This window comes from Barbus barbus (assembly GCF_936440315.1).
Source record: "Barbus barbus genome assembly, chromosome: 41".
NCBI classification, from domain to species: Eukaryota; Metazoa; Chordata; class Actinopteri; order Cypriniformes; family Cyprinidae; genus Barbus; species Barbus barbus.
The window spans coordinates 22,239,822-22,352,766 of NC_136719.1; the positions used below are offsets into that span (position 1 = coordinate 22,239,822).

General features: G+C 36.3%; 1 protein-coding gene across 1 annotated transcript; it reads right to left on the minus strand.

The window, feature by feature from the left end:
* Window positions 1-2,158: 2,158 nt before the first annotated feature.
* Window positions 2,159-106,384, minus strand: LOC306860168 (actin remodeling regulator NHS-like; the record flags this gene model as incomplete). The annotated part of the gene is made up of 11 exons (XM_079401728.1): window positions 2,159-5,793; window positions 5,887-6,010; window positions 6,112-8,979; window positions 9,124-9,255; window positions 10,814-10,861; window positions 13,137-13,332; window positions 15,972-16,034; window positions 18,533-18,577; window positions 18,666-18,802; window positions 20,342-20,494; window positions 106,105-106,384. 11 exons carry the CDS (start codon window positions 106,382-106,384, stop codon window positions 5,097-5,099), a joined length of 4,743 nt encoding a protein of 1,580 aa, XP_079257854.1. The 3' UTR covers window positions 2,159-5,096.
* Window positions 106,385-112,945: the final 6,561 nt, after the last annotated feature.

The window sequence follows — 112,945 nt, forward strand, 5'->3', positions numbered from 1 at the left end:
TTTTCACTTTGGGGTGTACTCACTTTTGTGGCCAGCGTTAATGGCTGTGTGTTGAGTTATTTTGAGGGGACAGCACATTTACACCGTTATACAAGCTGTAAACTCACTACTTTACATTGTAGCAAAGTGTCATTTCTTCAGTGTTGTCACATGAAAAGATATAATAAAATATTTACAAAAATGTGAGGGATGTACTTTTGTGAGATACTGTATGTTGTGGACCCATCAAAATAAAGTGTTAGAGGATATTAAGCAGACAGTCTACTAATACTCTAATGACTGCTAGTTGACATGTAGTTGCAAAGTTACTTACTGTTAGTAGAATGTGGAAAGTGGACTATCGAAATAAAGTGTTACCAAATAGAATTATATTGTTTTAGTCTTTGAAAATATTCAACACCATACCATTATTATTTTAGTATAATTTATATACTATAGTATTTACTAATATCTTAAATATGCATTTATTTTTATGCATTTTATATAGTTTTTATTTAGAATAAGTTTTAGTAATGTTGTATTTTTGTCATTTTATATTAATTGTTTATATATTTATTTGTTACATTTCTAGTATTTTTATTTCAGTTTTACTTTCGATTTTTCTTCAGTTTGAATTTTTAATTTTCGTACTTGGTTTCATTTTATTTTGGTGGTCCCAATAAAACATTCTATTGACTATAAGTAACATTGCACCTGCATTGGACTACATGGACTACACACATCCAAACACAGGTTAAGAAAGCCAGGCAAAGACTGTACCATCTGCGACAGCTGAGGAAATTCAGGGTCTCACCAGCAATTCTGAAAACGTTCTATTCAGGGACCATAGAAAGTGTATTGGCAAGGTGCATCTCAGTGTGGTATGGAAACAGCTCCAATCAGGACTGCAAAGCACTACAGAGAGTTGTGCACTTAGCTGAGCGCATCGCAGGGTCTGCTCTCCCCTCTCTGAAGGACATCTACCTCAAACGCTGCAAAATTAGAGCTGTCAAAGTCAAAATCAAGTTCCAGAATCCACTGCCCTGTGTGCTGAGGAACGTCATATTCCGGATTGAAGGATTGGGAATGCAGCATGTCAAGACATCCATCCATTTGCAATGACTGAGTCAAACTGTTTTTTTGTAATACTAATACATATAACTTTTATATTTATGATTTTGAAATAACTTTTTTTTTTCATACTTTCTTTCAGTGATATTGCAGGCCAAGCCTGAATGTGTCTGACAGAGACAGTTGTTCCCAAACGGTCCGGCCCACAGAAGCTTTTAGCAACACTTGACTGTCCTCAGCTCACTCAGGTGCATGGAGTCGCAAACATCCTGGTTAAAGATCACTGAATAATCTTCACTTCATTAATCAGTGCAAACATCTACATTCTTAAAACACTGACAACTGCACTGTGGCTTCAGTATTTTAGTATGAGGGCAAAATGTGTTTGACCTAATCTACGCAATGCAAGCATGATGCTTTTCCAGGTACTTATCCTAGTAAGCCTTTGCTTGTAGATCTATGCCAATCGATAAATGGAAAAACAAAACTTTTTTTTGTTGTTGTTGTTACTGTCATCATTGGTGGCTCTCAGTTCACTAAGTAACCAAAACCAGAGCATCCAGCTGCACTGTGGCTTCAGTATTTTAGTATGAGGGCAAAATGTGTTTGACCTAATCTACGCAATGCAAGCATGATGCTTTTCCAGGTACTTATCCTAGTAAGCCTTTGCTTGTAGATCTATGCCAATCGATAAATGGAAAAACAAAACTTTTTTTTGTTGTTGTTGTTACTGTCATCATTGGTGGCTCTCAGTTCACTAAGTAACCAAAACCAGAGCATCCAGCTGGCTACAAGTCTCAAACAGCACTGAAACAGGGTGGAATAAAAGTGTTTCAAAACTAAAAACTATGAAAATATCTGTCAAAGTGGAGCAGGAACTTGTTGTGTTCATATCCTAGTTTACACATTAACACTTCAAAAAGCCATTAATTGAATTCTACTACAACATCTCAAACTCTATTAAAACCATTGCATCCTTGAGCTTTATATTTCATATAACGATACGACTTAAACTGTGGTGCAATTTACCATACTTCAACCCAGTTCAGCATTATCATCTATCTTTATAAACAAACATTTACACACACAGGAGTTTATGTTTAAAGCAGTCACATTTATTGGCCTCTTCTATGCACATTTACTAAACAGCCAGACAAGCTGGCAAACGGTTTTAGAGACATTTTACAATGGGACTTTCCACAAAGATTACTAAAAAATAAATACAAGACTCAAAAGTGTTGCACAGATCAAAAATATACAAAGGCTTATAATTAATGTAAACTTTGAAAACATTTTACATAAGAAACACCCTGGAAACGATTTTAAAAGGTATTCTATTTACAAGTTTTTACAAAAAAAAAACAACAAAAAAATGTATTTTAGTTGCTTGAAGACTTCAGTCTAGTACCAGAAGAGACATCACATAACTGTGTGTGTGTGTTAAGTACAGCAAGTGTTTGTCTGACTCTGAAATCCTTTGGTACACAAATCTTTGCATGTTACCATTCGCCAAGCATGCTTTAAATTTAACAATATGAGATTTCTATTCATAATTGCTTTTGCTATGTGTTAACTATTCCTGTTTAAATAGCCTTAGGTACAGCAATAGACAATGTGAAAACCTTCACAAACATACTAAACATCAGTGCAAATTTTAAGGTTAGACTTTACAATGTTGGAATGGTAGCTTACAAAATCGTTTACCTCTGTCTTGGAGATGGATAGTGAAAGTCTTTGCCAACTTTTAGATTGCTCAGGTTTGTAAATTTGTGTTTTTCCCTTTTTATAACATCTTTACCTAAAACTAGTTAGTTGTTAGTGATCGAATAGTTGAGGACAGCTTAAATACTTGATCCAAAGACTAAATCTGACCAAGCAAAGTAAATTGCAAACACACCAGAAGGTCAATGGTACAAAGGAGATAAATGCCTAATACACCACTGGACACCATTAGGTTTCAAAGGATCATTAAAGAGTAGCTTATGCCATTTTTGTTTTATATTATTATTTATAAGTGGTTTTATTTTCTGCATTAAATTCTTCTGTCTTTTTAAACCAGTGTTTACCCACTAAAGCTTAACCTCTGAAAAGAAAAACATAAGTCCTTAAATCCATAAATAAATCTGCAGTCATAAATTTATCAAAGCCCAATATTTCATAAAAGCCAGCAAGATACTAATAATCTTTTCGCTTTAGTACCCAAATGAAAAAAATCAGGTGGCTCTTGGAAACTGATTTAAAAAAGAAGCCAAACAATAACCAAACAGTAGTGCAAGTCCAAGTTTTTACAACCTCTTGCCTTTGATTTGCATCCTTTTCAGCACATCCTCATACGCACAGATTTAATTGTTGCTCCAGCAAAGGAAAGTCTTTATCAAGACGCAAACCCTCTTATTGCAGACTTGCTCTGTCTCTCAGTCTGACGTGACTCTACACCTCTGTAGTCTTTCTTTGGATATTTTACTGTCTGTGCTACAAACAGCAAAAGCATTGAGAAAGGAATATGTTTTCCATCAGTTTCAAGGACGATACCAAACTTTAAGTCCTTCTTGTAACGTTCCTCATTGCCCTCTCAACATTGCAAATTCAAACCCAAAGCAACACAAACTGCAAAGGCCTCCTGACCAAAAGCACTTCCACTACACACTTCTAAAAACTTCTGCTTATCCTTCTACAATACTATTCTGCCATAGTCCGTTTACTACATATAAATGTCTTTGAAAAAGATTGTCAAGAGTGTTTAAATCAGATTTTTGACAAAAACAGCTCATGGCCTTACAAATATGATGAGGCAAATTCCTTGATACGCTTAAAAAATTATGTACCAATATTAGCTCCTCTCTTAAGTTTTATTGCATGCAGTTAATTTGATCTATTAAAGTGAAATATAGAAAAGCTACAACTACTGCGGTAGAGGCATAATTTCAAGTTGGCTGTAAAACTCTTGCACAGTATTAGTCCTGCTGTGTGGGTCAGTGATCAATAACAAAAAATCACTTCACAAGAGCAGAATTATATATATACTTTAGAAATAATTGGTACAGTATTCACAGAATACGTTTAGTGCCTGTGTTGTAGCTGTTGTTATTTTTCTTAGATCAATTTATTGATATAGAAACAATGGGTTGATTTTTTTTTTTTAAAAGAAATTTGCTTAAAAAAGACAAATACTGAATGAAAGGGAAGAATCATGTGGTCATTAATTACAGCATTGCTTTAAAATGATTAGATGGTGCATTAAAAAGCTCAATATCTTAAAAAAAGGCCAAATATGGGCACAATTTGCCTATTACCTTCTTAAGCTAAACTCATTAAAAAATACATATTTTTTATTTATTTATATTCTGTATATAGATATTTATTTTCATGTCACTTTTTCTCTTGTGGCATTTTTGTAAGATTTCTTTAAAATGACTGACATTTTTTCAGTACCAAAAGAAGTGCAAAATAGTGGTTGGCCATCAGGATATTCCAACACAGCTACATTTCTTGCCCAATAAGATCCAGTTGCAGGCTAGCTCGAAAGCACTTAGCCCATTTATGCTACAGCTAACTATACAAAAGGCCACTCTTTGATTGTCCCAAGCTGTCTGCCATAAACAGTTTGTGTGTAAGGTACAAGAAAGATTTTCCCTTCTTTTAATACCATCTGGACTTGTTTTCACAATACCCCAGTACAGTACTGTTTTTATCTTTCTAAACAATGTTAAATGTGTATGACAAAAAGCATCCGCAATTGATTCACTGTGAGTAATTACAAAGTGATGGATTTTTATCATGTAGTTTTCTCCACTCTCGTTCAAAAATGAAGGGTACACAAACAAAGTATTCACATACAATAAATATGTTCATGGAAGTTTTTAGATCACCACTACTGAAAATCATTATTAGAATGTTTTGTTCTTCTTGATACAAAATGGTACAGACGCTACATAGTTTGTTTACAGTCTTCTTAAGAACAGAATTGAGTATGCCAAGTGCCAAGCATTATTGACTTGATGTCAAAGATTGTGTCTAGACTGATTCTAAAAGTCAAGATGCATTTTTCAGGAGGAACGGTCATCGTGTGGGCTTCCATCTGAGTTTTCTGTTTCCCCTTCTGATATGGCCTGCATGGGAGCAGTGTACAGCCGACTGCGTGTACTGTAGCGGCTGCTATTTGCAGCTGGCGGCATCCTTGACCGGCCTTGTCTAGTTGAGGCAGATGTGGGAAAAGCTTTTGGGGAAAAGCCCTCAGCATATGATTTGGGAAAGGGGCTGGGCATTTGCTCAGGAGTTCCCTCTGGAGGTTGCTGTTGTAAAGCAGAGAGTGGCTCCTCAAATGGTCTAGAAGCCTCCATCAGGAGCTCACCAGGGCTTTTGGGTGCAACGGGGCTCTTAAGGATCTCTGTAGCTGACATGCGATAACTGGAGTCGGACCGACTTCCCTTTTTCAACAGCAGCAATTTGAACTCTTCATTTGAGGTACTGGACTTTTTGGCACTCCTGTAAATTGGGCCCGGGGTTCTATGAGCCCCAGTTTGAGTAGATGGACTTACAGGCATGTTTGGGGTGCTTGGCGAGGTTGCAGAATTAGTAGCAGAGCCATTCCCAGAAACAACAGCTAAACGGCTTACAGGCATGTTTGGGGTGCTTGGCGAGGTTGCAGAATTAGTAGCAGAGCCATTCCCAGAAACAACAGCTAAACGGCTCCGCAGTGACATTTCTCCAGAATCTTTCCTGCCCAGCATTTTTCGTTTTGACCTGAGATGGCAAAAAAACAAAACAAGAGACAATAAACATTTTGTGATTTTCAGTACTTTCTCAGATCAGCAAAAATCTACCAGATAAACACACCTGTGAATCATGGCAAAGAGATCCTCTGTTGTGCGACTTTTACTTGGTGAAAGAAAAACGCTATCATCCTCGGTTTTGGATTCGTCTGTCAGAGGGGACAAAGTTGGATCGCTTGGTGTGGACTCTGAAATAGAAACTCTGAAACTTATTCCAGTTCAAAATGTCTAAACTTTACACAAAATGGCAGCTAGTTTACTTAGTAATATAAATATTACACAAACAAACCTTTGCTGAAATAGTCCTCTGTGTCTGGTGTTGACCCTTCCCCTACAAGTTCCTGTGAGGCACTTCTGGTTGGAACACCTGATGTTACAGATTCTTCTCCAGCACTGCTGATTAGATAAGCTTGCAATGTCTCTGATCTTTGATTGACAATATCAGGCACTTGGTCAAAACTATCTGACCTCTTTCCTAGACCATTCTGACCAGGGCTTCCCTCATTTGGCTCAGATTTCCATGGCTGGATTTGTTCCACTTCCAGACTACTCTGAGGAAATAAATTATTTGAGGGGCTCACCTCTTCTGCAACTTCTCGAGAATGTTCAGACATCACTTCGTCCATGTTCACCTGCTCAGACGGGGCCTTAAAAGCAGTCATGCTCCAAAGAGGTGATGGGGCTAATCGGTCATATCTATTTCTTGCACCAAAATGGCTTGCTATATTCTTAGCAGCTAGTCCATCTACTGGGCTAAACAGTGATTCACAATTGTCCTGAGAGGAGGTTTCTGTGAGAAGGGGTCTATAAGGTGGAGGCTTCCTATTTTCATGGGGCTTATTGTGAGTAGGTGGGGTAATGATAGTCACAGTGGGACACTTAGGCCTAGTGGCAGTATCAGTTATTGGTCGATTGTGGCTCCCTTCTCCAGATTTGCTAACTGAACGTAGTTGAACTGAACGAAGTACCGTAGGAGTGATGGCCAAAGGACTAGTGACTGCCAGCTCATCACTTGAAACCGAAGTTGCCAGACTCTCACGCTTGGTTTCTGCTGAAGCTGCTGCTTTTTGTTTGCTCTGGTGGAGCATGTGCATCTGGTTTTTGTGAATCGAAGGCTTGCTGACATTGGGAAGGGCACTTAGGTCAAGATGGGAGGGAGGTATGATGGGCAATTCCAGGTCCCTTTTGGACGAGTGCTGCTGCAAAGAAGCAAGTGAGGACTTCCTCTCTGGGACTTTGGGTTTCCTTTTGCCACCAGTAGGAGACATTGGGTGAGCGTTTGGGAAGAAAGCCGATGGAAGAGATGATGTTGGTGTCTCTGACTGGCTTGAGTAGCCACTGGAAGGTGATGCTAGACCTACCAGCTTTTCTGGTGAAGGCAATCTAAACTCGCTTTCCAGCGATGGTAATGAAGGAGTGGTGGCCCTCGATCCTGACTGGGAAGTCTGGGATTCAGAGCTCTCCTGTGACTTAATGCATTCGATGACAGTGGTACCCGTAGCTGTGCTGGAATTTGACAATGATCTGTAAGGGTCATTGGATTTCAAGTCATTAAGAAGCCAGAGATCTGCATATTCTGACTGGACAGCTCCCTCGTCCTTGAAGGAATGTGTTTCTGTGGAGCCAAACAAAGCAACTTCTGGAATCTCTGTAGAACTCTCAGCACCCCAAGCCCCCAGTGGCTCCTCACTCTCCAGCTGACTTGAGGAGCCTCCGTTCAACCCCACATGCTGTGTTCTCTCACCAGAAGACATAGATTTGTTCTGACCGTCAGCATTCTTTGGTTCGTTCTTGTCAGTGGGAGGTCCAACATGGCTGCTTATTTTCTTCAAGGATGAGCTACGTTTTGGTGGGGATGGCTTCACCTTTGGTTTCCTTAGAGAGAGACTACGTCTCCCAAGTGTGTTTGTTTGATGTCCATATTCTGCCTGCTGCTGGTCTACAGATGCATAGTTATACGTGAAGCTTTTGCTACCTTTAAGACCACAGTCAAAGTGCATGGAGGTATAGTAGCCCTCGGCATCTACAGAAAAGTGTGAGCTGGTGTCAGCCTTTTCAGATAGTGGCCTATCTGTTAAACTTTCAAAAGTGGCTATGCTAGCAAAACTGGGACATTCTAGGATATTCTCTGCTCTAGAGTGCTCAAGACTGAAGTCGGGTTGGCAAGGCATGTTGTGCCTGTAGTGTGGATAGCTCCACTCACCCTCACTGGCAGTGCTGACTCCAGCATCATCAAGCATGTCAGTCGCAGTGGAAGTAAATGAACCTGTCCTATGGCTACGGAGGCCTTGTGATCGGTCTCCAGGATATGGATCAATAATGAAGCCAGTGGAGTCATCATTAGTATTGGTAGCTGCATTCAACGATAGCTCTGAATCACAGTGGGATGATCCGGTGAGTGGGGGTGAGGCTGCAGGTGGAATGGTCTCTGATGTCTGGGAGGGACAGGTAGAACTGCTACCACTCCAATTGCCGCTCGAGGATTGGTGATCCTCCTTGTGGTCCATCTGGCTAGTCAGCACACCAGCATTGGAAACGGAGTGAATAGGGCTACTGAAAGTATCAGAACTGGAGGAAATCTCACAGCTACCCATGTCAGCTTTGCGAGGCAGATGGGATCGACCCCTCTCCATCCAGTCATGCTCTGTTCTTCCAGCATGCTGCTTGAATTTCAAACTGTTATGCTGCCCCTCTGGAATTGCCTGGTCATCAGTGCTTTCTTCATCATCTTTTACAATATGTTCCCCTGGGACTGGTAGGAAGTCATCTGCCTCAAACGGGGACAGTTCTTCCTCATCCTCCTCCTCGTCATCCTCATCACTGTCATCATGGCCTTCGTCCACCAGTCGCCCTCCCTCACGTGGGAGGCTTCGGGAACGCAGACGGGAGCCTACTGAGGCCGTGAACATTGTGTCAGAGTTATCAGGCAGAGAAGATATGTTGCCTGTGGAATGGGACAGTGACACAGTCACGCCCTGCCCCCTTTGTGCTCTGATCCGTCTACGTGAGGGTGCAGCCCCAACAATCAGGAATTCTTCTGTCTGGCAACCCGAGTCCTTGGTGTTGAGACGAGAGAGCGTGAGATCCTCTAGGCAAATTTCAGGGTTGGTATGGACTATCACTGTTCGTTCTCTGGCCACTGGAGACTCGTCAGAATCTAAAAAACAATGAAAGATTTTTTCAGTAATAAATACTGTTTTATACATGCCATTTACTCTTATTATATGCCTTATTCTTTACTGTAAATAAACAAATAATGAAAACATAAAGAGTAATAAAAGAATGTTACAGGTTCACACACCAAAATCTTGCTGCACGCGTCTGGGAATTCCAGTGATCGTTTTCCGTCTCCTTAGCTTCCTTCGCCGTTGAAGCACTGATTGCGAATGGACTAGTGAGCAGCGCACACTGGCCTCTCTGTCGAACCCAACCCCTGCAAAGAGCACCAGACATGTGAGAGGCTGTTGGGTGCAAGCCACTTTTTTCTACTTCTCCCTCCCACAGGGGTTTCTCACACTCATAAACTGAGATTTTTGATGCTAAATACTATATTTTTTGTCAAGGTGAAAGTAATGTATCTTAACTAATAATAATAATAATAATATTATAATATCTATCTATCTATCTATCTATCTATCTATCTATCTATCTATATAATACATTTTATACAGAGTATATAATTTAAGTTTTACAGTATATAACTACTTTCACGTCACATATACAAAACAAATCTTACTTTCTACATAAGTTATTCATCAATACACAAGGTTAACAACACATCTCAGAAGAAAAAAAATGTATGTATTGTAAAATCATAAATGCAACAAAAAGATGGTTTTCATTCATGTTAAAATATTTTAACTGACACAAAAGTACACTGGACAATACGCAACACCATGCAAGGTGAAAGGAGCGACATATTCAGGACGTCAGAACAGAAAACAACCAGGGTTGAAAATGGGAGTATTTCTGTCCTACCCGACCCCAGCCTTACTCTAGACTGCAGTCTGCTGCTGTACTCTTGAGCTCTATTTCTTTTGATGTTTGTCCAGTGTAATGCATCATGACTCTCATGTGATTGCAAGGTTTGGCCCTTTGAGTACCAATTACACCACTGTGCCTGTGATGTGCAATTTCCAGTCAACACGGTCTTTGACTCAATCCTTGCTGACACGCACCTCAAAAGTCCCGTTCCAGTCAAGCCCAGGGTAGATTTATTTGGCCTCTTTGTAATTCTAATGCAACTGATTAGCATGCAAAAAACGCTTTCTTGACTCTTTGCATTTCCTGGCACAAAGTAAGTTACCACGACAACTAAGAACTTTTTTGTTTCAAATTTCATGACTTGCAGATTTTAACCTACTTTCCACTGTTATTATTCTAATGTATTTGGGTGATTCTTCAGTTTGGGCCTTTCTAACAACTTGAAGAAAGAAATTGTCAAAACCATGTTTCATCTATGTTAAAACATTAATCACATGTCATGGAATAAAAAGGGTCTGATCATGGCCTTATTCAACCTTTAACTAGAAACAGAGAGAAAAAAACAAACAAACAAACAAACAAAAAAATAAACAGCGGAACAGCCCATGGTTTTACTTTTTCTTTCTTTTTTTTTGCCTCTGTCTGTCAAGCAGGTTTTATGGGAATTAGCATAAGGTCTAAAGCAATTATAATCTACCCTTTAAAACTAGAAACTAAAAAATTCACACATTTACTTTTGCCATCTATGTTTCAGGACTACTAACTCTTCATTTATAAAGTTAGTGGCCACTTAGCACTGACTTATAGCAGCATGTGCTAGTAATGTGAATATCAAAACAGCTTTTTTCATTAAATTAGAAAGCTACAATAGTCAAAATGAGAGTGTTATTATGGCTGAGATGGCAACCCCTTCTCTCCGCACATTATTCTAGATGGTGATGGTTAGGGAATGAAGTGGCACTGATACTGAAGGGAGAAACTTAATGGACATGTAAAAGATCTCTCACTTAGGAAAGCTGATATCGCTGAGGGGGAAGTAGCGTTGGCGCCCTCCTCTGAAAACAATACACGCAAAATTCAGCGTTCTCACAAGGTAATCCTTCTGTTCATTGATGCCAGAGGAGAACTTTGGTCAAAATAATGATAGTCTCAATTAGATTTACTTCTGAGGTGTAACATAGACTGTTCAATAATAACTTTCATTAATAAACAGTATGTAAGGCTTAACAGATCAGTTGTTAATATATATTCACATAGCTAGAAGTATGAGATAATGTGCTTGTTAATGTTTAACTAACGAGCTTAATTAAACACTACCTAATTAACAGATCATTATTTAATGTAAATTAAAATGCTTATGTCATCAAACTTTCAGTTCATATCATCATGCACTTTTCAAAAATCTATAGGATTTTAACAGAAATGTGTTAATGTACTTTCAAATGCTAACAAATGTCATAAAAGTTCAGTTCACATATTACCTAACATTGTACAATGTGGTGAAAAAATTGCTTTATTAGTCATTTTAAGCACATCACAAACTATTTATGTAAACATATTATTAACTCAATCACAGTCTGTAAAGGTCATATATGTGACCCTGGACCAGTCATAAGGGTACAGTTTTTGAAATTGAGATTTATACATCATCTGAAAGCTGAACAAATAAGCGTTCCATTGATGTATGGTGTATGTATTGTTAGGATAGGACAATATTTGGTCGATGTACAACTATTTGAAAATCTGGAATGCAAAACAAAGAAAAACAAATTAAATAAAAAAAAACAAATTAAATATTGAGAAAATCGCCTTTAAAGTTGTCCAAATGAAGTTCTTAGCAATGCATATTACTAATCAAAAATTAAGTTTTGATATATGGTAGGAAATTTACTAAATATCTTCATGGAACATTTTTGGCATAAATGAAAAATCGATAATTTTGATCCATACAATGTATTGTTGGCTACTGCTACAACTATACCCGTGCTACTTATGACTGGTTTTGTACTCCAGGGTAACATACTTGGTCTGCATTTGTTGTGTAGTATTCTTTGTTTACACATCTTTACAAATCATGTATTGATAATTTGTTAATATTTTTGCATTACCCTATCTAAAGTTGAAACTTAGTACCTTTACGAGCAGTCATCTCTGGCCAAAAAGAGTCCCAAATGTCTATTCAGTCTTTTCTTTAATTGCTAATGCAACCTTTTTACACCACAGACTAAACAAAATTAAGCATTTCTAGGTAATTTGTTGACCTAAATTGGTATTATCTAATTGTGTACTTAAATTTAACAGCTGACAGCTATTCAACCTAATTCATTTGTGAGACATTCTAACAGAAGAATGGTATTATCAGGATGAATTTTTTTTCTGACACAGTTTAGCTGAGTTCTTGTTACCATTTTCATTTGATAATGTGAGAAGTTAAGTTGTCTGAATACATTTTGGTTTGACTGTTTCCTTGAATCATACATCAACAAGGGAAAACAAATCAGTTTTTTTTTAAATATTTAAAAAAACCTTATTAATTTATCAATATTTTGTAATATAAACAGTGTTCCCTTATAGTAATCAAATTGGCCCCTGTACACTGTTGACCCCCTTAACCAACCCTTAAATCACCAAACCTGTCCTTAACCCTACCTGTATCACAACTCAGTAGCTGCAAAAGTGTTGTACATTAACAAAAGCTTTTAATCATTGTATTACATCTGTTAAAATCATTTGTAGATTTATGAATTGCATGACATACACAAAATAGCTAAAATATATTTATAAAAAATAAAAACACGAAATGCACTAATTGTTATGTTTGGAACTACTACTACTACAGTTAACTGTCAATGACAGAAATGGCATTTTAATCAAGAATTGGCACAAAAGCTTCTGGCATTATCTGTTAAGGTTCCTGTTACAGTGTAGATTATTGGAACATGAAAATACTATTTTGGTATTTCCCCTTAAAAACTTAATGTTTAATTCAGTGTGTTACTTGCCATTTCTTTGTAATTGTTTGTGAAATCTACTAGTAATTTATGTGTATTCTACACCTATTTTTTTTTACACACATTTACAACAACACTAGATTCTAATGGACCAAAGTTCTCCTTGAGTAGTGACAGCGTCACCAGACTTGAGCCCAATAGTATGAACTCGAGCAATACTAAAATGAATGCAGCCTTTACTTTTCCTTATAATAATGAAATTATATTTTACAAAAAAAAAAAAAAAAACATTATATACTACCGTGAACTACCATTTAAGTGTCATACTCAGCCCTAACTCAGCATGCATTATTGACAGTAAACACTAGGGGGCATTTACCTGTTACGTTAATGGGAACGATGCATGAGGTGATGACTTGAGAGTCCGTCTTCATCTTCTCCTCTGGGGTGGGCAGTGGTAAGATTCCAGCCCAGTTGGTCTGTTTGTCCAGCGTCGAGGGCACGTTCAGGATCGGGCACTTCCGCCAGTGGCCCAAAGCCACCACCTCTGAATCTGAATCCACTGGAGGAGCAACCTAGAAGAACATTACGGTGATGAATATGAGGTTACTGAGGTTGGGAAATCTTTTATAGATGTATCTAACAAATCGATGATGGTTCCACTTGCTTTAATCCTTAAGAACGCATGAATTCACTTGATAAGTGCAGTTTATGTTTCTAAATTGGCAAATTTCCAATTGGAACAGGAAGTTGGGCTGTTTTTCTTATAAATAGCCAATGGTCTTTGTTTGATTTGCTAGGGATTTTTGTTACAGCATTTGGATACGTCATTATTTCTTTTAGTCCATTTTTCCTGTAAAAGAAGACAAAATTTCCAATGTGTACATATGCTAAAATAAAAAATTTAGCAGTGCACTTGTGTGCAGTATACTTCAATGCTAACAGACATGGACCAAAATCTATTTTGATTTCATCAGGTCTGTGAAAAAGTGGAACAACATACTTAAAATTGGAGAACATTTACATTTTTAGTTCTACGTGGACATGCATGAAGAAGCACTGAAACATGCAAAGCAAATAACAATAGAGATGCATTAGTCAGTGTACAACAGTTTCAGGAAAAAGTTATAAGAAATGAAACAAATGCATATTCACATGAAGTATACAACATAACGCAAGTTCAATTCCTTCTTTTCAGCTGTCACTCACAGCACCAGCTGAAGTACACTTGTTAAATCCTGTCAGATAGTTAACTTAGCAGTTAATCTAATCAGTTAACTTACCTTGTGGAGTTTACAGAGCGTTAACTAAAGAGGTTTAGAGAGTTTATTGGCTGTCACCCAGCCACATATGAGCATGCACAGTGTTAAAGCGAGCTGTGATATTCAGTCTTTTTGTGTCCCTTTCCCAGCCGGCCAATGAGGATCTCACAATAGACAGCAACCAAAAAAAAATGTTACCACGGAAACTTCTCCCAAAACCAGAAGATGACGAAAAGAAAGAGGGAAGCGCCACAAAAACAGATGGACAGAATCAAAGGGAGTTTATGACCGTTTTGTTTGCCGGCGCTGAAATGAGGGGCAAGGGGTGAAGTGGAGTTTTGAAAAACACGGGATCAAAGCAGGAAAAAAAGAAAAGAAAAAAGGAGTGTATGGAGCCAAAATGAGCAGGAGAGGGAACGTAGGGGGCTGGGAAAGAGCCAAATGTGACCGTTTGATTTCTCCATCTGGCTCGTGTTCAAAAGCTATTTTGATTAGAAAAGAAACGAGACATCAGGGGAATGAAAGAATGCCATTCATGAAATTCAGCAGCAGAAAGAGAGAAACAAGGAGTTTAAAGGAGCACGAGTGAACCTTCTACAAAACCTAAGTCTAGAGTCCAAAATGTAAATTTTGACAATCTTACAATGGCAAGTGATTAAAATAAAAAAAAAAAAAAAAAAAAAAAAACTTTAAACAAAATAAAAATAATAATAATAATAATTAGTACTGTCAAAAGATTAACCGCGATTAATCACATCCAAAATATTTTTTTTACATAATATATGTGTGTGTACTGTGTATTATTTATTATATATATATATATATGTATATTACTTTATTTACTATATTTAGACCCTAAATATGATTTAAAATGGATCGGAAAAGACGGATTAAAATGGATCGCAACAGCAAGTGACAACCGAAGAGAAAATTTCAAAAGGGAACTCATGACAGAGTGTTTGCTCTTTAAAGCATCTATCTTGGAGTCAGGCACTCAGGCAGGGGTTTGTGGGTAAGCCACAGTGCCAGGAGTTGATGGGCAATTATATTTTTCTGCCACAGACACACACACACGCTTGCGCACACACACACACACACACACACACACACACACAGAGTCAGACAGCAGTTCTACCCTGGAAACCCTGTCACTAAGAAACCTCAGACCTGCGCACTTCCGTGTGTGTGTGTGTGTGTGTTTCCCGTAGACATTCCTCACATAGTATTTCAGGAGCATAATGCTGGAGAGGCTATGAGAAGGGCAGTGCTTTATTAGTCTGTGTTGATTAATACAGCATTACCAGGGTCAGAAACAAAGGCAAAGATAATTCAAAGTGACTTGGATTTGCAAAAAGCCCATTTCCATATGTTATTAAAGAAAAGGTAAATTGAGACATTTTATCTCACAATTCTGGGAAAAAAAATAAAAACTGCATATTCTGCATACTTCATTTATAAAAAGTTGAGAAGAAAACATTTGAATGTTAGTGTATGCTCTTGATGGCCCTGAAAATCAATACACACATATTTTCCATAATTCAGATTTGCACACATATGCACAGAAGATCATCATTTTGACATTTGCATATCCAGATGACAGTTCAGGCGTACTGCTGATGTTAGAAGGTAGTAGCATCAGAAGATAAGTTTTAAAGAATTATAGATGTTAGACAAACACAAAAGAGTCCTGTTAAGATTTGGTTTACATTCAGAAGTTAACAATATCTGATTATATGTTTATAATAAAACCTATGAGTGTTAAATAACAATAACACAAACATGTCTTGAAGGTTCTACCAAACCAAATCTTATTTATCTAAGACGTTCTGTTAAACCACTGATCAGGAAGCAGTTTTGGCCTCATCCCCATGATTATGATTTGATTAGGGATGTAAAACTGTTTCCAGATCAGCATGAATGTAGGATTCAGGAGACATTTGGGGGTAAAATACCTTTCTGCTCCATGGGGAAAAATGACAACACTCAGTAGGGGAGGAGGACCGGGTGCTTTGGAACTACAACACATGCAAACACAAAGATGGACATGAATGTGAGGATGAACATGAACACAGAAATGAACACAATGAGGGTACATCTGCTTCCGTATTGGAACTGCAAGAACAAACTGAGAGAAGAGCCGTGATTCACTGTGCTTGTCAAAACACAACATGGTAATATAGATTTAGGTGATTATATATAATTAAAAAGTCATCCTCAGTTCTGCAGCACTGAAACATTTACAACACTCAATTCACATACAGAGTTATTATGGATTATGGACTCATATTTTGGTCAGAAGTGATGAATTAAAGTTAAAATGCCTTAAAAAAGTTATAAATGTTGGATTTTTTTTCTATCGATGGACTGTGGATTTCTTGTGGATTATTGTGTTGAGGATGAGGATCCATTGGTGAGCAAGTGATGTAATGCTAAATTTCTCCAAATCTGTTCTGATAAGGAAACAAACTCATCTACATCTGGGATGGTCTGAGAGTAAGTAGATAAGCACATTTTCATTTTGGGGGTGAAATATTCCTCTAAATCATGGTGTACTAAGTAAAGATATATAATCCATCCCAGATGACTGAACACCTGTCAGCACCCCATTAACATCCTGAAATAAACAGTGTTATTATAGGAGGTTTAACAAAGAAATGAACATTGTTTGTCCACGTGGCTGGCTGCAAAACAGGAGTTATTTTCATAATGACCATCCTGGTACAAATAAGTAAGTGCTTAATGTCCTTAAAGCCCGACATCCAGAGAGACACTCATTTTTTAGACTCACATTTTTTAGATCAACTGGATCAAAATAATCATTAAATAATCATTAGACTGAAATGACTTTATGCATGGGTTAAAAAAAAGAAAGAAACTGGCAACCTGGTTAATAGTTGTGTACCTGCATCTGCTTTACTCACAGTGAGTCACAGACACAAACTATGAGGCTGAAAATAAATGCATAATCTAAAACACTATGACTTTATGAACATCAATGCAAAGAAAATATTAAAAATCTCTAAATGACTGTGAAGTACGTGCAAAATACTTTGCAAGGGTTGACCCTTGTGAAAAAGAAATGTGCTTAATTGTGTTAAGTGTGAACTTGTAGCATATTTAAAATACTAAAATAATATTTTTAAGCATCCGTACTTGCAGATAATATAATATTAGTGTACTCATAAATAAATGTACTTAAAGAATACACATTCATATATTTCTCAAAACACTTACACTCAGTACTTTTAAAAAGGGCACTTTCTAATAATGTCAAATAAAATGTTTTTCTTTAAAATACATTTTAAATCATTATTATGTTTTAATAATGTTATTTTTTATCATGCATTAAAGTACACATTTTGATGTGTTGACTTAAGCACTTGTAAAATATTGATTATAATTTTAACTGTAGTGTTATTCAATAATACATTTAACTTGTTAGCTGCCTGGCAATCTTTTTCCCCATCACATATTTTAGTAATCATCCAAAATGAGATATTATTTGAAAGTTTAAAGACTCAAAATTCATCCTGTGAAACCATATTGAAATTTGACATTGTGTTATGGAAATGGTACTTTGAATTATTTTAGTGGGCTCCTCCCCCTAGTGGGCAGTGTCAAGTGTAATATTACAAAATTTACTGCAATATTTATATAATAAAAACAAAACAAAATAATATTGGGACAGAAATTTATACATTTATGACAGGAAAATGCATTTTAAAAATTCAGTGGCGTTTGGGTGTCACCCAGTGGCTATTTTTGGTATAGTGACAAAACAAATCTCACAGGAACCGCAATTTTTGTGATAACTTCAAATTTGGAACATAACTTAGTTAGACATGCAGTTTTGATTATATAGCAATTTTAGATTCCAAAATATTTTGTAAAATATTTATTTGATATAAAGTAAACTTTTTTAGTACAGTAAACATTTTCTTTACAGTAAACTTAAACTTTTTTTCACTTTCATTGTTTTTTTTTTTTTTTTAAATGCCAGCCTTAGGCATGCATTCCATTTAAGTCTGTGTATTTTCATGTTCAGAAAGGGTATGACAGTTAAGAGGCTAAAGTTAATATATGAATTACATTTAAATGTACTGAAATGCAATTTCATCATTTTAAATGTGTATTTAAATATATGTAAATACATAACATACAGCTTTCAATAGAAACAACATTAAAGTACTTTAGTGTACTGTAAATGTTTGGCAGTAAACTTTAACCATATTTCAAAGACAAAATAAGAAAAAGTGAAATTATATGCAAAGACAATTTAATTGCATTTAGTATAAATTTAAACTATGATCTATTTTCATTTAATTTCAAATAACAAGCAATAAACTGTCTGAAAATATTACATTCAGTATGCGCTTAAGTAAAATATATTAGTCGCATAATTAGCATAAGAGGCAAAAATATAAAAATAAAAGGACAACAAGGATGGAATCATTCAGCTAAAATCAAATATCTCCATGCAGTGTTTGAGCGTGACACACAGGTGTGTGTTTACCTGTGCTTGTGTTGTCTGAGTTTCTATGTCTCTCTCTGTCCTTTCCTAAACACACAGACACACCATCATCAACACTCCGTCTACAGGAATCACACTATAGATCAGAGCTGCAGGCCGGTGGGCCTATGTTTACCATGGGGAGGGGTCTGTCTCTCTGCTGGTGTCTGCGGTGAGCTTGGGGCGATGGGTAGGTGGGCATGGGCGGAGCCATGGAGATGGAAATGGTCACCCTGCGCTCTCTCTCGCTGACCTCCTGCCTCTGCTGCTGGTCTGATGAGCAGTTTCACACACAACAGACAAATCCGTAAGTCAGTTTTGTCAAATGAAGAATTATATCTGGAGCAGAAAATGGAGCTGGACGGGTTACACTGAAGCTTAATACTTACTGTTGGGGTTTGTTCAAATCATTAACTTTACCTAAGAGCAATATAATAACACTAGCATTTAGAAATAGCATAGTGTGAATTATATGAAATCATGATCATAATAATAAATCATAATAATGATGTTTTACTTTTGTCTTTTTTTTTATTATTGTTTTACTTTTGGTTCTTTTTGGTTTTACTTCTTGACATTTATAATTGATATGTAAAGAGGAAATAAAAAAAATAATTAATGTATCATAGCATATCATTTTTGTAATTTGACGTTCTTTTGCTGCTTTTCCCATTTTGCATTACACATACAAATAAATTTATTCTGTTTTAAGAATATAAATTTCATATTACTATAGTTTTAATACATACATATATATATATATATATATATATATATATATATATATATATATATATATATACACACACAGTATACAGTATGTGTGTGTGTGTGTGTAATTCATTAATTTTACTCTCTCTCTCTGTCTCTATATATATATATATATATATATATATATATATATGTACGTATATTCTAAAAAAATGACAAAAGCACTTAAAAATTACTAAAAGTAAAATTAATTAATTGAAAATGGAAAATAATATCCCGTCATTAAGTATTGTTATTGTTGACTGAAAACGAACACTATTAAAAATAAAAAATAATTTATCTTATTTGACATTAAATAATATAAAATAATATACATATTAGACAAAAAAATAAAATTTTTGAAATATTGCTGTGGCAAATAACTGAAGTAAAATAAGCTTAAGTAGTAAAACTGCTCAAATTAATAGTGAACTAAAAATAAATAAACTAAAGACATATAGAAATATAAAAAACTAAACTAAGAAAAATGACAAAATTACTCAAACTTAAAATGAATTAAAATGAAAACTGCCGATTGCTATCCTGTCATTTACAGTGTTGTTAACAAACTATAACTAATAAAAATATTTTCCTTAAAAATGTTGAAATGAAATGGAATATAAATATTACATAAAAAAAAACTTACAAACGAAAATTAGAATTGTTTCCTTGACAAATAATTGAAATAAAATAAGCACTAAAATTACTAAAACTAAAACAGAAGCTGAAAAAATAAAGCAACCTTTTAAAAAATAAAACAAGGTAACAACATTACTAGAATTTAAAATAAAAATATAAAAATAATGTTAATTCAAGATATTAACAAATACTACAATAGTATATAAATAATACTAAAATAACACTGGTTCTTTAGAAAAAAAAAGAAAACAAAAATCCCATTATTTATTTTTGATGCTTCCATCTACCTCCTCTAGAGAGCAGTGTTCACTGCCAGTGAATGGAGGATTGTGACTAGAGAGAACAACTTTGCTTAGATGAGCTCAGAAGGTGTTCACTGAGTGATTGGTAACTGATCAGTATTGATTTATAAGCGCGTCTAACCTCTGTACAGCGCCCGCAGGCTCTGTTTGGCATTTCGATGCAGCTCTTCCACACACGCGGGCCGAGTCGATGGCAGGAACACATTTCTCTGCAGGTGCCATGGAGCCTGATAGTGTCCACTCAGCTTACTCTCAATGTCCAGATTAGATAGCGCTGCAGATGTAAAAAATAAAAAGTTACCAAAATATCACTTGTACATTAGTAACCATACGTTTTATCATTCATGTTGACATCTTTAAGACAAAAATAGTTTTTCAACATATATTTCTCCTTATTTAGCGTAACCCTCAATACATTTTGTTATATTCAGGCATTATTGCACATCCTCTTGACTTTAGCTTTACCAAGATAATCTGTTCACACAAAATGAAACAATAGTATTCAGTTGATATGAGCTGGTTAAGACTGTAAACCTTTAACTTAGTAGCTAAAAACTAAACCTGCTCTAATGACTTCCTCAAATGCTTTCAGAGAATCTGCAACTGGTGTGAAGAGCAAATAAACTGAGTAGCTGATCAAATAGCCAAACATTAGCAAAACAATAGTGCAATCTGCCAGTGGCTAATGTATCACTGTGTGAGAGACAAAAGGACCTAATGGAGCCAAACACTTGATTCATGAGCCTAAACCAAACACCTCTACACGCCAGCACAGTCACAGGAGTAGCAAGACAGTCACTAAAGTCAAGGCCTTGGCACTAACTATCCATCCATCCATACTATTTGTGGTTGAAAAGTAAATGCATGTTTTGTGATTACACATATTGCAGACACATGTCTTAGTTATGAATAGACATCGAGTGTCTGTGTGTCTGGCTGGGATGCTGCAGGCAGTTTTGACTACAATGTGAGTGAATAGACATACAACTTCTCTTCCTCTGCCGTCATTAGCACACAGCATCTTTAATGCAGCACAATCTAGGTCACAAACTCAATAGAGCACAACTCTGTGTCTGCGTTATCTCTGTGTGCGCTCCTTTAAGACACACACACAAACACACACACGTGCACACACACATTTCAATATCTCGCACACTTTACAGCAAAATGACATTTTATGATGCAAATAATAAATGTGCTTTCTATGACGTCTGTATATGATCAGTAAAGTAAAAACAATTTGCCAGTATTCTATGGCAACATTGGGTAAAAACTGGTAAAATAAAAATTTGATTCTTGTTTTTTAAACAACTAATATGTGACAATATTTAATAACATTTTTTACTTAGCATTTACATTTAAATTTACGTATTTTCCCTGATGCGTTTATCCAAAATTAGTTAAACTGCATTCAAGATATATTTTTCATCAGTTTTATGCATTCTCATTTGTCATACACTACTATTTAAACATTTGCGGTCTTTTATTTTTTATTAATTAATTAATTAATATTATTAATCTTATTATTATTATTTTAGAAATGTATATTTTTGTTCTTCAAGAATGCATTAAATTTATCAAAAGTGACAGTAAAGACATTTATAATGTTACAGAAGATTCTATTTCAAACAAATGGTCATTATACTTTTTATCAAAGAATCCAGAAACACACACGCACACACACACACACACACACACACACACACACACACACGCACACATACATACACACATTCAATGCTGATAATGTTTCTTGAGCAGCAAATCAGCATCTTAGAATGATTTCTGAAGGATCATATGACACTGAAGACTGGTGTAATGATGCTGAAAATTCAGCTGTGCATCACAGGAATAAATGACATTTTACAATATATGAAAACAAAAAAGTTTGAATTGAAATGTGTTTTCACAATATTACTGTTCTTACTGTATTTTAGATCAAATAAATGCAGCCTTGGTGAGCATAAGAGGATTGCTAAAACAGAAAACAATCTCGCCAACCCCAAATTGTTTCCTATCCCAAAATTTACACAAATCACATTTAAAGATGATCCTCTACAACACAGACATGCTGATCTACAGAGCGTGACATCGCCCTAACAAAGCCTGTTCCACAGACCTCTTCTAAGATGCTTCATGGATCTTGTTTACACCAGACAAGAGGCGTCTGCTAAACATTTCCTCCAGTACCTGCTCTGTGTCATCCTGGACTCGTTCAGCTCATATTCCTGTTCTGCAGACAACCTCTGCCATCCCATACCCCGCTCCCCTTTGTAGCTTTGCCAGATTATTCCTCTAATTTTTGCCCTCTGAGGATTTCTCCCATCTGGGACTGGATTCAAAGGTTTTGTTTGAGGGGAATATCTATCTGGAAGCAAGCTGGACCGGAGTTCTGGGTCTTGATCAAAGACACCTGACTGTGAAGATGAACCGACCCTCAGATGTAATCGCTGCCTTTCACTCTGCAAAATAAAGCTTCCAGAGACAATTTCACATGTTAAAGGAGAACCTGTGGTTCAGAGAAAAACCTGCTTCAAAGAACCCATGCAGGCCTAGCTTATCCTCTAGAACCAATACACTGATCTGAAGAATGTAACATTAAGAACTTTCCTCCATTGCAACTAAAGAATTCAACATCACTCTTAAAAATAAAGATTCCAAATGAGGGCTTTCTCGGCAAAGCCATAAAGGAACCATTTTTGGTTCTCCAAAGATCCTTTCAGTGATCAGTTCTTAAAAGAATAATTTTCCACTATAAACAACCTTTTGTGGAATAGAAAGGTTCCATGGATGTTAAAATCTGAAAATCTTTTCTGCTCACCAAGGCTACAATTATGGAATTAAAAATATGGTAAAAACTATAATATTGTAAAATATTACTATAATTTAAAAGGACAATTTTCTACATGGATATATGTTAAAATGTAATTAATTCCTGTAATGCAAAGCTGATTTTTCAGTATCATTACTCTCATATTCAGTGTCACATGATTCTTCAGAAATCATTCTAATATGCTGATTTGCTGCTCATCAAACATGCATTATTACTATCAATGTTGAAAACAAGTTTTTGCTGCTTAATATTTTTGGTGGAAACTGTGATGCATTTTGTTTGAATAGAAAGATACTTTGATGAATAAAAAGTCCAAAAGAACAGCATTTATTGGAAATATAAATCTTTTGATCGATTTAATGCATCCTTGTTGAATCAAAGCAGTAATTTCTTTCAAAAAACATATCACTGACTGACTCTAGTGTACTCTCTGAGAGATCATAAGTCAAGTCAAAAGATCTAACCTCTGATCTCAAGCTTCATTATGCCAAACATTCTCAATGACCTTGAAAATATGCTTAGTGACCGTTGCTTGAAGGACTAATCTGACAAATCCCCAACAGCACGTCAGTTTCTGTTGTTTAATTGCACTTGCCTATATGGATGAGGTGAAAATCGTAGCTTGATTTACCTGAATTCACCCTAGTTTGATGTTTATTTAAAGTGCCACCCCTCTAATCTTGGGATGAAATGTTCCCATCCATTAGTCTGAGATGACTCATTCTGTGAAAGCCACAGCATGGTAAATAGGGTGATGGTGACTGGGCACTCAGTGTGGTGGAAAACACGGGGAAGGTTTAAACCGGGGTTTCCAAGTATGCTCCCCAAGGGTAGACGCCCGCTGAGGACTGAACTAGTGCCCTTCTTGGTTGTCTTTATCCAGATAGACATGGCTCCAGTCAACCATGGTGATCATGGTACCATCTCAGTATCTCGGCCCTTGAGCCCCTGCAGCCCATCAACACGAAAACCACCACTGATGTCCAAGATGCCACCATGCAACTAAACACACACACACACACACACAAAATCACATCATGCGACTGAACAAACGTCTCGGGTTACGTATGTAACCCTGGTTCCCTGAAGGGAACGAGACGCTGCGTCGAAAGCGCTAGGGGAATGCCTCCAGCGTGACCGCACTCTGAACCAGAGTGTAATCTGTCCGATGGATGGGCGAGACGTCATAGGCGGGTGATGTCACCGACCGGGAAGCATAAAAGCACGTGCGGTGGAGTCGGCGTTTGCTTCTAGGAATGAAGCAACCGCTCGCAGGGATACAGGAAGTATGGCCTCGAGACGCAGCGTCTCGTTCCCTTCAGGGAACCAGGGTTACATACGTAACCCGAGACGTTCCCTTCCAGGAACTCGAGCTGCGTCGAAAGCGCTAGGGGAACGAGATGCCCACGCCACCAGACTTCCAAGTACCTGCCCTGTGTGTATAACTAGGAGCACAGCGAGGGCGAAAGAACAGAAGAGCCCGGAGTGGCCCTAAGATCAAGGTCATAGAACAGAACAAAGGTGAGGGGCGTGGACCAACCCGTAGCATTGCAGATATCCTGCATCGAAACCCCTGCCAGAAAGGCTTTGGAGGCCGCCATACTCCTGAGGATTCATAAACAGAGAAATAGTATCCACAATCCACTTAGAAGCAGGCAGACCCCGCTTGGCACATACAATTAAGCTTCTATAAAGTTGATAAAAATATATATTTAAATGTAAAAATAAAATCATATATATATATATATATATATATAACAGGTTATTTATAATCTTGTGCATGTTTTTGTAGTGAAAATACAGAATTGGTGTGATTTGACCTAAAAAGCAGAATGTTTGGTACTGTGGGAGGGGTCAAATGAGGACAATGCATAAATAATAAAGTGCATTAAAAACAAATGGGAACAGTGATTCTGACCCAGAAGCATTTCTATAAATCCATAATAGGAAACACAATAGGGATAATCCAGGCCGAGGTAGTTGTGCTAGCTAATGGGGCTAGGGCTTTCTTCCTCATAAAGCTCTTTGTTTGTTAGTTGTTTAGCGGCATGGGGTAAAGAGCAACCCAGCAGTGAGCTCTGACAGCTCTTTCTTTCTATTCCTTCACAGTCCAAACACCTCAGTCATCTCAGAGAGAAGGGCATTTGTCTATGTAGGTCCTTTCAGCAGCTGTTGCACCTAATTGATAAACCCCTAAAGTGTTTCCACACTAAACTGAGAAAAAGAAACAAGAGGGGTGAATTTACCACTTTTGAGCATAGCATTTCAGTGTAAAAAGTGCTGCACATTTTCCAGGTGATCATGGGAGCAGTTATTCATCAAATTATGCTTAAATAATAGAGATTGCGCTTTAGAACTGGCCATCAATCCATTCAACCAAGTGTTAAACAACAAAGGCAACATGCAAATAAACAACGCTATCAACGAGCACAATTCTTTCTTAATGAATTCCCCCTTCTCCACACAAATCAAGAGAAATCTCAAAGGTGGCCAAAACAGTCGCCTCCAATGCCTCTGCTCTGCAAAGACATGAGTAAACAGCTACAAACAATAGAAATGGTTCATGGAGACCGCTTGTCTACTGATGGTATCATCTGAGATAAGCCAACAGGCTTATTCTGGCATGAGAAGTGGAGATGGGAAACAGAACCGGCTTTATCACTGAACCTTTTTCCTTTCCTGATGTTTTTCCTGGTTTTCTTTGCTATCTTTCCAAAGTCAGTGCTATTCTTCTATCATCAATGTTATCCATGGATTGAACATGTACAACTGCCATTTTTAACACCACAGATGGAAAGCTAAGATGAAGTTGGATGCCTGGCGTGGAATCATGCCGGATATTCAAAAACCTCAAACATTCATTTTCATTTTGGAAGTAAATTTAATAGATACTTCAACTACAATGGAGCATTCTTTCAGGACATTTTATGTAGTAACAGTGTTGGATTTCATAGTGCTCTCAGCAATATCTTCATCTCAGCTCTTTTGCTGTAAATATCAATGGTGCAGAATCTAACCTTGATATGGTTTATTAACCTTTATAACCTGAAAAAGGCCAGCGATTTACATCAGTGACAGCAATCATTGCCAATGCAACCAAACAGTGCAAACTTAAAGAGATAGTTCACCCAAAAATGAAAATTCTGTCATCATTTACTCACCCTCAAGTAGTTCCAAACCTGTATGAATGTCTTTGTTCTGCTGAACACAAAGGAAGATATTCTGAAGAATGTGGGAAACAAAGCAGTTCTGGGGCACCATTTTTTTTTTCCTACTATGGAAGCCAATGGTGCCCCAAAACAGCCTGGTTACAAACTTTCTTCAAAATATCTTCCTTTGTGTTTGGCAGAAGAAAGAAATGCATGCAGGTTTGGAACTACTCGAGGGTGAGTAAATGATGACAAAACTTTCATTTTTGGGTGAACTATCCCTTTAGTGCAAATACCTGATGTCATGCATTATGGCAACTCCCAATGGGAATCCAGAGTGTGGGCCATCTGATCCACCAACAGATATAATAACTTAAGGGACAACCTTGCAGATTTTCAACCAGCTTTGTGTTGTTACAATGTCAGTAGTATATCAGAAATATTTTGTTGATAAATAAACTGGGACATCTGTGTGAAATACAAAGCTGGTTGAAAAGCAGCAAAGTTGACCTTTAAACAGTAGTTTATGATGCACGTACGTATACTTGAGTTCTGCAATAATTATTTTCATGTTATGGCCAATATCTGATGCAAAAAAATACAAAATACAAAAACTATAAATAAATATAAAAATAAAATACTATTTTAAAATGTGCATGTTTTAATGCTTAAAATATCCTTTTATTACACATTCACATTTTTATGAATAAATCAGATACATGAATAAAATAACATTAAATAAATGGCTGATGCACAATTAAATATCCAATTTCACCCATACCAATATGTCATGCATCCCCTTTACAGCTGACTTGCAAGCAAATGTATAGTGACTTGATTACCACCAGTAATTTTAACCGCTGCCAATGTGAACGTACCTTAAGGCTGTCCTGTTTCCCAAGCTCAAACCCCCCATCTTCAGTCTACAGTCACCCTCTAATCATCAGCCACTGGTTGAGACACGAACCCTGAGCCAAATTCAGGCTACTGACATTCCCTAATCCAAACACACCTTCCGACGTGGGAAAGTCTAGCCCTCCAAATGTTAGCCATTAATTTCAATGACACCACACCTCGCTGAAGACCACCTTCCCTCCCCTTGGGTCACACCACATTTGGTATTACCACAACTGAAATGTTTGGGTTTACTTACAGAGGAGCCAAACGAACTTAAGTGTGCCAATTCAGCAAATCTTCCAGGTACAAATTATCACAACCATCCAATGCTTATAATAAGTCCATTGAGCCACAGAAAAGGCAAAGCAATGCATATTTTACATTGTAAATATGATGCAAAAGTATATGTAGCAACATTCAAAGGACATGAGTTCACTTAAGTTGGAGTTTCTAGGCTATAAAACAAACTACATCCAGGGAAAAGATTGCAATGCAGGAACTGACAGTTATGGATCAACTCTAAAACATAAGAAGCCATAAGAATCTACAAAGTGTAGCATTCAAGATGTCACTGTAACAGGAGACATCTACTGTACCTTTAGACCTCAACGGCATGCAGCATCCGAGAGCCATGACCGTAAGCGGAGCGTCTGGTCAGCAAGGGATGAGTATGTCTCTATCTCTCCTCGTTTTTTTCTCGTGTTTTCATTTGACTTTCTGCTTCAGCCCCCTGGGGCTTGTTCATCACCCCCATGGAATCACAGTACACTTCTCTCTCTCTCTCTGACTGACTGACTGACTGTGACCTCAGGCTACTTTCAGCTCAGCTTTGCTGCAACATCTGCAAACCCCCATCCCCCCCCATCCCCCCCCCCCCAATCTCCACCCTGTTACCCTAGATGTCCTCTACCCCCCATAGATGGTGCACATGGTTCAGTCCACCCACAACTATAATCCCTTTATGCTTCACTGGAGCGGTCCAAAGGAAGGAAGCACAGGGTCGCTAATCCACACTGCTGCCGGTGGGAAACTAGACAGTTAATGCTGTTAGTTGCACAGGCTCATGTATGCATGTTTGATTCACATTGATCAGCAATTCAAGGCAACCTAAATAATTAAATAACTAAGTTGGCATTCCAATGCTTATAAAAACTGGGGCTCTTTTAAAACTCTCTGTTTGATTGTACAATCCGACATGTTAACTTTTGGTTCAACCAATGGCACAAGTTTGAAGGCAGGACTACCTGTTTGTCCAGATAATTGTGGATAGAGGTGTTTGGGAGACAATCAATATTCAGTCTTCAGTGGAGCAGAAATTACAACCGCTTTTAAAAAACATTTATTGATTTCCAGGCTGGAACAATTAAAATGTTTCCAAATAATTTTCCCAAATATTAATCTATAGTAGAACTGCATTAATATTAACTAATGAAGCTGGAAGACATTGCAATCAATATTGGGGATTCAAAACATAACATATTCTATAGTCTTTTCATCAGGGTACCCCCATCCACAACATAGTGCCTAAACAAAACATTTACATCTGTAACTTTCTCCTGGGCACCAGACTAAAATAACTGCATCCTGTCTATTGATAGCCCCCAGTGAAACAACCCGTAAAACAAGGAATTGATGATCGTATCGCTCTAAAGAAGCCAGTGTGCAATTTACAACCTATTCTTTTCAGACACAAATCAAGGTGGAAATGGCTCAGTTACTATAGTAAATGGGTGTATGTGCTATGAGTTGTGGCTAGTGTATTATCAGACTCGCATATACTGTAGGCCTGTGTGTGTGTGTGTGTGTGTGTGTGTTATGTTAGCTGGTACACCAATCACTGCTTTGTCATGGTGGTGTAGAAGATTCAGAGAGGAGGCAGATAGTAAACTGCTGCAAACCAGCTCTATAACCTGGCCTATATGACAGAACAAATACAATTTACATCTCCTTAGTGTGTCCATTGTTTTTCGAACTTTGTTCAGTTTTGCCAAGACACCTAAATCTGCCATCAAAAGTTGGAGACTTCAATATGAACTCAAAAATACTTCAAAAATACTTAAATATGAAGCATTTTACATTAAAAAACAATGCTATTCACATTAATTCTATAGCTCTACTGTATACTAACACTTATTTAATTTTAGGAGAAACATCTAAAACAAAGGATATACAATCCTGCTCCCTGGAGGATCTCAGCTGCATAAGTATTGCTGACTAAATGAGAGGAAACTTCATAAGGCTTTTACACTTGTGTCAGAAAGATGAGTGCTGATTACAAACACAATTATAGAAAAAGAGAGCGACAGAGCAAGAGAAATACTGCCTCCGTCTTAATCTCCTCTAATCCGACTCACTCTCAGCCTCCGCTGACCTTGGTGCCATCATGACCAAATGCTGGAGTGAGACCAGAGTGTTTAAACATACAAAGACCTTACAGAGCCGTTCACACTTGGGATAAAAGAGGCAGGGCTTGTGTAGAAGGAAGTGCATGCGTTTGTGTTATTAGAAGTTCAAATTTCCTTGCATTAGCAAATATTTTACAGTGTTGAATTGTGGTTGCAACTACGTTACATTGCAGAGCAATGTAGCTATTTAAACTTTCTATAAACCACACCATAAATTAAAAAAATTATGTAACCGAAACCTAACGTGCAGTTTGTGCATTTTGAAAACAGTCATGCTGCTTAATATTTTTGTGGAAACTTTTTTTTTCTTTTTTCTTTCTTTTCTTTTGTCTTTACTGTCACTTTTGATACAGTCAATGCTTTATTGCTGAATAAAATAATAATAATATATATATGTTTTAAAGTACAACTAAAATAAAACATTTTGGAAATGTTATGATAAATGTTTCCAAACTTAAAAGCATTTTTACATATATGTATATACATTTCTATAAAACATTTTTATCTTATTGCTAAACACTATATTTTTTTGACAACCATGGCAAAAAAATTAATTTAATTTGCTAACAACGTCAAAACAATGTTTCTGCAATGTTATGAAAATACCTTTGTCAAATTAAGTATGTAGAATAAAAATGTTTAAAGATTTGAAAGCTTTTACAATGTAGTTGTGTGTACAAAATGTAGATCTCCTGTCCAGGATAAATTATTAATTTGGGCTGATATACGATAAAAAGACTGTGAAAAAAAGTCTGATTGAATGAGTGAGAAGCAGGAAAGGGAGGAGCTTTAGTCTCAGACAGCAGGTAGACGTCCAAATATAACACGTCTAATGAGTCAGCTATAATTTGTCTGGCTTACCCCAAGGCTGGTGGGTCAGTGGATCTGCTAATTCATCACTGCTACCAAAGTGTGATTAAGTTTTCAACACCCTTGACAATGTGTCCTAAAGTCAGCATGTTTATATTTAGCTACCTGGACATTTGAAGGTAACTCTATCGCCCCCTTGAGGTTTGTTATTGCACACTTGCGGTTTAAGCACTTTTTCCGTTATAGCCATAGTTTCTAGTCCTTTTACTGAATATCTCCACCATGATCTTAGCACAGGAAGAAAAGCTTTCCCTATAATTCTATCTGTCTTTCTCCCGATCTTTCGCTCCTTCCTCTGTGATGAAGCTCTTTGATCTTCTCTAAGTAGTTGGAGCTCATAGATCATCCTGGAATGTGATTGTAGGTTTTATAAAGCCGCTGCCCCGCAGGTAACAACCACAGTCATTTTCATTACACACATTCAGGTCTTCCTTCCTGGAGACACCAACTTTTATTTAAATAAAAAAATACTAAGAAAATAAACGAGAGAAGGACAACAAGATCCTGTGAGTAAATGTATGAAACAATTTTTTTTTTTGCATTAGTACTATATAATGCAATTAATAGTACAATGCATTAATATTTTAGGTAGATTCAATTCAAAATATTACTTGAGTAGAGTTTATTAAACTTCCCATTTGCGATAGAAATCACCTAAAGAGGAAGCACAGGATGTCTTTTCTCCACTTTCTTAAACTAACATTGGATCGGGCGACTTGGTTCTCCAATCCAGGGCTAAATTGCAGTGGTTTAGTGTGTGACATACTGCCTGACCGCTAAAGCTAAGAGCACACATGGATGGTATTTTTGTGCTCCTTAAGAATGAATTAGACCAAAAATGTGCGTAGCGCTGACTGGATTAAACTATATATCCACAGTGTCCTGTTTTCAATAGCAGGACGCCAGTACCGAATCATTAAAGAGTCAAGTGATGTGGTTCACAAGACATTGACTTTCCAAACCAGAGCCTGTGAGACTGCAAACTGAACTCTGACAGAAATTAACTTCATTAGACGTTTCGGTCAGAACTGTCAAAGTGCATCAACATCAACTTATTTTAAAAGGTATGTGCTTCGCCACCATGAAAAGTACATTAAAAATGTGGTATTTTAGAAAATGTGTGAAGAATTTTGCTTTTAATTTATTTGGATAAAATATCGCAAATTTTCTCCCTTTAATAAAACAATATATTCAGTAAATTTATATATTACAACATTTGTTTTTCAAGAATAGAAATTTCGATAGAATGACATACATATTCAATTCTCTTGCAAAAATATTCACCAATTTAGATGTCAAAAAAGGTCATGGGTTCGATTCCCAGGGATGCATCAACTGATAAAATGTGTAACTAGAATGCAATGTAAGTCGCTTTGGATAAAAGTGTTACATAAATGCAAATGCAAACATAAAATCAACACAAGTTGATTCAAGTATGTATGCAATGCAAAAAGTGTTTAATTTCTTAACATGTGTACTTATTATGCACTTATTATGATGTCTCAAGGTAATTGCATACTGTATTTTTGGCTATACTAAACAATTAAATAATTTGCAGATAGCATTAGAGATAATTACAGGGGTGAAAATCTATTCAATTGAGCTTTACAAGAATACAGGAAAGGAATAATCTTGGTTAAATGTGTTCAATGTTCAAACAGTACAGCACAGCACTTGCAACACCAAGGTCAAGGTTCGATTCCCGGGGAAGGCATGCTAAACATATACAATGCAATATTTGAATGTACCGTAAGTTGCTCTGGACAAACAACTGCAAATTAAACTCAATCAACCATATGTAATAAGCAAAATAATAATATTATTAATTATTATTAATAATAATAATTAATATGCCAAAACAAACAAACAAATAATAATAATATGACTAAATAATAATAATAATAATAATCAGATTTCTCCCTCACTCAAGCAAGGAATCAATGTATTTAACCCAAAATATTTAGTTAAACTGCTCCCATGATGTGGCATACCATACTTATTATCATTGAGATACTAATATAGGTTTTATTAATATTTTAAATTAATTTAAATTTGATATATTTTCTGTTTTCATTAGCTATAGTTAAAATTTAAATAATTGTGTTGTGTTTTTATAATTGTTATTCGTTTTCTTTTTGAAAAACTGTCCATAATTTTGATAATAATTTATTAGTTTTTATTTCAGTTTCAGTTTTAGTTATTTTACTACATCATATTAAACTAAATGAAAAATGTTGCATTCATAATTAGCTGAAATAAGTAAAAAAATAAAAGTTTTATTTTGCTTCACGTTTCTTTTATTTCAACAAAAATATTATTTACAAAATATATGCATATACTGTATTTTTTATCATTTTAGTTAAAGTTTTAGTTAAATACACTGCACAAAAAAAGCTCTAAATAAGAAGATACTATTTCAGTTCTTCTATTTTTCAATTTCATGTTTAAATCAATGTTACTGGCCATTTCTTTTGAATTACTCATGAAATTTACTAGCAACTTCTGTTTTTGCTGTGTTGCTAAGCGGTCGCTTACTGTCTGCCATTAACTCTCTGTGATACTCTGATCCCTAGATGTGGCTCGGTTCCCTCTTTAATGTAATGTCATGACATTTTCTCCACCCATTCTCTCATCTGATCTGTCGGACTGGGTCTGGCATCTGTAACAGTAACAGCCTGGCAGAAGGCCACATTGCAAAGAAGCACAAACCCAAACTCAAGAAGCACTTATCCTGCCCATGGGAAAACTCTCCTAAACTCAGAGATCCATTCACAGTCTTCAAAACTCACCAGAACCCCTGAAAACAGCAGGTCCACTGGATGCTTTCACTTTCTAAACAAAAAAAAAAAACACCTTTACGAAGCCATAAATCAGCAGAAAGCGTTGCAGACCCTTAGAGCAGCTGTCTAATTTCAGAAATGAACGCAAACCCCAGAGTCCCAGAGAAAAACACTCTTCAAAGGCCAACAGGAGGAGTCGAGCAAGCGGCGCTCGCTAAAGTTTAGACGCACAACTTTTGTTTATCCAGCTGTGATTTATTACTCTGCACAAGAATATTTTCCACCTTCAGAGTTCATGACTGCACTTCGCTGGTACTATTGCTCACACTTACGGTTAGTGATGTGATCAAACACTAATTAAATGTAATCCGCAACATACTGTTTCAGGTGTCTTGTCTTGTAAAAATGATTTTTTTTTTTGTAACTAAAACAAAGATTATTGTAATATAATTGAATTTTTTTTTGTCTTTTTACCTCAAAATTAAACAATGCATCATCATTCTGAGTTCAGGACAGGAGATATCATGCCCTTTAGTGGTGTATAGGACAATGCCTATTTACAGGTAAACTAAACTTCATAGAATCTCCACAGCCACTTTATATCTCACAATATCTCAAACTGCTGTAGGTCTGAGAATTTTAGTAACTTTATATGCCTAGTTATATAACTGGGTACATTTCACATCAACAAATAATAATTCAACAATTACCAATTCTCCCTACTGACTTTTGCCTCAATAAACTCCTAATTTGCTGCTTATTAATAGTTAGTAAGGTAGTTGAGAAGTTTAGGAATGGGGTAGGATTAAGAGATCTAAAAGAAAGTCATGCAGAATAAAGCATTAATATGTGCTTAGTATAAGCCAATATGCTAGTAATATGCATGTTAATAAGCATGTTAATAATAATAGTGAGAATTGGTCCCTAAACTAAAGTGTTACCACAATAGATTATTGTAGACAAAACATTGAAAAAAAATGAGAGGACACATACAATTGTATGTACACAATGTCCACCACAGAAATATATAATAATGTCATATGATGCTGGCTTTTTTTTTTTTTTTTTTTTTTGTGGTGGGTTGTTTGTTCAGATATTCAAGGTACCTACAGTACATTCATTCAAAAACTATCAGGGAATTTTTATATTTCCAGGCCTGGAAAAGTAGTGGAACAATCTTCATAATAGAAGATAATCATGGTAGTTATGCTCAGTAGTAAACTATTTTGTTGGTGAGAAATTGCTGTTAGTGCAATCACTATGATTCTAGAAAAAATCTTTTTCAAATCCTTCTCCATCTACAGTAGAAGTGTCATGGAAAAATCATGGCAATTTATAAGTCAAAAGGTGTATGACACCTAAATATTAGATTCTGCCTTATGTTTTCAATTAATGTTGTGCTGTACGTACTGTACCTTTAAGAAACATTTTTATTGCACATTGTCTGTGTGATTTCTGCAGGGTCATTTTTGTGTGCTCTGCATCATAGACACACACACACACACACACACACACTCGTATGCACACATCGGACCTCCCACCGGTCATTTATCTGTACTGCCTGGGGTCACAGACATCACCACCTGCATTCACAGACTCGACCTTTGACCCCAGCCACCTCATTACAGCACTCCTAACAGAGGCAGAGCCCTCTGATCTGAGGCAGACTGACCCGAGGGGAAAGGTCAACTACTGGCCATGCTGATTTTCCTGCAATTAGGCTCAATGCTGGAGACCCCATTTTGAATTCAGCTAGCAGAGGTCGAGTTTCATCCAATCGCTATTAAGCTGATCACCACCTGAATACCTCATTCAGCCAAAGCAGGGTGCAAATTACTGGGGGTTTGGTGGTCTAACCACCCAAAATAAGAGCTGAACTAATTCAAAGGATGTGAAAACAAAGCATTCTGGAAATTATAAAAAAAAAAAAAAAAAAAAAAAAAGTTTTTTCAGGAAGAACCAAAACGTATTGAAAATGAAAAGTACATGGTGGTTTGGAAGAGTCTGAACCCTAAACTATTTAATAATATTAGTTAACATTAACTGTCAATGAACAATTTCTATTACATTTATGCTTCAGAGGTGTTTTCAAACAACATAACAGTAACCATATAAGGTATTATGGTTAACTAAAACTAAAATAAAATAACATTTAAATAAAATAAATAAAATGTAAATATTAGATAAAACTTATACAAATTTAAAAAGCTGCAATGGCAACTAACTAAAAATAACTAGAAAAGAATATAAAAACGGAGACCTAAGAAATAAAACTAAAACAATTAAAACATTTAATTGTTTACTTAATTGAAATAAAGCTGAAATCAAATAAAACAATATAAATTTAATATGGAAAACTTAAACTAAGCGCAAATTAAATTTAAGTTGAAGCACTAAAAATACGCAATAATCGCAATTAATCGCATCCAAAATAAACGTTTTTGTTTACATAACATATAGTATGTGTACCGTGTATATTTATTATGTATATATAAATACACACACATACAGTATATATTTTGAAAATATTTACATGTATATATATTTATATTCTTATATTTTATATTATGCATAAATATATTTAATATAAAAACATAACATATTTTTCTTAAATATATACATGCATGTGTTTATATTTATATATACATAATAAATATACACAGTATACACACATATATTATGTAAACATTACAAAAACTTTTATTTTGGATACGATTAATCGCATTTAAGCACTACTATAAATAAATAAAAACTAAAACTGAAACAAAAAAAATACTAAACCTAAATAGCAATATAAAAAAAACATAAGATCAAAAGGCAAAGGCAAAGGCACGTACTAAATTTCTAGAACTAAAATTTAAATGAAACCTGGAAAAGAAAAAAAAATATATAAAACAATTCAAAATATTAAATACAATTATTATAACAGTATTTAAATAATAGTAAAATAACTATTATTATTATTATTTTTTTTTTATTAGTTTTGAGATTGAGTTTTTTGTTATTTTTGTTATTTATAATTTGTTTTATATATTGCTATCAATCAGTCAGTTTTGGTAGTGCAAATATGTCAAATATATATTTTCAAAAAATAAATATTTTTTGTATAAATACAAAAAATAAACTTTTTTTTTTTAAATGAACATCAACTCTCTCTAAAAATGTCTGTACATATTTTCACCTAGTTAACAATAATAATAACAATCACACTCTGCCAACACCACCATGAGATCCCACATCAACAAAACGTACTCTTATATCACTTCACTAGAATTTCATATCACAATTAAAAAATTAAGTTTTGTTTTTAAGTCTCAGAAATGGTTATCTAACTGCGGTTGCTTACAATTCAGCTTGCACGATATGAAACTCAACTGAAAATCTGCTCGCATCTGGATTTTCACAGGCCTTTGAGTCAAAGAAGCAGAAGTTACAGACGCTGATGGCGATTCATTTGGCTGGAGGTCTGCTGGAGTTGTTGTGGAGAGAGAGAGAGAGAGAGTTGTTATTGAGAGCAGGCCTCCGTCATCGCTTCACTTCCATTCATGCAGACCCTCTGCCAATCCTGTAACTGCTGTGTTTTGTGAGCGAAGCAGGTTTGGCGGGATCAAGGGCTTTTTAGATCAGAGCAAAGTGTGTGTTCTCTGCAAAAAAAAAGCTCATTTTAAAAATGATTTTTATGACCCATGAAATGTTGAGCAGGCCATGAGAAAGAAACTCATTTGGCCTTACGAGCTCCAAGAACAACTTGCTAATCTCAGCGCAGTCATACCAACACGACGGCCACAAAAAACAAATTCAGCCTTCGTGAATGAATAAAGCATTAGCTTTGGCACGAAACAACACAAACATTCTGTTCTGAAGGCGGAGACACATCAATGAATCATCAAAAACTTACAAAGAAAGTCAACAAGACATTGATTATACAAAGCAAATAGTGCTTTGTGAATTATATCAGCATAATTATAAATGCTGGTTAACCATGAACACATTAAACTTTAACAAGTTGGCAATCCAACTCACTTGTGCTACAGACATGAATGGTATCTCAAAAGAAGTAAGTTCTTTAACAAATGCAGCACATGCTTTAATATGTCATTTTGATGCAACTTTCCAGAACACTTACTACCATTTATTATCATTGGAATACCATGTATATACTATGGTACGCGAGTATTTTCAAAGTATTTTGTGTAATGGAAGTTTTGTACGTGTCAAGCAGATATCATTTTTTTTTTTTTTATTAATTCAGTTTTAGTTTTAGTAATTGTAATACTTCAACTTAATCTTATTTCAGCTAGTTGCCAAGGCAAAAAAAATCTTAAATTTACTTTTTTTTTCAACAACATTTGCTATTACCACGGTACATATAATACACATGGTAATGAACATGGTAGAACCACGGTACTTTACCTCCATGATGGTGGGCCAGAGAAGCAGTATATTACTCTACAGATAGTTAAATTTGAGAGGGGGATAGTGAATTTAGGGAGTCCCCGTCTCACCCAGGTAGGAGTTTCTCATCCCTGGAAAATCATGGTCAAACAAAGACCCCGCTGTTACAAAGAGAACCCAGGAGATCCCGTTACAATTGAGACTTCACATCCCGATCTGGGAAAGTTTCTGCTCGACTGAACAAGCCCGACCTGAGAGCATCTCTCCCTCACGCCGACCACAACAGGAACACAGTCGCTGGTCTCAGAGCAGATCAAACATGCTTATCCTTCTGAAACGGGGAGGAGGAAAGAGAAAGACAGCATACAGTACATTGTACGGTTCACCCTCACGAGCGACCTGCCAATTAAAACATGGAAGAGAATAGTACGATGAATCTTTCATCACACGGATCGACTGCCAAACTAGCCCACCTCACAAAGCTTGTTCTGTTCTCTGATGTCATCTGTGATGATTTATCAGAGAGATGTACTTCATGCCAGAATCCTGCATGACTGAAAAATGGGTATATTATAGTTCTTACTCTAAATTCTGATTGAATGAGCTGAATTTAAACTGCTGTAAAATACAAATGTATCTGCTCTGCGTATTCTATATTAATGTACCATATTGCTGCATTGCTTAGCAACTGTGAACAGCAACGTAAGGAATATAATATAACTGTTAATTCTGATCATTACAATAAATAAATAATGTTGAACACTGGTGTCTTTTATCACCACGGCAGACCAGAACTTTGCTAAACAAAACAAACAAACAATAAATAAATAAACTTATTTGCAAGCAAAATTATTAAATAGAGATGCAATAATAAAAAAAAAAAAAAAAAAAAAAAAACTTTTTTTTTTTATTTACAATCAATATCATTTAATAAGGGGAAAAACATAAATAAATAAATAAATAAAGTTATTTATTTACGATCAATATCATTTAATAGGGATAAATAAAAAACGAAATAACTAACTGAATGAATGATTATTATTTAATAGGGACAAAAGCATAAACAAACAAATAACCACTGATTTGCTAACCAGCTAAACACCAGCAGTAAATAAATAAACTATTTACTTATTTGCAAGCAATATTATTAATATGTTTATAAGAATCTGAAAAACGCACAAATGTCAGGGGATGTCAAAACTTCTCCAGGGCTCCCAAACCTCATCTGTCATGGAGCCGACGAGACGAGAGGCGTATTAATGCATATGCAGAGCTTTAGTCATAGGCATAGTCATGAAACAGGCGAGGGTTATACAATGGCAGACAGGTATGTTGTAGTTAAGATAAAAGAGTGACCCAAAGACAAGCGTGGATCAAATGACGACGAACATAATCCAGAGGGCTGAGCAAACGGTTAATCCAAACAGACAGGTTATATTCCAGGCAAGGTGCAAACATAGTCCAAAACAGCAAGACAAAGAGATAATCCAAGACAGGCTAATAATCAGGAAACAGGCAATCAGGACACAAGACGTGACTAGCGTGACTAGACTTAGACTAGAACTAGAACTAAACAAAACTCAGATAAGACACTGGCTCCGTAAAGTGCTATCACTTGAAGAGCGATAAACGCAGACAATACTCTGAGTGGGTGTGTGATTGGTTGCAGGTGAATTCAATTAGTGCAATGGAACATGGGAAATGTAGTCCAGGGTGATGTGTAACAGTCTGTGTGGTGTGAGAGTCAATATAATGGGAGAGCGACCTCTGGTGGCAATTGGACGGAAGGCCATGGTCTGGATTCGTGACACCATCAGACCACAGAGGGTTAAAAAGAAATACAAACACAAATATGAACAAATACATTTATAATTTAGTTATTTATTTACAAGCAATATTATTTAATAGGGACAAAAACTAAACAAACAGACAGACAGACGGGCGGATGAATTTGAATGTGCTGTGAGACCATTATAAACCAGCTAAGACTGGCAAACCATCTGTGGCTGGTTTAATCGGTTTATTTCAGCAGGGAAATCATAGTGCCTGAATAGTTTTATTATAAGTGCGTGAGATATCTTGAATGAATGATGCATTTATATAGCGCTTTGTTGTGTATTGCTGTACACCCAAAGCGCTTTACAATCATGTGGGGGGGTCTCTCCTCAACCACCACCAGTGTGCAGCATCCACTTGGATGATGCGACGGCAGCCACAGCACAACGGCACCAGTGCGCTCACCACACACCAGCTACAGGTGGAGAGGAGAGAGAGTCACTGAGCCAATCAAGTGTATGGGGATTATTAGGAGGCCATGATAGACAAGGGCCAGTAGAGGGAATTTGGCCAGGACTCCGGGGTTACACCCCTACTCTTTACGAAAAGTGCCATGAGATTTTTAATGACCACAGAGAGTCAGGACCTCGGTTTAACGTCTCATCCGAAAGACGGTGCTTTTTGACAGTATAGTGTCCCCGTCACTATACCGGGGCGTTAGGACCCAGGTGAGCACCCCCTGCTGGCCTCACTAACACCTCTTCCAACAGCAACCAAGTTTTCACCGGAGGACTCCCATCCAGGTACTGACCAGGCTCAACCCCGCTTAGCTTCAGTGGGCAACCGGTCTTGGGCTGCAGGGTGATATGGCTGTCATATCTTCATTCCTCAAAGCACTCAAGGAATCAGTTATGGTTATTCATTTAACTTGAGTTTACATTCCACTTTAGACACACTGAATATACAGTGAATGAAATTCATTCTACTAAAAACACCACTACATCATTAAAGTTTATTGTAATCCTGAAAATTAACAGATGACAAAAGAGTGGAAGCAGGACAGAGAAAGACGAGAAGAGAGAAGGATGAATGGGGTATGAATGGAAAGTACACATCACTTCCTGTTTGAACAGATGTCAGATCACACTTATGATGTTGTTTTATGATGTACAATAAAGACTAAATGGTGAACAGGGATAACTAACTAAATATCTTTGATAAGCAATATTATTAAAAGTGAAGAAAAAAAAAAAAAAAAAAAAAAAAAAAATATATATATATATATATATATATATATATATATATATATATATAAATATATATATATATATATTACAAGCAATATTATTAATAAGATACAAAATTACATTATAATAACATTATATAAATGTCATTATGGTATATACTGTAGTTATAATTTATTGTAATTCATAATTTATTTGCAAGCAATATTGTTAAATATGAACATAAGTAAGTAAATACATATATAATATTAAGAGCTATATTATTAAATTGGGTCAAAATTACATATGCTGATATAATAAATAGTTATATTTTATTTCTGTACTTATTTGCAAACAATATTGTTAAATATGGTAATAAATATATGAATCACCTACAGCTCACGAGTTTAGCTTTAGTGTGAACACCATATTCCTCCTATTTAGCTGTAAATGCACAATATTCTCTCTCTTTTTTTGCATCTAGCCAAACTAATATTCACCAATCAATCATTAAAATAGCATTAAAATGAACTGATATAATCAATAAATACACAAATATCGAGGTTTGGAAAATTCTAAGGTTTCGTTTCACTTTTCTAACAAGCTTTCCATCAGTTCCCTACTTCCAAAAATGCATAAATACTCCCCACAAATTCTCCACGTGCAGCACGGGTCATCTGTAAAACACGGCCTGTGATTCTCCCTCCAAAACTAACACAGGCAAACTGAGCACTCTGCCCCACTTCCCTTTTACGAGCCTCATTCCGCAACCCACAAATCATTTTATGTACACACCACAGCGTCTATGTTCAGACGTAATTTTAACACGGAGAAAAATGCTGAGTTAATTGCATTGAAAGCAGCCAAGCTGACTGGAAAAGAACAGATTTCTGTGCGGGTCGTGTGAGATACACGTGATCTGAGCGCCATCCTTTGATCCAGGTTCTTCAGACTGCAGAGCGACGGCCAAAATCAGCTCGCATCAAGGTGCCTGTTATGTAACCATCTCACTAGTGTGATCGTATGAGCGTTTCTGCCTGCTGAGCCCTGTGTAATCACACAAATACAGAGAAACGCATCCAGTTTCAACAATTCCCACAGCTGTCACTCAACAGCTCTTTGCACGCCCACAAACACGGGGCTCGCACAGGTAAAAAGTTTGAGGGAAGGTGAAAGCCAGTTGAGAAATGAGGATGTGAGGTCAAAGAGACTCGCTTCACACACTCCAGAGGGCTTTTACATTTCCTCGTTTCATCATATTCATCGTTCTCCTGCAGAAACACACTGCAGTCACTCCAGTCTACGTCTGAGGAAATGTCAGTATTCCCAAAGGTCACCAACTGCCCAAAGCAGAAGAGGCACAAATCAGGCTAAAGCCATCATAGCCCTCGTCTGTCAGTCAGAGAAATGAGCCCAATGTGGAGAAATGCTGGCTGATGATCGGAACAACAAATTGGAGAGAGTGACTGACGCTGTACAATCAAAACCAAATGGTGTGGAATAGTCCAGAAAAATAACAAACAACTAACTCAACTGGTAGAGGATGGAGGCACAAATGAAGCTTTAAGGGTCATGTGACCAAAAGGCCAGAGTATATTAATATTAAGTTTACATAAATTGCTATTTATTTAATTTCTGTTGTCACTACTTTTATGTACATTAACGTATATTATATCCATATATAAACATATTTCGGCGTCAAAGAGATTCAGCAGGAAATATTTAAATCAAACATAGCATGAAAAGTAGATTGAATCACATCAACTGATAAAAAAACAACAACAACTAATTAATCGCAAATTTTTTCTGAAATTAATCGCAATTTAACGTGATTAATTGCGATTAATCCCACCTAACAATAAAGCTTTTAAATATACTTTTATATTGCAATAAGTTCACATTCAATCTCCAAATTAATGTAGAAACAACATAAATACAGTATATTTTTTACATCTCTTGTAAAAAGACATATTTTTTATGACTGAAGGTGAGTATCACTGAAATCAGTACTTCTACTGATGTCTCTATGAAATTTTTCCTAATATTTACCACTGACTATTCAGCATTACAGTATAATTGAGAGCTATCAATTGTAACATTTAATAAAGTTCTAATCACTTCTAATTTAAGTGAACTGTGAAGTGAAATATAAATGAGTCCTTAAAGCTACAAAAGTTATTGATTTCTTCTTTTTTCTTTTGTTCTTTGATTAGCAGACATCACAGCAGCTAGGTTATTAGGTTATTTGGCTGCTATTACTTTAAGAGCTGTCGCTGTTGAAAGTGACGCGGAGCTGACATGCATGCTCGTATAGTTTCATTTGCATTTTAATATGAAATAATACAGGTTATAGCGCGTGCAATGACCCTTCACAGGGCGTTTGATTGAAAGGTGATCTGACCAATCATAATGCAGAGTCTGCCATTTTTGTCCGTTAAACAAACCAGACCGGAGAGGAGATTAACGTCAGTGAACTTGAACTTGAAAAACGGTGTGTATTGAGGTCTTTCCGCAGTCGTAAAAATAAGATATCTTCTGATGTTCATTAATGTTTATTTCACTATCTATCATACATTATGTCATATATCACATTAGCTAAAATAGCAAATTATAAATTAGACTGAACTATTATTCAGAATAAATATAATATATAATAAATAAATATTCTTCAGTATGGAATTGAATACGTTTATTTACGATGACAATTCTATCCCCTCATCCATCATCTTGGCTCAGTGCATTTAGGCATTGCCTTCTCTGTTAAAGATACGTTTAAATTATGCTTGAAATCAGTTAGCTGACCATTTCCATCCTGTGAAGTCTGAGTGCAATATGAGTCATCAATATTTTTGGTCCATTTTCTTAAAAGAGAAGGACTACAAATTTTAAACATCAGCTAAATTTGAATTTGGTCAACATTTACAAGAACACTAGCATATAGATTGGCTTAAAGCATGAACTAAAATCCACAAAACTCCAATTCTTTGTTTTCTCTCTTGAAACTGAAAAGATTTCAAGCCGTTGATATCTGTTTCTGTTGATATCTTGTTTGTGTAGAATGCACATTTTGAGTGTTTCTCCACAGTGCTAGATCAGAAAATGTGGTCAGACGCTTTCAGACAGACAGCAGGGTTTAAAAATACCCTCACTGGACCATCCTGCATTCATCACCCCACACTACGTCACAGCGTGTGTGTGTTACGTCCTCCAAGCGCATCATAACATTCTGTGGTAGCGCTGCCAGCAAATGGCACGGGAAAGCCGTCTCTGCCGTTATTTTTAACTCGTTGTCTCCATGGAAACTGCCACATACGAGAAGACCCGTGCACTCCAGCCAACTTGCATGGGAGTGTGTAAACCCTCTGCATGTGAGCGTCTGATTTCAGGCCACATCTGTACAGGTCTTTATACTGTCTCCAAAACTGTGTATTTAAACAATCTGGTGCTTTAAAGAGTATTTTGAGCCAGGAATTGGTACAAAAGTACAACGTTTCCGTCTATGTAAGTACTGCTGACCAACTAAAGGTCCAAGACCAATATTGTGGTTAAAAAATAACACAAAAACACTAAATCAAACTGATTCCATAGTATTTTAGCAACATCAACTTTTGCTTTTGACAATAAAAACAGCATTTAAGGCATACAAATTGTTACTTACCTGAATAAGATGACAAGAAAGGATTGACGAAGAGATAACATGAAAGAGAAAGAAAGACAGACAGATAGTTAGTCAATACTGTCCAAAAGTTTAGGGTCAGTTAGATTTTTTATTTCATTTTTATTTATTTATTTAAAGAAATTAGTATTTTAATTTAGAAAGGATGCATTAAATTAAGCAAAAGTGACAGTAAAGACATTTATAAAGCTTTAATGCAATTAATGCAACCTTGGTTAGTATAAAAGACTTCTTTCAAAAACATTAAATCAATATTATATACGATCATATGTGTATGTATACCGCATAACAATGCTAAAAAAGAAAATTAAATAAATGTACAATGTAAAATTGCTTTCATCACTGTGGTATGAACTTAAAAAAGATTTCAAAATGCAATCAGTTTAAGTAACCTCCAAAAGAGTTGCTCCAGGGATTGAAACTTGCACTTGTCCCCATTATATGTGAGCAGTGCACTATAGCATTTGCCCTCAGTGTCTTTATGTCCTGACAGTTCATGAGCACAAAGTAGCCATTCTGTAGCCCATAAAGGGAAACCCTCTGCTGAAGTCTCTAATGTGAGGTCATTCATTTCAGGTCAACTGCACTTCACTTCATGTGACAGAATTTATGTGAGAAACTCAGTATGTGCCCATATTTTTTATAACATACTAAAGTGTGCACACAGTAGATTAAAAAAATCAAACTGAAGGTGAAGTTTAATTCGGGATCATTCAAACAAACTTTATATATAGATAATTAGAATTTATAATATATAAATAACAAATACATTTTTTATATATATATAAAAAAATATTTCTCCTTTTTTCTGAGACCAACTGATCTGAGCTCTTATCCATATTCATTTCATAGCTCTATCAACAAGTGTCTTGTTTTTAGTTCTCCTAAGTAGTTTCAGGAGAAAAATCTGACGCATAGTTCAAATAATAAATACAACTCAAAACCATTATGCATTATGGACCTATTATGCAAACATCACTTTATAAGGTGTTTGAACACATTTGTGTGGCCGCAGTGTTTAAAAACAACCAGCCTATAATGGTAAAAATCCACCCACTCATTTTTTTATAATCTAAAACAATTATAAACAGCTCTCAGAACGAGCTGTTTCAGATTCTCCCTCTGTTCACGTCACCAAGGGGAAAAAGTCCCGCCCATCTGTGACGCTGCCCTATAAGCATTGACAGCCCTGAGTGAGAATCTGCGGTGCTCCGTCATTACTGAGTACTTGCTGAGGACACTGTGGTCAAGTTTCATTGACTAAGGAAATGTCCCAGAAAAAATTGGTAAAGTCCCCAATACGTGTAGGGATCGATACCAACACTTTGTGCGCGAAAGTCAGCTCCAGACAAAGTAAGTATTACGTGTTTGTTTTCCAAATTGCCTTTCTGAAAGAGCTTCTGTGGTGTTAAAAGTTGCAAATTAAAGCGATGTGAGGCAATCGCTTGAGTTTGTTGAGCTCATAATCATAAGTGGGACTTATAAAGTTTGTGATAGCATGCCATGCACCATGAGACCAGCTATGTTGTTATTTTTATTGCGCAGTGCTCCCTGTCTGTGTAATTCACAAACGCAAATGTATTATGCACAGTACAATCAGATGACTGACTTTTAAACAGAGTATGTTTTCTGTAAAGACAACAGGCTTGTATTAATAGTGGAATGTATATTTGCAAAGGCTAGCACTGCTAATGTGGAGCTGGAGCTCTTGAAGCTCCGCCCTCTTCTCCGGGAGCACCAGCTCATTTGCATTAAAGCAACATACTCAAATACAGAGCGTTTTGGCTCATACCCTAAAAGTGGCAATTTTAACAAGCTATAAAAAATTATCTGTGGAGTATTTTGAGCTAAAACTTTACATAGACACTCTGGGGATATCAGAGACTTATTTTACATATTGTAAAAAGGAGCATAATAGGTCCCCTTTAAGTCTCCTGTGCTATGAAAGAGCATTAAATGTTCCTCTGAGACCCTTCATTCAAAAATATCTGATGTGTATGAAGACTGTCTCTCTTCCTCTCAAACACACACACACTCACATAGCCCAGAGGCACAGTTACACACACTCATTCGCAAGCCACATCATTACTCGTCCAGGATTCTCCGCTTCTGATTGGTCGAGAGGAAATGGATGGGTAGCAACAACGCCAACTGGCACATGTGGTTGAAACACTCACACACACACTTTCTATCTTTTGCTGGCAAACACGAAAACATTCATCCTCCCTGTCTTCAGCAAAAACACTCATTCACTGCTCCATCTTTGTTTCTCTGTCTCCATCACTCATCTGTGTGATGTTGTAATGCTGTGGGAGAGAATTAGCGGGAACAGCCAATGGGACGGGCTGTCATTCACACACACACACACACACACACACACACACTGACCAACCTTATGCTACTCAAAGCCTACGAGAATGTAGGTCATTTTTTTCCCTCTTGGTAATAGTTAAAGAAAGATATCTTCTCTGTTAGAAACACACTAGAGCATGTTTAGTATTACAATGAGCAGCACAGGATCATTTTAAAGGGATAATTCATCCAAAAATTAAAATCTGTCATTGCTTATTAGCCCTTGTGTCATTCAAAATATGAATGACTTCTTTCTTCCATGGAGCTCAAAAGAAGATGTTTTGAAGAATGTTCATGCTGCTCTTTCTATACAGTGAAAGTCAATGGGAAACAGGGAATTTCAAGCTCCAAAAAGGGAATCTACAAATATACAAAATGTATAAAATGGTAAGCTTAATCATAATTAGTTAAGTTGAAAGACACCTGAAACAGTCTAGAGCGAGTATTACCAGCTAAGTAGAATTCCTTCTTTGGGAAAGTTGACATGACAGTAATAAGCATAACGAAATGATGAGAAAAACTAAATAGAGAAAGATGTGAGATGTCTTGATGTCTTGATTCCCACGGTATTGATTTGTAACCACAGGGCAGAAAACAATCCTAAACAATCCGCCTGCAGGTCAGGAAATGGCTCAAAACAACCAACGTTCGAGAATGTGACACCAAAACATCTATTAATCACCTTATGCAAATGTACTGCCCTTTTTTTTTTTAGATCAACACATTTTATGAGTTCTAGTGAGTCTCATAAAATATGTGCATGCTCATAACATGACAGATTTCAGATATGGGCAATATTCCTCCATTAGCACTAAACTACTAAACATCTGACTCCAAACTCAGATGTTTCTTTTAAAGGGGTCACCAGATGCAAAATTAACTTTTCAGGTTGTTTGAGCATAAATGTGTGTTGGAAGTGTGTGTAAAAAAAACGGCTTGATGAAAACAGAGCTGATTTTGACTGCGTAAAGAAGATGTTTCTTACACTACCATTGAGAAATTTGAACCAATAGACTTTTCATTAAGACCCTAAAGAATTATATACATTTGTGGAAAATGGGCATCCGATGACCCCTTTAAGGAAAAACATGAAAATAGGAACTATGCATTTTTTGTGGGAGCAGGTAAAAACAACATGACCCTTTTCTGCATGCAGTCATTACAGAACTGAAGAGATAAGCTAACAGGACTGGCACGACGTCAGTGAACTCGCCCACACACAGAGTCAGCATCATATCGGACCACCATTACGATATCACATAACAAGAGAAGAGTGTTTCTCAATCCCAAAATCAGAAGAATTCCCCCCACACTTTTATATCAGGACTGGGTCTGTGATAGTCAACAGAACGTTAGATGCAATGTAGTTTTAGGCCCAATATCTCTAAAGGGGCTGTTTATGCAGGAAACATTTTAGATTTTTTGAGTGCTGTTGATAATAGGGTTGTGTACCATTCAGAACTAAATTATAGCTAATTCAGTTTGCATTGAGGTAGAAAACAGAAAACAGAATAGTAAATTAAAATGAATTGAAATCCATGTAACAGTAATTTTTAAAGAGAAAACAGAACCGATGCATTGTGGGAAATTAAGCGTTTCCTATCCATCCATCAATCATTCCATCCATCAATTATTCCATCCAACCATTGATAATTCTATTATTCATCCATCCATTCATCCATCCATCCATCCATTAATCACACCATTCATCCATTTTTTTGCTTACTGTTGATATTAAATTTGTACACCAATTAATTGAAATTCATGTAACAGTCATTTTTAAAGAGAAAACAACCAACGCATTGTGGGAAATTAAGTGTTTCCTATCCACCCATCCATTCATCAATCAATCTGTCCATTCATCCATCTATAAGCCTTCAAACTTCAAGGATTTTTCAAAACTTTCAAACAAGGCTTTGTCAAGCCAATATTTAACATTTGTAATGACAAACTTTGCTATTCTAGTTAAAAATTTGTTACATGTATTTCTTAGTTCATCTTTTAAATCTACTTCCCTACATTCACATTTGAATTGCAGATTAGAATCCCAGTTGAATTAACTTCAATTCAAATTCAGGAACAAATTGGAATTTTAAATGCTCTCAATTCAGTTCTAAATATCGCACGACCCTAGAGTCTCTTGCTCTTCTTTTCGAATGCATCCGGTGCTCTGAACCATAGCACAGATTAAAAACCACCGTTTAAGGGGTCACTAGACCTCATTACCAATTCTAAACGTCCCTGAGCGCATTCTACGGAAACAAAGTTTTGAATGCTTCCTTGAAGTTTTACATCAGCTTTGGGGCTGGAAAGCAAACAAAAGCGAGTCATTTTCAGGAAATTCAGGTTTGGACGTTTGACAGGTCCTCCAGTCGAGTTTTCCAAGAGGCACCTGTGGGACAATAAAAACACGGCAAGCCACTAAATCTGCTCTCCATTAGTTCCCGATAGTTCCCGACCCCCGAACACAAGAATGCGAGTGGCTACATCTGCGTGCCGAGACCTGCGGTTTTTGAGTGACCCTCCCTCAAGGCCAGATTGCTTTCTGCCCGTAAATCCTGGGTGGAGAAGGTGGTGTCCGACCCCCTCATTCCATACCTCATCAGTCCACCCTGAAGATCCCTTATTTCCCAGCTAAGAAAACATTCGGAGCGTGCCGAATTGACCCGGAGTGAGGGTGTGTCGTGAACGTGTGTGTGTTTTAGTGCCATTGTTTCAGGCGTACCCCATTTAACTGCATTCTTAAAAACACACGTGCACTAAGCAATTAAACATCTTGATTGTTCCCGTATGTTTAATGGTTTTTTGCTGGACGTGGCCACGAATATTGTCCGATTTTAAAAATAAACACCTGCCTTGCCGCCCTGGTGAGGTAAGAGCTTCGATTCGTAACTCTGATCTCAAAGATATTGTGTGACACTTTTGGATGAGGAAACACATCCGTAATCTGTTTTCAGTTAGACCTCCCTCTTTTCTACAATACGTTGCGATTCCAATCATAGTAGAAACTAACCACATGATGTGTGTTCTGTAGAAAAGCGCAGCACTGGGGAAGTACAGTTGCTTCACATGGAGGGAATTAGAGAGAGTCTGGTGCTTGTGGATCTACACGTGCTCCAGTTACAGTCTGGCATTCAGACAACAGCTAAAAGGCACCGCGCTCATCTAAAAGGGATGTGGGGTATTTTTGCAAGCCCTAATGTTGAATATTGCTAAAACACGAGGACGGAAACGAGTAACTAAATACATCTGCCGCCACTAGCATTTCTGGGGTCTGTCGAGGGGTTTGTCCAGGACTTTGGATGAGGTTTTGGCACACTGGTACAATACTGGTACTCATCTAATGGGGGGATTTTTATTTAAAGGGAAAGTACACCCAAAATAATTACAATTCTGTCATCATTCATTCACCCTGACGTAATATCAAACCCCACTTTTTTCACTTTATTTTCCAACACAGAAATGTGAATGCGCCCTTTTTATGTGCATTTTTTGTGAATAAAATGATACAACTAGCTCTACAAGCCAGTGTGTTTATGATTACGTTAATAAAATTACATGACAACAAATACCAGTTTGCAACATCAAGCAGCATAATGACCTGTTTATGTACAATAAACTGGAAGTGACAAACACTGGAATTCTTGCACATGCAAGTTTAAAATTAAATTTAAAAAATAAGGTGGAAAGAGTGAAGTGTAAAAATAAACATACGCACCATAAAAACATTTAGTCCATATGGCTTATGTACTATATTTTAAGCAATAACAAAATTTAAAGGCATAGATCACCATAAAAAAACTGAACTATCCCCTTTAATTTATTTATTTTGCTCCACCATAGCTCTTAAATTTAATTTGTATTTGCTCATACAAATGTCCAGTTTTTTAAATGTTTTAAAAACACTTTTTTGTGCATTTTAAGAACATTTTTAAAGAACAGATGTCTTTGAACATTATTGAAAGAATGTTTTTTCATAACTTTGAGAGAACCTTGCTAGAATGTATGAATGACATTTTTTGTGAGTGTCCGACTCAATTCACATTCATTGTAGACAAAAAGAAAAGAAAAAAAAGTACAATTGAACATACCTTTGTTGTGTTGCATGGAAAAAACTCATACAGGCTTCAACAGATATGAGGGTGAGTACATGATGAAGTACTTTTAGCGTATATTGTTTCCAATATTTCTGTTAGCCTCCCATCTGCCATTGGTCACACAACCAAATATTCCCATCCAAAACTCACTTTAAGTCAAAAGTCGACACGTATTTACTGCGACAAACAGATCAATTTGCTGAAAGTGCCACATGGTGCAAATTGAATAAAGTATTATACCACTAAAAACATTCACCAGTATGTCAAGCTCATTCAAGAGTATTCCCAGCATACTTTTGTTCATAAGGAACGGGATGTATGTTTCTTTGTCCCTGAACGCCGCAAATGACATTTCTTTCACAGTGAGGATGAGATCATTTGTCACACCATGGGCCGCACACCAGCACAGAGGCTCCTGGGACAGTGAATCATTTCTACATCCATGAGTCTCCACAGACATCACACACACTGACCCAGTTAAAAGCCCCCGACTCACCACAGAGCAACAACATGTCAGCTTCAACAAACAAAACCACAAATTCAGCTTTTTATAGACTGCTGAACAGCTATACACAACACATTTTGGTGAGAAATCATTATTATAAACATAAATGTAAAAAAAACATAAAAAAAACAGTGATGTGACTGTCTCAACAATGCATCAGGAAAAAAACACTTTTCATTCACACAGGAGGTGAACAGTCTCGTCTGGCCCCCAGGAAAACTACAGTATCGTCATGGAGACAATTGTTGTTATCAGGCCTTTGATTTGATTGGCTAAGCAGATTCCACATAAACCAATAAGGATGCACATGAAAGTTCCTCGTCTCATCTCGTCCCTTCTCAGCAAAAGACCACATAAAAGCATACTGTACTTCTAAGTAGGGATGGGAATCATGTAGAATTTAACATTTATAATTATGCATTTGGCAAATGCTTTTATCCAAAGTAACTTGCATTGCATTTAAGGTACACATTTCATCAGCTCATGCATTGCTTGGAAATTGAACCCATGATGAATTCTGGTTCTGATTTCAGTGACACTAATGGTTAGGGTTTCAATTCCATTAATGATTATTTTAGTACCAGATGATTTCTTGGAAGAATAGTTGGCATAATGAACAACATACATTTGATATTATATATTAGTTTAAAACTAGTCAGTAACCGCACATATTTAAGGCCTGATGTGCCTTAAACACAACATAATGCAGACACAGTTCTCATTTCATTTCGACTTGGACAAAAAAGTAATCATTGATTTGAATCAGTCCAAAAACTCACTAAATGAATCATAGGGAATGATTCATGAATCATTAACATATGATTCAGTTAGTGAGGTTTTGGACTGATTAAAATCAGTAATGAGTTTAAGAGGGATTTTTGAGTCTTTTGGCTCAATGGCGATGTGGGCCAGATGGGACTGTTCATTTCCTGTGTGAATAATAAGTGTTTGCTTGTGTTTTGATTTGAATCAGTCCAAAAACTCACTAAATAGATCAAATGAATCACTAAACATTCAGGAATCATTTCATATAATTCAGTTAGTGAGTCTTTGGACTGATTCAAATCAATAATAAGCTCAAGAGGGATTTTTGAGTCTTTTGTCTCAATGATGACGGGGGCCAGATGGGACTGTTCATTTCCTGTGTGAATAGAAAAAGCGTTTTCTTGAGTTTTGATTTTAATTTATGGGGCAGTCGTGGCCTAATGGATAGAGAGTCGGACTTGTAACCCGAAGGTCACGGGTTCGAGTCTCAGGTCCGGCAGGAAATGCCGGTGGGGGGAGATTCAACCAGCGCTCTCTCTACCTTCAATTCCACGACTGAGGTGAGATCCTTGAGCAAGGCACCGAATTCCTAACTGCTCCCTGGGTGCCGCAGCATTGGCTGCCCACTGCTCCGGGTGTGTGTTCACTGCTGTGTGTGTGCACTTGGATGGGTTAAATGCAGAGCATAAAGTCAGAGTATGGGTCACCATACTTGGCCACATGTCACTTCACTTTCATCAGCCCAAAAACTTACTAAATGGATCAAATTAATCATCTTTGGACTTCAAATCAATATTGAGTTAAAGAGTGATTTTTGAGTTGTTGTTTTTTTTTTTGTTTAATGATTGGGTCTACTTCTTGTGTGAATAAAATGTGTTTCACTGTCATGTTTTTAAACTAAAATATTCACTTAACTCATCAGTTGTATACATCATCATAGTCCTTCGTTTGCGAGTCAAACTGCATGCAAATTCTTGCTTACAACAAGCAGGACATCTCAATACAAAACAAGGCTGTCTATTTATTTCTTTGTTTCATTTCACACAGCTCAGCTAAAACATCATTTATTTTTCTTCTAAAGTCCAGACTTTAAGAAACAGCCTGCAGGTTGGAACATCAAAGCTCAGCCTAGATACTTCAATCGTGTTTGTCTTTCATATTTCTCTACTTTTATCTTCAAATCACACCAATCCTTTTTTACCTTATATAGATAGCCACTCTCTCTCAACCACTCAAATTAATTCCCTGTTGTTATTCAGTTGGGCAAAATGTTGGACAAAACCTCAGTAAATCCTTCCAGCAGGTTCCCATATGAGGCAGCTGTGAAAATCTGTCTGGAATCTAACAAAGCAGATGGAAACCACTTCTTAATATATTTGTAAAAGAGTAGCTGTACACAGGAAAGGTAAAGGTCTTAAATAAAATGTGACAGGACTAATAGTTAGTTATGGTGAGTTTGTCTCCCAGTGTTTATTTAAGCGCACTAACCTTCTCATCATTATTCTTTAGCATGTCAAACGTCGATACTGGCCGCCGCTTGTTTACTTGTTTTCTTTGATGCTCGCACGGGGGAAGCCATAGATAAAACCTCAAGTCACTTTCATTTTACCATACAAGGTGAAGCAGCGAGGGCTGTTAAATCTCACCCACGTTGTTATGGGTAACTCCGTCTTTGCTTGGTTTAGTGCTAAACACTCTTTAGTCCACAATGCACTTCTCAAACTCAAAGTGCAAAGTCGACTGGGTTTTTAAATATACAAAGTTGGCTGTTACCATGGCGGTGTTTGCTAAGGAGCTTCTATGAGTTTCCCAGGGTGTTACAGCTGGATCTCCCAGACTGTGGAATTTGGAGGTGTTTTCATGCTTGGTCCGTTTCACACTGTAAGAATTTTAGCTCAAAACAAATCTTAACTGAATCATATTGCTCTATAACAAAACAAAAGAGTGCTCTAAGTACAGTTCACTTCAGGTTCACTGTGCAGTTCACTTATGTGAATGCAAAGCATTTGATATTTATTTCATTGCATAATAAAAAAAAGAAAGAAGTAAAAGCATAACGAGACCCTATAATAAACTATCATAAACTAAAGTGGACCAAAACTGATCTCAAACCACTTTCAATGCCAATGACAGTGTGAATGCAAAAATAACTCGTTTCTTGTTTTTTCTTTTTGGTCCACTTAAAAAGGTCTGAGGTTATTTAATACAGGACTCAAGTGTGAAAACATCCTTATTTTACACTTATCTTTGGGATTGTGAGATATAAAGTCACAATTTATTGAGAAATAAATTTAATAATTAATTATTCTTTTTTCTTTTTCTTTTTACCCTGAGGTGGAAACAGGTTTCCAATTCATTCACATAAACAGATGAGACTCAAAAACAGAAGTTATGCCCACATTGCCACTAGATAAGATCCTAAAAGACAACAAATTGAAGTCAATATGGGGAATCATTCAGCGAATCAAATTTCTCTTAAACAAAACACAAGTGTTTTAAGTAGTTTTTTTTAAGATAGTAGAGTTCATATTCACATTATTTTTATTGCATAGTTTCAAAAACAGTGTGAAATAAAAGCATAATGATATCCTATTAAAACAAACGTGGAGTAAAGATTAATCTAAATCCACTTTTAAGGTCAATGCCAGTGTGAACGCAAAAAGACACAATCTTTTCTGTTCATGTGAATATACTGTATTGTGTGACAGAGTAAAAAAAAAAAATTCAGAAAGAAATCTTAAGCTTTAAGTGTACTGAGATTGTTACGTGTTGGTTTCTGTTTAGTTCCTGTCTGGCCTTATTTGGTATTTCCTGTTCTAGTTTAGTTAATCTTTGTTAATTTGTATCAACTGTGTTAATTAATTAACTTGTTTGTTCCTTTATTCCCTCTCCAGGGCCCGTTCCTCCAGTGCCCGCCTCTCCAGGGCCCGTTTCTCCAGTGCCCGTGCTTCCAGAGCGCCCCCAAGAGTCTGCGCTTCCAGGGCCAGTTCCTCAAGTGCCCGCTCCTGCAGAGCGCCCTCAAGAGCCAGCTCCTCCAGAGCGTCCCCCTAGATTGCAAAGTCACCCCAAGAAATTTTTTTGGGGGGGGCATATAGCCATAGCCACGGACCCTGATCCGCCATGGCCTCCCGAGGCCCCTAATCCGCCATGGTCACCTGAGATCTCAGACCTTTTTGAGTGGACCAGAAAGTAAAACCTAAACCAGTTTTCACGCAGTCGCAACATATGGAAGTCAATGTGTGGAATCATTCAGCTCCAAAAACATTGAAGAATGTTCAATAAAACCACTAAATGCGCACCTGCTTGGCTTTAGACCCTTTTAAAGGTCTTTCTGCTCAGCCCTGCAGCTTTAGACAAGAGCCGAGCTTGAGGAATTATCATGGAAAATATGTGGCAGTGAAAAAAGGATTTACATACCAAGGACCTGACAGAAAGACTAACAATGCTGCAGTCTACACACCTATGGCTGAGAGAAACCAGAAGCAGAGCAGCATTACAGTAAATATGCTAAAACGCACTTATTTACCACTAATATCACTTGCATCTGTGATCTACAGCAAGTTTTGTCATAAGGGTTGTTTGTGAGATCGGTAATGGCAGAAGAAATAAGAATAACACAAAAAAATGTAGTGTTACTCAAGCTTTCACACTATGAATGGCCCTCATATTCATACAGACATTTTTTTTCTTTGGAATGACTTCCAAAGAAATACTGATGATTTTTGAAAATTACAAACTCAAACTAAGATTGCATGTGTGTGACACACGTCAATAAACGTCAGGTTTGGCTAATATGCCTCAAGTAGGAGATGAATGTGCTGAAATTACAGATGGCCTTTGCCCCAATCCATTAAACCAGATTAAAACCAGATGAGCATGAGTGTTACACGTGTGCTACATGTGTCTGTGCGAGTCTATCTAGACAAGTAGATCTGACAATGTGCAATCAACGTGAGATGACCCCACACAGACCTGGTTTACATCTGAATTAAGCAGTAACATTCAAAACTGCAATTGTTTTTAGGCATAAATACTTAATAATGCTTAATCAAAACTGCTTGGATATGCATTTGTAAAACGGTAAACTTAAAAGTAATGTTTTTGATCATTTTTACCTCTATCATTTGATGACAAACTTCATCTTTTTGGACAGACTGATCATGTGAGACAGACAAGGTGTGATTATCATATCAGAAATAAGCTCTCGAAGTCTCCAGGGCTGGATTCTGTTCATTTAATGCCACCATAAAAACGGCAAATGTGATTATTATTACAAGTTCTGAATAAACAGGTTTTACTTCAGGGACTCCAAGGTCTGCCAAGTGTTCAATAGGTTAATAAGAAATTCCTGTGATATTAAAGGCTTAATGGGGGAAAAAACAGAGACGCACAAATGGAGAGAGGATGAGAGTTCTGTGAAACTGAGAGAACAAGAGCTTGAAGTCGTGGCCTAATGGTTAGAGAGCTGGACTCGTAATCCAAAGGTTGCGGGTTCGAGTCTCGGGCCGGCAGGGATTGTAGGTGGGGGAGTGAATGTCCAGCGCTCTCTCCACCCTCAATACCATGACTGAGGTACCCTTGAGCAAGGCACCGAACCCCCAACTGCTCCCCGGGCGCCGCAGCATAAATGGCTGCCCACTGCTCCGGGTGTATGTTCACGGTGTATGTGTGTTCACTGCTGTGTGTGTGCACGTTGGATGGGTTAAATGCAGAGCACGAATTCCGAGTATGGGTCACCATACTTGGCTGTATGTCACTTCACTTCACTTGAAAAACTACTGTTCCAATTTTTTATTTATTTATTTTTGTGTAACAAAATACTTCCATTTCAAGTAAATGCTTAAAAAATGATAATATGTTAAGGTTTAAACAAAAATATGAAGCAGAACAACTGTTTTCAACATTGATAATAATAAGAAATGTTTCTTGAAGACCAAATCAGCATACTAGAATGATTTCTGAAGGATCATGTGACACTGAAGACTGGAGTAATGAGGCGCAATGATATTACGCAGCACCTGAAAGTAGTTATAATATAGCTGGGGACTACTTTCAGGTGCTGCGTGATATCTTTGGCTGTGTCCAAATTCAGGGTCTGCATCCTCCTTAGGATCCTTCCTACCCGGTTGAAGGAGGAGGGATCCTCCGACGTCCGCAAAACCCGGAAGTCGGTGTTTGTGAATTTGGACAGCCTACCCTTCTTTCAGTTCCCTCCCTTACCCGTTGCTCATATCCTGTCGCCTATCAACCGTGACAGCGCCAAGCAAGAAGCGGGAAAATGGACAAACAAAGAGTTATTCTCCTCATTTTAATTATGTTGGAAGAAATAAAGCAATTCAATAAATTAAATACTTTCTTTGCTCGTTGTCGGAGAGTTTTTTATATCAGACTACAAGACAGTCACATCCAGGTAAGCCATTATAGCCTATTTTTATTTGTTTTTAAGTATTCTACTAATTTCTCCTACAAATTCATTGAGCCGAAGCATAAACTTTAGCTTGTTTTGTCAGAGAAACTCCTCTCCCACTCCGCTACCGCTCGCTTCGTCCGCCATTACGCTCTGCCGAAAAGAATTATGGATAGGTAGGACGGGAAAGGATCCACCACACCCATCCTTCCAATTCGGGGAAAAGGAGGACGTATTTGTGGGCCGCATTTGAAGGATCCTACGAATTTGGACAGCCTTCGTCGCGGCGCTGTGACGTAACATTCTTCAAATGAGTACTCCGAAGGATGCAGACCCTGAATTTGGACACAGCCTTTGTGTCTGCTGCATCCATGGTACGGCAGAAAAGTTCCTTGATTATTACGCCGGAATGAGAGTATAGCTCCTAGCCATATCGGCCTAGAAAATAACAACTTTTCATTTTCCGTCAGTCTTAGTACACGATGCAACTACAGAAGATTCCAATTTTAAATAGGAAAAATATCTAAACTCTTTGGTCATTTTTGAGCCATATGCTAATGGTCTAATCCAGGGTTCCTCAAATCTTTCCCTGGAGGGCTAATCTGCTACAGAGTTTAGCTCCAACCCTGATCAAACTCACCTACCTGTGATTTTCTAATGATCTTGAAGACTGATTAGCATGCTCAGGTGTGTTTGATTAGGGTTAGAGCTAAACTCTGCAGGAGTGGGCCAGATTTGAGGATGCCTGGTCTAATCAGATTCAATGATCTATGCTAAACTAAGCTAAAAGTGCTACCGCCAGACCCGGAGATCAGCTAAGCGGATTCGAAAAAGGTAAAACTCAACTATTTAACTCTTGGGGAGTTGGAAAATGAGCCTATTTCCAAAAAAAGTGGAGTGTTCCTTTAAAAAATCTTACCAACCACAAACCTTTGAAAAGTAGAGCGTATACAGAAAGTGTGAGTCTTCATTATTTACAAAAAAAAAAAAAAAAATTATTTATGAGTCATTGTCACCATGACAGGTTTGCTCATTTCTTGGATTTTACCAGTGGACTCGGAGGAAAAATGAGGTAAGGATGACAACCAGAGAAACATCTGTGAATAAAAGAGCACAATTGTCTCTTTAAAGTCAACATGACATCAGAATTTACCTTGTTTACTTTCTTAAAGGGATAGTTCACCCAAGATGACATGTAATGGAATTAAGACGGATTGTGAACGCTTACTTTGGAATTAAGACGGATTGTGAACGCTTACTTTAAAACTTAATAAAGCATCTAAAAATTTGCATAAAGAAAATGCAGACTACATTAGAACTATTATGATTAAATTATGATATATTCTTTATGATTATTATATTTATTATGCGTGTGTGTGTGTGTGTGTGTGTGTGTGTGTGATTATGACAATTAAGCACATTTTCATCAAAATTCTATATATGAATATAAACCTCAACCTATATATTTTTTTCTGAATTTATTTCTAATTTCTTTATATTTTGAAGGTGCTATATTATATTAAATATATATAAATATATTAAATATACAGTAATGAAAACCTAATCACTGAGAATAAAGAACATTATTAAAATTAACAATAATAACATTATTATTATTATTATTATTGCCATTTTTTCATTAATCATAATTTCTTAATAAACTACAATAATAATAATCATCATTATTAAATGTAAAATGTCCAGATATATAACAGTGATAAAAATTTGGGATAAAAAATATCAGAAAATTAATATCAGCATTTAAAAACTTAAATAAGCTTCATTTACTAAGGCAAAATTTATATATTTTTCTTTTGATTTTTTGACACAAAACAAGTTTTATCTCCTTATTCCTTGACATATTACTCCTTCGCTCTAACAAAATAAATCATATTTTACATACAGCATATAAAGAGAGATCATTTCTTTAAAAGGTTAAAGAGGGCAAGCAGGAAAAGTATTAAAGGATCAGCTGTTACTATAATCAACAGATATTGAAGAACAGGGTGATGCTTTTTCAAAAAGATGATTATATTTTTAATACACTGGCATATTTTAGTATTATACGCTAGTGTAGTGAAAAATCTCTCTCACTCTCTCTTGCCACTCTGAAGCGGCAAAAATGCGACTTGGCAGACCGGGCGCATCTTGCCTGGCAACACAGCAGAGAGCGAGTCCGCTCCGGCATCCCAGCCAGAGTTTGCGCCCGCTCGGCTCGTGGCAGACCGACTGACTCGGCAACAGCACGAAGCTCCCAGACTAAACTGTGACAGGTTGAGTCAAGGTAGCCGACAGCCGAATCTGGCTGCAATTATGCCTACCACCTTCATCTGAAAATGAGCTGTTTTAACAAGGGCACTTATAATTTGGAAGAGCCTCCTACCTTCAAACGACCGTCAACAAACATCTGCTCAGACCTTTTAAAAATAAATTGTGAGGTTTAGTCCAATTACAATCTGATTTCACCTTATTTGCCTGCACCCAGAACAGGCGGTTTATGGGTCTGCTTTTCTCCCTCATAACTTTCCAAAAAAACAAAAACTGTTGATTTATCCCATCAAAACAGAGACGTTTGGAGGAATTATGAATCTCAGTCTGTGTTTTGTATAATCTGGCACAACGGACTGCAGATGGTCAATTTAGCATAAGGAAACTCGGCGAACAAAGTCCTTGGATGAAGACGCCAGATAATAGTGTGATTATAACTGATGTGAATGACTTAAAAGCATTGAAAAGACCAGCTGTGGGGATCTACTGTTTCCTAAGAAGTTATCTGATTAGTTTAGATTAGTTTAAAAGTCTCAGGTTCGCTAAATTATCTTTTGGCGTAAGATAATTCAGCAGACTCACCGATTTAGACTCAGATAGAGAGAACAAGAGCTGGAAGGCGGTTTTCTGTGCGGGTGGTTTCTATAGTAAAAGTGTGCGCATACTTTCACTGCAGGCTAATGGAAGTCAAATAGCTGGTTTCAGTGAGCGCTCAGGAGCGTATCTGCCAAGAAAGAGGATTACAGATCAAACTCTGGGACAAAAAGAATGGGAGAGAAATAGAGATTGTGTGAAGAAGGAAGTCAGCTGATTATTTTTATGCACCAGCACACTAAAAATACTTTCAAACGCATTTTGTTCTTAATGCACACTATTATTGGAACACACAAGAAAGTGTTCAGGTGTTAAAATTGCTTCACAGCATGTGCTAAAAAGACTATAAACCTGATGTATCCTATATATATATATAATGTATGTTATAATGTTATATATAGTGTTATAATAGCCACTTCACTTTCTAGACATCAAGATCAGCATAAAAAACCCATACTATCATAGGCCTGGTTTATACTGGTTTTGTTGCTGTATCTGCATAGCCATGCTGTTCAAGCTAGTTTCCAAAGATGTATTGTTGGTAAATTTTGCTTCTAAGCTCGGTAGCCTTGATGTCTTGATGCTTAAAGGGATAGTTCTCCCAAAAATTCTGTCCTTAATTACGTACCCTCATGTTGAATAAAGTCATTATTTTTGTTTTCTTTGCGCACAAAAAGTATTCTCGTAGCTTTATAACATTACGGTTGAATCACTGATGTCACATGGACTGTTTTAACAATGTCCTTATTACCTTTCTGGGCCTTGAACGTGTCAGTTGTGTTGCTGTCTATGGAGGCTTAGAAAGCTCTTGGATTTCATTAAAAATATCTTAACATACCTCCATGTTTGGAACGACATGAGGGTGAGTAATTAATGACAGAATTTTCATTTTTGGGTGAACTATCCCTTTTGTGTTTCACAAAGGAATCTGTATCATGAGGGTTTGTGAACTGTTCCTTTAAGATAAGCAAGAAGGCACAGCGCTCCGCTCGAGGAGAATTCAGAGAAAGGTAAATATTTGATGCCTGAACTGCTTGTTACTTCTCCTCCACGGGAACAGACTTCTTGTGTGGGCAACCGTGAGTTCCCAGCAAAAACGCCACAACCAGAAACGCTTTTAAACTGAGAGAGAGTGAGGAAGACGCAAGTTTGTGAGCGATGGGTGTGTCATGTCTCTTCTACGGCAAGGTGGAAAGCAAAACACGACATACTGTATTAACTCAGTACAAAAGTGACACAGTCAGGGTGGGTAAAGTTTAAAAATGAAATTCCAGTGATAATTTATGATAATAAAATATGTATGTTTATATATATATATATACACAGGGGTGCACATAATTTTTTCAGCCTGGTTCTCATATGAGAACCTGGAGATTTGGTTTGGTCCTCACACGGGCCACGGCATGTAGTGCGACCCATAAAATATAACTATAAAAAAATTAATTAATAATAGTGATAATAATATTATTGCCCTTTTATTATTATTATTTTTTTTAAATAAAATAATTTACTAAATAATCAAGTGTGATAATACTATTTTATTTTAAAATAAAAAGGGAGTATTACATACAAATACAATTTTTTTTAATAGTAAACTTAAAAATAAAATGCTAATATTTTAACATATATTATTATTATTTTAATTTTCATCATTTTCAAACGTAAAATCAGCGAGCTTTTATTTTGGGGGGTTGCCGGCGAGTAAGTATATGCACTTCTGGGTTTAGCGCCGCTGATGGAAGAGCGTCACTGAATGAAATGTCAGAGTTTTGCTTTGAAAACGGCAGCGGCTAGCCTAGATTATGCTTTCAGTTTGAATAGAAATCTTATACAGTACAGTTTGTCGATCTAAAATTATAACTCATAAATGATAAATTATAAAGCATAAATGACTGTCATCCATGTCGGTACACAAATGCGCTGTCAGAACTTATTTACACAGCGCATTTTTAATTTTGTTTGCGCATGCGGACCTGCGGACCACTTATGTGCACCCCTGTATATATATATATGTATAATATAATATATATATTGTGTGTGTGCGTGCAATCCTCAGGTAAAGAAATATCCCGCCATTTCTAGCAAAACAAGCGTCATGGCCAAGTTCCACATAAGGGCTGGCTAGAGAGAGCCAGAGAGATTGTAGGCCTCAAATGAATGAGAGAGACTTCGGTCATGCTAAATTAGATTCTGCATACAGCAGAAATGTGGCTTATTTCGTTTTCTTTCGCTGTGGGAACTGAGTTCTGTGGGTAATACGGCTCCACAGGCTATGACATCAGAAAAAAAGAGATCCAGAGACAGAGAAAGACGTGTGTGTATATATATAGAGAGAGAGAGACCGATTCACTGCAGAACACTTCAGTCGTGTGAGTTACATTAAAAGTGAGTGTTGAGAGAGAAAAAAGACTATGCCAAAAATGGAAATCGCAGGAGAGAAAAAAGAGACGCAACAAAGGAGATAACGGTTTTGAGGAATTTTTAGAGTTGAACGTTGTGTAGAAAGAGAAAAGAGAAGCAAGAGAGAGACAGAGAGATGGAAAGAGAACAGCATGTATGATAGCACTGAAAGTGATGTCAGCGATGCTAATCGCATTAGCATGTAGCGAGGCTGATGACATCACAACAAGCCCCTCATCAATCACGTCCACTCTGATGGAAATTCAATTGGATTGCATAATCGGCATCGAGTCCCCGGGGCCCAATCAGAATCCAACTAGGTAAACTGTACAGAGCATCAAAATAACAAATAATGAATCAATTTGATTTTTATACTCTTTACTATAATGAATTACAATGAAATTGTTGTATTTTTAAAATAGAAAAATGTATTGTTCTAACAATTTATAGAACAATAAAAACAATTTTAACTAAAAATAAAAATGAATAAAACATTAAATGAAATTAACATACAAATACCACAATGATATATAAACACACTTTATAACAAATAACGAATGAATTATAATATTTATAAATAAAATGTTTTGTATTGTGACATTATTTTCATGTTAACTTTCATGATTTCCTCTCCACATGAAATTGTGTTGTATTTTTAAAATAAAATAAATTAATAAAAGGAATAAAAAAATAAATAGAATAATAAAAAAATACAATTTAAAATAAAATAAAATAATAAAATAAACATATAAATAGCCATAACATGTGAACACACTTTATAACAAATAATGAATAAATTATAATATTTATAAAGAAAATGTTTTGTATTGTGACATTATTTTCAAAATATCTTTAATGATTTCCTTACAAATTTGGGTCATTATAGCAGGGTTATTATTACTCTAGAATACTCTACAATTGTGTAAATAAATAAGTAAAATAAAGTCACAAAAAATAAAAACTGTCATAAAATGTTCTAAAATGAAAAATAAATAAGCATACAGATACTACCATATGAATGCACTTTACATTTGTAAATTTGTGTTTCTTTTGCATAGAAAAGATGGTACTGCAATATGGGGAGAAAGCATTTAACTGTCATGAAAATAATGTCACAATGCAAAAGAACTTTTAGGCAAAATACATCTTTTTTTGGGTCAAAAAAGGATCAGAGATGTTCTGTGAGATTCACTGCTCCTAGTCATGTGGGCCGTGACGTCCACTGTGGAAAAATCAAGACGAGCGTCATCAAATTGTGTCATCAGGCCAGAAATAAATTGAGAGGATCTTTCCTGAGAGGATTTGCTGATACATCAAGAAGTTCAGCTTTGGTGGAGTGTATTAAATGAGAGTATTATGTTCAGCTCCATAAAAAAGCAAAAGGACTGACCTCATCTAAGAAGTTTTGCTGAAGTGCATAAGTTATAATGGGATTGATACAAAAACCGGTTATAAGTGCGGTGCTTCCCAAATGTTTTATTTCTCAGTTTACAGTTTTTCTCAATTGCTTTGGCCCATTTTTGTCTTAACATTCTCTAAACTGTGAGTGCAAATGTCACAACTGTTTGCTGGAACCTCAGAACTTTATTGCATGTCTGCAAAATGTAGTTACTCACCCAAAACATTTCATTCATGCTTCAAAACCTAGTTATCGTGTCGGTAATTTGGCCAAGGCCACCAAAATATAAAGTATTTTTGTCATCGTGTGAGCCACACTGGTTAAAATGTTTAGTTGTTTTTCCCCATGACTGTAGAAAACTGTGTATAGTATTACCTGAGGCAAACTATGGCAATAGTTTAGATGACAGTTACTGTAGGCCTGCTGAAACGCAGAAGGCTGCACATATATCCATTTCAAAAGTACAAATTTACACATTACTGTAAGTGGGATATTGATTGAAAGAGACTGTTTCGAAATGTTTAAATTATTGAGGATATGGTTGATCTCCCAATATTTAGCTGCACACTTCAGCTATTGTAAGGTCATGATTGACAACATGGTCCACAACAGTGGCCCTAATTTCATCTGATATGCACCTCTGTCCTTGGCCTCTTCTGCCTCTTCCTCTGTTTTGCCTGTGTACCCTTCCACCATGCATTCATCTCGGCTGTTGACTGTTGATTTCTGTTGATCGTTTTCTGGATGTTCATCCACTGTCAGAATTTGTAACTCTTGTGTTGTCCTCTGTCTATTGTGGCGGGAGGAGCCAACGACAGACACAGTGGGCGTGGCGTCAAGCCTCGGAGAGGTTTTTATTAAACAAAATATTAAACTAAAGTGTCCAAAATAAACGGGGATCTGGTGTCCTCGTCGTGCTGCGGGGCTGTTCAGGAGGGAAGGGTCCAGGGAAGGGGCGGAGTCCGGTGGCCGCACGCGCTCCCCTCTCGGGGCCGGGAGCGAGTGGCGGCGGCGTCTCTTGCGCGGCTTCGTCCATCTCTTCGGTTCCCGGCGCTTCTGGGGGATTCGACGGCCCGGCATCCTGGCCCGTCAGCCGTCTCACGGGTGTGGCAGTCCTGCTCGACGCTCCCTTCCTGGACCCACGAGGACACCAGCGTGCATGCACGGGAAGAGACCGGTCTCTCGAGGAGAGGCGCGTTCGGCATTTAACGGCGGCGGTGATGAGGCTCTATTCACGTCAGGTGCGCCTCATCACACGCCGCCAGCCCTGGCTGTTTCAGCGCCCCTCCTCTCTCACACACCCACTCCTGTCGGGAGCCTGGTGAAGGGCGGCGAATATGGGACGGGGTGGTGATGATGGACGAGGGGGGAGGCAGCCGACTCGTCATACTATATGCTTTCCAACTGAAGATTCATGAGATGCACCTTTGAGCTATTTCAGAGAACTGGTTTACGTATAATTGGTTGATGTATATTCTCTTCATTCGTGAAAGTCAATATTCACTTGCACAATTCATGGCAAATTTACAAAAAGTCTAATAGAAATGTGTAGAAAATATGTTTGACAGTTTATGACAACTAGATCAACCATTTTGCATTTAATGACTTATACGATGAACGAATGACTTGAGGTTTTGAGGGGTAAGACTATAGCACAGAGAACTATATAATACATGACAATAGCAACTGATAATGTAGGAAACCACAGAGAAATGTACATAATCAGTTGCATGAATATACCAAAGAAATCCCAACTTGTTCAAAAGAATGAGAAACGTTTTATGGTGTGTACAAGTGACTAGATTATGTGGAGTTTGAACAAGTAGTTTTGAGAATTTAATTTCTGATCTGAGAAATGCACTCATGAAAGTTCATTGAGCGTGAATTATAACACAGTGAGTCACTGATTTTGACGTAATGCTCTCAGAGAAGATCTGCAAGAAAGTTCAGCCAAATAGGATGAACCGTACACGGATCTGACAGCCCCTGATGTCATATATGATTAAATTAACTTCACATTTCAGGGATGGGCTAAAATTACTCTGCAATACAAAACGGATTCCCACGTCAAATTTAATCCTACCCTTTCTGTGGATTTGAGATCTAAAAAAACAAAGCATCAGTGATTATTACCACCCCTTGCAAGCAACCCTTACAAATGGGTTATATGTCGATTATGTTACAAACTACGTCAAGAAAACAGCAGCAGGTCCATTCTGAACTGCCATTTCTGTTCTTTCACTAAAACTGCCCTTGTTCTATATGGGTTCATATGGAGGTGGAGTGGAAGATTAAAAGAAAACATTTAGGGTGAATCTAATGAAAATAATAATAAAAAAGAATTATTAATGTAAGAATTTTCAAATAATTAATTTTTTATTTTATTTTAGAGTAAAATATGACCTCATGAGATCCAGTCACTAAAAAAGATGTTCAGTCACATGCAGTGTCCCAAAATACACTAGCCATTGTGACCTGAGGGTAAGAGAGAGAGTGTGTGTGTGTGTCATCCTTATGTTAATGAGACATGTTTGTCTGTGTCTGGATGAGCACAGAAAACCAGAGCAGATTACAAGGATGTGACACAAAGAGACGGTGACCCCCAAAAACAGATTATGGAGAGACTGGGGTGACACGAGAAAAACACAAACGTTTAAAGTCATCATCCAAAAATTAAAGACAGAAAATGTGTTGCTGAAGACCAAAGGGGAAAATATCAAGTTTCTTATAATTTTCTCTTTTTTTTCAATATTTTATTTCATTCAGTTCAAGTACATTTTATTTCAAGTAAGATTTGAATGGTTTTAGTTTCAGTTAACTATAATAACCCTGATCAAGAGCAACAAAAATTTTAATTTCCTCTGGCTGGTTGTTGGCGAGTTACAAAACGGATAGAAAGTTTCCTCAAACTGTTAACTCATTCCCAGAGTGTGTGGTGTAAACTCATCCCGTCTGCTTGTTGTCAGGCTCATTGAGAGATGCTCACGGCAGGAGGCAGATTACAGCTCAGCACAAACAAGCGCACATGCCGCCACACGAGGGGAGGAGTCATTAGTTCCCATGGAGACAGAGCAGGGAAAGTCGGGACCTCCAATAGGGGCACATGCTGGGTGGGAACGTGTGGAAAGGGAGGGAGAGCGACTCTCCCAAAATCTGCCATCAGCATTATTACACGCGGTGTAGCATTTTGATTTCCCCTCTAAGCATCCGTGATTACGTTAAGCCACGCTAACACGTGAGATCAAGACAAAGGCCATGTTTTGGCTGTCAGCGGTGAACATGTGGGAGGCTGCTTTGTGAGCTCGCTGACAAACTCCACAGAAATATCACAACATCTACTGATTTACTGAGCAACACATTTAAACTCCATCCACTGTCCAATTCAGAGACTCGCAAAGACAATACGTAACACATTACGTTCCCACATGTTTTCCGGGTCAACTGTTCTGGGTGCTTAATAATGATGCATTCAAGTCATGTCGGAAAGATCGCATTTACGAGTTAAACACACATAAACATCACCACAAAGACGTAATTATGAGTGGGAAAGTTGAGGAAAACAGGAACGTTTGGGGTGTGTCATTGGATGCAATGGATGCAGCCTAGCAATAGTACATTTGGTCAAATTAATGGAAATTGAATGGAAATTGCATGTACAGCATCACAATATTGTACAGTTTAGGTATTATATATAATAATTCAATTTACAGCACCTTCATAAATTGCATAAAAACATAAAAAAACACACCTCATGCATTCTCTTTATGCATAATTGTTTACTGTAGCTGTAGAGTTTAAAACATTTTGTTGAATTTTATGCAGAAAAGGTACATCACCGTCTTGCTCTGGCTTAAGTTATCTGAACACACCTGGCATTGCATTTATGACTTCTAACTTCCCAGGAGGACTTGAATGCACCGTCTATAAATTGCATATTGACCGAATGCAATAAAACAAATAGCCAGGTTTCTTTGAAATTCTGGTCCATAGATGTGGCTTGTGTTTTCTACAGTACATCCATTAGGCAGAATTGCAGAGTCTGACTGCATAGAAAAATAACATACCGTAAGTAGAGGTGTAAAATATACTGAGAAATTGCACTTAAGTTACAGATACTATGTCAAAACATTTACTTTTAAAAGTTTTTTTTTTTTTTTTTTTTTTTAAGTATCGACATTTATCATTTAGTATTTCAAAGATTTCTAAAATGTCCTTATTTCACTATTTTTAATGCAAAAAGAAAATTTAATTTAAACCTTTCAAAACTCACTATTTTCTCATGGTTATGTGTATGTAAAACTCTAGGACACAATTACAGCAAATCCATATCCTGAAACCTGTTTATATTTTCAACAAAAATTTACAGCAGATTATTTTTTTTTTAATTGTTTGACATTTGAATACAGCGACTTTTAGGCAAATAATCAAGACTAATCATGAACCATGTTCACACTTAACTCGAGTTCCTCTATCTACAGCGATGGTTATTAAAAAAATACATTACATTAATTCAAAGTGTGTGTATAAATAACATTCTGTCACTTTGGGATAAATAAAACCCAAAAACCAGGTAGTTCAAACTCCACATTTACTAGTTAAAATTAATTAACATTAAAATAATTTAACTTATTTTTTTTTAATTCTGAAATTTAAAAAAAATATAATAATAAGATTTAAAAAAAAAAAGTTACATAAAAAAAAAGTTGTATGCAGACCCAGAACATGAAACCTTATCATACATCCCTGCAAAAATATTCTGTGAACATACAGTAATGCAACAAATTCCAAAAATATGACTGTCAATGAACAACCCTCAAAACTACATTGAGTATCTTCAGAACTGAAAATAAGTGTATACTTGCACCTACTAATACTAACACTATAGTCGACAGCCTCGTTTCACATTCCTCCCTGATTGATTTAGCATGCAGTTTACACATTAAAGTTCTTCTGTCTCTCTCCCTCTCCAGCAGACACTGGGTAAATAGCCATCAGTGCTGTAAAGATCAGCAATAAAGTCATTAGGCCAGTTAGCTGTCAAGTAACCTCCCTGGAAGAAGGTTATAAACACACCACAAAACCAGCACCACACCTCGCTAATGCAGCACGCTAATGCTAATCTAATCAACAGACATAAACACAATCAGGTCAATGATGTGTAGAAGTAATGCATGGCTCTGACTGAGTGTAAACTGTGTCTAAAGCACTTTAACTGATTTAGGGCTTTAGTAAATGATGGGTGAGGGAAGGATAGGCGCTCGCAGGCATGAAGAGGAATGTGAGTGGATGTGGAGATTTAGGAAGCGTCTGTTGTTATTAAATGTGTAATTCTCAAGTGCTGCCATTAGTCATTTATTTATGCAGATGTCAACATAAAAGATAAAGACACCAGTCTTCAGATTACAGATTAAATGGAGTGTATATTTATATATATATATATATATGGCAATAGGGTTGCAAAAGGGCGGAAACATTTCTGGAAATTTCCAGAAACTCTCCAGAATTTTTGGAATCTTCCGGAAATGTTCTATCACTTTGCAGTTGGTATGGTTTCAGCACCGCCAGCCGACACGCCCCCAGCGTTTGAGAGCAGAGAGTCCTGCTTATTTTTCAAAGATTTTGATAACTTATTTTAGTTACTTGACAGTTTTTTTTTTTTTTTTTTTATCATTCAAATTTGGCTGGGTGGTTAATAACACATTTTTCTGTTGTGTGACAAACTCAGAACAGATATTTTAATATAGCTTTACTCGGACTTTAAATTAAAATAAAAACAGAAAATACCAAAAAAAATAATAATAATTACATTAGTTTTTTTTTGTTTGTTTTTATTATAATATCTCATCAATACTAAAATAACACTGGAACATTTGCAGACGATAAATAAAGTTATGTTCTCTTAGTTCTGGCAACTTGTTAATGCTCTACTTAGCATGTGTTGCCGTATGGATAATTAATTAGCAGTTCATTTGAAGTACATAGAGAAGCTCTCTCAGCTCACTGAAGACCAAAAAATGTACACAATAATTAATTTATGAGTATAAACCATATTCTATTTGCATACACAGTTTGCAGAGTGCCATACTTTTCACACTAACGGTGTGGAGCATTGGCGAAGCTACGGCTGGGCGATGGCCCACCCCCTTTCAGCTGTGGCCCACCCAATGAGAAGTTGGTAATTTTCCAAATGAATGTAATTTATTAAACGATAAAAAGCAACTTATTTCACTATAGCTTTATATATTTATTTTAAATATATATTTAACGCTTGTTTTCATGGTCAATTACGAGCAGTTTCTTAATTTTCCCTCTTCCTATAGGTGCAAATCACACGCTTGTCAAACTGACGATTCGTCAGTTTCTGTTAGTCCCACCCACAATGTTATGTATAGCTACGACATAAGGACATGAGCGTGCAGCGCTTTTGAAAATAGTGTTGAATTTGAAAGTTGAATTTGAAAATTGTGAAACAAACATCAGTCAATCTTTAAAAAGTATATATTGGATAAACCCAAATGAAACATAAGTCTTAGAAATGAATCCGGACCGTCTACAAAGGAAGCCATTTTTTGATCGGAAACTTCTGAGCCAAGCGTGTTTGAAGCATCATATTAGCAAAGATACAGTGTTTGATCCGCTAAACAGATGCGTCCTTTGTGGAAATAAAGACATAAACGTTGTGCTACATTAGGGTTGCAAAAAGTTGGAAAATTTCCAGTAAATTTCCGGAAACTTTCCAAACATCCCAGGAAGATTACAAAAATTTCCGGAAAGTTACTGGAAATTTTTGTAATCTTCCTGGGATTTTTGGAAAGTTTCCGGAAATTTACTGTAAATTTTCCACCCCTTTGCAACCCTATGCTACATACTCTTTTCCACAACAAACTGCATATTTGCAGCTAGCTGCGCACATTTCTACGCTCCTCGATGTTTACTCTCCTTTGAACGTGAACTGACAGAGACACCTGATTACGAGATCATCTGCAGCCCCGTTGTCTCAGACTGAGGTAATGCTTTAATAAACTTCATTCAGTAGGCTACATGTCAGTTAAATGCATCAAATAACGTTTCTAGTGAGCAATACATTTGTTACAATATTAATGTTAGTTAATAACAATACAACTGTTCTGTGTTAGCTCGGGTATGAATGCTACTACTTTTAATTTTAATAATGTAGGCTATTAGTAAATGTTGAAATGAATATTAATCAATGCTTTATAGGTATTGTGTATTGATCCGTTGTGCTGTATTTTCTCTTGGCAAGTTTATATGTAGTTTTTATATGCTGCACTTGGCCCACCCAGTTTTATGTAAGCCCACCCACTTAAACATTTCTGGCCTCTCCCGTGGGGCGGAGTAGTAAAAACAGGCTAGTAAACATTTATCAGGCTACATGTAACATGTCCTGTTTATATAGAGGAAAGTATTCAATGCTAAACAAACAAATGCTTGTGGAGAGTCAGCTTTCATTCACATGAATAACAGCACCTGCAGTTCTGGCTTTAAACAATTCAGACATGTGCAAACAAATCAATAAGTTCAAATCAAAGTGTGCCATCACTCAGTTTCTGTAAGACAAGTTCCGTTTCAACACAAACACTCTCAATGCACTATATTGTTGTGTTGTTGTAGCTATTGTGACATTTTGAGCATAGATTTGATAACGCCCAAATGACTCTCCACTCTAGAGTCAGTTACTGTGTGCGCCTTAAGGGAGGATCAAGAATATAATGCATGCGTCTATGCACAGAATACAATAGTATCATGGGAATTTGGCTCAAATCAAAGTAGAAACAAGCAACAGCATGAGGTGTGTGTGTGTGTGTGTATCAATAATGGGATTTATTGATGGTGACATCAAGACTACAAGTCTAAAGCATCTTTTGGGTTGGTCAAAATGCTACAAATTCAAGCCATACTGAGGTAGACAAGTTTATCCTGCAGTTTTGTTTTTTATTTTGACATCACTTATTTGCTAAAGTACTCCTAAATGTTGACCAAATTAACTTCTAGAAGACATACGCATTTAAAATAGTGTTTGTTTTCCCCCAAATGGATAAAAATATTGATTCATTGTTTGCTGGGGCATATGAAAATTATTGTCAATAAAATGCCCTGTAGAATGAGAATGTTTCTCACAATATTGCATTTTGGTTGTAGTTAGGTTGGGTTAAAAACACTTTAAAAAAATGCACTTTAAAAATGGTTTCAAAACATGAACGAATGAGTGAATAGAAAATAAAATAATTAAAATAAAACAAAATAAAATAAAATAAAATAAATAAATAACTTTTAGACTGTTTGGTATATGTTATGTCGGTATATAGTGAAGTGAAGTGAAGTGACATTCAGCCAAGTATGGTGACCCATACTCGGAATTCGTGCTCTGCATTTAACCCATCCAACGTGCACACACACAGCAGTGAACACACACACACCGTGAACACACACCCGGAGCAGTGGGCAGCCATTTCTGGTACATTCTGGTATTGAGGGTGGAGAGAGCGCTGGACATTCACTCCCCCCACCTACAATCCCTACCGGCCGGAGACTCAAACCCGCAACCTTCGGATTACAAGTCCGACTCTCTAACCATTAGGCCACGACTTCCGACTTCCCCTTATATAATTATGCCATAATAACATAATTTGTACATTCACAACAAATGTTTAAAAATGTAGTGAAAACATTCCATACAGTATAACATATTTAATTTCTGCAACATGAAAATATGCATTATCTGATATTAAGGTGGACTCAAATGTTATCATATGCAGTGCTGATATTGTTAGCTAAAAAAAATCTGTTTGATTTAATTTCAAGCTGAAAAAATAATGCATAAATAAATAAATAAACTTGATTAGTCGCATTGGAACCAAAGTTAAATGAATAAGATTAAGTTGAAGTGCTAAAAAGTGCTTATCAGAATTAGAAAAAAAAAACTAATACAAATGATAAAAGAACATGACATAATTACTAAAACCTAAACTGAAATTATAAAACAAAAATATGTTTTAAAAAGCTAATTCAAAACATTAATGCATACTATATTTATATATAAATAACCTTAAAATGACCTAAAAAAAAAAAAAAAAAAAAAAAAATTCTAATAAACTTGACTTGGCTAGCTGGGAAGCTCTTTGTAAACTGCCTCAGCTTCCTGTTTTAATAGGAAATACTGCAACTGCTACTGGCAGGTCATTCAGTTAACAACCATGGAATGTGCTGAGGACATTGTCTAAATGTCTGTTTAGACCACACAGACCCAGACTGAATGGCTAAAGCTTACTAAAATCAATAGTTGGGCTCAACAGACGAGAAAATGATCCACCCGTCAATGATGCTGTATGTCATTAAAGGATCAGATCCAGCGAGAAAACATTGTTTATGGAATTAAAAAACCTAAATGATTCACCCAAATCAGTTCTACTGCACTCCAGTTTCCAAAACATTTTGACAAGACAAGTGCATATCAAAATACCCTGTTGGTTGGCAAACAGTGTAATGGAGTTTTGATTTCCAACCCAGCAGAGATTGTTGATTCACACACACACAGTAAATCACAGCATTTTACCACACAGATTGTTCTCAAGCGATCAGGTGACTCTGTCTGATGAGAAACCCGAGCCTCCAAGGCCACTGTTTGGAGCAAGTCGTGCGATTCCTTCAGCACTTGTTGAATTACGACCAAGTACATGAGAAGGAAGCGTTTTCAGGAGAAACGCATAATCAGGAAGAGATCGCTTATACAGTCTGTCACGCCACGTCACGGATACCTTGAAATCCATCTTCCCTTGGCAGACAGCTCGACGGCAGGGATCCTGGCTTGGTGCCAACGTCGGTCTAGACATCTCATAGAGTCCAGGAATTATTAACTAACATCAGTATTTCCCAGAACTGTATTAGTTTATTAAGTAAAGGTCTGGCTAAAATGTTACCACTACGTAGGCACTGATACCAATACACTGTAGAGCCCATTAAATCCAGAAACGGCTGATTGACTGCTTTCTTCAAGCATAAACTCAACAGAAGAAGTCAACAAACAGTATAGTAGCTGTTAACCATTGACAATGTGATTCCCCAGCAGGAAATTACCGGGACAGAAGGGGGAATGAGATCAGGACTTGAACCTGTATCAACCACCTGTGCACCATAGTTTCACTGTGCAACAGCACTGGCTGCTATTTAATAAAGTATTGGGTAATTTAATAAGCATGTGGGGTTAAAAAGCAAGAAAGCATACTATAAAACATAAATACAACATGCTTTTTTTAACAAAATACATTTTTTGGATTCTATACTATCATTGCACAAAATCTAAATAATTGTTAAATTAAATGATGGAAATGTTATAAATATGATTATAATCTGGAAAATCTAAGCAAACTTGACCTTGGAAAATGTACTTTATAAATAAAACTTGTTGTTATTTACCATGAATTCATCAAATATTTATTTTGCTAATTAGGCAGGCAAGGCAAGGCAAGTTTATTTATATAGCATATTTCATACACAGTGGTAATTCAAAGTGCTTTACATAAAAGAAAGTGAAGTAGACATTAAAATCAATAAAAACATGGAAATAAAAATAATAAAAACAAAGAATTTTAAAATGATATAGAAAATGATTTAAAATAAATTTAAAGAAAATGATTATACATAAAATGTATTGCAGTCAGTTCGGACATATAGCACAGTGCTCATTCAACAAATGCACAGTTAAACAGATGAGTTTTGAGTCTTGATTTAAATGTGGCTAATGTTTTAGCACATCTGATCTCTTCTGGAAGCTGGTTCCAACTGCGGGCGGCATTATAGCTAAAAGCAGACTCCCCTTGTTTTGTGTGAACCCTTGGTATTTCTAACTGACTCGATCCTAATGATCTGAGTGGTCTGTTAGGTTTATATTCAGTGAGCATATCAGCAATATATTTAGGTCCTAGGCCATTGAGTGACTTATAAACGAGTAAAAGTACTTTAAAATCAATCCTAAATGTAACTGGAAGCCAGTGTAAGGACCTGAGGACTGGTGTGATATGCTCAGATTTTCTGGTTCTAGTCAGAATCCTGGCAGCAGCGTTCTGGATGAGCTGCAGCTGTCTAATGGTCTTCTTGGGAAGGCCGGTGAGGAGACCATTACAGTAATCCACCCTGCTGGTGATAAAGGCATGAACAAGTTTCTCCAAGTCTTGACTGGAAACAAAACATCTAATTCTTGCAATATTTTTGAGATGATAGTATGCTGATTTAGTTATTGCTTTGACATGACTACTGAAACTAAGGTCTGTCTCCAGAATCACCCCAAGATTTCTGACTTGATTTTTAGTTGTTTGACCCCTAGAGTCAAGGTATGCATTCACCTTGAGAACTTCATCTTTATTTCCAAATGCAATGATTTCAGTTTTCTCCTTGTTTAACTGAAGAAAGTTCTGGCACATCCAACTGTTAATTTCATCAATGCATTGGCAGAGGGAGTCAATGGGGCTGTAGTCATTTGGAGATAAGGCTAGGTAAATCTGGGTATCATCAGCATAGCTGTGATAGGCAATTTGGGTCTTCTTCATTATCTGACTTAGTGGGAGCATATACAAGCTAAACAAGAGTGGTGCAAGAATTGAGCCTTGTGGAACTCCGCATGTCATGGACTTCCACTTAGACTTATGCTCTCCTATACTCACATAATAACCTCTCCCTTCTAAGTATGATCTGAACCATTTGAGTGCCATCCCAGAAAGCCCGACCCAGTTTTCTAGTCTCTCTAAAAGTATGTTATGATCGACAGTGTCAAACGCAGCACTAAGATCTAGTAGTACCAGCACTGATATTTTGCCAGAATCAGAATTGACGCGAATATCATTTATTATCTTAACGAGTGCTGTCTCTGTGCTGTGATGTGCTCGGAAACCAGATTGAAAATTGTCCAGGTATCCATTTGACTTTAAGTAGTTGTTCAGCTGATTTAAAAACTACCTTTTCAATAATCTTACCTATGAAAGGAAGATTTGATATGGGTCTATAGTTGCTCAACATGGTGTTATCAAGATTGCGCTTTTTCAGAAGGGGCTTAACAACTGCAGTTTTAAGGGAGTTTGGAAAAGTCCCAGAAAGAAGTGAGGCGTTCACCACTTCTAAGAGATCAGCTTCTAAACAGTTAAGCACATTTTTGAAAAAGGATGTGGGAAGTGTGTCAAGATAGCAGGTTGAAGATGTTAGTTCAAATGTATTTTTATAACCATAATATATATATATATATATATATATATATATATATATATATATATATATATATATATATATATATATATATATATATATATTAGTTTTACTTGTGTATCATTTAAAATATATTTTTAATTAACTAAACAACAGTGCTAAAATATATAATATATCTATAAAATGTAAGATTATATTATAGTGATATTATATTTTATAACCTTTATACTATTAGGTTTTATACTACAGTTGCTATAAATACAAAAAAATAATATCACACATTATCTGGAAAAAATAACCATTTATTAAATGTGTATTTTCTATTGATACATGTTAATTTAAATGTATTTTTATATAAAAATAATATTGAAAATTTCATTTTTACATATTTTACTCGTGTGTGTGTGTGTGTGTGTGTCTGTCTAATTCTATAAATACACATTAATTAAAATGTATTTTTATATTAAAGGGATAGTTCACCCAAAAATAAAAACAACAAAAAACATTTATCTAAGCTTCTTTCTTATGTTGAACACAAAAGAAGATATTTTGAAGAATGTTTTTTTTTTTCTCTCCATACTATGGAGGTCAGTGGCTATCATCAACAGTTTGGTTAAGTGATGACAGAATCATTTATATACACAAACACAATATACTGTATATACACAAACTCACATGCACAAACCTCTTATAGCCCCAGTTTGAAACCCCCTGCTCTATGATAATGGTGTCTATTGTGATTGAATGAGGTCATATGTTCAACCCCTCATCAAACTGTAAGGTGCTTATTACTGTAATCCGCCTGCTGAGGGGACCGAGGGGGGGGTATCTGGAGCTATGGGCTGAGGTACACCATTCTTTTTGGGGCAAGAGGGGCCCTCATATCCCCCACCCCGTATCTGTTTATCTGTTTTTCTTGCAGTTCAATTGTTAGCCTATCTCTGTGTGTTTGGTGCCAAGGATTGTGCCGTTCCAGTCGTTGTTCTGGCCGGGCACCAATGTCAACAGCAATAGACACAAATCACGAATCGAGGAAGCTGCTGACAGGCGGTGAAATTTCGCCCCCTCAGTTAAACAGCGTTTTAAGTTATCGACATGATGTGACTTGTTCGCTCGTTCAGTGGAAACATGCAAACAAAGTCAATGAACGTACAAATAAACAAGTACTGAGGTAATGGGGTTATGCAAACTTGCACTACACTTTCTCAGATCAAATTACTAGTTTATGCTCACCAAGGCTGATCAAAAATGCAGTAATATTGTGAAATATTATTTCAAATTAAAATAACGTTCTATTTTAATATATTTTTGAAATGTAATTTATTCCTGTGACCAAAGCTGAATTTTCAGCATCATTACTCTAGTCTTTAGTGTCACATGATCCTTCAGAAATCATTCTAATATACTGATTTGCCATCAAAAAACATTTCTTACCATTATCAATGTTGAAAACCAATGTGCTGCTTAGTATTTTTAATAGTCTTTAATGTCACTTTTGATTAGACACTTTCTAGACCTCTGGCACCATTCAGGCCTTGATAAATCAGAGTAGACCCTCAGATTCCAGACCAGACCCAGTTCAGATCAGACATGACAGATGACCCAGAGACGGGTAGGTCGAACTGCTCTGCTAGCCCAACACATCGGCCATCTGTGCGGGACAGATGGGACCCCACGCCCCCCTTTAACCCGAGGCTACTTTCTCTTGCATTCTCTCACACTCACACTCTCTCTGTTCAGAAAGAGGACCAGGAAGACAGAAACATGAGATGAGATGAAACAAGAGATTTATTGGAAAAGGAGGGAAAATTGGTAGCTTCAAACAAAAGAGTCCTTTCACATTAATACTTATCAAATTGCAAACTATCTTACTTTCTGCTTGAACTGAATATCAGAATCATTAGACTTGTTAGTGAAAGTAAAATGTGTCATTTCTGGCTGATTAGGATGTTTTGTACAATACATTGTAGTGTCAAATACATTACAGGTTTCACCTTATTAATAATTCATTAAATGACACGTGAACATGCCTGATCTGTATAATGCATGCAAATTATCATTAGCTAATTCTTGTTCATTTAATAACAAGAATGACTAACAGCCTGTAGAGTGAACATTTCCTCTGAGATGACCTGAACGACCTTTGAATGTGACCACACTGGCATCCCGTCCTTGACCCCTGCTGACCTCTGTTGAGACTGATCAGAAAGACAAACTATCCCCTTAAAGGTACACCAACAGTTCCCGAGCCTAAACAGACTCCATATTTAACCTAAACTGCCTAAACAAAATGAGGCTATGAGAAATAGAAATACAGTTTTTATAGCATACTGTCTGTCCAAAACATACTTTATGTGCACATAACAAATGTTTCAAGCTACATACGTGTTATACTTGCAGTATTCATTTTAAATTGACATTTTTATTATATTATTTTATTATATCTATGTAGCTTTAATTAATTTTTATTTCACTAATTTTAATACTATGATATCAACATATTACAGTTAGTTGCTAAGGCCAAGATTTTTTATCTAATATTTTAGTTTTTTTATTTATATTTTATTGTATATTGTATGAGTTATACTTTATTTTATATGCTATGTTTTATATTTAATTTTATATGTAGTTTTATATTTTATTTTAAATTGTATTTTATTTTATTTTTATTTGTTTATTTTATTTAAATAAGTTTAAGGTAGATCATGTATCTTTTCACAAAATATGTTTTATTTTTATTTTTTATTTTTTTGTCCACCAGAAATGATTAGAAATGCATCAACTAAATGATCAAACAAATGAAACTCAATTGTAAAATACATAATTTCTTCTGTTCAACATGTTCTTGGTTGTGAAAATAACGGTGGTGGTTTCTAATCTTGATAAATCATTTTCTCTTTATTAATGAATGTGTTTCTATGGTATAAAATTACACCCTCCAGCCTTGGGAATAAACAAGCAAAATCCCCTGAGACAGCCCAAACTTCACCACCGCACTCACACGTCCTTCTCCTCAGGCCGCCAGCTGCTCAAACAGAAACAGAGAAGGGCCAGAGACAGAACGAGAGGTCACATGCGGCCGGTTGCAACAAAACCACGCAAAACCTGCTTTGAATTAAACTTGCACAACCACGCACCCCTCTCCACCCCCTTTTGTTTAGGGATGCCTGTCCTGCCAACTCTCCTTCTAAACTCTCACTCCACGTTCTGTCGCTCTCATTCCTGCTTTTCTGTCTCGCACAACAACACGAGCCGTCTGTGGTGCTGACAGTCGAGGGGTTTTCCTCGGGCCGTCTGGCTAGTGCTGGAAACATGCTCAGAAATGTGTGAGAATTTGTTGAGGAGTGAGTATGTGGGTTTATTTAGCAGTAATTTAGGGACATATAATTCCCAGAAGTTATATAAAGCTAACAAAACATCATATTGCTGTGTGAACTGACTAGTGTGAGAGTCACTTATTCTAAGGAAGTAAGAGTAACTTATTCTGAGGCTCATTTAGGTTCTGAAACACATTGTTTTCATTTAATGTCATATAACGCAGTATCTATTCACAAATGCTTATCAGGAGTAGTGAAAAAGTAAGAATTACAGTGTTACCGTAACTTAGAAATTACACCACAATAACTTGTGGAATTCTGTACAAAAGCAATAATTAAAACAAAATGTTACTTTGCATTATGACATGTTCTTGATGTCAGACATTGTTTGTTTGTTTTTTCCAGGAAGTAACATGTTACTAACTGGAAAAAAAATTAATAAATAACAATTGCAATTTTTTTTACTTTTTTTAACAGAAGTAACAAAAATGTAACTTTCGACTTTCCTAATTTACAACATAGCTCTCTAGTTACTTGTTACTTCTATAGAAAATCAACAATGAAACAAATTGTGTTACTTTTAATTAGAAGTAACAGTAATGCAATACGTTATTTTTAATGTTTACATCAAACACCTGAGAATGTAACATGTTACTTCCTGGAGAAAAAAAAGTTACTTAATAGGAGTAACAATAATGCAACTTGTAACTTTTCAAATTTATACTATACCACTCTAGTTACCCATTATTTCTATGTAACAATGAAAGAAAATGTTACTTTCCATTACAAGTAACAGTAATGCAGCATGCTATTTTTGTATTTACACCATAAAACTTGAGAATGTAACATTTCTTCCTGAAAAAAATAACAAATTTAGTTACTTTTAACAAAAATAATAAAAATGCAACTTGCTACTTTTTACATTTACAAATAATCACTAGTTAGTCATTACTTTGCCTAAAAAGTAACAACGAAACAAAGCTTTTTTAAATTGATGTAACAATAATGTAACTTTTTAGATTGACTCTAGATCACTCAACTAACTGTTAGTTGCTAGGTTTACTGCTACATAGTAAGTGCATTTGCATGTATTTTAAAATTTGATTAAGTCGTGATTCATTATTTAAAATGTCATCAATTGCTTTAAGTAATTTGTATAATTTTAATTGTCAAAGTAAAGTCACTCAACGGTGCATATCACAAACTTTGTTCCTAATCTAAAACAGACAACAAAAACCCCTTCTTCCACACACATGCAAATTCACTGAAAACAGCTGATGTCTGCTAGCAACAATGACGACTCTAGCCTGTGACATAACATGCACACACACAGACAAAAACATGAACACACTCTCGCACGTTTTCCCGAAAGTGAGTCAGCAGGGTTTCACTGTTTCCAAGAACAATATCAGAGCCCAAAAACAAAGGCAGCAGAAGCCACAAAACAGAGTAAGGTCACTGGCAGATCAGACCGGGCGTAACTGTGTGTAAAGGAAAGCTTGTCTTGTGCTCTAATGTAGGGAAACCGAGAATTTTTGGTGGTACATCTGGATGTACCGTGACCATGTTTTTATCCAACATTCCCGCAGGAATTGAGATTTCTCTCTGATGTGCAGCCAAGCTAGACACATTCAACTGGGATGCTATCACTGCCGGCTCTCTCTCGCAGACACATATGTATGTTCATCTGTTCATCTGAATGTGGTAACACTGTTTATCTTGGCCAAGAGCCGCCAGAATGCTGCTATCCACAATGAAAATAACATTACTGTTGGTGCATGTCATTGCATTGGCTGTATGTTAACGGCCGCCTCCACATTATTGTGTCCACACTATTCATGCCTTCTGAGTGATTCTAATCCCTACATAACAACCAACCCATGAGCTCCATACCTTCGCATGACTAGTGGTGAAGTTTTCATTCATTTCCGTCTCTTTTGTGGCTGTGCAAATGAATAGCGTGCGGCTGTAAGCGTTACATCATTCTCCTCTGACTGGTTTGCCTCGGTCTATAGAAGTTATTAGAATAAAGGTAAACACCAATACGGCATGTCACACCACTCATGTCCTGTCACATCCTTTATAGTTGGCTTCTGAAAATATTTGCCAGAAACAGTCCTGAGTTAAATACAACTTAAGCTCTGAAGTGTCTATATCACTTTAAGAAAAATTATTTGACTTCTTTACTGTAAAGCACATACAATGGAAGTCGACAAATAAAATCAATTTTATAATGGTTATTCAAAATTCAGAACTGAACTTAGTCTGAATTTGAATTGAATTGACCACACCCCACAGGAACTTGACAGGAAAGCTGAATTAAATTTAAAAACATTATCTCCATCAATCCTTCCATCCATCCATACCTGCATACTGCTCCGGGTGTGTGTTCACGGTGTGTGTTGTTCACTGCTGTGTGTGTGTGCACGTTGGATGGGTTAAATACAGAGCACGAATTCCGAGTATGGGTCACCATACTTGGCAGTATGTCACTTCACTTAGTACAAATGAAAAGGTGCAACATCAAAATCTAACAGTGTACAACTCAAGGTGTTTGTGTCATTAGAAACAGTCGAAAAACACTTCCATTATCTGCCTACTGGTGAGCACAAGCTACTAGGCATGGTAAATAATGCCTCAAAGTTTTATTCAGTTCTGTAATCACTCTCCAAACAAGATGTAGATTCAAAGGCAAGAACATGCTGGGAATGAACACTAGCTCAGCCGAGCCAAAACCAAGACTTATGTATTCATAACTGTACTGTGCTTGTGTGTGTGTGTGTGGGTGTGTGTGTGTGTGTGTGAGAGAGAGAAAGAAAACCACACGCTCTGATCCTCAGTGGAGACCAAAGTCTTGCTTCTCATGCCAAACTGGCTCAGGGGAGTCATTCCGAACAATGTGCGGAGAGCTACAATGCCAGTGAGTGATTTCTCTGCGTCTGTGCTGCTTTTGAAGAATCATATTCTTCGTAATTTTGTACATTTTTAAAGGGATAGTTCACCCAAAAATGAAAATTCTGTCATCATTTATTCATAAAAACACATTTCCACAGGAGAAGCAATATTAGATATAGAAGATTTGTATTTTAGCAATGGAGAAGCAATATTAGATATAGAAGATTTGTATTTTAGCAATGGAGAAGCAATATTAGATATAGAAGATTTGTATTTTAGCAATGGAGAAGCAATATTAGATATAGAAGATTTGTATTTTAGCAATGGAGAAGCAATATTAGGCATAGAAGATTTGTATTTTAGCAATGGTTTGAAGTTAAAAACATCTTAATGATAGATCTGTTTTTTAGAAACATGGAGCTTTTCACTTCACAAGATGTAAAAGAAACAAACTCATTTATATCTCGAATGGCCTGAAGGTGAGTAAATTTTCATTGAATGTTTGGGTGAACTATTACTTTGAACCAGATATGTATTCAAGACTCTCTTCAAAATGTTGCTTCATCATGACAATAGTTGACTTGAAAGACAAAACTGACAGTTTACGTTAACGCCCGCTGCATTTTGTTTGGCAAATCTGAGAATGTGACACCTTAAGTCACACTATGCATTGTGATCTTACAGATTCGGTGACCGGGTTCGTGTAATTGAGAATGTCTCGGCCTTGGAGATTCACAAAGCTCAATTTGAGCAAGGCCAGAGTCGACGTAAGCCTTGACTCCAGGATATTTTCTTGCGGTACACCATCCATAACAGTTCCCTCCTGTCCTACGAGAGGAATCAAAGCGAATTAACTATTAGATTAAAAACACAGATGATTTAACTCATCTCAAAGCATTCCATGTATTAAAAACTGATATCCAGCTGTCCTCCTCCGCTCTGATAAAATAGAATCCACATGTCTGCCCAATCAAATTAAACGAAACTCTGCATCTTCCTTCATATTGGATTATGACAGTGGTCTGTTACTGTCCATCGCACACTCTAAATACACACACACACACACATAACACATGTAACTATTTCAGTTGTGTTTATACTGTCCTTTGTGTGATTTTTGGTTTCCAGAAACATATCCAAGCTACATTCCAAAGTATGTGCGCCTAAGTTTGAGAAACCAGCAAAACGAGAGAGAAAAAGAGAAGCAAAAACCCTGTTAACGCCATGTTTTGTGGACGAACTCCCCCGGGTGCTGTACAACCACATTTGATGACTCTAATAGAGTATTAATGGTCTGGAATAAAAGGACTACATAGTGGTTGTAGACGTTTTGTTTTTCCTCTCCTTTTCTCCTCTTCCTTTGATCTTTACTGTTTTCCTAATAGCGGGAGAGAGTCGACTCAATACTGGCGGAGTCCTGGGGGTTCACTTTCCGAGACCTGGGATACTCAGCAACAAACACAAAAAACTAAAAGAACAGCTAACAGATGTAGTAGAAAACATTATTTCAAACTCTTACGCAACTGAATAGCTCTAATTTAGGCATATTCTAGCATTTATAACACAAAGCTTCCTATCCGGTCCACTTGCTGAATACTGAATATACAATATGCAAATAATGGCTGTCATGTGTTAATGAGCTCATAATGGTCACTTTATAATCATGACCATTTCTAAATGACCGTTTTTGCAAAGGGAAGTGTGGCCAAGTATGGTGACCCATACTCCGAATTGGTGCTCTGCATTTAACCCATCCAAGAGTACACACAGTAGTGAACATATACCCAGAGCAGTGGGCAGCCAATGGGGGTTTGGTGCCTTGCTCAAGGGTCTCACCTCAGTCGTAGTATTGAGGATGGAGAGAGTGTTGGTTATTCACTCCCCCACCTACAATCCCTGCCGGACCCGAGACTCGAACCCATGACCTTCAGGTTACAAGTTCAACTATCTATCCATTAGGCCACGACTGCCCTGCAATGTATGATTACATATCCAGAACAAAGGTGGCATAAATTATACAAATGATATATGGAATTCATATTTCCAAGGAAGTAAACTAAACCAACACAGTTTTGTTAATCATATTCTGTGGAAATAGTGAGATTCCAAAAACCACAAAGGTCATCATTTACTTTTTGCTTAAAACGAGACAAATATCTGCCAATGGGGTAAGAAAAATAAACTTAATCTAAAGGGAAACAACTTTTTTTTTTAACTCAACTGGCAGATATTTTTCTTTCTTGTTTTAAGTATAAAGTTGCTTTATTTTGCAAATTTTTCAGAAAACAAGACTTTCTGTTTTATGCAATTTTGCATCTCAAGTAACTGTATCTTAATTTAAGAATGTTTCTGTATTTGCACTGAAAAATAAGACTAAAATACAGCTTTTGACAACTACAAATTGCATGGAAAAAGAGCAGCTTGAACATGCTTCAAATGATCTCTTTTTGTGTTCTACAGAAGAAAGGGAAGTTCTGAAAAGACATGAGTGGCAGAAGTTGATGACGGAATTAGTTTTTGGTTTAACTATTCCTTTAATTCCATATTTAACTGAAGATAAACCAATGAGAAAATGAACTTTAGCGGGACGCCAGATGCTTGTGTTGTGGGAAACTCAGGGGCCTCGAGGGAGAACTTTGGGAAGTTACAGCATGTCATCACATCGGCCAAAATGAGAACAAATAAAGCAACAAGATACAGAATAAGACTGTGTGTATATTTATGTGTGAGAGCAATCCATAAGCGGATGCCTCATTACACACTAAATTCACCAACAGCTCCAGAAGTGTGAAAGCCAATGAGCCAGACAGACAGAGAGACAGAAATCCCAGTTTAGTTTCATGGATGATCCGTGACATTAGTATGTGTTTCGGATATCTCGGGAAGTTCCCGTATGATTACAGCACACAGATGTATGTGTATATGCGCCTTATGGAGCATATGGGAAACATTGCATGACCATTCTCTGGTTTCATATTAAAAAATCCACCATATCACTGCATGAATCAAAGTATTAAACTGAATAGGTGCATGTGTGATTTTAACGCACACATTGCTGAAATGCAAAATGGCACAAGTCTTCACCCCTGATTCTGTGTTGTATCATATTGCACATAACACATCATCATGAGAATCAGTGTAAAAAGACTGACAGGAAGTGGACATATAGACAGAGGCTAATGCATTTATAATGAGGGGTTATTCTGGTGCCACGGCTGCAGAAGGAATGGCAGAATCGGAAAAAGAGAAACAGAGCACTGAATGTAAAGCTAGAGACAGAGCAAATGTTTATGAGAATGCACAAATAAATCATATCATGGAAAACTGATTTGTATTGCTATTTCGAAGAGTGAGTTTGATGTGCTATGTAGATGTAGTCATTCTTAAATCGGCTTAAAAGGATTTGTAGCAGCTCTTGTCTAAAAACTAGCATAGAAATGAATTGGTCAAATGTTAAAGGAACCTTGAACTGCTTGTACACAGAGTCTTAAAGGAAAAGTAATAACTTGACAAACGCTATCACTGGACTTCATTGGCTTGTCTTACATTTTCTCTCTTACTCTTCTTTTATCTAGAGCTGTAAAATCACCACGAGCAGAAAATCCTTCCTCCTGTTGGCTGGAGTTTGACACTTGACACCATCATTCAGACCACAGATAAGGTGAAGAGGGTTCTGCTGATAACAGACGGCCATCGGCAGGCCAGAGCACGCTTACAACACAGAGGCTCGTTTACAGAAGGGCTGCAATTTGGGACAAAGCCTGTGTGTCTAAAATCAGAGATTATTACAGGGAAAATGGTCCAGAAATGGGTCATATTTCAACCCAATGGAAATACTTTTATTTAAAAATTGAGAAATTACAAAAAAAAGAAAGAAATGCAACTTTATTTATTTAGTGTGACATTATTTTTTATGAAAATCAAGCATTTGATATATAATGTATTTTTATTTGTATTTAATAATAATAATAATACATAAATAATACATTAAATTATAATTATTATTATTTATTATTATTACAAGTAATAGTGACATAAAATAACAATAAAATATTACAAATTATAATTTCTAATAATAATTACTACTACTATTACTAATTATTATTATAATTAGCAAATAAATAACATTATTATTATATTATATTATAAATAACATATCACATATTAATTATTTACAACAACAACAATAATATAATATTATATATTAGATTAGATTATAATAATACAATAATATAAATTATAAACAATAATTGCTACTACTACTACTACTACTATAGTATAATAACAATAAAAATGAGTAATAATCATATATGAATATATTCCTAATAATGAATAGTAGTAATAATAAGCATTGTGTGATATTACAAATTATTAATAATATTTATAATAATGATTATTATAAAATAACACTAATAACATATAAATAATCAAGCAAACAAACAATCCAGACTCTGCTCTTATGGAGATAACAGCAGTGTTATTCCATCCTGCCGACAATGCCAAAATATGAATAGCAATCACTAATAATAATTATTTTATTACAACAACAACAACTACTACTACTACTATTGTTATTAATAACAATAATAATCTGTATCTAAAACAGAACTTTGTTTATTTTAATAAAAGTATTAATAAAATAAAATGAAAAACATCACGACAGTAGCGTCTACAAAAATTGTGCTTGTCATAAATATAATGGCACAATGCAAAAAATCTTAATACTCTAAAACAAGCTTCATATTTTATTTGCGTCGTGAGACTCACCCTATAACAGCCCATAACAGGGTAAAATAATCTAAGCACATGTGTGTGTGTGTGTGTGTGTGTGTGTGTGGAAAGGCCAATCCACTCATGTGGTCTGGCATCTGTTTGAGTGGAAACAAGTTAGTTTGAACCTCATAGCTGTGGAATCGTCTGGAAGGATCTCAGACATCCTGCACAGGAGCTTTTGGGACACACATTTAGCCTTCAGACCGATTACAGACCCAAAACCAGCAACAGGCCCAGAGTCACATTCAATCAGGAAAGAGTTAAATTCACCCTAGACAGGAACATGGGTCAAAAAATGGGCCAGCAGACATGCATACACTCAACACACCGGGTCAAGAGGTGAGAGAATGCGTGTCATATCTCATAGGCTGAACAAACAGTACTGCAGATAATCCAACAAAAGAGGAAAGACTGAAAGAGAGAATAAAACAGGAATGTTTTTGTGGCTCAGACTAGCAGGCAGCCAGCGTTTATTCATATGGACTGATTCCTGAGAGCAGGCGTTCAGTCTCCAGCCGTAAGAGACAGCATGGTCAAAAATTTACACTGCTTGTCAAAGCCGTGACTGACCACAGACTGTCCAGTCGCTGATCTACTGGGCTTTGAGATACCGCAGACCAGTGCAGACCACGAATCTTACAGAGGATCGTCTGTAAACCATGAGACGAGGCTCCGCCCACAATCCGTGATGTCATATACATTATCGTTTTCATAGATATATTTTTATGTATATATCACAGCTGGAGAAAGACAGAGATATTTTTTGGGCGATTTAGGCCTATTTTCAATACGTTTCCCTCTTTTCAACAACATTTTCTATTTTTTACTTAGAAAGTGTGAACCTGGAGAGCTGCAGAAAGTTTGCACTGAAAATGTACATTTTCAACTAATCGGTAAACACTTGACGGTGATGTATATGTGCACCATTTAAATATTTCTGATCTAAAAATGTTTTCCATTTCTTGTTTGGATTCAAAAGTATCGTACTACAAATAAAACAATTATAAGTAAATAAATATTGAAAGATTAAAATGAATAATATTTCAAATAATAATAATACATATACTTGAGAAGCAAATCTGCATAAGATATTAGAACATGTTGTCCAGAAAATATACCTTTAATATAAGTATATGTTGTCTGTAGTGCACTGCTGGTTTCTTCTCTCTTTTTTGTCAGTGCAGTTAAACAGATAGATCACCCCAAAATGAAAATTCTTTCATCATTTACTCACCCTCAAGTAGATCCAAACCTGTATGAATGTCTTTGTTCTGCTGAACACAAAGGAAGATATTCTGAAGAATGTGGGAAAGTTCTGGGGCACCATTGACTTCCATAGTATTTTTTTTCCTACTATGGAAGTCAATGGTGCCCCAAAACAGCCTGGTTGCAAACTTTCTTCAAAATATCTTCCTTGATGTTCGGCAGAACAAAGAAATTCATATAGGTTTGGAACTACTTGAGGGTGAGTAAATGATGACAGAATGTTCATTTTTGGGTGAACTATCCCTTTAAGACAAAATATACATATTCTAGGTACATTCTATGAAATAAGACTGTTAAGAAGTCTTAATATCTCATGCAGTGCTGCTTCTAAAGAAATGTATCTTGTTCTATGGAATTTTATATATTTTACCTGGAAAACAAGACAATAATATTAATTAAGAATTTTTTTTTTTTTTTTTAAGTGCAGTGGGTTTATTTCTTTCGGCAAAAGTCGCTTTAGGGACTCTGTATCTGTCTGTCTGTGTAAAAACAGTATATATATATATATATATATTAAATAAATAAATAAACGTCTTGCTAAGATATATGAGATATGAGGGTTTGGGGTCTTAAAGACTCACTGAAGCTCTGGTTAAAAAGAAGCTTCAGCCGAGTACTGTCTGCGCTCTTTCCCTCCCTCTTTTTCTCTCCTCACTTCCACAGGTGTTGTTTTTCGATCTCGGCACTGGTTTGCTCATAAAAATGATTTATGAAGACGAGCTAAGATGAAAAAAAAGGGAGTTATTATTCCAGAGACCCACTTACTGGCAGCATGGGCTGGGTTATGGGTAGCGAAGGCCCACCTGGTTTAGTGGGATTTCAGACTTTTAAAGGGGACATATTCCACACTTTTGTCTACTCATAACATTAGTCGAAGATTCTTGCTCCAAAAAAAATTAGTTAACAGTTAAGACCAGACTGGTTTATTCTCTCCTCTGGTCTTCAGCTGGTGTTTAGACGGTCAGCAAGGTGGTTTTCAGTCACAAAAGTGTTTTTTACTGGTCTCAGCTGGTTTAAAATGATCTAGTTTGTCTCCCAGCATGACCAACATAATTTTCAAGCATAAACAGCTGAGTGCTCAAAATTCATCTAAAAACCATCTTAGGCTTGTTTACACAATTATTTCCATCAGATTTAGAACTAACAGGTTATTTAGATTCAAACAGCCATGGTACACTGTAAACACAGGGTTGCAAGAACTCATTTATCATGTGATGGCATCAGAGAGATATTATGGGCTGGAAGTGTGTGTGTGTGTGTATTATCAGATCCATTACTAACACACACTTGTCTTCCAGCGCTGGCGGGTCGGTTGGTTGATCTCCCTCACCCAAGTACTCTGGAAATTGGAATTCCTTGTAGCTCTTAAATCCATCCCTCCCTCTTCCCTGCTCTCTGGTTCCTGATGACAGGCCTCTCTGGCTGTGCTCTCCAGCACTTATTACGAGGTAATGTAAAATGGAAAGTTTTACTGTGGCATTATGGGAGTGTTTTAGCTTTTAAAGTGTCTTCACTTCTGACTGTAAGCAGCGAGCAGGGCAGGGTTAAAACTAGCTGTGTTTTGTCTGTGTAACACAGTTACATAACATCTCTCACAGTTATGGGAGGATTGAGGGGGACAAAGCCAAACTTCAGGGAGGAGCCGTTCGATTCTCATCTGGTTTGGGACGGAGTCACGGCGCTGTTTGAAGGCCCTTTGAAGATGGGAGGCTATGAGATGATGAGAAAGAGATGAGGGCATGTGGGCCGGCTCCAGGGGTGCATGGAGGCCAGGAAGGTCTGAGGTCATTTATGGGAATAATCTGCTTTAGACGTATCTCAGCGCTCCCATGGAGAGACAGACTCCACTGTGAGAACAAGCAAAGAGATCGCTTACAGCATGAGACACTGGCCATTCACGAGACTATTGTGAGAACTGAAGGAGATTTACGTCAAGTTAGGAATGTAACTTTAAGGAGAAGAGAAGATGTAAGAAAATAAAACAAGATGGAATAAAAAGAGAGAAGAGATTAAATGAAATGAGGCAAGATGAATCGAAAGGAAAGGAGGAGATGTGGGATAAAGAGGGAAAGGAGAGGAGAAGATGAGGCGAGGCAAACTGGGAGGAAAAGAGAAGAGAAGAGAAGAGAAGAGAAGAGAAGAGAAGAGAAGAGAAGAGAAGAGAAGAGAAGAGAAGAGAAGAGAAGAGAAGAGAAGAGAAGAGAAGAGGCTGAAGTTAATTCCAATAAAATTAGATGCAATCTCAGATGAGATGAAATGAGACTAAATGAAAGGTGATGAGATGTCAGGTGAGACATCAGTTGAGACAAGATGAGATAAGAACCCTTGAGTAACATTATAAGTGGACTTAATAATGTGGGTGCTCAATGGTGTACCTGGATATCTTCCTTCCTGCAAAGTTAAGCTCCAACCCTGCTCCAAAACTTTGCGCATTGCGTTCATATTCTGCTGTTCTGCCACGGATTTGCGGGTCTTGTCTTTTTCTCCTACAGATGACTCGTTATTGCATTAAATTAGTTGGAATCGTTTAAGCACCACAGCGTCTTGTCTCCATTGGCAATGCACATGATTTGTGTCGAATGCAAGTGACGTCGCAGGTAGCGGAGAGTGCAAGCGGCGATTGCAAGTGACATTGTAATTTAGTTAATTTTTTCTTGTCTTCACCACCTGGCTACTGTTGTAAAATGTTGAGCGATAAATTTAAAAATAATCAATAAATAGCACAAAATAAAAAAAGACTGCAAGTGACGTCACTCACAGAAGCACAAGTGTCTGAGAGTGCAAGTCTGAGAATGCAAGTACTGAGAGTGCAAGTGCAAGTCTGCAGCCAGACCCTTCTCGGTAAATCTACAGAAACAGAACTAGGCATCCCTGGTGTAGGCCATGGCCCCTTTAAAAGTCTCAAATCCCATTGAACTGTATTAAGAGGAGAGAGTCCTGCTGTGAAGACATTAAACACATGTAGAGTAATTAGAGGTTTGCTGGAGGTCTCAGAGAGACAGACGACCCGGTCTGAGTTATGAGCAGCAGCGTTCGTAATGACACGTCTGAGGACGCACCCCTTATTTTCATCAATGTAATCACAGAGAAGAGCACGTGTGTGTGTGAGTGTGTGTTGGGCGGACAGATCTAACAGCACGGCAAGCCGGAGGAATGTCTTTGATGTCATGGGTTGAGTATGCAGACCAAAGTCATAACAGCCATTTTTCAGTGGGAAAATTACACAGGGGCTCCATCGACATCAAGCCCTGAACTACAGCATGAAGTCAGTCCAAGCGGCAGCTTTCTACGGTAATGCAAGCTCGGAGAGCTCAACCGCCAGGAGATGAGCTGTCATCATAACAAAAACACACATTGAAACAACACAAAGGGAGAAGACAGAGCGACAAAAATACCTGACAGCAATGAAAGGCATTCCAGAGCCCGGAGTGTCACTCCTAGTCCTCAGACATTTCACACTTGTGTGTTAGGCTGGAGCGTGATCTCAACAATGCACACAAATGCCGAGGAATGATTGCAATACTCATGGATCACATTACCTGACATCACACAAAAATTTACAAAGGTGATTTTCTATTGTCATAGTGCGAGTTATTCAAATAAACCTCTAAGTATTCACTTTAGCATGTAACTCATCAATAGACACTCAAAACTCTGTATAACTGTACGGCAACATGCTAACAACTATTTAAAAAAACTTAAGGAACTACTTAACCATAGGCTACATGAAGATGTTAAAGATCCCTTAAAAAACCTTAGCCGCTGCGTAAATGTACAATGACATGCTAAAATACATTCAAAAACCCATTCAAAAACTACAACAATATCAATGACTAAAACACTCTAGGAAACACTTAACAATATAGCTACATGCTAAAACCACTAAAATCACCTCAGCAAACTGCATAACTGTACAGTGGCATGCTAACAAACACTGAAAACTCCCTAGCATCTAAGTAATTCTATCAACTAAAATACTAAAACCAATACACTTCAGCAATCTGGATAACTCTTTTCTCACCCTCTCACGCCATACATTCCATTTTCACCTTCAGTTAAAACTGTAGTAATAGGATATTGGCGAAACAGATTTGGTAAAGGCTCCAGTAAGTATTTGTGTTTGCGCTCTGGAAATCGCTCTGGAAGTCATGGCCTAATGGTCGTGGCCTAATGGTTAGAGCGTCGGACTCGTAATCCAAAGGTTGCAGGTTCGAGTCTTGGGCCGGCAGGGATTGTAGGTGGGGGGAGTGAATGTCCAGCGCTCTCTCCACCCTCAATACCACGACTGAGGTGCCCTTGAGCAAGGCACCGAACCCCCAACTGCTCCCCGGGTGCCGCAACATAAATGGCTGCCCACTGCTCCGGGTGTGTGTTCACGGTGTGTGTGTGTTCACTGCTGTGTGTGTGCACGTTGGATGTGTTAAATGCAGAGCAAGAAGTATGTCACTTCACTTCACTTCACTATTTACAATGTGTTTTCGTAGCGCTGAGCAATGTAGCCAATCACAGACATATCTGTTGATTTCTTAAACATCTGTGGTTGAGTCACCTCTAAATGCCCGTTTTTTCCCTGCACGCTTTTGCAAATCCTCCCACTGTATCACAATGTAAAGACATTCAAAAATCTCTAGGAACTACCATTCAACCAGATGCTAAATGACATGCTCAGAACATCTTAGCAAATGCTTAACAAGTTACATGTTCAGACAGTCAAAACTCCCTAACAATCACAGCATCATGCTAACAACAATATACCCTAGAAAACAAAACCATATAGCAACATGTTTACAAACACTGAAAACTCCCTAGCAATCACACAACTGTACAGCGCATGCTAACAACTACTAAAACATCCCAGGAACCATTTAATCATATTGAAAGATGCTAACGATAGCTCAGAACACCTTATTAACTATATAATTGTAAAGTGACATAGTAACAAACACTCAAAACTCCCTAGCAACTGCATATACAGCAACATGCCAATAATCACTTAAAACATTATAAGAACTGCTTAGCTATACAGCAACATGCTACACCCGAGCAACCACAGCAACATGCTAGCACCTTTCAATCTTTTCCTTACACAAAAGGCTTCATATGACTTGGAATATAATGGACAAGTTATTTGGACTGTTTCACAGTGCTTTTGTCAATTTTGGAGCCTGAAAGCCCTGGTCAACATTAACTTTGTCTGTAATTCTTTAAAACATCTTTTGAGCTTTACAGAAGAAAGAAAGTCATACGGGTTTGGAATGATATGAAGGTGAGTAAATGATGACAGAACTTTAATTTATTGGTGAATTTTCCCTTTAAGACGTTTCAGCACCAGCAGTCTAAGTGTGTGTGTGTGTGTGTGTGTGTGTGTGTGTGTGTGTGTGTGTGTGTGAGGAGAGAAAGGCAAGGGTTACACGGGCTCCTGGGTGACCTCCTTTGAATTAAGAAACACACCCTTACAACAACAAACAGGTGTTGAGTTTCCGCCCCACAATGTCGGATCGCACAGGAAGAGGGTGTTCATCCCCGGATACACTGTAAGTTTGAGCATTCATGCACATGAGGGAGGATTCAATGTTTATTACTGATGGAGATGTGCAATTATAGAGATTATGTGATTAAGATTGAGATCTGCCTGTCTGGAGGTGGGTGTGTGTGTGTGTGTGTGCGTGCGTGCGCTGTATTAACACAGATCATGAGTGAGGGTGACCTGATTACTTATGTGAGAAACATACACATGGGTAGTTGACAAATAAAAACTGGACTGTGTCCCATGCTGTGACAGCAAAAATGTAGAAAAAAAGTAACATACAAATAACATGAGAAAAATGTATCTTCATTCTTAGAGTTACAAATAGCATGAGAGAGGTTTATTTTCAATGTTTTTTTTTTTTTTTACATTTTTCCATCACACCATAAGACACGTGAACTACCCACATACACATACTACACATACTACCCCCTGCTGTCATGGGATTTCATGGGTAATTTTAATAGGAAAACAATTAATAAATTTGCCAATCTTTTCTTAAACACTACAGGACTCTCCATTTGTGCTCCATTTATTCTCATTTCCATCGAGGGAAATTATCAAGAGATTTCAGATCAGTATAAATAAAGAGATCTAATCTGTGACTTTCCTACGGGAATACACATCTACTTTACACAGACAAACAAACATCAACTCATGGACTAGCCTGAGAGGTCATGACCTTTTCCAAAGTCTCGTCTCGTCTTTCAAAAGCTTTCACTCCCTTTCACACTACACCACAAAAATGCCAACTCAACTTTCTCATACATTCACAAAACATATATTTATGCAGATAATTTCATTTAATTACAGCTTAACCACAAATTTACTCCTTTTTTTTAAATTAATTAAATATGTTTTTCTTTTATTTTTTTCTTTTTATTTTTTTTCACTATATATAATTAAACAAATGTTTAAATTAGTACCTCTGATATGCAAAACAATGCTAAATATAGTAAAAAACAATAAATTGCTGTTTATTATTGTGTATTGTAATATTGGTATGTATAAAATAAAATAAATTTAGTCATTGGGGAAAGATTTATTTGACCATTTTATTTATTTTATTTTATTTATTTATTTAGCATTAAACATTTTGAATCCATTGGACAACACTGTTCATTTCAAACAATGTTTCACCTGGAAAAAAAAGTCCAATAGTGTCAAATATCTGAAAAAATGTAAAAAAAAAACAAAAAAGAAAAATCGCCCAACCCAACTAAAGTATTTCTAAACATTTCTGAAGTATAAACCCTAAGTATTTCTAAGTTACCACACACACACACACACAAACTTTGTTCATGCTTGAAAAACTCTCAGAGTATAAACACTCCCAAATCCTCCCTTTAACCTTTGACCTCTTCCTCTTTCCCCATCATACCACTCTAGGTTTGGAAAGGGACTCAGCCTCCCTGAGGTGTAAAAAGTGTTTTCCTGTAAGTCAGCTGGATTTCAAATGCTTGATATGACTGAGCAACCCACTGAAACCACATCAAACAGACACATGCTTCCCTTAAAAGACCAAAACCATCCTACCGGAGACCGCCGCTGACTTTGGGTTCACCCGTAGTGCGTGTGTGTGTGAGACAAAGCCAATAAAGACCAGCCTATGATTAATATCTTACCAAAGTACCTTTGAAATAATCAACCAGGATTCATTTCACCATTAATTTCAGTGTAATTAAAACAACTAAATAAAAAACTAAATGTACTAATCCTTTTCAAACACATTTCCACCTGAAGCAGACAAAAAGTGTATTTTTGACACCTGCTTTTAGCTGAAAATTGGAGGTGTCTCCTGTGGCCCCAGGGCCCTGAACTCAGCATTATGACCTCAAACCTGAGAGACGGGCATGGAGAAACCAGCAGCGATGCATCGAGCCTGTCTGCAGACACATACTCATACTCATAAAAGATATACAGCTATAATTAACAACCATATTTTATCAGCTCACAGTCATCCAGACCTGCATGAGGCTTTTAACAGAAAGATAAAGAGACACTGAGAGAATGTGCATTAGAGTTCTGAGTTGATATTTCATGGTAAGAGGCTTGATAACAATATACTGTCTTGATAGAGTCAAATTGTAGCTGCTAGGACTGTTTTAGTAGAGCTTTATGTTAGAAGAAGGCTGCAAATGGAGTTCTATGGGAACGGTGCATCGCAAGGACATTGCCAAAGTGACACTCTCTAATCTGACCAAACCTAAGACTTTTGCTGCAATTACCAAATGAAAACTTCAGCTGTGACTTTGGAAATCCAATTTGTGTGTGTTTCAGACTCGTTTTCATACCATAAAAAGGGATCTCAGGCATTCCTGTCTATCAAATGCTCAGTCAGATCTTGACAACCTCAAAAGAAACAACCTTGAGACCATTCAAGAATATTTATGCACATTAATTAGCCCATAAATAAGACCTGTGACCCAACCAACCCAGATCTGACCAGTATTGATAAATTGTACATTCGACCCAAACCCGACAACCTTTTTATCTCCTTTCTACGAAAGTACATTCAAACACTCTGATTCACTAAGATCTGACTCAAAGATGAACAAATATATATAAGCAAATGTACAAAAAAATAGTTATATTAAGCAGAACTTTGAACAAAAAAATAGTTATGGGGACCAAAAAGATTCAAATGAATGATTGGTTCATGAATTTTCAGACAGACAGACAGACAGACAGACAGATAGATAGAGTCATAGGATTAATTTAAAAGATCCCACTCAAAAATGATTTTTCATGAATTTTTCTTAAATATTATCTTAATTTTGGGTCTGTTTGTCATACAAAGCTATTGAATGGTTTCAGAAGACTTGGAATATAGTGATACAGACTTTTTATAACATTCTATCGTGAAAGTTGCCAGCCTCAATCCTCCTGAAAAGAGTTGACAGAACATTCTTCAGAAATTCACAGTTTGTGTACCACAGAGCAAAAACTGAAGGATTAAAGTATGTAGAAGACAAGGTGCAGAAGAAAGATGCTGTGGATGGAGAAGAGAAACACTCAAGTACAGCTGCAGTCTGAGTCCTCAATGAGAAGGTTAGACGAGTTTCACCTCTGGGCTGTTACTATGCAGACTTTGCGGTAGAGAGAGAGGGAGAGAGAAAGTTGCCTGCAGCCCGCTGGCCTACTCTGAATGTTGCATAACAAATGCGCTCGCTGCGTTCCTTGTTTAGCTTGTTAGCCTGGAGATGCGTGACAACACAGCGAACGCTGCCTCCCACCCTCCACCTCCCAAAAAGAGTCCAGGACCAATAACAGCTGGATGAGACAAAGAGGAAAACGGAATGATGCAAACGGAGGAAGAAGGAGGTGTTTGTTGTCATCCTTCCCCGTCAGGTGATTCAGCCCCCCAAAAAACAGTTCAACGGGTGCGTGTGAGATCGGGGAAACTCTGGCTGTGCGTAAGGAAGCACACGATGCATAATGTATGTGGAGTCTCCAGTCACACCCTACATGAGAGCTGCATTAAACCGCCACGCACTTCAGCCTCACGGCGTCATATATAATTCAACAAAACTGAGGTGAAAATGCACTGGAGCACAGCAGGGATTCGCGCGCCGTGTCTAAGACATCAATGCAAAAGCGCTGAAAGGTGACTGTTGTAGGGAATAGACTTCTAGGTTCAGTACATCTATTTATCAATGAAAACATAATTTTGACATTCATTGCAGGTAAAGTGGGTAGATGACAGCAAATGATGGAGAGAAGACAAGGGAATTGGGATCGAGACACTACACAAGACAACCGAAAGGAGATGGGGATGGTAAAACTGACAAAAAGATGGACAGACGAACAGATGAATATACAGTAGATACAGATGGGATAGGATAGACATGATAGAACCATCTATCACAAGATCAAACATGCGTGCCTGATGTGAGAACCAATGATCATTGTTTTCATGCATCAAACACACATATTTCTACTTCAGTTATGACTTTCATAAGTTCTTTCATAAATGTCTGGCTTCAAAAGTTCACCATCAAATCTGAGGAAGCATATTGAGGTAGCAAAGTTGCATTTTCCCAAAAAATAGTTTATTCATTATTTGTTCTGAATTGATAGAGCCATTAGCTGTGTAATATATTAGCTATTTAATAAAAAAAAACAAAAAACTCTAAAAGCCCCAAATAAATAATTAAAAGATTAATTATCCTGTCAGACAGTGACGTTGAATAGACAACACACAAAAAAGTGGCCTTTCAAAACGTTAACGTTGTGTTTTAATTCTATGACTCTCCTCTCATTAATTCAACACATTCTTGTATTCTGTGTGGAATATGTTTCTAGCCTCTGCATCACATCTTGCTCTTCAAAAGGATAGTTCACCTAAAAATGAAAATTCTCTCATCATTTACTGACCCTCATGTCATCCCAGATGTTTATGACTTTCTTAAGATGAACACAAGCAAAGACTTTTAGTCCAGATAATGTAAGGGGACAGAACCACACAAAGTGAACACGACGGACAAGTTTAAAATATTAGTATTTGTATCCTTCTTACATATGCCTATCATTTCACTTAAGAAGACATTAACAGGGGTTGCATGCGTTACTGTCATATTCAGTTTGTGTAGTTTTTGAAGTGTCATTTTTGGATGTCCCATACACATGATTTTTTTTCTAAAACTCTTAATTTGTGTTTATCTGATAAATGAAAGTCACATGGGATGGCATGAGCGTGGAAAGGATGGAGTTTCATTTTAATCCCTTCCCCTGTATTGTTTGTCCTGTGTTCCGCTGTGCTGCATTTTAATTGTTGTTGTTGCACTTTATATACGTGTTTGACCTGTGCCATTGCAATTTGTTTCGTTTTCTCCCTTTAACATAACTTTTGAATGTCTGTCAGAAAAGAAAGTACTTCTGCTTTTTTAATACTTAAGTACAATTTAAAGTTGTACTTTTTTACTTTAACTCAAGTATGTTTTTGGCCAGATACTTGTTCTTTTAATTGAGCAATTAATTTTCACTGAGTATCTTTAATTTCACTTGAGTAAACTTTTTGAGTACTTTTTACACCTCTGCTATCTATCTATCTATCAATCAATCAATCAATCAATCAATCAATCAATCAATCAATCAATCAATCAATCAATCAATCAATCAATCAATCAATCAATCAATCAATCAATCAATCAATCAATCAGTCTGTCTGTCTGTCTGTCTGTCTGTCTGTCTGTCTGTCTGTCTGTCTGTCTGTCTGTCTGTCTGTCTGTCTGTCTGTCTGTCTCTGTCTGTCTCTGTCTGTCTGTCTTAGATATTTGCCCTTGAGATAGACAGAGACTGATAGATTAATAGATGGATAGACAGAGACTGATAGATGGATAGACAGACTGATATACAGTACATATAGACAGAGACTGACAGCTGATAAACAAATCTATCTAGATCTGTCTATCTGTTTACACTGACAGATAGACAGACAGATGAATATGCAGTACATATAGACAGAAACAGAAAACAGATAGACAGATAATTAAAAGATCTGTCTATCTAGATATCTGTCCTTCGGATAATTAAGTAGATATAAAGATAGATGGATAGACTGACAGAAAGACAGACAGATGTACAGATGAATAGATGGATAGATAGATGGATATACAGAACATATAGACAGAAACAGAAGACAGATATACAGATAATTAATAGATCTGCCTGTCTGTCTATCTAGATATCTGTCCTTTAGATAAATAGATAGATATACAGATAGACAGGTGGATAGACTGCCAGACAGAAAGACAGACTGATGGATATACAGTACAGTATACTGTCTGTCTATCTGCCTCTATCTAATATATCTATCTATCTATCTATCTATCTATCTATCTATCTATCTATCTATCTATCTATCTATCTATCTATCTATGTATTATAGACAGACAGACAGACAGACAGACAGATAGACAGATAGACAGATAGATAGATAGATAGATAGATAGATAGATAGATAGATAGATAGATAGATAGATAGACAAAAAGCAGCTCACACCCATCTCAAATATAATCCGCAGTCTTATATTTCGGACACACCCTGTCCATCTCGAAATCAAAGACATCATCCACCTGCACACTGCTCCACCCATGACATTCGGTTGACAGGATGTTGACTGCTCCTCTCCTCTTCAACACAACCAGTGAAAGCAGTCAGTAATACAGTCTCAATGACAACCCTGCAGTCTACCATCAACACACCTGCACCGCTAGAAACGATGAATGTCCACAGCGCAGCCGCTCGAGCCGGAGCCAGGGTCCTCAGGGAGCTACTATAGAGACTGTGTGCAAGTGTAAGATACTCTTTTCCTAGAAAAGGCTTTCCTGAGAACTTTGCATACTTCACAAGCCATTAAACTCCACTGAAAAGAAATACACAAACATGACATGCAGGACTGGAACGTGTTCCTAGACCGCAGCCAAACACCAGGCCTCTTCTCTGCACGTCTACTGTAGCAGCAGACATACGATATATTGGCAAGCATGGAACACTAGCATGCTCACTAAATGCTATATCTACATACTATATACTATATTTTAAAGCAGAATGCAATACTGTCTTCTCACTTTCTGTCTCTCTTTATACTTTCACTCATCTCTAGCTATCATTTCTCCCAGCACTTGCTCTGATCAGCGAAAACGGACAAATGTTTAAGTATGTGTATGCTTGAAAGAAAGGATGTGCGTCCTGAATTATTGACATATCTTATCAAAATGAACCCAAAAGTCTGAATCAACAGGACAAAGTGAGACCAGAGAGAAACCAGTCAGAGATCAATCAGGTTTGACCCCCGTGTTCTGCTGAGACTGATTTACTTCCATTCTGTCTTAAGTCACAAAGATCCCTAAGACGTATATGACAAAAAATATAAATATTTATTTAAATACTACCACTACTACTACTAATGATATATTTAATCATTGTTAATATTTAAAATAAAATAAATAATGGAAAGTTATTCTCTTGCAATGAAGTCAACATGACATCAAAACCAACCACGTTAATGACTATGGTCCTATTGTGCGTAATTTATCAGTGCATGTTATTATTTTTAAAAAAAGTTTGTCACAAAGAAAAACTCAAAAAAAAAAAAAAAAAAAAGTTTTTTTTTTTTCTAGCTGATCTCACCAAGGATAAATAAATAAATATAAATAAATAAAATAAACAAACAAACAAATAAATGAATACATTCATACATACAGTATTTCAACCATAATAATATTAAATACTAATTTTAATTTTACTTTTTTTCTTTTAAAATCTAACATAACTGATATAAAATACACTATAAACAGAGTATGAAGTGCTGCCAGGCTCTCAGCAAGGTCCTCTGTCAGACCCCAAACAGGACATGAGGGTTAAAGATATGCACCCTATTAACAGCCAGCCTTGAAATCAAAATGATGAGGAGTTTTTGCTGTCCTGAGCAGGCTTTAGTGAACTGAGAAGGGAACAGTCATGGATGAGCCGCCTCATTCAGAGTTTTCGTCTCATTACCACAGAAATGCTAATCTGAAAGAGCCAGACACACTTCAGTGCCTCACAGTCATGCGTTCTTCTTTTACGCTAACAAACACTCACACACACTTCAGCATTTACAGCCATTCCACCCACCAACATAAGTGTGTTTCACTTGCTCTGAGGCTTTAGAGGCTAAAAGATAAAGCCAAATAAACAAAACAGAAAAAAAACAATCCACACACTTTCTAGACAGTTTTCCTTTGACCATAAATACAGGATTTTCATTCTTAAATATATATATATACACACACACACACACACATATATATATATATATATATATATATATATATATATGTATAATATGTGTGTGTGTGTGTGTGTGTGTGTGTGTGTGTGTGTGTGTGTGTGTTGTGTGTGTATCTGTGCACAAATAAATATATATACACACAAATATAGACAGTTTGGAAGAATATAATATAATATAATATACACTTATATACATGCATACATATACAGTATGTATGTATATGTGTGTGTGTGTATTTATATATATATATATATATATATATATATATATATATGCAAGTATATAAGTGATTATTATTTAAAAATTATTTAAATATTATTATTTAAAAAATAAATCATGCACGATCAAACAAAAATAACACAATAACATGTAACGTTTTCAAATAATCTCCACTTCTCAAATGACAGAAAATATCAATAAAATAATAAAATAGCCTATTTCTCATGATTCAGTTCTCATAAATTAACTCCTATTCTTATTTGAATATTTTATTTCTCTTTAGAGAGGTTAAACGTATTGTAAGTGTTGTTTCATGTTAACTACACTAATATTACTTAAACTGTAAGTTTAATATTATTAAACTGCTAAATGACTAAATAAAAATAATATTAGCATTTAGACAATATATGAGGAAAATATGAGGGCATGTTTATACGAGAGAGTGTGTTGAACAGGGATGAGGCTTAGAGAGCATGTGCAAAACACTGTTTACAGTGTTTGACCTAATTGTGTCAGCCTCATGCCTGATATCACAGAGATGAACACACACGCACACACACACACACACACAAACACACGCATACACATCATGTGGAGCAGAAGCAATGTAAACAGATCCTAATGTGGCCATGCTGATTCTGGATGGTACCACGGGCCTTTCAAAAGCACATACACGCACACACACACACACACACACACACACACACACACTCACTCACTCACTCACATTTGCACTAATTCAGATTCATATTAGCTGCTCTGTTATTAAAGCACACAAGAGAGACAATCACTATGAAAGGACTGATGGAGAGTAATTACGGTGCTGGGGGAGGGTGTACACAAATCTATTCAATATATCATTACCACAACAATAACACAGACTTCAAAAGTTCCTCTGATATGAGAAACCAACATCATACTCACGATAATACCAGCTGTTATCTTAGAAATATTGAGCGGATATTGCCAAGATAAAACTTGTGTCACAATGTGTGACTGTTTGGATGGATCACAGGGCATTGCTAAGTGGTTGCTAAGGTGTTCAGAGTGATTTAATGTTTTTAGGGCACTCTGGGCGGCTGCTTACAGGCTCAAGTTACACACTAAAGTTGAATACTTGGGATTCAAACAGAGCTCTAAACCAGAGTATGAGTAGTAATAGCAATGTAAAAAGGTGCACCAAGTACATTTTTTCCACATAAAAGGTTAAAAACTTAAAAATAGTACTTTGTCAGAAGTCTGGGTTTTATTATTTATTGGGTTTTATTATGTGAATAAAACATGGGGGTGAAATAGCAATTTAAAAAAATAAATAAAATTGTTATAATTAAAAAAAAAGCAGGATTGTGATTATGAATCAGTATATCAATATGGCTATATAATAATAATAATTAAAAATCTAAAAATTACTAAATAAAACAAAATAAGAATACTATTGTAATATTGCACTGTAAAATAAAAACTGAATATTTAATAATAATAATAATAATAATCATTTTATTTTAGATTTTAAAATTACAATCATAATATTTATGTCTGTCTTATTTATTTTTTAATTTTCAAAGGTTAAACCAAACCATCCGACTTTTATTTTGATGAGTAACTGCAGCAAGTCCTTAAAGTTTCTCTTCAGTGCCGCGCTTTAACTAAATTTGAATCTGATTTGATAATCACACCAAAACATATTGTGATTTTGGTTTTATTTTGATTGATTTTGCACTTGATTGTGAATTTCATTTTGGTAACCAGATATTTTGCATGTTTTTGATTGCAGAATAAATTGATAATGCATGAAAAATGTGTCTGGATTTTTTTTTTTTTAGCATGATTCTGAACCCTCTCCACCCAGGTCTGTTGTAATTAACGACAAAAATAACAGGTTACTTTCAAGGCCCTCTTAAAAATGAAAAAATAAAAAGTTTATGGGGTCTAGTTTAAGGTTTGACGAATTACCATAATTATGATGTCATGTTTAAAGCAGACTGACACAAACAAAAGATCCCAATCTATTTGATTAATGACAAAATCCATCTGTCTGACCCGTACTGACCCGCAGGTTCCGACGACTAGTGCTGGACAAAGTGCATTAGTGACCTGTGACCCCTAAACGACAGGTTAAACAGGAACAAGAGGCTGAAAACAGGCACTTGTTCAGTTTTTGAAGCAGATCACACTGTCTAAAGGGAGCTGGATTACACAAGCCCACATGTTATGAACTTTGCTCGGAATCCTCTCAGAGTCTTGGTTGGGCCAGAATTCCTTCTTGACCCCTGAATGGGTCACACACAGAGACAAACCTTATGAGGAAAGTGTTTGAATGAGATCTCCCAGAGCAAAACAAACTCTCAGTGGCTAAAGAAAGACAGGACAGGGAAGGAAGGAGGGCTGGAAGGATACGCCAGGTTGGGTGTTATTCCATAAACACTGCATTCTCCCAAAATGACCCTGAAGATCAGGAGATTCAGACAGCATGAAGAGACAGAACGTCCTGACAGCGCTGTACAGGGTTTTCTGCTATTACAAACACATATTATTTGATCAACTACTCACAGTTTACATTTTCACAGTTTTATATTTATCATGAACAAACAAATAAATAAATAGAATATCGCAGCTCTTCTGAAATATTGCTTTCAGCCCTGTTCATATTGGTCATTGGTTTATATTAATATATGTGTAATCATACATGCCAACTCCATATCTCTTTTTTAAAGAGAACATTATGGGCTTTTCTACAATGCCAGATGTTTTGACCACAACAACAACAACAATGATGTTTTGTTTTTTTTACATTTTGTATTATTGTATTTAGATTTTTTTATATTGTTTTAATATTTTACAAAATAATAATAATCATCATTTATAAAACAATTAAATAAAGCAATTACAATAAAATACACAAAATAACAACACATTAAAAATAAATATTATTATTATTATATAAAATATTTAAAATAAACTAACAAAATAATACAAAATATAAACAACATAATATAAGTTACATAAGTAATATAATATAATTATATATTTTATTTAATTATTTATATGTGCATAATAATTATTATTAGTAGTTGAAGTATTAATAAATATTTAACATAAATATTAAACAAGAAAATATACAAGAAAATTATACAAAATATAATAAATAACTACTAATAAATAATATTAAAACACGTTCATTATAAAAAAAAAGAAAGAAAAAAAAAGCCAATAGGCCAGAGACTTTAAAACTCTCAAAACACAAAACAGAAGAAAAGAAAGAGGAAAAAAAAACTTTCTCTTTCACTGTTTCAGGTCCATTTGGAATGCATTACTCATGTGATGCAAATCAGCAAATGCACAAAACAATCTAACCTTACTGAACTCATTATGCCACATAAACTAAGAACAACATCCAACAGAATCAGACGCTCTGCCTGGATCTGTCATGGATCACAGACATCAGGCTTGTTTCACTTTCACATGAATGACAGAATATGTTCTTATGCAACATGGAAATGATGTTCTCAGTAACAAGAATCATGTTTTCCCAATTTGTAATCTGCTGTGAGGAGCACACACCCCTTCTGCTGTCCTTCACTACATAAAGTAACTACTTTCACACAATCTCCAAAGTGACTCACAACCCTGCAGTAGCTGCGTTTTGGGACGTTTGCTGGTTTCTAGCTGGTCTAGGATGGTAATTAGCTACAATTATGTCTAAAAACCAGCCTAATCAAGATGGTCTAACTAGAAACCATATACGCACACGATCCCCTTAGAGTAACAAGAGGTTTTGAGAGTTTATCAAGTGGATGAATCACTTCAGATTGGGTTCAAACCCACAAGTTTTTGGTCACAAGTCCACATCTTTAAACATCAGACCACCAGTCGTGCGCGCTGGAGAGGAGACAAGAGCGCGCAAGAGTAAACAAGTATTTGTATTATTACATAACTCTTCAAGGGCTGTTAGTATAATGTATCCGAGCGGTAAAACACGTGGACTGGTGACCCAAAGACCGCAAGTACAATCGATCACTATTACGCAGGACTAAACCTTGAGAAAGCGAACTCTTCATCACTTTTTGGATAGAAAAGACACTCCTGGAGTGGGTTAGGTACTCACGCACTGCCTCCTGTTTGGGGTCGAGCGCGCCGGTGGTCTCCTGGATCCTGCTCATCTTCTCCCGGAGCGCACAGACGCGCCGGTTCGTGGCGAGCAGCTCGTGCTCCAGCTCCTGGAAGAGCGAGCAGGCGTGTTTGGCCAGATCCGACAGCTGGCGCAGGGTCCGGGACAGAGCCACATTACTGAAGGCGCACAGGTCCTGGAGCAGGAGACCCTCCTCATCCGCGTCCGCGCGTCTGCACAGCCACTGGGGCTCCACGATCCGCTTGGCAAATGGCATTTTGTCATGTAGTGTTTCAGTATAAAATCCACCTTTGGAGGTAAACGTAAACAGGTTCCATGTAAAAAAAAAAAAGCAAGACCCTCTCCTCCTCCTCCTCCTTCTCCTGCGTTAGTCCAGGGTCTCTCGCGGCTCGTCCTCCATCCCCCGCCGGACACACACACGCTGAACCGCACCGAGATCCGCCTCTGCCGCTCTGATCCCTCTTCCACTCACTGGCGTGTTTTTCTGCGCTTTAAACTCCGAATGCTTTTAAGGAAAGGCGGAGCGAAACCCTGGAGCGGAGAGCGGCGACAGCTGGATCCGGAGCGACCGCTATCCGTGCACGAGACAGATGTTATTCAAAGTCAATTTAAAAAACAAAAGCTTCTGCTAAATGACTAAATGTAAATGTAAATTTATGGTAAATACCTTAAGAGATCTTCAATCCCCTTTTCATCCCTTGTTGGAAAGAGAAACTGAGCATTTTAAATATTTTTTTTTCTTTTTAAACTAAAATAAACAGTTTTTATGTACAGAGCAGTGTTATATTAGAATTATTTATTTAATATTGTAGAATTTATTAATGTGTTGAATTAGCTTTTATTTTTATATTTTCCGTTTTTAATTTTAGTTAATTTCATGTGGCACCATTTCTATTAGTTCTTGTTTTTTATATTTCTATTTAACTTTCTTTTTTGGATTATGAGAATAAAGTCATATAACATTTTGAAATTACGGTCGTAATATTTTGAAAAATATTTTTGAGTCAAGTCTTAAAATATATACTTTATTTAAAAAAATATTACAACTTTATTGTCACATTGCCATATGACTTTATCCTTGTAAATTTACCATTTTTTAAATAATTTTTTATTATTATTAAGTTCAAGCTTTTTATCTAATATTAATATTTTATTTTATTTAAGCTTTAATTCAATTAACAAAATATTTTAATAGTCTTATTGAAATTTTTACATTTTAATATTGAAATGGAAATGGAAAAAAACAACAAAACATCTAAACTTAATATTGTATTTTTCTTCAATGCATATTTTCATTTTTGCCTAGAAACTAGATCGAACCATAATTGCTGGACCCCCTTATGATTTAGGTCTGGCCTGCTTTTTAATGACTTTTCAGCAAATTTTAAACAGTAAAATAAATATGAATAACTAATGAACCATTAAACAAAACTGTACTGCAAAGGAATTTGTGAAAGCAAATAGAAATATTGGTGCATAGAAACTGTAAATAATTGTATAAAATTACAAAACATATTATAAACGTGACGACATGCCCCACTTGACATTTATAAAACATACCTAGATATTGGACTCCCACTATTACATCTTCCACATTTGACAACTTGTCCTGGTTTTGCTATAGAGCAGAGCGGAATAGAATAGAATAGAATAGAATAGAATAGAATAGAATGCATTTTGATGCTTGTGGTAAATATTAGCTTGTATAAAAACCCGCAATCCTGTTATGTAGCAAACAATAACTGACCTTTTAGTGGACAAATGTTGCTCTTTGCAGATTGTAGGTGTGTGAAACATAAGTAATGTGTTTCCACACTTCAGTCCAGGCAGTTTAGTGTGTGTGTGTGAGAGAGAGATTCCTGTGGGGACACGTCACTGAGAGAGTCTCATTCACATTTGCTGAGTGAGGATTTCACTAAAGCCTGATAAGAGCCGGAGAGCTGGCGTCCCTAAAGCCCTTCCTATTGCGCCGCTCACACACAAGTGCCATCGCTGCAGAGCAAAAACACACAGAGCAGTGCAGAGCCACTAACTGCCTCAAAATCACAGAAATCACAGTGAATTTTGTCAGTTTATTCGGTTTTATTACAGCATTCACTGTAAACAGCAGCATGCAGGTGAGGAGCTGCTGGATTGCTCAGTGAAGCGCTGTCTGTTTTATCAGACGCTGCAGATCCCTCTAGTGGCAGACCCATCACAGCCTTCTGTTCAGGACACAAATTTACTGTCAGATAGAGAGAAGAGACTTTGGGTCAGTGGCTCAGTGGCTCTCAATCAGGGGCCAGGAACATGATGTTTCCAAGATTACTTAAAATAAGTCACAATAAAATAATCAAACTTAATTCAAATACAGTGCAGAGACAATTTGGCAATTTTTTTCATAAATTAACCTCAACCACAAAATTCAGTAGCTGATCCTACCAAGTCAAAACTGTCAAAACCATTTTTTTTAATGTGTGTGTGTGTGTGTGTGTGTACACGCACACAAAGTGTATATAATCTAAATAAAGGGTTATATTATTAGTTGTTAATCTAGGGTAATGTTCATTATTAAATAGTGCTGTCAAATGATTATTCGTGATTGATCGCATCCAAAATAAAAAATAAAAAATGTTTACATAATATATGTGTGTATACTGTGCATATTTATTATGTATATATAAATACACACACATACAGTATATATTTAAGAAAACATATTTGACTTTTATATATATTAAAGATATATATATATATATTTGACATCATTTATATGAATATAAATATATACACGTAAATACATGTAAATATTTCCAAAACTATAAAACTATATACTGTATGTGTGTGTCTTTATATAGACATAATAAATATACACAGTACACACATATATATTATGTAAACAAAATTTTTTATTTTGGATGTGATTAATCGTGATTAATCGTTTGACAGCACTATTATTAATATATTTTAATATATAATCTAAATATATAATCTAAACTTTTCGATTATATATATGTATTATCACTGTTCAATTCATTATTAATTTATTTTTAATACACAGATGCATTTATTATTTACTATTTTATGTAAAGGCATTTATTTAAAAAAAAAAAAAAAAAACAGCACAAGCACACTTTTCAGAAAAAAAAGAGATATGCTAAAAAATAGATTTGAACAATAGAATGAACACACATTTCTTTAAAACACTGACTAATTAAAATACAGTGAGAAGAGCCTACAGTACTTCGGTGCAGCTTCTTTGATATTTAGTTTTTTAAATGCAATGACATTTTGACATTTTGAAGTGTGAATCAAGCAACCGGGTCATTAAGCTGAACTTCAGCTCTTTTTTTCTGAATTATGCATTCATATTGAATATCTAACCATGCAGAGGTCCATCATCCATAACAAACAAACGCATCAATACAGACGGATTTGGGTCATGTGAGTATTCTGTTAGGATACAAATCCATAACCAGCCTTAAATGAGTTCAAATCCAGTTCAGCTCTGCTCTGTCTCTGTATTTTCTCTCTGCCTGCTTTGCTCATTCATTATTGATGCTCTTTTCTTCTGTGAACAATGTAAAACAAAGCCTTCTGGATGTATCTGGATGAGTTTTCTGCTTCTCTAGCAGTTGGAGTAACAGATGAGACGTCGTTTTAGCGGAGAGACATATTTAGACAAACACACACGGACTCTCACACACATTAACAGACGGATATAGAAACACACTCACTGGTGGCAGCTGTGCCGGTCTCACAATGACACAAGCAGTGTGGAGGTCAGAGGTCAAGCGGATAAGACTCCCACTCTCTCCATGTCCCCAAAATAACCTGCGCTCAGCCGTCCTGGATCTCTCTCACATGGATGTATGAAGTCAGATCTGCTCAAGTTCACACATGTGCAGTTCAACAGTTCACAACGCAGTGCTTTTGTTGTCTTTTTCTCTTCCTTTGAAATAAATGTCATTTGCTTTGATAGTTTTATTATCTAATGCAATGACATTATTGATTTATAGGTGTTAAGGCAACATTTGAAGCCCATCCAGAACTAGGAGCAAGAACTAGGGTAATACTTCACAATAAAGTCCAAATCATTCATATTTAGTTAATACAGTAGATATAATTGAAAACCATTTGTTTACAGCATTTATTAATCTAGGTTCATGTTAATTTATAAATATGTACTTATATAAATATATTATTGTTCATTGTTAATGCACAGTTGTGTTATTTATTTTTTTATTTTATTATTATATTATTTATAAATATTTTAATATGTTTTATTTATTAATTTAGGGTCATTTTAATTTATAAATACACTATTGTGCATGGATAATTTGCCGTTGTAGTGTTTAGGTATGTATGAATGTACTTATGTATTTATATATTCATTCATATTTTTAAAATATATTTATATTTTAATATTTTTTTAAATTTTTTATTTAATAATATAGAATAATGTTCATATATATATATATATATATATATATATATATATATATATATATATATATATATATACAGTATTATGTACTCATTGTTATTTCAGTTTTATTGTTTATTTTGTTAATCATATATTTTATTAATATTATTTTTTTTATTAATACAAATTGTATTGTTTTGTTGTTAGTTATTCATCTAGTTATGTTAATTTATCAACATATTTTATTTTATATTTATTAATCTAGGGTAATGTTTTAATAAATACATATTTAAATATGTAAATTAACTTAAAATGAACAATTAATTGAACACACACACACAAACTATATATATATATATAATTAAAATATAAGGTATAAAACATTATATTAAAATGTATTATTATTATTTAATAACTTTGAATTAACAATGAACAACAGTATATTTACAAATTAGCATTAACCTTTAATACTGCTGCAAAAATGTTTTTCATGATTAGTTCATGATACCAGTGATGAATTGAACTATATTGTAAAGTATAACCATTAATGTTACTAGTTCTGGAGGGACTTTGAATGGGAGCCATGGAGTCAACACCAGATGTATTATTTTAGCATTTCAAACTTATTTTTATGAATTATGTCTGAAAAGTGTGCCTGTGAGGTCTCTGTTTTTTTAAATGCACGTGCTTATTTTGTCATTCCCTTATCTAATGCAAGGACACTCACATATTAAGAGCGACTTAAGTGTCAAATACACTGTGGACTGTTCCAGACTGGCAGGACGAGAGGCCCAGGATGTGGTTTATGTCATATGTTTGTATAAGCATGTCACTCTCTATTGTCCTGTTGTTTGGCCTTCATTCCACGGCCGATCTGCTGCGGCGCGTGACGGACAGAACAATGATGCGCTATCAGGCAATGAGGTCAGATTCAGTGTTCACATGATTACCCTCTCCACAGCATCTAATCCCAGCATTTACAGGTATACACATTACTCATGCTATTTTACATTTAAACCACTAAAATTAATATTTGGATCAATAGCTGGAATTCTGTTGTTTATCTGGACTGACGTGATGATTTGATTGGTGTTATCAGGACCGTTTGGAATCTGAACAAATAGAATTCTGCATTCAAATGCCTGCCAGGAATGCTAATGGAATTCAGAATCAATCCTAAAGGGATCAAATAAGAATTTGATAGAATAAACTGAAATCTGGGGATTTCGGTTTATCCAGTAGGAATTGAAAGTTTTAGGATTTTTTGATTAGGGACAAATCCCTCACTGCATTAAATGCTTCTTTATGAAGTATTTTGGCAAATTTGATGATGTTTTCAATTTTAAATAGGAGTGTCTGTCCATTATGCATTACGTTTTTTTTGTATTTTACCAATAATTAGCACACTCAAAAGTTTGCTCAGTCAAAAGTTTGAAATAATTTGTATTTTTAATCCCTTTTTTAGGTTTTGAAAAAAGTAGAACATACAGAAAAAAAGTAATAACGTGAGATATTAACGGAATTTAAAATAACTGTTTTTTTATTTGATTATATTTTAAAATTTAATTTATTCCTGTGATGCAAAGCATCCCGACTTCAAATTTTCAGCATCCTTACTCCAGTCTTCAGTGTCACATGATCCTTCAGAAATCATATGCTGATATTCTGCTCAAGAAACATTTCTTATTATTATTATTATCAATGTTGCTTAATATTTTTGTGGTCACTGTGATAGACTTACATTAAAAAGTAAGGGGTAAGATTTAAATAATAATAAATGTAAAAAAATATATATATTTTTTTATTTCTATTAATCAAATAATTTAGAAGAAAAAATATCTAATTTGATTCCACAATAATAATCAGATACCATTATTAACAATTGAGCACAAGTAATAGTTATCTGTGAGCATTTATAGTGACATTGCAAATAGAAATAAACCTGAAGTAACCAGAAGTCCACAACTCTACACTCACACACGGGTGTTTAGCGGTTGACTGGTCCTGACTGCTTCATGTTCTTGTTTTCCGTGCCGCATGGAGTTATCTTGTCCGTGCTGAAGAAACCTAGCATTTCCAACACAAACAATCTGAAACACGTGAGATCAGGCAGTGAAACAAGCTCTCCAGACAAACAGAAGAGGGTCATCAGAGGTCATGACCCATCGCTCCACTTACCACACCTGCATAATTGATTCTCTACGGTCCTCATGCTCGAGTCACATATGAGAAAACCAGAGAGAGATGAACTGATGGGAAAAGGTTTCATTCAGGTTAACTCTAGAATATGCATTCCTTTACACTAGAAACGACAATTACATATATGCATCATGAACACTGACAAACTTAAATTGCAAGCAAACAGGTTCCACAAATATGTGAGGCAAGACACACCACATCCATCACAATCTC